Source organism: Heptranchias perlo, chromosome 27, assembly GCF_035084215.1.
Source record: "Heptranchias perlo isolate sHepPer1 chromosome 27, sHepPer1.hap1, whole genome shotgun sequence".
In the NCBI taxonomy this organism is placed as follows: Eukaryota; Metazoa; Chordata; class Chondrichthyes; order Hexanchiformes; family Hexanchidae; genus Heptranchias; species Heptranchias perlo.
Genome location: NC_090351.1, coordinates 17,542,863 through 17,664,758, shown reverse-complemented (window position 1 = coordinate 17,664,758; position 121,896 = coordinate 17,542,863). Strand labels below are relative to the sequence as shown.

The 121,896-nt window shown below is 41.2% G+C and overlaps 2 protein-coding genes and 1 long non-coding RNA gene across 4 annotated transcripts; 2 read left to right on the top strand and 1 right to left on the bottom strand.

Moving 5' to 3' along the window:
- Positions 1 to 315: 315 nt before the first annotated feature.
- On the bottom strand, positions 316 to 27,962 carry LOC137344441 (uncharacterized). Its single transcript, XR_010968357.1, has 3 exons — positions 27,832 to 27,962; positions 19,803 to 19,918; positions 316 to 688 (listed from the first exon to the last, which is right to left on the bottom strand). It is a non-coding gene; the product is annotated as an uncharacterized lncRNA (long non-coding RNA).
- An 8,515-nt stretch (positions 27,963 to 36,477) lies between these two features.
- igfn1.1 (immunoglobulin like and fibronectin type III domain containing 1, tandem duplicate 1) lies at positions 36,478 to 95,437 on the top strand. 2 transcript variants are annotated; one of them, XM_068007410.1, is made up of 24 exons: positions 36,478 to 36,568; positions 46,649 to 46,741; positions 46,863 to 46,985; positions 48,129 to 48,268; positions 50,911 to 51,010; positions 52,808 to 52,849; positions 55,029 to 55,074; positions 57,618 to 57,798; positions 62,281 to 62,394; positions 63,008 to 63,176; positions 63,281 to 63,550; positions 66,511 to 67,803; positions 68,553 to 68,677; positions 71,173 to 71,314; positions 78,947 to 79,243; positions 81,417 to 81,716; positions 81,849 to 82,022; positions 83,014 to 83,142; positions 84,212 to 84,514; positions 86,797 to 86,885; positions 86,976 to 87,168; positions 88,543 to 88,842; positions 90,568 to 90,894; positions 93,411 to 95,437. In XM_068007410.1, the coding sequence occupies exons 2-24, from the start codon at positions 46,675 to 46,677 to the stop codon at positions 93,413 to 93,415; spliced, it is 4,929 nt and encodes a 1,642-aa protein (XP_067863511.1). In that variant the 5' UTR covers positions 36,478 to 36,568; positions 46,649 to 46,674; the 3' UTR covers positions 93,416 to 95,437. The 2 variants fall into 2 exon arrangements, with proteins under 2 accessions (XP_067863511.1, XP_067863510.1); XM_068007409.1 differs by having other exon boundaries at positions 36,535 to 36,651.
- Positions 95,438 to 98,489: 3,052 nt separating this feature from the next.
- LOC137344439 (putative leucine-rich repeat-containing protein DDB_G0290503) lies at positions 98,490 to 117,033 on the top strand. The gene is made up of 5 exons (XM_068007408.1): positions 98,490 to 98,796; positions 102,030 to 102,655; positions 102,848 to 103,001; positions 109,740 to 109,860; positions 112,927 to 117,033. The coding sequence occupies exons 1-5, from the start codon at positions 98,530 to 98,532 to the stop codon at positions 113,184 to 113,186; spliced, it is 1,428 nt and encodes a 475-aa protein (XP_067863509.1). The 5' UTR covers positions 98,490 to 98,529; the 3' UTR covers positions 113,187 to 117,033.
- The last annotated feature ends 4,863 nt before the right edge of the window (positions 117,034 to 121,896 follow it).

The window sequence follows — 121,896 nt, the reverse complement described above, 5'->3', positions numbered from 1 at the left end:
AATACAAAGGGCCACATGAAAACAGATAATTGCTGGAGAAAAATGTTTTTTTTTTGCAAGCTTGTTTTAAAGGCAGCTTGGAGGGAATGGGGAAAATAACAGATATGGACGTAGAAGGGGGAGGGGAAAGTAGATACAAAATCAAAGGGAAAAAGGTATTTTATTATAGAGTGGTTGGCTGACCAAATGAAAGCCTTTGTTCACTTTATAACTCGTTTTCCTTGACTCTGTGAAGTAGGTCAAAACATACACCAAAGTACTATCATGCTTTGCAAAACAATTGAAAAGTCTATACATTTGTGTACAGTTGTCTGCTTTTATTGCAAAATATCCTTTCCATATCAGCTATATTGATCAGGCTAATGAACATGTTCTATGGATAGCTCTAGAAACAAAGATTACACTTTGTCACGTGGAAAAAAATAAATGACAGAGACTGGATACCTGATAAATGTCCTTGGAAAAGTTCAAATGTTGTCATCATCCAAAGCAGCATTGCTTGTGAAACTTTACTGTTCTTTATAGAGAGTCAAGTGATGACTACAGTGGGTAAGCAGTTGGCTGTTTGAAGGTCCAGTCTAAATTCTCCTGTCTTCAGACCTCACGTAGTAACATCATAATTAATATCTGATGATACTTGATAATCATTCTTCAGTTTCATTGGCTTCTTATAAGGTTTTTGACTTGGCTAAACAGCAAAGAAACAGAATGATTAATCACGCTGGAATATGGAAGCCTAATTTAGAAAATAGACTTCACAGAGAAGGAGATTTTACTGGCAGTCAGCCTCGGATTCGATACGGTAGTGGCTTCTATGAACTCTATGAGTCATTAAAAACAGTTTAGAAGAGATTGGACTTACCTTTTATCTTTAAGTGTCAGGCTCAGTCCCATGGTTCTCATCTCCAAGTCAGATGTGTGTGATTCCAAGCACCATTTCAGATCATGAACACATAATCTAAACTGAGACCTCAGTGCAATACTGAGGAAGTGCTGCATTGTTAGGGGTCCCATCTATCAGGTGAGGCGTTAAACTGAGACCCTGTCTGCCTACTAAGGTTGATGTAAAAGATACCACAGCACTATTTGAACAAGAACAAGAAGGTCTCCTGGTGTTCTGAAAAACATTTATCTCTTAACCAACACTACCAAAACAGGTGAACTGGTCACTTATTTCACTTTCCGCTTGTGAGATCTTGTTGTGCACAAATTGGCTACTGCATTTGCCCACATAACGACAGTGACCACACTTCAAAAGTATTTCATTGGCTGTGCAGAGCTTTGGAACATCCTGGGAACATGAAAGTCACGAGCTAAAATCTATTTTTTTCTTTCTTTACCATTCCTGGCTTAACTGACTGATTTGGCATAAGGGATAAAAAGAGAAACTGCAAATGCTGTAAATCTGAAATAAAAACAAAAGACAATGCACGGCAAGTCAGTCGGAACCTAGAAAAGAATAATAGGTTAATGTTTCAGGTGGGACCTTTCAGCAAAGGTCATTTGGCAGCATTTGGGCTTGCCATCTTTTGCCCAATCCGAAAACCAAACCTTGGCAGAGTGTCTAGCATTAGAGCCTCTGATCTGCAGCCTCTCTTTTATTGCCAGTGAGAATGATAATAAGATGTGACAGACCCCACAAATTATAAATCAACGACAGCCAACTGCAGGTTGTTCCACCACAAGATGTCCTATGTTCTGATATTAAGTATTTGCTGTTCCATCCAGAACTGGCAATGTTGAAAGACCCTTCCATAATCATAGCCCACAGGAGTGAAATGGAGTGCTCCACTGTAGGATAGGGCACTGATTCCCATCAACTACAATTCTCTAATGTCCAGAAAAATGGTGTTTATAGATTTTCAACCTCATTTTGTTTTTGAGAGAACAGCTGCAATTGCCCAGGGGAAGCGACACTTGTTCAACAAGATATGGAGCAAGTTTTGGAAATGTGGAGGCCTTCTAGGTTAATGGGGGCCAGTCCTCCCATTAAATAGGGTATTACTATCTCATGGATATATATATATTGGACAGGGTGGAAAGAGATGGTGAAAGATTAAAGGGTTACATTTACAGTTACAGTATAGCACTTATACTTTGTAAATATCTCTACAGTAAATTCTAGAATATCAGATGAAGTATTAAATTATATTGCAATTAAGAATATTTCTCGTATTCTGCATTTTGTTAATTGTATGTAAAGAGGATAGGGTGCTGTCAGTATTGTTTGTTTAGTGGAAATTCAATAATAAAATAGAATTCCTTTCTCACACACTGTTGTGCACATACATGAGGCAATTACACAGGACATGTGCCAGCACAGTAATACAATGCACTATGCACTACCCTATAACCTGATGTCATACATGCAACAAGCAGTGCATACAAGTACAGATCCAATAGCACAATTGACATTCTGTGTAATGCTCCATTTTACTTTGGTACTCTCTTTGGGACTTCCTAAAAATGTAATACACCAGGAAGAGTTAGTAGTGGAAGAGAGGATTAGTGTGTTTGAAGCAGAAGCAAGTGCGAGGTCCTAATTTTCATTTTTGTATAGTTTTGAAAAACAGCATTCACACTCTGTCACTTACACCTTCAGATAGATCTTTATGAACAGCAAAGCTGAGGATCTGACCTGAGGTTCTTATCAGCAGCCCAGGTGTACAAGTCACAGGTTTGATGTTTACACTGCTGTAACCAACACACCTGGATCTACAAGTAAAAGCAAAATTAAACACAATTCTAAAACATGTGAAATATATCACCTCAAGAAGAGTGCACTGGGGGATTTCACAGTACTGAAAGAGAGCATTTGTTCAAAGAGGTCTTATAATCATATGTCAATTTATATTGATTTAAAACATGCCATAAGATACTAGCTTTAAAAAAAATGTCTATTATTTATTCATTTTATCATATCCTACAGCATACTAAGAAAATATTTCTTGCACAAAAGTTCTTAAAATTGCTGCATATTCAGCAATGATTTAACTTAAAATCTGACACTTATTTCTAGGTTGGAATAAAAACAAACACAGATGTAAATCTTAGATATTTGTAATTCAGTTAGTTGATAAATGGGAACATGTTTGCTAGATTTTTGGATGATGTTTTAAAAATGCATAAATGCATAAAAGTTTTATTGGGTTCTATTATTTGCAAATGATGAATGCCAAATATTTTCCATTCTGGAAATAAAACTGTGGGGATCTTGGTGATTTCTGTTTTGATTAAATGCAGGATAACAGATGAGTGTGGAAGTGGGTAACAAGGCAGTAAATTAATGGAGCACTTCTGATGATGTCACAACTGCAAGGGCAAAGTTTATACATGAATCTCACCAAAACGGTAAGATTGAATTACTGCCTTAAATGAAGTGCCATATATCTGTGGTCTGTTCATATTACATCTCATTTCTTTTAAAATAACAAAGCTTCATTTTGCTTGCCGTGATTTGTATTCCGTGACTGACTTTTGGCTTGTCCTAATACTCTTTGTTCCTGGTTTGGATGACTCCAGTGTTTGGTTTGGAACCCAACAAACCTGACAGATTAACCAAGTGCCAAATCTACATTAAATATCCATGGTCTTTAAATTAATATTTCTATTTATAATAGTAACCAAAATCTGGTTAATTAAATAGATTGAATTATTGATCATATTGATACCAAAAATACTGGGAGACCACCAGAAATATGCAATGTACAGTATTTACTGTGTAATTCTGGTCATCGTTTAGCTGCAGTTGTATAAAACTACATTATCTATAATTCTGCTTTGGAAAATCAAAAGTGCCGTTGAGTGAAAGGAAAGAAAGAGGTTTCACTGACAATCCATTTTATTTAAATATCTTGGTCACCAACTTGAAGAAATTTGGAATCAGCAGTGGCATTGGCACAGTTGATAAGTTCATAGATTTGACCCACAATAATTAAAAAGAAATCAAACAAAAGAGAAAATTGTACCATTTTGCAGAAAGATCAAAGGAAATGTGTCACAAATTAACTATTAAATGCAGGGGTAGAATATTAGGGGTTGGGAACTAGAAGCCATTAATGAAGTGGGTTGATTTTGAAAAAGAGTATTCATCAACAGACCAAGAAACATTCCAATGGGGTGCAGGGGAAGAGATTCAAGTTACTTATTACTTTAAAGACTAGAATTTGCATGCATTTTACAAGACCGTGCTTATCAGAGGGGTGAAACTAAAGTGTACTCCTTTGTGCTGTTTAAAAAATAACGATTATGGATAACCCTTTAGTAAATATTTGTAGTTTACACAATTGGAAAGGAAGAAAGCAGTCATTTCTTTCTCCTTGAATGCAAAGCCTCCTTTTGAAGTTACATATTTCTACAGGAACCTATGTGATCGGGCCCTAAGTTGAATTGCACGTGACTCCAAGATGGAGAGTTCTACAGCTTAGTTTCTAATTGATTTAGAGGGTTGTTCAACAGTTCAGCTCATAACTGAAAGCCATATAGAGTGATGATGCATTGCTTTGTATTTAAAATCAATGGTTTACTTAACTCTATCTGTGCCTTTTCTAGTTTAAAGATTTAAAATATTTCACCTTAAAGATACATATATGATTCCAGAATAGCCTGCCACCACTAGATGTATCATACATGAGGCATTCACTAACTATATTGAAATATAAATTCTGTTTTGGCTGTTTCTGGGGAGATAACGGCCCAGAAATTGCTTTTAAAATAATGGTGAGCCCAACAGCACTCACTGTTATTAGCAACAAAATTGAAGAGTAAATTTTGGTGGCCGCACATTCGCAGTCAAACGTGGAAATCCAGAACTTGTTCATCCTGAGTGGCCGGTGATCTGATAGCTTCGCCTTAAAGGTATATCGCTGGCTGCAATCAACAGAATCAACAGACCAGCGCCAACTTGCTCTCCTGCCCAGCTGGAAACTAACTAATAAACTAAGTTTTAACAGCATCGTAAGTTATAATGACTGCCAAACAACCTCTCTGGCACTAAAAATTAACTTTTAACAATGTGGAGTCTCATTACTGCTGACTTTTAATAGTTTTTGGATATTTAAAAAATATTTTTTCCTTCTGTCTCTTTTATCTCATTCTTTTAATCTTATCCTTTCCCTTTATTTCGCTTTCTCTGTCATTTTATAATACCTTATCGGGCACATCCAGGTTTTTAGTCTGCGCTGTTTATCTATGAACTGCACTTCCTGGTTCTCACAGCGTCGCTTGCTTCAAGCTGATTGGTTGAGGGGACTTAGCGATCCTTTCCACCACTCACACAGCCCGGGAAAGAAAGCTGATGGTTTTTGAACTCGCAGTTCAAGGAAATTGCCGCCAAAAAGAATGCGGTAACTTAGTGGGTGAATTTAAATCTAATGAATGGCGATCACTGCTGGTTCGCCGCTCAGAGCAATTTCTGGCCCATTATCTTTCTTCCAATACTATCATCCTTAAATATAAAGATGAATAGGTTTAGTATCACCATAAGGAGATGATACTTTGCTAATCCATTAGTCTAATTCTGTTAGAAGTGGTCGAGATAGTGCTCCACCGATGTAGCAAGTACCAGTTCAGCTCGACAGTTCTAGATTTGTAGTGAGCCAGTTGGTCTTGGTGATGTTGACTTACAACATCGCCCGTCAGCTAGGGGTGGGGAGAAAATCAGCAAGAGTTTCCAGTATAGTTATAGAAAAGGACAAGGAGCAATCTAGAGTAAAAATACTTAATTGGAGGAGGGCCAATTTCAGTGGGTTGAGAATGGATCAGGCCCAGGTAAATTGGAATCAAATATTGGCAGGCAAAACTAATCAAACAATGGGCAGCCTTTAAAGAGGAGATGGTTCGGATACAGTTTAGGTACATTTCCACGAGGGGAAAAGGTAGGGCAACCAAAGCCAGAGCTCCCTGGATGATGAAAGAGATAGAGAGTAAGATGAAGCAGGAAAAGGGGACGTATGACAGATGTCAGGTTGAAAATACAAGTGCGAACCAGTCTGAATATAGAAAGAGGAGAAGTGAAAAAGGAAATGAGAAGGACAAAGAGAGAGTATGAGAATAGACTGGCAGCCAACATAAAAGGGAATCAAAAAGTCTACTATAGGCATATAAATAGTAAATGGGTAGTAAGAGGAGGGGTGGGGCCGATTAGGGACCAAAAAGGAGATCTACGCATGGAAGCAGAGGGCATGGCTGAGGTACTAAATGAATAATTTGTATCTGTCTTTACCAAGGAAGGAGATGCTGCCAAACACACATTAAAAGAGGAGGTAGTTGAGATATTGGATTGGCTAAAAATTGATAGAGGAGATACTAGAAAGGCTGGCTGTACTTAAAGTAGATAAGTCACCAGGTCCAGATGGGATGCATCTCAGGTTGCCGAGGGAAGTAAGGGTGGAAATTGCAGAGGTGCTGGCCATAATCTTCCAATCCTCCTTAGATATGGGGGTGTGCCAGAGGACTGGAGAATTGCTAATGTTACACCCTTGTTCAAAAAAGGGTGTAAGGATAAACCCAGCAACTATAAGCCAGTCAGTTTAACCTCGGTGGTAGGGAAAATTTTAGAAATGATAATCTAGGACAAAATTAATAGTCACTTGGACAAGTGTGGATTAATAAAGGAAAGCCAGCATGGATTTGTTAAAGGCAAATCATGTTTAACTAACTTGATTGAGTTTTTTGATGAGGTAACAGAGAGGCTTAATGAGGGCAATGCATTTGATGTTTTGTATATGGAATTTCAAAAGGCGTTTGATAAAGTGCCACATAATAACCTTGTCAGCAAAATTGAAGCCGCCCATGGAATAAAAGGGGCAGTGGCAGCATGAGTACGAAATTGGCTAAGTAACAGGAAACAGAGAGTAGCGGTGAACGGTTGTTTTTCGGACTGGAGGGTGGTGTACAAAGGTGTTAACCAGGGTTCAGTACTAGAACCACTGCTTTTCTTGATATATATTAATGACTTGGACTTGGGTGTACAGGCCACAATTTCAAAATTTGCGGATGACACAAAGCTTGGAAGTGTAGTAAACAGTGAGGAGGATAGTAATAAACTTCAAGAGGACATGAACAGGATGGTGGAATGGGCGGACAAAGGCAGGTGAAATTTAACGCAGAGAAGTGAGAAGTGATACATTTTAGCAGGAAGAATGAGGAGAGGCAATATAAACTAAATGGTACAATTCTAAAGGTGGTCCAGCAACAAAGAGACCCGGGGGTGTATGTGCACAAATCTTTAGAGGTGGTAGGACAGGATAGGACAGGTGAGAAAGCAGTTAAAAAAGCATACGGGATACTGGGCTTTATAAATAGTGGCATAGGGTACAAAAGCAAGGAAGTTATGTTGATCTTTTATAAAACACTGATTCGGCCGCAACTGGAGTATTGTGTCCAATTCTGGGTACCGCACATCAGAAAGGATGTAAAGGCCTTAGAGAGGGTGCAGAAAAGATTTACTAGAATGCTAGAGTCTATTATAAAAGATGTGATAACAGAACACTTGGAGGGCATTAACGGGATTGGACAAAGTCAGCATGGGTTTATGAAAGGGAAATCATGCTTAACAAAGCTACTGGAGTTTTTTGAGGATGAAACTAGTAGAATAGATAGGGGGGAACCAGTGGATGTGGTGTATTTGGATTTTCAGAAGGCTTTTGATCGGGTTCCATACAAGAGGTTAGTGTGCAAAATTAAAGCACATGGGATTGGGGGGAATATACTGGCATGGATTGAGAATTGGTTGACAGACAGGAAACAGAGAGTAGGAATAAACGGGTCTTTTTCCGGGTGGCAGGCAGTGACTAGTCGGGTACCGCAGGGATCAGTGCTTGGGCCCCAGCTATTCACAATATATATCAATGATTTGGATGAGGGAACTAAATGTAACATTTCCAAGTTTGCAGACGACACAAAGCTGGGGTGGAATGTGAGCTGTGAGGAGGATGCAAAGAGGCTCCAATGTGATTTAGACAAGTTGGGTGAGTGGGCAAGAACATGGCAAATGCAGTATAACGTGGATAAATGTGAGGTTATCCACTTTGGCTGTAAAAACAGAAAGGCAGATTATTATCTGAATGGTGATAGATTGGGAAAAGGGGAGGTGCAACGAGACCTGGGTGTCCTTGTACACCAGTCGCTGAAAGCGAGCATTCAGGTGCAGCAAGCAGTTAGGAAGGCGAATTGTATGTTGGCCTTCATTGCAAGAGGATTTGACTACGGGAGCAGGGATGTCTTACTGCAGTTATACAGGGCCTTGGTGAGACCACATCTGGAGTATTGTGTGCAGTTTTGGTCTCCTTATCTGAGGAAGGATGTCCTTGCCATGGAGGGAGTGCAACGAAGGTTTACCAGACTGATTCCTGGGATGGCAGGACTGACGTATGAGGAGAGATTGGGTCGACTAGGCCTATGTTCACTAGAGTTGAGAAGAATGAGAGGTGATCTCATCAAAACACATAAAATTCTAACAGGACTAGACAGACTAGATGCAGGGAGGATGTTCCCGATGGCTGGGGAGTTCAGAACCAGGGGTCACAGTCTCAGGATATGGGGTATGCCATTTAGAACCGAGATGAGGAGTAATTTCTTCACGCAGAGGGTGGTGAGCCTGTGGAATTCTCTACCACAGAAGGCAGTGGAGGCCAAGCCATTAGATGTATTCAAGAAGGAGATAGATATATTTCTTAATGCCAAAAGGATCAAGGGATATGGGGAAAAAGCGGGAACAGGGTATTGAGTTAGACGATCAGCCATGATCATTTTGAATGGCAGAGCGGGCCCAAAGGGCCGAATGGCCCACTCTTGCTCTTATTTTCTATGTTTCTATGTTTCTATGTTCCAGGGATGAGGGACTTCAATTATGTGGATAGACTGGAGAAGCTGGGGTCGTTCTCCCTAGAGCTGAAAGGTTGAGAGGAGATTTGATAGAACTGTTCAAAATCATGAAGGGTTTAGATAAAGTAAATAAAGAGAAGCTGTTTCCATTGGCAGAAGGGTCAAGAACCAGTGGAAACAGATTTAAGGTGATTGGCAAAAGAACCAAAGGCAACATGAGGAAAAACATTTTTACGCAGCAAGTAATTATGATCTGGAATGCGCTGCCTGAAAGGGTGATGGAAGCAGATTCAATCGTGGCTCTCAAAAAGGAATTGGATAAATACTTGAAGGAAAATAATTTGCAGGGCTACGGGAAAAGAGCTGGGGAATGGGACTAACTAGATGGCTGTTACAAAGAGCCAGCACGAGCTCGATGGGCCAAATGGCCTCCTTCTGTACTATGACCGTAATCCACTAACCCCAGCTGGAAGTGCACCTGCGCGGACGTTGAATGAGGACAGGTTCGAGCTCGGCTGTGACGCCTGCTCGCAATGAAACAGCCTGTTGACACTTAAATGCCAAAGCTCAAGCATGACTAATGGTCACTTGGGCAAGGTACCAGAGGGCAAACGTATCCAATACTTCTGGGTGAGGGAGGGGGAGTAAACTGGCAGAGAATAGAGGCAAGGAAAAATCTGTGGAGGATGCATTGCAATTTATGATAGGGTTCATATCCTTATTACAGATAGGATAGTATGCCCTCCTACATTCTTTCTGGCTGTACAAGTACGCTATTCCTGTGTAGCCTGAGAGACGATACAGCATGTAATGGTCACATGCTAGTTGTAAAAATTATTTGCAAGTTCATAAGAAAGGTCATTATGGAAAAGCATGTTTGTACTTTTCTGAGTAAAGCAGCAGAATATTTACAAGGAGCAGGTGGCCAGGTTATGTTGATGCTTAATTTGTCCCTCCGCTGTTTGCTGGCACCAACGTGCACAACATATTAACTTAAAACAGAGCGGTGCAACAAAGTTAAAATGTATGTTTAGAAGATTTTATCCAGCCCTGGTTAGATTTTGCAGAAGGGTGGGAATAAAAACTTATAACGAATGTTTCCAAATTGCACCCTGTGTGTGTTTGCAGATTCAAAATGAAAATGAGTTTAATAAGCAGAATGAAACGCCACGAATTGTTTCGCACAAGCGCCTGCCTTCTGCTATTCATCATATTAAGCTGAGGCAGCTGTGAACACAAGGTACTAATCCACATCATTTACAGAAATGAATTGGAACTGCTCTATACTCTATACCCTTACAATATACAGCAGAACCACAGAAACATTAATCCAAGTATTTTCTATTATGGGTGGTCTGATGGTTCAGGGTTGGTTTACCAGGTGTGCTGTGCCACAGGTTAACAACAAGGGTTTGGCTAGCACCTTTGAAATGTATTCGTTCATAAGCCAATTTGGCTTCGCTCTATTTGTTAGGCCTTGCCTCACCCTGACCTCACAGACATGATTTTAAATGGGAAAAACGGGTGGGTTGGGGGCGGGAGGGGCAGTAAGAATTAACAAAACGTAAAATCCGCCCCCAATCCGCCCACTTCCACTTTTAACAGAGGTGGGGCGAGGGGTGTGCGACCAACCCACTCTCAGGGGGCGGGTCAGTCATTAAAAGCTTTCAAGAGGGCTCCGGGTCTCCGTTTTGACAGTTTGTTTTACTTTTAACCCCTGGTGGGCCCGGATTCCTGGGCCTTCTCCTTCACGCCACATGAGAGGAGGCAAGAAGGCCCAAAACTGTAGGTAAGTAACTATGGCACTGCTTGTGGGCCCGTAGGGGCGGGAGTGCTTCCTCCAGGCCCAACAAGCCTACCTGCAGTGACCACCTCCATGATCTCCGACACCCCCACGATCTCCGACCCCCACGATGACCCCTGACCCTGACCCCCCGATGACTGACTGCCCCATGACTGAGCCCCCTCTCCGATGACTGACCCCCCTAATGACTGACCCCCCTGATGACTGAGCCCCCTGATGACTGAGCCCCCCAATGACTGACCCCCCGATGATGCCCCCGATGACTGAACCCCCGATGACCCCGATGATGGACCCCCAATGACCTCCGACTCCCGATGACCCCCAACACCCCATGATCCCCTCCCCCCACCATCTAAGACTTACCTGCTCGCATCCTCTTCTCCCATCTGACTGAGGCCAGCCTGTTAATCAGGCCCCACCTCTCTCTATTAGAAGCTTGCCATTGAGCATCTCCTGGCACCACTAGTCAAACTCAACCTTTGAGCTGTTATTTCTCCAGGGGGGGTCATGGGGTGTTGGGGGTCATCGGGAGTCGGAGGTCATTGGGGGGTCCATCATCGGGGTCATCGGGGGTTCAGTCATCGGGGGCATCATCGGGGGGTCAGCTCCCCAAAGCATTGATTTCAAAATCCTCCTCCTCATTTACAAATCCATCATATGGCCTCACCCCATCCTATACTCTGACCTCCTCCATCTTTATAACTCATTCAAGTCCTTTGCTCCATCACTGGCCACCTGTGCACCTCCCTCTCCTTTCAATTCACCATGTATCGCAATCATAAGAGCTGTTACGGCCATACTCTTTGGAACTCCCTCCCTAAATCCCTCCACCTGACTTCCTTTCTCCCCATCTTTAAAGGGCTTCTCCAAACCTACCTATTTGACCACAGCATTTGTCCCATCTCCTCTCCAAGGTCTTCGAACATGTTGCCACCTCCTAAATCCGTGCCCACCTTTCCCACAACTCCATGTTTGAACCTTTCCGTTCAGGTTTACGACCTGACGGCCCTAATTAAAGTCATAAATGATATCCTCTGTGACTGTGACCACTCTCCCTCCTCATCCTTTTTAACCTCTCTGCACCCTTTGACACAGTCGATCACTGCATCCTCCTCCAATGCTTCTCCTCCATTTTCCAGCTGTGCGAGACTGCCCTCGCCTGGTTCCACTCTTGGAAATAAAAATCGGAAGAAATGTAAAACAGGCTGCTGATTCGCTATCACCCATGTTACACTATCGCACAAAGTCAAAATCTGCCCCACTGTCTGTTTTCTGCGATTTAATTCTATCTGTCTTTCTTCGGTAACAGAGTCAATGGTCTGAAGCTGGGTTCATGTCTCCATTGCCTATCAACCTTCTCGAATTCTTTGAGGAAGTAGCATCTCAAGTGGACTGTGAAAAACCCTGGTGTACCTAGATTTCGAAAAGGCATTTGACAAAGTCCCACATGGAAGACTATTAATTAAACTCAAATCTATGGGGATTCACAGCAAACCCTGGGAATGGATAAAGAACTGTCTGAAAGGTAGAAAGCAATGAGCATTCGTTAGAGGAGTTATTTCAGGGTGGGCAAAAGTGCTGAGTGGGATGTCCTAGAAATCATGTTGGGAACATTGCTGTTTCTTATTTACACAAATGACCTGGACTTTTGGATTCAGAAACTCAAATGGTCAAATTTGCTAATGATAACAATGTGGGAGGGGCAATGGAATCAAAGATTGCAGCTCAGAAATTGCAGAGTGAGTTGACAAAATAAGTATGTGGGTAGAACAATTGCAGACAGAATTTAATACAGACCATTGCAAAGTACTGTAAAATGTACTTCATGAATGATGTTGAAATAGCTAAGAATGAAGTGGAAGAGTTTTAGTAGACTCAACATTCAACATGTTCAACCAATGCAGAGAACAGTTAACAAATCCAATAGGATGTTGAACTACAGCCAAAACAGTAGAATACAAGTTAGAGGAAGTCATGATCAAACTTCACAGTGCTCTGGTCAGACCAAACCTTGTGTTTGTGTCCAGTTCTGGCCACCGAGACACAGGGGAGACATTCAAGCACTGAAGGCAGTGCAAAGAAGAACCACAAGGCTGATCCATGATGTCAGGTGTTTAACTTATGAGGGAAGATTGGAGAGACTCTGGCAGGAAAGGAAGTATCAGAGAGATGATCTTATTGAGGTATTGGAAAAGATAAATCTGGAATATTGCTTTAAATTAAAATGTGAATGTAAGACAAGATGACACAGGTTTGAACTAGTAATAGGAATTCTTCACACAGAGAGTGACCAACACTTGGAATGGACTTCCTAGTAAAGTAGTGGAGACGAAAACCTTAATGCGTTTAAGAAACGATTGGATGCTCCAATGGGAGGACTCTTGGATGCCTCTGAATGAATGAATTAATATGGACTAAATGGTCTTCATCATCTGAAATTATCTTGTGATAAGAGAGGCATAAATGGGAAATCACATCCATTCAAATAGTTAATGAAGGCATGTTTGCCACTTTAAAATGAGGTTCAGATGCTTGGACCTACTGTGGTCAAAACACAATACAGTAAGATTAAAAATACTGTTTGCTTTTCTCCTGCATGTTTTATGGTGGAATAACCTAAGCATCTGGTCCCAGACAGTGCTGCTTGGTCTGGATGCTTTTAGCAATACTCCAATCAGAGAGAATAGATTTTTTTTCAGTTGAATCCTTCTTCCCGGAATACACAATACATCAGTGGGAACAGATAGTCCACTGCAGCTGATTACTGGTCATCTCCTGAGAAAAAAACTGTGAGGTAGAAGAAGCATCACTGGGACTCCGGGAAACTTTTGTATTATTCACAATTTAAGTTACAAGGTGATCAGTTGGATCCTTTCCCCCTCAATAAAGACTCACCACTCCACCCTCCTGTCAGTATAGGAGAGATTAATACTGATAAGAAAATAGGAAAGAGCAGGACTAGAAAAGACTGCAGTCCATCTGGCCAGTCACAAGCATTAACACCTCACGATATAGTACTGGAAATAAACTATAATCCAATAATCCCGTGAAGGCACTGACCGGGTCCTGTTTGTAGATTGTAAAATAAGATCCCCTGAGAAGTCGTCATAGATGAGCTGACAGTGAAACATATTGTACCCTTGGCTAAAACCTCAGACCACTAGCACCTATATCTGTGCCACAATTGGACCAACATCAGAACAGATAGGACTTTGGGTATTACATAGTAGACTTGAGTACAGAAAAAGTTGGGTAACTCATGTTCATTTATAACAATTTGATCTTTAGGATTTTCAAAGCTAAACAAATAAAAGCTGCGCCCCAAAAAGTAATTAATTCTGAAGAACAATTTGAGACATTTCAACAAAATGTAACAGGTGCTATTGAAATGCAAATATTTCTCTTTATCACTTTCTAATAGGTTTCAAGATTGAAAGTAAATTAAAAAAGAATGAAATTAGATATATAATTCAACAGGTGTTAACTTTTTATTGTTCCCCTCCCCGAACATTCTCTTCCCTTTTACTCCTTCCCTTTCTGTGTGTTTGCCTTTTGATTATTTCTCAATACTATTACCTCTCCTTTCATTCTTTCATTTTCTGTTTGCATTTTTGTACATAATTCGAAAAGGAAATTGTCTTTTTTTTATTTTAAGGAATCTCTTTCATCAATTGTATCCTTTTTTAAAACATCCATTTACTTTATTTCCTGTTTCTGTTGATCGTTTTGTTTAAATGGTGAGTACTGATTGGACATTGTCTAGGATTTCCCATTTCGTACCCCCAGCCCGAGATTTACTGACCATTAAAAGTAATAGTCAGTAAAATCACGGGAGTGGGGGGGAGGTGTACAATTTCCCAATGTATGCAGCCAATATGCACCAGCAGCACTGAAACAGAAAATTCCAGCTCCTGCATGTAATGGACTCTGGGCCTGATACTATGTGGCAGCTGAATTAACACATGTGGTTGAAATGGCATGTTAATTCAGATCCTTCACACAGTTGGATATAATAATTCATCCCAGAGACTGTTCCCCTGATGTAGGTCGTCAGCACTCGCAGAGAAAAAAGAGTTAACAGAAATGGGGGCAGAATTCAGCATTAATCAAATGTTTTGTAAATGCTAGAAGATCTCCCGTGGAATTGCGCACAGTTGGCCTCAGGTTTGGAGAATAGTTGTGATGCTGGGAACACTTGGTCTTTCATAATGCGCTACTAAGCATTTCCTCAAGTTCAGTAATCTGTTGCTGACAAGCTCATTCATACCTCTATCTTGAATTTAATCTTGTTTCTGCAGTTTAGATTTTAGATAATACACATACTTTCTAACTGGTAATGTCAACTGTCTATACTGATGATAGAGTAGTGTATTGATGGGATCTGTCCCTTAATGAATCTTATACTGCCAAAAGGTCAGCCATTCATTGCTATCAATTGGTCACCAAAAATATTTTCCATTGTGTAGTTTGAATTTCTTTCTTATTGTTTTCACTGAAGAGTACAATAAATTATTTCATGCTAGATACAATAATTATAAATACATTTTAACTTCCATTGATTTGTTGGTTAGCTTTATCGGATTTAGTAAGTATGTTTATGAGCTGGATATTAAAGCAGGGGCAGGTTACAAGCGGTGGGGGGTGGCAGGAATTGTGTGTTTGAAACCCAGAAGTAAATTTAGTGTGTCGGAATGTGCAACTTTGACATGGCTGCCTAATTAGAATTTTACTTCCAGATTTCGCCTCCAAGCTGCATCAGGGGATGCAATGCACTCCTGCAAGACACAATCTAAACTCCACTATTTAAAGAGCCAGTACAAAAATGGCATTTGTAAGAGGTAGGAGGTTTTGGAAGGAGACGGTGAGTTATTGAAGATGGATTCAGGATGAGCAAAGGAACCACTGAGATTAAACAACGCTTCCATTGAGCTACTGATGGGTGTAGCCAGGAGCAGGAGGGACATAATTTTCCCTAGCAACGGGAAGAAGAAACCTATTGCTCTCACCAAGAAGGCATGGTTGGAGGTAGCTGAGGAGGTGAGCAGCAGGAGCACTGTATCCCGATCTTGCACACAGAGCAGGAAACAGTTTAATGATCTAACCAAGTCAGGAAAAGTGAGTACATTTGCTGATTGACATACATCCTGTGGTGTACAACAACCCCCACCTCATGCTGTCTTGCCAAGCATTCTCCATCACATCATTCCTCTCATCCACTTAAGTTTCAAGAGCACCCATGGTTCACTTTCTATGCACTTCCTCACGTCCCCATGTATCCACGCACTGCTGCCACTCACCCCAATCCTCATGCAATGCGATGCATCTGTCTCATTAGTCGCCCTCACCAATACATTGTTTCCACCGGGTGAATATGTGACCTGCAGTCACTCATAGGTCTTTTCTTTCGCACCTTGTTGGAGAAGAGAGGCAAAACACAAGGAGAGGAAGGGAACTGGAGGTGGTCCTCCACAAATTGAGCAACTGACAGATGCAGAGGAGGAGGTCACGGAGATAAGTGGCACCTCTGCGTCCCTGTTAATCAGAGATGGAGAGACTGGAATTCGCAGATGCCTGGTGACAGAACTTAAAATATCTCTGAGACACATGTTGATTTTATTTTATAAATTACTAAACTATGAGAAGCCTGAGTATTCTGATTGGCAAGATTGTTACTTTTCCAGGGCTGGTTCGTATCTGTTTCTTTTGTCTTCTGGGGCCTTCATGCGTAGAGCAATAGTCTGTGGACACGCCTGATGATGAATCCCCAGAGGAGCTCATTCCTTCTGAGGGTGCATCATCACAGGAGGTACAGCCATGCACCAGTGCGAATACTCACACTTCAGTGGATCTAGTTACTTGGATTTTCACCTGGTGATTCACAATTTACAAGTGAGCATGAGCAGACACTGGTGGTAGGGGCAGCTGTGGAGAGTCCTCATTGGCGGGCACACTCCTCTCCAAGCTCTGCTCAGCTGGACACAGATGCTGAACCCCGGGGGCCAGAATTGAAAATGAGATTGATAGGGGAACTGCAGCAAATTAGCGAGGTACGGACAGTCATACCATGCAGGGAGGATGGAGGAGTCCATCTCCAAAGTTAGTGGATTGGTGATGCAGGTAATTGCGAGAATGTCTGCCACGGAGAGAGTGGCAGTTTCCATGGAGCTTCAAGCACGGTTCTCAAATGTAATGATTTTCACCACTTCCCCGTCTTGCCCATTATTGCGTCCCGAGTGCCAACTCACCCTTTCACTCATTTCATGATGAATGCCAATACATGATGGGACCCACTGGGGGATGTGCAATGGATGTATGTTTGGTTAAATGATTGTTTTGTGCCGGGGGGGGGGAGGGGGGGAGGGGGGGAGATGGGAGGAGGTTGGGAGAGGATTTCACTTCTTATTGTTTCCAGTCTGACAAACTAACTGAACCTTTGAGCTATTAGGGCATCCCTGGCATCACGAGCAGCAATGTTCGTGGCTGATCTGGCGATGGGTGCCCCATCTTCACATTGCTCCTCCTCCTCCTCTTCTTCAATGGTCTCGTCATCAGAAGATGATTGACAAGCACCTTGACCTCTAATACTCACAGCTGTGCAATGTTGTGCAGAACATAACACACCGCTATGATTCTGGAGCCCCTCTCTGGTGAGTACTGAAAGGCGCCTTCAGACTTATCTAGGCACCTGAAACGCATCTTCAACATGCCGATGGCTTGCTCAATGACACACCTGGTTGTCAGGTGGCTCTGGTTGTTGTGCTCTTGTGCATCGTTGGTGGGATTCCTCACAGATGTCATGAGTCAAGGTCTCCAATGAGCCACCCCTTAAGTCTGTCTCCTGGTTCAAAGACGTTGGGGATGTTGGACTGAAGCAGTGTAAAAGCATCATGGCAGCTCCCAGGGAATCTGGTGCACACTAGCATGAACCTTTTCTTGTGGATGCACACCAGCTGTGCATTGATGGAATGAAATCCCTTATGGTTGATAAATACTCCTGGTTGCTCTGGTGGACCTCAGATTGCCACGTGTGTGCAATCGATGGCACCCTGTACCTGTGAGAAGCCAGCCAGAGTCACGAATACAACTGCCCGTTCATTCTGACTATTGTCATCGCAGGGGAAGTTTACATAAGTCGACGCCTTGGAAAACAATCCACCCGTCACCTGCCTTATACATTTATGTGCAGATGACTGAGAAACCCTCGAGATGTCTCCGGTGGTGTCCTGATAGGGGCCAGAGGCAAAGTAATTGAGGGCGGTGGTGATGTTGACAGCGACTGGAAATGCAAGGCCACCAGGTCCAGCAGGGAGCAGCTCTTCTTCTAGGAGGCTGCAGATGTCTGCGACCACCTGACATGACAATCTGAGCCTGCGAAGACACTGCTCTTCAAATAAGTCAAGGGAGCTGGCCCTCTGTCTGTACATCCTATTATGTGGGTAGTGCCTCCTGCAACCTCGGCCCCTCTTTTGCTCTCCTCTCTGCTGTTCTCCACTCTGTTCTCCTCTCTGCTGTTCTCCACTGTCTTGTGCACCTCTCTCTCGTGGATGGCGATTGCCTTCCTCATCTGAATTCCAAACGAAAGCACCCATGGCGCGCCCCCATCCTGATTCTGTCCGTTTGAAAGCCTCCAAACCTCTGCAACACTTGTCTCAGCACAAGAACTCTCAGCAAAACGTTTGCCAGTGGGAACTGATAAAGCAGCTGTAAGCACTGAGTCTTTATTCATTTTAGGGAATGAGAAGTTTAAACATCCCCATGAAGTGCCGTTCAGTCTCACCTCTGTTTCACTGACGAGTTTCTCCGGGAAACCCCTTCTAGAGGCGTTAAGTTTAAATCCCTACTGAAATCTCTTCAAATGAGCTTTATTACCATATGATGATAAGCAACCTGTCTCCAGCGAGCAGGTTACTCGCACGCATCCAAACGTGCCTCCGATAAAACCGGAAATGACCGCATTGGAGGCGGGTTGAGGTCGGGTTTGAGAACTTTGAAATTTTTACCTTCCAACCCACCCCCAATCCACCTGTCCTTGGGGTTAAAATTCCCCCCTATATCTCTGACAAATATTCAGAGTGCAGCAGTTTACAGCAAGGTATGTCTTGCGTACTGAATATATTTTATTTAACACTAGTATTAGGTACATAGTTCCAACTTACAGTAATGCTGAGTACTTATATGCTGCAATTATGGTGCACTGCCAGTCTGAAATTGGTAACTACCCAGATTGAGAATCACACTTCAACAGCCAGGAATCTCCCTGCTGATAAACTTTGAATGTTTTCAGGATACACTGTCCTGGGAAATGTGTCACAGCAGTGCAAAAAGTGATGGCACAACACAACTAGACCCTTAATTAACAATCCTGGTAAACTTATAATTCTTCAGACCCATTGCTAGTGACACACTGTTGGAATAATAATTGCTTTTATAACACCTTTTTTGTAGCTAGTCTTATTTTTATTAGGAAATAAGTGAAATGTAACAACTCAGTGATTATTCAGACAAATCATTTTGCACACAGGTTGATAAACGTTTTAGTGTATGTAAAATATCCTGGAAGTCTCAATATAATTATTTGCTGTGTGCAATGGACTGGATAGTGTAGGAAAAGTTAAAGAGGGGTTTAAAGGGATGGTTGGGTATTTCCAAATGTGAGACTATTTGGAAAGCAGGACACTTATTGACCTTGTAATTGCTTTCCCTCAAATTCACCCTTCAGATTTTCTATCCATTCATTTAAACCCTCTTAAATGTTATTTACAATTGTGAGAAACTCCAGCATCACAAGTAGGTGTGAGTAAATTTTTGACATGCGGCGTCCCATGGCCTGGTAATTATACCAGAACTGGTGGATGAGTTCCTGCTCGTCTGTAGGGCTGGAGTGTTTCAGTGACAGGCTGCCAGAATCCTGAAATAGTAGTGCGGCACTGATGGAATGAATGTTCAGGAGGCCAGATTCGGTCATGGGGCCATTGTCCATGATGTCTCGTATGTGATTGAAATGGTTCTATAGGCATCTGGCACCTTTGGTATCTCACCCAAGTGACCATTATCATGGTTGCTGGTTTTTGGGTTTTCATCAGAAAACATATAGAATCTCAGAATATGATCATAAAAAACTCCAGAATTCCATGCAATAAAAACAAATTTAATCATTATAATTCAGTGGTACCTGTCCATTATTCATTAAAGTCTTGACATGAAGCTATCCAATCATGGAGGAGATCACAGCCAAGCCTGATACTGTCCTTCCCAACATGCACACATGTAAACTTCCAACTTGATAGCCTTAAGGAGAGGGAACTCGAGTCAATTTTGACCAAATATTGATAGTGTGAATTCCAGTGCTCACGTGGAGAAAGAACAACAACTTATAAGCTATCTGCTACTAAAGTAAGAAAAAAAAAGAGAAAAACGACCATTCATATGTCTCCTGCGAGAGTTAGTTAAAATGTACGTTCTGTTGCTAAATGCTTTCCAACTATGAATAGACACCAGTTAATAGTCTACCCAGATAAAAAAAAACTTCGTAGGCATTATAAAGTTCAGGCAATGAATTTAACTATACAAAATTTATAGCTTGATACTCTATTATCTGTCAAAACATTGCAATTTTGAAACACAGAAGAGTAAACAAACTATATCCAATAGACACATGAAAAGGAAAGCATGGAGGAATTTTTCTAAAAGATGATTCAGAGATTTCAAACAATGTATAACTTACAAGGATTTCATTTATTTTCCCTTTGCTTCTTCAATATAAAATTTAGATTTTTTTCCTCACTAAAGTACAAAAGTACGACTGGTCCAGAGTGAACCTGAAAATGCTCATTAATTATACATTTTAAATAGAAGCTACCCAACTTCATATGCTAAATACAAAAGCAAATTCATTAACTGTCTACAAAAGCTTTGAACTCCTCTCTATGAGTATATATATATCATCTTCAGTTCTTGGCATTTCCAGTTGCTGATGGTCTGAAAGTAAATTAAATTAAACTAATAAAAGGCAGGGGTGGGTAAATTTATCAGTCTAAAGAGAAAAGTCAAGGCTGTAGAGCAGAGTAGCAGTTTGGGTAAAAACAAGTTGAGTGCGTCAGGAAGGGACAGAGAGTTTACCAAAGGTAATAGGGCATTAATGACTAAGGTCACATCAGGGAGATATAATAAAAGTTAAAATTAAAGGCGCTACATCTGAATGCATGAAGCTATTCGTAACAAGATAGGTGAATTAATGGCACATATTGAGATAAATGGTTTTGATCTAGTAGCTATTACTGAGATGTGGCTACAGGATGAACAAAGTTGGAACATAGGAACATAGGAACAGGAGTAGGCCATTCAGCCCCTCGAGCCAGCTCCGCCATTTGATAAGATCATGGCTGATCTGTGATCTAACTCCATATACCTGCCTTTGGCCCATATCCCTTAATACCTTTGGTTGCCAAAAAGCCATCTATCTCAGATTTAAAATTAGCTAGCATCAATTGCCGTTTGCGGAAGAGTGTTCCAAACTTCTACCACCCTTTATGTGTAGATGTGTTTTCTAATCTCACTCCTGAAAGGTCTGGCTCTAATTTTTAGACTGTGCCCCCTAGTCCTAGAATCCTCAACCAGCGGAAATAGTTTCTCTCTATCCACCCTATCCGTTCCCCTTAATATCTTATAAACTTCGATCAGATCACCCCTTAACCTTCTAAACTCTAGAAAATACAACCCCAATTTGTGTAATCTCTCCTCGTGGCTTATCGCTTGAAGTCCGGGTATCATTCTAGTAAACCTACGCTGCACTCCCTCCAAAGCCAATATGTCCTTCCGAAGGTCCGGTGCCCAGAACTGCTCACAGTACTCCAAGTGCGGTATAACCAGGGTTTTGTATAGCTGCAGCATAACTTCTGCCCCATTGTACTCTAGTCCTCTAGATATAAAGGTGAGCATTCCATTAGCCTTATTAATTATTTTCTGCACCTGTTCATGACACTTCAATGATCTATGTACCTGAACCCCTAAGTCCCTTTGGACATCCACTGTTTTCAACTTTTTATCATTTAGAAAGAACCCTGTTCTATCCTTTTTTGATCCAAAGTGGATGACCTCACATTTGTCTACATTGAATTCCATTTGCCACAGTTTTGCCCATTCACCTAAACTATCAATATCCCTTAGTAATTTTATGTTTTCATCCACACTGCTTACAATGCCACCAATCTTTGTGTCATCGGCAAACTTAGATATGAGACTTTATATGCCTTCATCTAAGTCATTAATAAATATTGTGAATAATTGAGGCCCGAAGACAGATCCCTGCGGGACTCCACTAGTAACATCCTGCCGTTATCCCTACTCCCTGTCACCTTTCGCTCAGCCAACTTCCTAACCAAGTCCATACTTTTCCCTCGATTCCATGGGCTTCTATCTTAGCTAACAGTCTCTTATGTGGGACTTTATCAAATGCCTTCTGGAAGTCCATATAAATAGCATCCATTGACAGTCCCCTGTCCACTACATTAGTCACCTCTTCAAAAAATTCAATCAGGTTTGTCAGGCACAAATCCATGCTGGCTCTCTCTCATTAACTGAAAATTCTCAAGGTGTTCAGTCACCCTATCTTTAATTATAGACTCCAGCATTTTCCCCACAACAGATGTTAGGCTAACTGGTCTATAATTCCCTGGTTTCCCTCTCTCTCCTTTCTTAAAAAGCAGAGTGACATGTGCAATTTTCCAATCTAGAGAGATGGTTCCTGAATCTAGAGAACTTTGAAAGATTATAGTTAGGACATCTGCAATGTGCTCACCTACATCCTTTAAAACCCTGGGATGGAAACCATCTGGTCCCGGGGATTTGTCACTCTTTAGTGCTATTATTTTCTTCATTACTGTTGTTTTACTTATGTTAATTTTATTGAGTCCCTGTCCCCGATTCAATATTAGTTTTCTTGGGATTTCTGGCATACTATCCTCTTTTTCTACTATAAATACTGACGCAAAGTAATTATTCAACATGTCCACCATTTCCCCATTGTCATTGACAATATCCCCACTTTCAGTTTTTAAGTGGCCATAAGACCATAAGAGATAGGAGCAGGAGTAGGCCATTCAGCCCCTCAAGCCTGCTCCGCCATTCAATGAGATCATGGCTGATCTGGTTTTTACCTCAACTCCACTTTCCCGCCTTTTCCCCATATCCTTTGACTCCCTTGCTGATCAGAAGTTTGTCTAACTCAGCCTTGAATGTATTCAATGACTCAGCCTCCACAGCTTTTTGGGGTAAAGAATTCCAAAGATTCACCACCCTCTGGGAGAAGAAATTCCTCCTTATTTCCATCTTAAACAGGTGACCCCTTAATCTGAGGCTATGCCCCCTAGTTTTAGATTCCCCCACGAGGGGTAACATCCTCACAGCATCTACTCTATCGAGTCCCCTCAGAATCTTATATGTTTCAATAAGATCTCCTCTCATTCTTCTAAACTCCAATGAGTATAGACCCAACCTGTTCAATCTTTCCTCATAAGACAACCCTTCCATACCCGTGGCCAACACTGCTAAATATTCCAGGGTACTTGACTTTTAGAAAAGATAGCCAAAATGGAAAAGGAGGAAAGTGGGATATCCCTGATATTAAAGGACGAGATAAAGGCAGTAGTGAGAAAGGATCTTAGTTCAGAAAATCAGGATGTAGAATCCGTATGGGTGAAGCTAAGAAATAACAAGGGGCAGGAACCCTGGTGGGAGTAGTTTATAGGCCCCCTAACAGTAGTTATAGTGTTGGACAGAATATAAATCAGGAAATTAAAGGAGCATGTAACAAGGGCAATGCAATAATCATGGGGGCTTTAATCTTGATATAGATTGAACAAACCAAATTGGCAAAAATAGTTTGGAAGGTGAGTTCATTTGAGACAGTTTTCTAGAACAATATGTCAATGAACCAACTAGGGAACAGGCTATTTTAGATCCAGTATTGTGTAGTAGACTGGGTTAATTAGTAATCTGATAGTTAAGGATCCTCTGGGGCAGAGTGATCAAAATATAATAGAACTTTATATTGAGTTTGACAGTGATGTAGATAAGTCCAAAACTTAAATTAAAACAAAGCTAATTACATAGATATGAGGGGTGAGTTGGCCAAGGTAGATTGGGAAATTAGCTTAAAAGATATGACAGTAGATACGTAATGGCAAACATTTAAAGAAATAATTCATAATTCTCAACTAATATACATTTCCTTGAGGAATAAAAACTCTATGGGAAAAGTGATCCAACTGTGGCTAACTAGATAAGTTAAGGATAGTATTAGATTAAAAGAAAAGGCTTATAATGTTGCCAAAAAGTGTAGTAAACCTGAGGATTAGAAATCAGCAAGGATTACCAAGAAATTAATAAAGAGGAAGAAAATTGAATATTAGAGTAAACTAGCAAGAAATATAAAAACAGATTGTAAGAGCTTCTACAAGTATGTAAAAAGGAAGTGATTAGCAAAAGTAAACATGGGTCCCTTGGAGGCAGAGGCAGAAGAAATTATAATGGGGAATAAGGAAATGGCAGAGGCATTAAACAAATATTTTGTATCTGTCTTCACAGTAGAAGACACAAAAAACATACCAGAAATAATGGGGAACCAAGGGTCTATTGGGAGTGAGGAACTTAAAGTAATTAAGATTAGTAAAGAAAAAGTACTGGAGAAGTTAATGGGACTAAAAGCCGACAAATCCCCGGGACCTGATGGCCTACATCCTAGGGTTTTAAAAGAGGTGGCTGAAGAGATAGTGGATGCATTGGTTTTGACCTTTGAGAATTCCCTAGATTCTAGAATGATCCTCGTGGATTGGAAGGTAGCAAATGTAACATCGCTATTCAAGAAAGGAAGGAGAGAGAAAACAGGGAACTATAGGCCAATTAGCCTGACATCAGTAATAGGCAAATTGCTAGAATCCATTATTAAGGATGCAGTAACAGGACACTTAGAAAATCATAATTTGATTAGGCAGAGTCAACACAGTTTTATTAAAGGGAAATTGTATTTGACAAATCTATTAGAGTTTTTGAGGGTGAGACTCGACTATTCCAATGCTCTCCTGGCAGGCCTCCCATCTTTCACCATCCATAAACTTGAACTCTTCCAAAACCCTGCTGCCCGTATCCTAACTCGCACCAAGTCCCGTTCTCCCATCACCCCTATGCTCACTGACCTACATTAGCTCCCAGTTCAGGAATGCCTTGATTTTAAAATTCTCATCCTTGTTTTCAAATCCTTCCATGGCCTCACCCCTCCCAACCTCTATAACCTCCTCCAGCCCTACAGCCCTCCGAGATCTCTGCGTTCATCCAATTCTTGCCTTTTGTGCATTCCCGATTTTAATTGCTCCACCATTGGCAGCCGTGCCTTCAGCTGCCTAGTCCCTAAGCTCTGAAATTCCCTCCCTAAACCTCTTTGCCTCTCTACCTCTCTCTCCTCCTTTAAGACACTTCTAAAAACCTACCTCTTTGACCAAGCTTTTGGTCACCTGTTCTAATATCTCCTTATGTGGCTCGCTGTCAAACTTTGTTTGATATCACTCCTGTGAAGCGCCTTGGGACGTTTTACTACATCACAGGCACTATATAAATACAAGGCAGCATTTGACCGAGTGTGGCACCAAGGAGCCCTAGTAAAATTGAAGTCAATGGGAATCAGGGGGAAAACTCTCCAGTGGCTGGAGTCATACCTAGCACAAAGGAAGATGGTAGTGGTTGTTGGAGGCCAATCATCTCAGCCCCAGGGCATTGCTGCAGGAGTTCCTCAGGGCAGTGTCCTAGGCCCAACCATCTTCAGCTGCTTCATCAATGACCTTCCCTCCATCATAAGGTCAGAAATGGGGATGTTCGCTGATGACTGCACAGTGTTCAGTTCCATTCGCAACCCCTCAGATAATGAAGCAGTCCGAGCCTGCATGCAGCAAGACCTGGACAACATCCAGGCTTGGGCTCATAAGTGGCAAGTAACATTCGCGCCAGATAAGTGCCAGGCAATGACCATCTCCAACAAGAGCGAGTCTAACCACCTCCCCTTGACATTCAACGGCATTACCATCGCCGAATCCCCCACCATCAACATCCTTGGGGTCACCATTGACCAGAAACTTAACTGGACCAGCCATATAAATACTGTGGCTACGAGAGCAGGTCAGAGGCTGGGTATTCTGCGGCGAGTGACTCACCTCCTGACACCCCAAAGCCTTTCCATCATCTACAAGGCACAAGTCAGGAGTGTGATGGAATACTCTCCACTTGCCTGGATGAGTGCAGCTCCAACAACACTCAAGAAGCTCGACACCATCCAAGATAAAGCAGCCGGCTTGATTGGCACCCCATCCACCACCCTAAACATTCACTCCCTTCACCACCGGCGCACTGTGGCTGCAGTGTGCACCATCCACAGGATGCACTGCAGCAACTCGCCAAGGCTTCTTCGACAGCACCTCCCAAACCCGCGACCTCTACCACCCAGAAGGACAAGGGCAGCAGGCGCATGGGAACAACACCACCTGCACGTTCCCCTCCAAGTCACACACCATCCCGACTTGGAAATATATCGCCGTTCCTTCATTGTCGCTGGGTCAAAATCCTGGAACTCCCTTCCTAACAGCACTGTGGGAGAACCGTCACCACACGGACTGCAGCGGTTCAAGAAGGCGGCTCACCACCACCTTCTCGAGGGCAATTAGGGATGGGCAATAAATGCCGGCCTTGCCAGCGACGCCCACATCCCGTGAACGAATAATAAAAAAAAAGTTGTTGTTGTTAAGTTCTTGAAGTTTCTTTTGATAACTTTTTTAAAATGTTTGTAAGTAGTCAGCCATTTCTACTTAATTTAAGATACTGAGGCTCTTTAATTCCTCTCTCTCTGTGCATACACTTTTGCTTCCAATGTAAAATGCATTAAAAGTTGTAAACTAGCTAAAACAATAAGATAAAGCAGTTTTGCTAAACAATTTCACTAAGTAGTAGACAGTGAGGATACCAATATCAAGAGAAAGAGAAACAAGTGATTCAGCAGAGGTGATCCTACTTGAGCACTAAGGAGAGATCACATGGTTCCTGCATGAAGAATGACCAGGATAGATGCCTTCCTGATTTTCCCAGTATTATAAATGATTAATCTCAGGGTAGTTGCACCTTCTGTGTCTCACCTATTTCCAATGATGGCTACTGTTTTTGTTTGAAACAGTGTAACCTTGTTTAGTGTATGTCTCACTGTTCTCTTATTTTAATAAAACTCCATCCATTTAAATCATGTAAGGGACACACAGAACAAGATTACATTCATTTACTTCACCATTTTACTCAGCAAAAACAAAACTCACCATTTCCAGTGGTCATCACTGTTTATAGGTGGTAAATAACAAAAATAACAAAAAATTGCATTTATATAGTCGCTTCAACATAAAAATATGTTCCAAGGTGCTTCATAGAACGTAAAGTGAAAGAAATTGGTGTGGATGTCCTATAGAAACATTGGGAGCAATTTTAACATAACCCGTCCGTCAGGAAACTGAAGGGAAAGGACGGAACACCTTCAGTGGAGAGTGAAATCGGGCGAAGTGTAAAAGCAGCATTGCACCCGATCACGTCAGTTTCCCGACAGGCAGATTAGGTTAAAATTGCTCCCAATGTATTTCCTAACATTCAATTGCCATATCATATAATCATTCCACCATATTCACTACACCTTGCAGGGAAAACTTTAGTTAACTAATTGCATTTTTTGTATGACTACCTCGACAAGTGAAATGAATTACAGTTTGCTAAACTTAGTGGTCTAAGATTAATAGAAAAGGATCAAAGAGGATATCCTGATCCACAAGATTAACATATCAACAAGCTTGTCCCTATAGAACTGCAACATGTCATCACCTCACATGATATGCTCCACTTGATGCTTTCACCTAAAACAAGTCTCTAAAGAAACTGCAAGCCATAGGGGCTTGTGAAGAGAGCTCTGCTATAAGATGGAAAATAGCACTGTAATCACTAAATAAGTAGCAGTGTGTCATAGCCAGGGTCACATTACATGACTGGGTTCAATAAGATGTCCTGCTTATTCCCTGACTGCATATCATTTTACATCTCTTTAAAATGTCATCCAGCACGCTGTAAACAGCTGGAAAAGTGAGATAACTAAGTTAGACATCAGATACTCTTTGCAGTATGAGACTTACAGCAATGGCTGGGAAGTAGAAAACAAGTTTTGCAAACTCAAGGTAGAACCGAGGTCCTGCTCTCTGTAGAGTTAGCATTTTGTTTCAGCAGTTACTCCACCTCTTGTAAAACATAAGAAAAGATTATAAGAACAGACTTTGTGTGGCATCTGTTTCTAATAACTTCCTGGGCACGGTTTTAAAGGGTTGGGAGAAGGGAGGCATTCAAAATCGTAACCATTTCGGATCTGCCTCCAACCCGCCTCCAACCCGCCCCCAACCCACCCCCAACCCGCCTCCAACCCACCCATTTCCGGTTTTCACCGGGGCGGGACGAGGGGCAGGCGACCAACCTGCTCCCAGGAGGCGGGTCGGTCATTAAAACCTATCAAGGAGGCTGCGGGCCTCCATTTTTCCACAGTTTCTGACTTCAACCCCGGGGGGCCAGGATTCCCGAACCTTCTCTTTCACACCACATGAAAGGAGGTGAGAAGGCCCGAGACGAACAGGTAGATGCCTTTCTGGCACAACTTGTGGGCCTGGAGGAGCAGGAGTGCTTCCCCCAGGCCTAACAAGCCTACCTGCAGTGAACCCCCCAATGATCCCGGACACCCCCCCATTCTCCGACGCCCCCCTTAACAATCACGGACCCCTGCCCAACCACCGATCCCACCCCCAATGATCGCGGACACCCGCGATGATGCCCGACCCTCCCAACAATTGCAGACCCCTGCGATGACCCCCGATCCCGACACCCCATGACTGACGTCCCCCATGTCCCCTGTGCTGACCCATGCTAACCCATACCCTCATGCCAACCCATGTCTCATGCTCACCCATGCCCCCGAGCCCACCCATACCCCCCCCCCCCGCCCCCCTCCATCCATACAAGCAAAGACTTAACTGAAGGCGTCCTCTCCCTCTCTGGTCTCCCGCTCGACTGAGACCAGCCTGTCAATCAGGCCGGTCAGTCGGAGGGCAAACCAACAAAAAATAAATAAAAGACGTCCTTACGTCAAAATCGTACTTCTAGGTTTCCGTCCTCAATTTGAACCCCCGTCCCCTTCTCGGCTCAGAGTCAAAATCATGCCCCCTGTGTTTTTGAATTCTGGTTTTCAGCAGGACATGTTTTCTTATTTCTATTTGAGTCCAATTTGTCATGTTTTTAATTTGTGTATCACATATTATATATATCAGCCTTGGCTCAGTGGTCTTGCCTCAGTTAGCAGTTTGTGGGTTCATGTCCCACTCCAGAGACTTGAGCACAAAATCTAGGCTGGCAGTTCAGTGCAGTACTGAGGGAATGCTGCACTGTTGGAAGTGCTATCTTTCAGATGAGACATTAAACCAAGGCTCTGTCTTCCCTCTTAGGTGTATGTAAAAGATCCCAAGGCACTATTTGAAGATGAGCAGGGGAGTTTTCACAGTGTCCTCTCCAACACCTTAAGCAGATTATCTGATTATTTGTTGCTGTGCACAAATTGTCTGCTGCGTTTCCTACATTACAACAGTGACTACACTTCAAAAGTACTTCATTGGCTGTAAAGCACTTTGGGACATACTAAGGTTGTGAAAGGTACTATATAAATGCAAGCTATTTCTTTCTTATTATTTAATTTCTGTTTTCTTTATATCCTTCTGTTTTTTTATAGAGTCATAGAGTCATAGAGTCATAGAGTTATACAGCACGGATAGAGGCCCTTCGGCCCATCGTGTCCGCGCCGGCCATCAGCCCTGTCTACTCTAATCCCATATTCCAGCATTTGGTCCGTAGCCTTGTATGCTATGGCATTTCAAGTGCTCATCCAAATGCTTCTTGAATGTTGTGAGGGTTCCTGCCTCCACAACCCTTTCAGACAGTGAGTTCCAGACTCCAACCACCCTCTGGGTGAAAAAGTTCTTTCTCAAATCCCCTCTAAACCTCCCGCCTTTTACCTTGAATCTATGTCCCCTTGTTATAGAACCCTCAACGAAGGGAAAAAGCTCCTTAGTATCCATCCTATCTGTGCCCCTCATAAGCATGTTGAATTAAAGGGTAGACTTAATAGTAACAATTTGTATTAATATAGCATCTTTAAAATAGAAAAACTGCCCAAGCTTCACAAAGGGGTTATCAGATAAAAAAACAAACTAAATATTTGGACATCACTAACTCCATCATCTCCAACACAGGAAATTATTAAATATTTAAACTTTAATGTCCCGACCCTTCCACGACAGCTGTGTGCTGCAGAATATTTTATCTAATTAGATGTGTATTCAGCAAAGGGGGCCTAGTCCCGGAGATAATGTCATTCATTTGGTGCCTCTTAGCTAAGAGGTAGAAGATTAAGGGAGAATATGACTGCTGAATAAAGACAGATTGTGAGCTTGTAAAACATTGAAGAGATTCCATTCAATTTACACTTGTATTACTGCCTTAATTTTTACTAAACAAAGTCAATCACTGGAAAGTCGATGACAAATTCCTTACAGGCATGTAAACGGAGAGATCTGGGGGTATATGTGCACAAATAGTTCAAGGTGGCAGGGCAGGTTGAGAAAGCAGTTAAAAAAGCACATAGGATCGTGGGCTTTATAAATAGAGGCATAGAGTACAAAAGCAAGGAAGTCATGATGAACTTTTATAAAACACTGATTCGGCCACGACTGGAGTATTGTGTCCAGTTCTGGGCACTGCACTTCAGGAAAGATGTGAAGGGCTTAGAGAGGGTGCAAAAGAGATTTACTAGAATGATTCCAGGGATGAGGGACTTTAGTTACATGGATGGACTAGAGAAGCTGGGGTTGTTCTCCTTGGAACAGAGATGGATGCAAGGAGATTTGATAGAAGTATTCGAAAACATGAAGGGTCAGAGTAGATAGTGAGAAACTGTTCCCATTGGCGGAAGGGTCAAGGACCAGACGACATAGATTAAAGGTGATTGGCAAAAGAACCGAAGGTAACATGAGGAAAAACTTTTTTACACAGCGAGTGGTTAGGATCTGGAATGCACCGTCAGAGGGGGTGGTGGAGGCAGATTCAATCATGGTCTTCAAAAGAGAACTGGATAAGTACTTGAAAGGAAAAAATTTGCAGGGTTACGGGGAAAGGGCGGAGGAGTGGGACTAGCTGGACTGCTCTTGCATAAAGCTGCATATAGAATGGCCTCCTATAACCTTTCTATGATTCTATGATTCTATGGTTGCCTTTTAAACTTGCTGGACTCTGTTGGCTGGGGTTACTTGGTTTTCCCCTAGATTATAAAATAAAACATGATTTTTAATTATTTATTGAATTTTTAGTGCTAGCACCAACAGCATCGGTACGCAAACCTGAAATTATGAGTTCAAAACATTGCATCTGATTCCTAATATCACATAGAGCAAACAAAAATGGGAAAGGAGCTAAGAAGTACAGTGAGTGGGTCCAAACGCATTTCATTTACCTCTGTCAGAGAAATGAAATGTTCCTCCCATCAGTTTGACTTTTCATTAGATCAACAGAGGAGGCTGAGAGGCAGAGCTGGGTGTTTGCATTATATATGTGGAAGCTGGCATAATTCTTCCAGATGATATTGTCAAAATGTAATAAAGAATATAAATAAAGTAGAGGGATCTAAGGATGGAGCCTTATCATAAACTGGAGCTAACCATATGCTCATAGAAAGAGAAGCTATTGAAGATGATGTAATGCTTGCATTGCAAAAGGTATGAGCAGAAGGGACAGAGTGATCCATGATGTTGAAGATAGTTAGAAATTAAATATTTATATCTTATTAAAACTTTCACTTCTGCACGAACTTCCTGTCTACAAAATCTTACTTTCTGGTGTCAAAGTTTTGTGTCAACGTTTTCAATGATAAATTGCAAGATCCATATTTAAAATGGAAAAAAAACCTTTGTGCCTGTTGCTATGTAATTATAGGTTTTGACCACCAGATAGTGCTGTATTCTCTTTTCTCCATAAATCACTCAAAGGGCTCGATATTAGCAAGGTGGCGGATTCTCAGCGGGGGGTCGACTGGGCGAGTGGGTAACGCGCCCGGTGAAATCAGTGTGCTCCGCACGGAATCGCAGGCTAATTGGATCCACTTACCTGTGCTTCCGGGTTTCCCGCTGGTAAGCTGCGTGGCGGGCGGACTGCGCTTGCGCAGTAAGGTCTGTCAGCTGGAGGAGCTCTATTTAAAGGGGCAGTCCTCCACTGACTGATGCTGCAGAAAATAGGAAAAATTACAGCATGGAGCAGCCCAGGAGGAAGGCTGCTCCCAGGTTTAATGATGCATCACTCCAGGTATCATTGGATGGGGTGAGGAGAAGGGGGAGGACAGAGATCTTCCCCACGGCGGGCGGGAGGAAGTGGCCAGCCTCTGCCAACAAGAAGGCCTGGCTTGAGGTGGCAGAGGAGGTCCCCAGCACCACCAACATATCGCGCACCTGCATACATAGATCAGCCGAAGTGAGTACACTTACTCATTTCCTTCCCCTCCGTCTGCCACATCACTGCCCCACCCCACATCTCCTTCTGCACTGCCAACACTACTCTGTCACATCACTCCTCACACCCACTCAAAGCTCATCCTCATCTTACCTGCACTTACTCACCTCGCCAGTACTCATCCCACTACTACCACTCAACCCAATCCTCATACAATCTCATGGCTCTATCTCATACTCACCCTCTCATGCATTTCTTTCACGGTCAGCCTCACTCAACCTGCCACTACCTGTGCTGCAGCCACAGGGCATGCATCACATATGTGCAGTAGGAAGCGTAAGGCAAACGTGTCGTGAGCATGAAGGGGGATGCACAAGGGTGTTTGAGGGTTTGTCATGGTGTTTACCTATAATTAATTTCTGATCAACTCACATAACGTATTATATTGTCACCACTACTGCCACATCTTTGCGAATCTTGTCTGGTTTGTGCAATAATGCCTTTTCCTGAGGATCACTATGAAGACCCACAACTGATGCCACCCATTGTGTCACTGAAGAGTGGGTGTAGGTGTATTTGCACGGCTCTTTTGTGCAGACGACTGAGAGACGTCGGCGATGTCCCCGGTGGCACCCTGGAAGGATGCAGAGGAGAAGTTGTTGAGGGCAGTGGTGACTTTGACAGCGACAGGTAAGAAGATGGTGCTCGGGCCAGCCGGGAGCAGCTTGGCATGAAGGAAACTGCAGATGTCCACGACTACATGTCGATTGTCTCTGAGCCTCCGTGTGCACTGCTGCTCAGAGAGGTCCAGGAAGCTGAGCCTGTAGACCCTGTGCTGAGGGTAGTGCCCTCTGCGACGCATCTCTCTCTGTGGTTGCCCTCCCTCCTGCTGTTCAGGTGGATATGTCACAGCACTCTGTTGTGGAGCTCCACGTGTCAGGGGTGGACAGCGTGGCCGGCAAGGCTGGTGATGCTGTTCGCCCTCCGAGGAGGTCATGACTGCAGCTACGGCGGCCCCCATCTGGAAAATGTACATCTGAGGAGGTCCGCAAGGTAGGTAAATGTGTCTGGACACTGGGGTAAGTGTGCAAGTTTATGAATTTTATTGTTAGGAGGAGGGTGATGGAGGCCAAACTTTGTCCAAAGTGACAGAGTGGCCTCCTGCAATGAGTGAGGGTCTTCCCCCACCACCTGTCAAATGGACCTTTGCAGCTGCCACAGGCTGATGGCTGCAACACGTCCATTTGAACTGGGAGTGTTTACCTCAGTCCGGGAAACAGTCTCAGTTTATTTCAAAATCCCACCCCTCCTAAAATATCAGGTCAATCAGGTCTGTAAATGACCTGAAGTACCTGTTTAAGTACTTTAAGTGGCACCCCACCGGCTTTAATTGCCGGTGGGAGTCCCACATGCGGGGGCTGCGTGTGCATGTCAGCGCGTCACTGGGGAACCCGGAAGTGGGCAGGTTGGAGCCGGGCTCCAGACCCGCCCCGGGAATCCCCGATTTTCACAACCCACCCGCCACGAACGCACCCGATCGCGGGTGCAAAAATCGAGCCCAAAGTGTTTTCTGAAAAATGTCCCTCTATCATTTTGTTCTTAGTAACTAAAAATTCTATAGCCTGGAAATTTGATTGGGTGGGACGCACAATGTATGCGCCTGTTCACCCGGGCGCAAGGACAATGTGAAATTCGTGCAGGCAATTCATTATAATGAGTCAGGTCTGCAACCAGCGCTACTTATTGGCTGCGTGCCTGCTTAGGGAATTGGGAAGTCAGGGTGCACCGGCCCACTTAAAGGCAGCCGGCTCCTCTTCTTTGAAAAAATGCCTGGGGACAGTTTACATCTAACTGCACAGACAGAATGGGCCTTGGGTTAACGTCTCATTTGAAAGAGAGCGTCTTCAGCGCACATTGCAGCACTCCCTCGGCACCGCACTGTGTTGTCAGCCTAGAGTGTGTACTCAAGTCCTGAAGTGGGGCTTGAATCTACAGCCTTCTGATTCGGACTTGAGAGAGCTACCACTGAGCTGTGTGTACACCATGATAAGTATTCCTTCAGACTAATTAAGAGATTTCTTATTAAATAAAGATTTTATTGACTTTGCACAAAAGCTCCGTTAAGCAGCAAAAGGGCTTTGAAAGGATGATGGCAATAATAAATATTCCAATGTGTTTAACAGGAAGCATAGACCCATTTAATGCCTTTGCAGTGTTAGGAGTTTTGTATTTATTTTATGTTTGCAGTGCTGTAAATGTGTCAAATCTACAATACAGCTTTTAAAAAATTAATTCATGGGATGTGGGCGTCGCTGGCAACGCCAGCATTTATTGCCTGTTTTATGCCTGAGGTCCACTTTCTACCCCATCTAGTGTAAAAAACATCCAAACAGGCAGAAAATGACTGGTTTTCTTTTCCTTGTTTTAAATATCCTTGACACTTTCATGTGTGATATCTGAAGTGTGATGCAATGCACATTAGACACAAGACTTATTTATAGATCCACATACACAGGTTTATTGTATTTTCACTTGATTCAATAAATAATGAGAAGTGGGAAAAAAATTAGTTTAGCTTTTGAATGGGAAAATAAAGACTTTTATTATATGATAGTAAAGCATGTCTTACTATTTCTCCATCAATAGCTCCTAATTGTTTTACAGTTTTGACAATTATGTGGAAGGTATTTTTGTGAGATTTCTGACAATAGGTAACTTTGTTAATCTAGAAGAATTGAATAGGAACAAATATCAAACTGCTTAAAATCACCCATGCTTCGTCCAAAAATGTAATTTTACATGAAACAATCCTTCTGATAACTTTATATTAATTAAAAAGTTCTGTTTTTAAGTAGAGTTCACAGAGAGTTAAAGCATTCTTTTACTTCAAATCCAGCTCAAAACAATGCAAAGATTTTCTTTCCATCTCACTCAATCTGTGTCAATCTACAACCCATCATAATTCAACATCGGTTGCCACTGACTTGGCAATCCCCAGCACATTGGCCTAAAGAGTAGTTGGTGAGGGAATTGGAAATGTTATACTGATGCAGAGGTGCTGCTCTTCTGAGCATGTAGTTACGGCACACTGTCAGGGCAGTGGTAAGGAGCTTTACTGTATATCTGACCTGACCTGTGTATTCTAATCCTCAGTACTGACACCCCATTGTTCATGAGTTCAAGAAAAAAAAGTCAACCATTGATATACCTGAAGCAAAATGTGTGCACATATATTTCCTTTTCAGGCTTATTTATGTACATTCTACTGCATCATAAAGCACCGATTGCTTTTGGTGTGATAATTCTTGAATTTTATGATCTGTGTATGTGATCTTATAGAAATTCTTCATGTAAATAAAAAATATATTTTTCACTGTGCTTTTGGCTGTATTCGTTGATCCCACTGTTCACATTTAGAGCTTGGTCCCTCCTGTCCCATATCTATTAGCCAAAGATTTAGGGTTTGTACAGCCACGTTTGTATTAATGTAAAGTGGTTTTGGAGTATGCATTGACACATAGGGGATGATTTTAAACCCCAAGAGCGGGTGGGTTGGGGGCGGGTGGGAGTTGAAAACAGTTTTTTTTGGGTCACAACCGCAACCCGGCTTTATTTCCAGATTTAACGTCGGCATGGGAAAGTACAGGCTTCCCACTGGGAATGCCAAACCCAAAAATTTTGCAGTCGCGACCCAAAAAAACGACTGTATTCGACTCCCACCTGCCCCCAACCCACCTGTTCTTGGGGTTCAAAATCACCCTCATAAAGTGGAGTTACAATTCAGGTGTCAGTGCCCAATCTAACACCCAAACGCTCTAAAGCCCAGTGAGATCCCTTCTAGGAGACCTCTCACAAACCTACTTTAAGTTTTCTCCAGTCGCTTTATAACTCCAGTACGGTCCAAAGCCACATTTCAAAAGTTTCCAGATGATCCTCTGAACTGTCTGGGAACCTCTAAAACTTTAAATAGAATATTTTTAAGGAGATTGTGCACAGATGCATCCAAAACATTAAAAATTAGTTGGTGAGGGATTGGAACTCTGTGTACATATCGAAACATAGGTGCTGCAGCCCCTTGGAGCCAGTCATACTGAGCTCGCTGTCAGATCAGCAGCTGCAGTATAACTGCAGCCTGAGAGTGTCGAGGGTGTGACAAACAGAAAATAATCACTATCCACCAATAGCTGGAGGTAATTTAATAACCCTTGCTTCATATCTCTGACAGATTTGTTGGCAAGGTCCATGAAACACTGGTATTTACTGAGGACTGAAGTACGAAACCCTCAGGGATAAAGCACATTCATCCATTAAAGACCGAGCTGGGCACTTCAAGTGGGAAAAGTATGTACAAGAGTATTAATGTGTAACAAAAGCATCTGTTTCTTTCAAACGTTATCTGTGACAGAGTGAAGTAAAATAACATTGTAAGTTTACGAAGTAGTTTGATATTTTGTAATAATTTCATGTGGTATTTGTTTTTCAGTTCCAATGTAGATCATGGAAGGTTCCTTTAAGTGGCATCCTTTAACAAATGATAGTTTTGGATGATGAGTAAAATATTCTTTTCCCAGAACTGCATTTATAGCCGAACTCAGTATTTATTATAATGTTAATTCTGGGCCCCGAGTTCAAATCCAGCCCAAAGCAGTTGCTGCTGCAACTTGATGATGGTCAGACTGAGGCCAGTCTGCAGTACAAGTCCAGTGTGCTGACTGCGCATTGCAGCTGGTTAATATCGATCTTAGATCAGTACCTGCACTATAACTATGGCCATAAAGTCTCAGAAATAATTGTTTTATATTATGCTTCTATTAAGTGATTTACCACAATCATTAATTATTAAGAACAGATAAAGTGTGCTATTATACAAAAAAATTATCTCAGGAAAAACATTATAATTATATATTTACAATAAGAGGACAGTTATGGGCTGAGAGCATCATTCTTATACAGGGTAGACTCTAGTTGGGAAATAAATAATTAACCGATTAACATTTGGAGCGTTAAGGATTGAGATATGGATAGCTACAGTTTCAAAACAGTTAAAAGCAGGAGTTTGTAGAAATTTCATGGATGGAATTTAGGTTTCAAAGAAATATACCAGTGTGTACATGTCAGTGGGCTAGGCTCTGTTACCATTACCTCTTTAAGTAATCCACTTACAAAAGTGAAGTAAAACATAAAAGTAAATTATATAAGTAATAATAAAACTGGACCGTGATTGAAAGATGAAGATGTGCTCGGGAGTTTAGTGTCTGTTTGGTGCCACCTAGTGAATAAAAATTGATTTACGTTTGACCCTTTATTCTATTGTACAAACTGTAATTGAGCCTCTATAATTGAGATACATTTGACAGATTTATGTAAATCAGTAAGTATCTGAACATCGTGTGGGTTCTGGTACCAGGGTACTGTTTTACTTTATACTAAAATGTATAGAAATACACACAGTATTAGCCACAGATTCCAATATAAGAGCATATCTTAATCTTCATATATCAGTAACAGGGGCACTGACCTTAACCAAAGAAGTTTCAGAAGGTGAATGTAAGCAACCGTTGTCTGTGTATGCCACTGAATTTACACCTCTGTGTGACTGCCTGGACTGTGGGTCTCCACTAATGTCATATTGACATAGAGCTCCAGAATGACTGGCTGGGTTAAAGAGCATCTGTTGTATAAATAGCTCAATGTAGTATGCTGCTGCAGCATTTTAACAGTGATATATGGATAGATAGATAGACATGATCCAGCTTGTCTGCAATTTTATTACTTGCATTAATTACAAGATTCCTACCCCGTCCAGCAAAGCTGAGTGAAAAGTAATGAAATCTATCAATTTCCTACAAGATTCACAGCCTAAAATATTTAGCAGCTCTTTGCTGGTGAATATTTTTGGAATGCAAAAATTATTCTAGTCATATAAATAAGAGTTGAAGCACAGCTCAAAATCATGCAAGTATTTTAGCCACAGACATGAATAGAATCAACAGATTCTTAAATGGTGTGGTAATGAGTTCCATTAGTTTACAAGACTTCAAAATTGTTAATTATTAAATATGCTAATTCAATCCTTGAATATTTAAGTTATATTCTTATTGAAGACTGTTTTTAATTTGGCATGCCTGTATTCAGCACAGGCATAATAGGCCAAATGGTCTCCTTCTATGCTGTAAGATTGTATTCAGTTTGGCCAACTCTAATCATTTTTATTGAAAACAACTACAGCATATGCATGAGAATTATTTACTAATCGGGGAGTACCACAATTTACCAATAGCTTTGTTTCTCAGAGATGCTTTATGAGTGTACTGAATTTTCAATAACTTACAATAAGCTACATACCAATTAGATTTAAATTAATTGTCGTCATCCCCTAGAACTCAAATATCATAATAAAAAATCTTTAACTGATTCATATTTTCTTGGAACATACAGGCTCATTTCAATACCTGTCAGTTCCTTTCCTGCAAATCAAAATAACTAAATTAAATCAATTATTTGGCACAGTTTTAAAAAAGTAATGGGGAAATATATCCAGCTCCAATGAAAGTTTTGGAGAAAGATATTTGTGTTACTGTCCTGTTGTTTGAACAGAGATGTTTGAAAGCTCTTTAACCTGATGGGAAAATTAAAGTTAATGAAGTACATGTCCATGTCTGACATTTTTATCAATACTGTTTTTCTAATTTAAGTCCTTTTTCCAATGTTTTAATTTTGTCATAGCATTTAAGAGGCAATTAGATTAGCACTTAAAGAAGAAAATGGTACGAGGAAAGAGCAGGTAAATAGGATTTGATTGGATTAGATAGGTCTGACATGGAGCTGGAAAGTGAGCTGATTGATCTCCCTCTATGCTGAAATTTCAATCTTCTAATCTGTGATTTTACATGCATTAACTAGAAGAACACCTTTTCTGTTTAAATTAGGGATGTGGAGGATATATAGTAAGATGGCATTAAACACCATAAAATATTCAATGAGTGACCTTGACTACATAACCTGAGTGACAGTCATGAATGAGTTATGTCAGAAGGCAGTAAGTTGAATATTTTGTAATATTCAAGACATACAACATTTTTAAAAATTCATTCTCGGGATGTGGGTGTCGCTGGTAAGACCAGAATTTATTGCTCTTCCCGAGTTGCCCGTCAGAAGGTGGTGGTGAGCCTTCTTCTTGAACCGCTGCAGTCCATGTGGTAAAGGTACTCCCACAGTACTAAACATGTTTACATCACAAATGTACTAATAAATATCATAACATCAGCACTTTCAGTATTAGTTAAATAAAATGTAAAAATGCCACTCCCTTTTAAAGAGCCAGATAGTTAACCAGAGCTTCTGAGTTCCTTGCTCAGACATGCTCAGTTGTCATGGTGCATTGCTGAGTTCCAGGTAACTTTGAGATTATGGTAATCAATGGACAGAATTCCACTGACCTCTTTTGTGGTATAAATAGAAAATATTTAATTAGTGAGCAAGGTCCCGGATGTCTGGAGGTGTGGGTGAGTTATTACCCTTCACGCGAGGAAAGAAATGCTTGGAATCTCGCTGTCACTTGAAAAATATTCTGTTTAGTCTATGGGCACATGGCTCCTAACACAAGTTAAAGGAATGTTTAAATAATTCCAGGGCACCACACATTGCTGTTTACATTTCAATGTAATTGTGTGTATATGTGTATGTGTGTATAATGAGTTTGAATTTTCATATGTTTGAAATATCAGTCCTCTGGGTGGTGATCTTAATGATCTTACTCATAGAGTATTGGGTGTTAATGTTAAGATCCCCACGCTTATATTTATTGCTAAACATTAAACATTAATGTCACTGAGACCATCTGTTGAGTCTGGTATGGGAAAAGACCATACTGGGAAAAGAACACCTGACTCCAGTACATGGCCTGGGATAACTAGGAAATGGGGAGAATTAAAAAAAGAACATCTTACCCTCAAACTAAATTTTATAAAATGATTAAATCACTGAATCAGTGGTTTTGACTGTACAGCAGTGATCGGCATAGAAGTGCAATAAGAACATAAGAACACAAGAAATAGGAGCGGGAATCAGTCATACGGCCCCTCGAGCCTGATCTGCCATTCAATAAGATCATGGCTGATCGTCTACCTCAACTCTGCTTTCCTGCCCGATCCCCATATCTCTTGATTCCCTTAGAGTCCAAAAATTTATTGATCTCAGTCTTGAATATACTCAACGACTCAGCAGCCACAGCCCTTTGGGATAGAGAATTCCAAAGATTCACAACCCACTGAGTGAAAAAATTCCTCCTCATCTCAGTCCTAAATGACTGACCCCTTATCCTGAGATTATGCCCCCTAGTTCTAGACTCTCCAGTCAGAGGAAACAGCCTCTCAGCATTTACCCCTGTCAAGCCCCCTCAGAACCTTATATGTTTCAATGAGATCACCTCTCATTCCTCTAAACTCCTGACAGAATAGGACAATTCGACTCAATCTCTCCTCATAGGTCAACCCTCTTATCCCAGGAATCAATCCAGTGAACTTTAGTTGCATCGCCTCTAAGGCAAGTATATCCTTCCTTAGGCAAGGAGACCAAAACTGTACACAGTACTCCACGTGTGGTCTCTCCAAAGCCCTGTACTATTGCAGCAAGACTTTCTTACTCTTGTACTCCAACCCCCTTGCAATAAAGGCCAACATACCATTTGCCTTCCCAATTGCTTGATGTGCCTGCATGCTAACTTCCTGTGCTTCGTGTACAAAGACACCCAAATCCCTCTGAACACCAACATTTAATAGTTTCTCACCATTTAAAAAAAATCCATTTTTCTATTCTTCCTACCAAAGTGAATAACCTCACATTTCCCCACATTGTACACCATCTGCCACCTTCTTGCCCACCCAGTTAACTTGTGTATATCCCTTTGTAGATTTTTTGGGCACGATTTTAATAAGGCGGCGGGATGGCAGTTTGAGGGGGGGAGGTCAATGAGCGCGCAGCAAACCCAATTAATAAAATCTTACCGTTCCGCACATGATTGAGACTTAATTGGTGCCCCTTAACGTTGTTTCCGGGTTTGCTATCCAAAAGCTGCGCAGCGGGCGGACTGCGCACCGGCATGACAGGCTGTCAGCTGGAGTGTCTGGATTTAAAGGGCCATTGCACTGATGGCTTTTGCTGCAGCAAGGAGCAAGCACACAGAATGGAGCAGCAGAGGGGCAAGCCAGCTCCAAGATTCAGTTACGCCTCACTTGAGGTGCTGCTGGCCGGGGTGAGGAGGAGGAGGGAGCTATTTTACCCGGCCAACAGGAGGAAGGACCAAGAAGGCCTGGCTCATGGTGGCAGAGGAGGTCACCAGCAGGAGCAATATTTGCCACACTTGGGTCCAGTGCAGGAAGCGTTTCAATAACCTAACTAGGTCAACAAAAGCGAGTACACTTACTGATTCCCCTGCATTCTGTGTTGCACATCACCACCCCCCACATCATTTTGCACTGCCAAGACAACTCCATCACATCACTCCTCCACACCCACTTAAGGCTCATCCTCAACTTACTTCACTTCCTGAGCATTGCCTCACCTCCCCATTCGTGACCCCACCACTACCACTCACCCCAATCCTGATCCAATGTGATGAATCTTTCTGATACTCACCCTCTGATGCATCTCTTTCACGGTCAGCCTCACTCAAAGCAATGCATTCATTGGATGACCACTTCACCCTCACTCACACGTCTGTACTTTCTTCCCATGTAGGAGAAGAGAGCGCAAAATGCACACAAGAGGGCAAGGATTAGAGGGGGGCCACAACAAATAGTGGTCCTCACAGAGGCAGAGGAGGAGGTGGCCCTGGAGATCAGCTGCACCCTCGATCGCCTGTCCGGCGGGGACGCCAAAACTGCCACCCCACAAATGTCTGGTGGCACAACTTTAATATTCATCACACACGACATGAATTGATGGTAACGATGATTAGCATGTTGAACACCTCAGTATGCTCATCGTAACATGACACATCTGTGATGATGCTTAATATTACCTTCTGTTCTCTTCCAGGCCCTTCAACAACCGAAGTGATGGGAGAGGGAGATTCCTCAGAGGAGTGCCCGGCCTCTGAGGGTGCACCGTCATATCTTAGCGAGCCATCCACCAGTGCAGATACTCACACCTCGGTGGGTCCTAGTAGTCAGTTAGTTAGGTTGGCACCTGGTGAGTCACCGCACACAAGTGAACATGAGCAGACAATGGTGGAAGGGGCAGCTGTGGAGAGTCTGCATCAGTGGGCGCACTCCTCTCCAGGCTTTGCTCAGCTGGATGCAGATGCTGAACTCTGTAGGCCATCCTTTGAAAGGAGAATGATCGAGGGACAGCAGCACATTTGCGAGGTATTGGAACAGGTGCCACACAGAGTCTCCACAATAGCGGAGAGGAGGGAGTAGTCCAACTCCTCCCATTAGTGGACTGGTGTCGCAGGTAAGTGCGGAAATGTCTGCGATTGAGATAATGGCAGCCTCCATTGAGCTTCAAGCATGGCTCACAAACGAGTCCATTTAGGCCCTAACAACGGCGTTTGGACTCAGGGTGAACAACATTCTGCCGCCGTAAACAGGCAAGCAGATACATTAGAAGTGGCCTTACAAGGCATCACATATGTCCTCCAAACTCTCGTCCAGCAGGGTGGTAGGAGTGATGTGGGCCTGGCCCAGGAGAGGGATGATGGCGAAAGGGGACATGGAAGTGGGGACGCCACTCAAAGCATTCCCACGTCTCACCCATTTCCCCCCTCTCAACCAGTACCCGCAATGCTGCCTCCTCTCCAGGTGGCCGAATCTGCCCCTGCACAGGTGCAGGTGGAGCTGTCCTTGGTGGGGGCCTCACGGGCTCCAAAACCCAGAGGGCGTAGGCCGAAAACAGTCCGGGCATGAACATGAGCAACCTGCCACTACCTCTGCTGCAGCCACAGGGGATGCACCACATAGAAGTAGTCGGAAAATAAAGGCTAAAGTTTAGTGATCACGAAGGCTGTTTGACAGACTGTCATGTTTTTCATTTATGTTTGGTTTTTATTAAATTCACATTAAATGTTATACTTTCCACCACTACTGCCACGTCATGTCCATTCTTGATTGCCTTTTGTGATAGCGCCTTTTCGTGTGCTTCACCATGAAAGGTGACACTTGATGCCACCCAGTGGGTGAGTTTACAGTGGGTGTGTGTATAGTTGTAGGATTGTTTTGTGAAGGGAGAGTGGGGGGATGGTGTTGGCCCTGCTCTTTCCAGGTGGTCTGAGGACTGGACTATTCCCACTTTGTGATCTCCTTATGAGAATCGTTCAAATATTAGTGACTCCCTGACCTCACGAGCAGCCAGGTGAGCCATTGCTCTACTGATGGGTTCCTCCTCCTCCTCCTTGTCCTCCTCTCGTCCTTCTCCTGCTCCTCCTCCTGCTCCTCAATGTGGATGGCAGATGTAGATGCTGGATGAGGGCATGGGGCCTCGTGTAATCTCTCCAAGGAGCCAGCCCTTAAGGCTGTTCGGTGTGTGGAAGAGGGTCGGAATGTAGGATTCCCTCAGAATTAATGAATCGTGGCAGCTGCCAGGGAATCTGGTGCAAACGTGAAGAAATCTTTTCCATTGGTCACAAACAAGCTGAGCGTTGATGGAGTGATAACCCTTTCTGTTGATGAACAGTGCTGGCTTGTGTGGAGGTGCTCAGATTGCTATATGCGTGCAATCGATTGCACCCTGTACCCGTGGGAAGCCAGCCACGGAGTGGAAACCCACTGCCCCCTCCGTCTGGCTGAGATCGTCCTTGGGGAAGTTTACGTAGTGGGACGCCCTGCAAAACAAACTATAGGTCTTATGCACTTGTGGGTAGACGACTGAGAGACCCCAGCGATGTCACCAGTGGAGACATCTGGAGTGATCCAGAGGCGAAGAGGTTGAGGCAGTGGTCACTTTAACTGCGACGGCCAATGCGATGACACCAGGCCCAGCCAGGAGCAGCTCGGCACGAAGGAGGCTACAGATGTCTGCGACCACCTGGCGACTCACTCTCAGCCTCCACAGGCAATGGTCCTCAGAGAGGCCCAGGAAGCTCAGCCTCGCTCTGTAGACCCTTACATGAGGGTGGTGCCTCCTGCGATGTCGGTCCCTCTGTTGTTCCCCTCTGTGCTCTTGTGTAGGTGCCTGAGGTGCAGCACTTTTTGTAGAGCTGCAAGTGGCGGAAGTGCACGCTGTGATCTCAGCCAGACGGAGGGGGCAGTGGGTTTCCACTCTGTGGCTGGCTTCCCACGGGTACAGGGTGCTGTTCCTTGTCCTCGGATGTACTGGTGAATGCAGCCATTGCGCACCCCCATCCTGATGGTGCCAGTTTGAGGGGGTCGAAAAAGTAGGTAAATATGTGTAAACAGAACAATTCTGAGTGTGAACCAAGAATTTTCAGTCTAAACACAAAGATCTCCCAGCCAAAAGTTTGGTCTGAGAGAACTGAGTGCCCTGCTGCAATAACTCACCTTTTATCCCCATCTGTCAAACAGGGATTTTAATGTCCAAATGGCTGGCAGCTGAAACCCGACTACTTTCCCATGCCGTATTTCACACAGCACGGGAAACACATTGGGGACGATTTTAAAATAGAGCTGGGAAGGGTCAAATTGAGGTCGGGAAACCCATTAGTATGGGTTTCCCGGACGTTCTTATGATTTTGACATCAGGACGTCTTTTACTTTTTCCTGTCGGTTTTCCGTCCGACTGACCGGCTGATTGACAGGCTGGTCTCAGTCGGATGGGAGACCAGCCAGAGAGAGGACACCTGCAGGTAAGTCTGCAGGTAAGTCTTTGTTTGCATGGATGGGGAGGGGGGAAGGGGGGCATGGGTGGGCACGGGGTGCAGGAGGGCACTGGGGGCATGGGTGGGCAAGTGGCATGGGTGGGTGAGGGGCACAGGCAGGCAAGGTGGGCATAGGTAGGCATGGGGGTCACGAGTCCTGGGGGATGTGATCGGGGTCAGTAACGGGGGGTGTCGGGATCAGGGGTCATCGCAGGGGTCCGCGATCGTTGAAGGGGAGGGTCGGGGGTCGGAGGATCGGAGTGGGGGGAAGGATCGGAGTCGGTGATGTGAGGATCAGTGTGGGCGGGAGGATCAGGGTCAGGGGATCGGGGTTGGGGGTCGGTGGGGCAGAATCGGGGTTGGGTGTTGGGGTGATTGGGGGATGGGGAGAGGGAGGGAGTCGGGGTCAGGGTCAGCATCGGGGGGTCCGTGATTGAGGTCGGGGGTCCGTGATCGGGGGTGGGTGGGAGGTCCACGATTGGGCGTTAGGGGTCTGTGATCATGGTGGGGGGAGGGGGTTGATGCAGGTAGGCTTGTTGGGCCTGGGGGAAGCATTCCTGCTCCTCCGAGCCCATAAGCAGTGCCTTTCTAGGCACCGACCTGTTTATCTTGGACCTTCTCACCTCCTTTCACAAGGCATAAAACAGAAGGCCTGGGAATCCCAGCCCCCTGGGGTTGAGATCGGGAATTGGTGAAAAATGGAGGCCTGAAGCCTCCTGGAAAGGTTTTAAGGCCGGCCCGCCTCCTGAGAGTGGGTTGGTCGCCCACCCCTCGTAAAAACTGGAAATGGGCGGGTTGGAGGCATGTTGGAGGCGGGTCTGAAATGCTGGCAATTTTCAATGCCCCCCTGCCCCCAACCCACCGTTTTTTTAATTTGAAAATTGAGCCCATTGAGGCAGCGTTGAAATCACTTGCCAGCATAATCAATTACAGGTTCAAATACTTTAAGTACTTCAATTGTTGGTTTAAATATTGTCCCGCCAGCTTTAATTGCAGGCGGGACTTCCGGGTTCAGGATGCGCGTGCACCCAGGTTGGAGCCGGGATTCCTTCCCACTCCAGAATGCACAATATTGTTTGCGCCCCCCCCACCTCCAAACCACCCAGACTTCAAAGTTAAAATCGTGCCCTTTTTCTCCTCCTCACATTTCACTTTCCCACCTAGTTTTGTGTCGTCAGCAAGCTTGGATACATTGCACTCGGTCCCTTCATCTAAGTCATGCTCTCAGACACCGAGTGGTGATAGTGGATGCACTGAATTTATGATGGACATTAGTTATATAAGATGATGTGCATTTCCACCTTGTAATTAGAAAAACTGGTCTCACTTACTCCCCATTAATGTTAAGTGTATTACTGAGGAATCCACTACATATGTTTCACATGTCTGAGATTACAAATTTTAGATCTCTATACATTCGGAATTTCAGTGAGAAATTAATTATATAATAAATGTGTGTGCAATTATAAAAACAATTATCTTCAATACAAACACAGTGACTCATTTTAAATTAATCTCAATGAATGACACTTCAAGGTTAGATCAGAAACAGGTTCATAAAATGTAAAGTACAATATTAATCTGTATCATGTTCTTACAATTAACAGCTATGACTTTGTAATCTTTTGAACAAATGGAGAGTAAGAAGCAAAACATGGACAAGAAAATGATCAATCAGCCAGGAAAGGGGTCTACCTCAGGTAAGTCCATTTAACAGGAATATCTGTTTCCTCTTAATGTTAAAAAGATTGCAGAATAAGTTTATAAAGTTCCCAGGAAAACTTCAGCAATTTTTTTTTTGCTTTTATTAAAACACTCTAGGTGGCAAGAAAAAGAAATCATCAACTCCAGGAGTCAAAATAATAGAGTTCACAGAAAATATCCCACGAGGATGTAGCGCACCTGATATTGTACGCAGACCAATCCCACAGACCATGCAGGAGGGTAAGGAAATAAAAAGATATCTTCTATCTCAGCTGTAAAAGTAAAAGTAACCATCAGAAAATCCTGCCCAAAATTTCTACTTATCTTAGGGTACATTCACCTTCCCAGTTTAGCAGTGGTGCAATGTAATTTGGGGGTCATGATGATGTTAAACTGGGAGTGTAAATCTGAATTTTTGGGCACTACCTGACTCCAGAGAGAAGTTCAGTGAGACTTCTCTGAGGAGGTAATCTCACACCACCTTCATTTGACGTTGCATGGAGTATGGAGAGACTCGAGAAGCTGGGATTGTTCTCCTTAGGGCAGAGAAGGTTACGGGGAGATGTAACAGAGGTGTTTAAAATTATGAGGGGTTTTGATAGAGAAAATAAAGACAAACTGTTTACACTGGCAGGAGGATTGGTAACCTGAGGACACAGATTTAAGATAATTGGCAAAAGAACCAGAAGGGAGATGAGGTGACATTTTCTTACGCAGCAAATTATTATGATTTGGAATGCACTGCCTGAAAGGGTGGTGGAAGCAGATTCAATAGAAACTTTCAAAAGGGAATTGGATATTTACATGAAAAAGAAAAAATTTGCAGAGCTATGGGGAAAGAGGGGAGTAGTGGCACTATTTGTATAGCTCTTTCAAAGAGCCGGCACAGGCACGATGGGCCGAATGGCCTCCTTCTGTGCTGTAAGATTCTATGATTCTATAATGCCAGTGCAATGTCAAACCTGGATTGCAAAGTGATCAGGAGGTCTGTCACCAGTCACTCCCATAAGCTGACCTCATGTCTCCTACAAACTAGAGAGTCCCTTTACTGTTCGATGTCCAGCTAAACAATAGTGTGACCGGGCACCATAACAATGAGACCTCTTGTTGCATGTACTGGATACTGTGATCTCGCATGCACTGCCACATTAGTCCCACTTTCTCTCAGAAGGCAGAATGAAAAGCTGACAAAGCCAATTGTAAACCAACAAGCCTGCTTATTTTTACATGTATTATATAAATGCTTTCCACTGAATCCAGCCTGGCATTGAAGGGGCTAATGAATTTATTATTTACACACTGTGTAATGAAACTTTAATAATCACCATTTTTGTGTTCTGGAAATGGTTTCATTAACATTTGTATGTTAATCCTTCTTTAAAGATAAAAATGCTAATTTTAAAGCCACTGTACAAGGAAATCCAGAGCCTACTGTGGTTTGGAGCTTTAAAGAGGAAAATCTCAGCAATGATGACAAATACAGGATCTACCATGACACGGTTATGAATGAATATATTTTGCAGGTATGAACAGTGCTTCCTGTTTGGCATGTTCAACATCATGATTTATTATCAGCTTCTATTTTCCCAGTGTGACTTTCCTGAAGAGTACTTCAGTAGAAACCAAAGAGTAAATATTTCAGTCAGCCTGGAATGCAGATGTCCAACAGTGAAGCCTGGTATAGGGCATCCAGCATTGATTTCCATTATAGTTGGTCTTTTAACAGCTTGCGTATGCCCTTGCTGTGAGTCCCAATCAATCAATAAAATAATCAACTATGAAAATTAATGTTGGCTTACAAGCACATCTCTTTGTTCAATGAAATTCATTCAGTCTCAAACAGGGTCCAAACAAGGCAACCGTCAACCAAGGAACAATATGAAAAAAGAAGTTGTCAGAAACAAAGGACAGGAAACACATATGGTTGCAAGTACTTTTGATTAAAAGTAGTTCATCCGATGGTTACCTTCTCTTTTGGTTCTGATTGACAGTATTGTTTTAAGGTGTTTGTTTTGCTGCTTTCAATGTCAGTTTATACTATATGTAGAAACCCGGGCACTAATCTCCCCGTTTTTTTTTTATTTTAATGGCAACATGTAGAAATGTTAATTACTTCAGTTTTCTACTGGCTGAATTTGTTCTTTATAATTCATTGATTCTACTAACAGAAACTTGGCTAATTAGGACTTACTTGAGCAGCCATTGCCTGACTGGTCAGTTAACAGTCCCTGATGTTAACCTAGTTGCAGAGAGCAGGAAACAGTAAGAAATTAAGTGGAGCAGCAAATTTATATAGTCCACTATATTAATATAACCATTTCTGGATTCTGAAAGACTAATTTATAAATCCAGAGTGTTGGAACCAAAGTATTTACTTTTGTGTGTGTAACCAACCTGAAATTTGAAATCAAAGACCAAACGACAATTCAAGTTTTTAAAATTGGCTGCTTGTGTAATTTGTATCGAAAATTATATATAAATTATTTTTTTAGTTAATTATAGTCTCCTTTGTATTCGTAATGATTTATTTCAAAATCCAAACCTCGAGATTTTTGATTTCCCATGAGGGAGAATAAAATGCACAGCTGATCTGAGCATTGGAGCTTTTCAAACATTTACTGTTCGTCCATTTAAAGTGCCCCTAGGGCTGAGTGTTGCGCAGCTGATTAAAGTGTCAGTTCGCCTATTGCAGTAGGCTGTTTAAAAACTCGATGGTAGTTTGTGGGATGGGTGCTGTCTCTCTGCCGAAGCCTGTATTCTCTGCAACCTTCTCCCAACAATAACAGCACAGAACAGTTAATGCACCAATTGCAGAAAAATCCATGTTGAACAGATATCTGCCAGAGTATAACTACGTTGAATTAACTGCAACTCAGGAGGTGAACGAGTTCCTACCTGCTTGTTTGAAACTTCTCTATCAGAAAAATAAAGCTCATTAACAGGTTGTAACAAGAAACAGCAGATTTTTCAATTTTGTTAAACAATTTCACTTCCCTATTTTGGGCGAGAACAGAAGACACAGAAAAGGAACAAAATGGTGATTTCAGCTAATCTCCTGGTTTTCTGCCACTTTTAATCTACCTTTGCTACTGTCATTGTTAATCGACAGCAGAAAATATTCCCCACAACAGCTACAAAATTATTTTGTTTAAATTCATTATACTGAATAAAATAGGATTATAAAGACGTATTGAAAATTTCTTAACCAAAATTGAATTGTCAAACAAAAATCATGGGCTAGATTTTGCTGGAGCAGAGCATCTCACTGCATGCCCCATTAATTAGACTTGTTCGTGAACATTTAGGTTTTAATAATTTTGCCCACAAAGTTGCTGGAAGTGCAAACTGATAACGACACAGCGAGGATAACTGGGCATCTGGAACCTTGGTGAACGATGGGATAAAAAGTGTATCTCTTTAACCAATGAGATTTAAAGTTTGGGAAATAAACAGAGGAAGGACTGAGAAGGAGGATGCATTAGAGTGGGTGAATTCAATGTCAAATCAGTTATAGAAAGAGAAATAAAGAAAGGGAAAGAAAGATTGGATTAAAAGAGAGAAAAAAAGAGACAGAAAGGAAAAGTAAGAAAAAAGATTAAATAACAAATTTTGACATTTTAAAAATCTCCTAAAACAATTCACAACCTGATGAAATGAAGTTCCGCACTTAAAACTGTTTACTTTCTGGGCAAGAGAAGTTGATTGGCAGTCATTAACAATTATCACATCGTTAAAGGGTACCTATGCTTCGAACTCTGGGTTGAATTTAATTTGTATAACAATAGTGTTAAGTAATGTTTGTGTCATGAAATGCCCAAACACAATCTTAAATTTTCTTTTTCCTCATTTTGTGGTCATGCATGTAAATTGCCAATAATGCAGTACATCCAACAATTAAAATAATGTTGAATTTTCGCACAGAAGTACATGGCACTTACTAACAGGTGACAACAACTATCTATTTAAATGAAGTATAATATGCAATTTACAAAGGTGATTTTACCATCAGCACCATCCTCCCTACCACCCTTTATGGGTTACAACCTATGGGTTGAGAACCACTGTTCTAGTTTATACTGAGAACATTTGAATAGGGAATATGGTGTATGTTAAATGTTTCAGTTTTTGAGACGGAAAATATATTAATTTATTATTATTATTTAAGGTAAAACAACTGACTACAGATGATGCTGGTTCCTATAAGTGCACTGTTTCTAATGAATATGGACAGGCCATATGTATAACAAATCTTAACATTATAGAAGGTAAGAATCTATCACCATGCCTCTAATGTTTAAAAGTTATCACCTCAAGAATTCCTAAAATACACATCAATAATCTTTAATACTTTAAGCATTGTTCTGTTCAATACACTCAGCACTTTCACTGCCTGGAAATTTCTGTGGCAACCAATCGAAATAACATAGCACAAGAAATGATTGTATGAGGAAATGGTAGTACACAACAGGAAATATTACCCAACTGGTTCACTAATGTCCTTTAGGGAAGGAAACATGCTATGCTTACCTGGTCTGGCCTATATGTGATTCCAGTCCCACAACAATTTGGTTGACTCTTAACTACCTTCTTAACTAGCCTAGCAAGTCACACAGTTGTAACTAAGGATGGGCAATAATTGCCGGCCTTGCCAGTGACACCCGCATTCCAAGAATGAATGTTAAAAAAAATTAAGGAAACTGTTCGTGAAAAATATGGGTGTATCAGGGCCAGCATTCAGATATGATAAATATCTCCAATTGTGGAGCTAATTCAGTAACTCATGAATGACAAAATTGGAAGTGATTCATGGTCAGCATCATCATACCCCTCGCCTATGATCTGTTTTGCAAGTCTATTTCAATCCAGCAACCCTGTTCCAACTTCACAGATGCATTCCTGTAATTTAAAATATTCCAGGAACTGCTGGAATCTTGAAGCTGTATTTTTTGGAATTACAACAGCTGGGGGATAAAACCTGGTGTATGATTATTATTATTATTTGTTACATTCACTAGCAATGAGCTTCAGCCCATCTTATATTTTGATAGTACATAATTAAGGTTTAATTTAAATACTATTAATATACAATATGGTTTCAATACATTTGATTGATAAGTATCAAAAAAGCACATCCCAGACCAAAACTCTTAATTTGTATTTGAAATTGTAGAAACCACAGCACTGCACTTAACTTATTAGAAGTAAAAAAAACATTAAGATAAAGAAAATATTAGGCAATGTAATTATTTGTGGCACTACAGATCGTTAACTACAGATAGTTAAAAAAGTGCCCTGGTTTTGTCCACCTGAGCCCGATTTTTAGACCCTAGATTCGTGATGTTTTTGCATGTTGAGATGTATGAGTCTCACAAGTGAAGTTATTTTGTACTGTTGGCCATGGCATATCCTGTATTTGGGGATGAAATCCCTGTCTTCAACAAGTGAACAAGTCAAAATGAGTATAAGACTAGATTACTGCTTTGTGCCCAGACCAGCATTTTCTCTAAAGCAAATTTCACTCTCTTTATCAAGTGCAAAATACTGCAGATGCTGGAAATCTAAAACAAAAACAGAAAATGCTGGCGAAGCTCAGCAAGTGTGGCAGCATCTGTAGAGAAAGAAACAGAGTTAACGTTTCAGGTCGAAGACGTGACGAAGTTCTGACGAAAGGTCTTCAATCTGAAACGTTAACTCTGTTTCTTTCTCCACAGATGCTGCCTCGAATGCTGAACTTCTCCAGCATTTTCTGTTTCACTCTCTTTATCTCTGATAACCTATTGTCCATTTCCAGAGGCTATTATTTCAACTGAATAATATTTCAATAAATGTTATCAATTTAGCCCAACAAAATCAGAGAAACCTCCCGTTGATATATCTTTGAAATTGTCTATATTTAGACCTCCCACAGATTCTGTAGACCACGATAATTTTATATTGTTCATTTATTTATTGAATATCTGATTTCAGGATGCAAAACTGTTTTTGTTTCCTTTAACTCATCATTTTTGTATTTTTTTTATGCATTTCTCTTCTATCTGGCACGAATATATTTTCTCAATTAGTTGGCTTCAAGAAGAAACTTAAAAAGCCTGAAGAAATGCAAGGTGAGCATACATAACAACAACAACTTGGTATTTATATCATGCCTTTAACTTAGTAAAATATCCCAAGTGGCTTCACAGGACCGTTACCAAACAAAATTTGACACCGAGCCACATAAGGAGATATTAAGACAGGTGACCAAAAGCTTGGTCAAATAGGTAGATTTTAAGGAGCGTCTTAAAGGAGGAGATAGAGATACAGAGGTGGAGACGTTTAGGGAGAGAATTCCAGAGCTTAGGGTCCAGGCAGCTGAAGGCATGGCTGCCAATGGTGGAGCGATTAAAATCGGAGATATGGAAGAGGCACGAATTGGAAGAGCGCAGAGATCTTGGAGCGTTGTAGGGCTGGAGAAGGTTGCAGAGATAGGGAGGGGCGAGGCCATGGAGGGAATTGAAAACAAGGATGAGAATTTTAAAATCAAGGCGTTCCCGGACCAGGAGCCAATGTAGGTCAGCGAGCACAGGGGTGGTAACTTGGTGCAAGTTAGGATATGGGAAGCAGAGTTTTGGATGAGCTCATTTTATAAAAGGTGGAAGATGGGAGGCCTGCCAGGAGAGCATTGGAATAGTCAAGTCTATAGGTAACAAAAGCATTGATGAGGTTTTCAGTAGCAGATGAGCTGAGGCAGGGGCAGAGATGGACCCTTTTATTAAGTATGTTATTTCTACTTAATAAAATGGGAGAAAATCTCTATCTCTTGCAAACTACTGTTCTTTATTGTGCAGAATAGAAACTATAGGTGGCCCAGACCGCTAACAGAACATATGTAGTTCTCCACAAAAAAAGGTTAGCCAATAAAACAAATAACAAAGAAGGAACTTGTATTTATATAACACTTTATCAAATCTCTCAGAAACATCCCAAAGCTCTTCACTTATAAATGAAACACAGTTACTGTTGTTATGTAAACAAACACAGCAGCCAATTTGCAAATACTAAGGTCCCACAAATAGCAGTTAGATAACATGACCAGTTAATCTGTTTTTGATGGTGTTCGTTGGCACTGAGAGAACTCCCTCCTCCTCTTCAATTAGTTCTTTAACATCCAACTAAATAGGTAGACTGGACTTTGGTTTAATGTCTCATCTGAATGACAGTGCCTTTGCAATGCAGCATTCCCTGGGTATTGTACCAAAGTATCAGCCTAGATTCTATGTTCAAATCCTGGAGTAAGACTTGAACCAGTGGCCTTCTGAGGCAAGAGTGCTATCAACTGATCCAGACTGACACATCAAATCACATGGTGATTGTAAATCTTTCAAATGGAAAGTAATAGTGCCAAACTGCTCATATGAACAACTATGTATTGAGAACTCACATGCCTACCTCCCTGGCTGCAATGCCTAGTGAATTGTTGATGGCTGCAGCATACCATATTCCTAATAGTCTTCCATACCTTATAGCTGCTCCTCACCCAAGTCCATGGTGAGGCTTCTGCCCATGACAATGATGTACCACATACGCACATGTAATTTACCAATGTTGTACTGTCCTTTCCTTGACCAGCCAAGTATTACTTTAACATTGCAAATGTCAGCTCAATGAGAACCTTGGTTTGTCTGTGTGCATCATTGTGGCTGTTGTGTGCTGGGGTAAAAGTGTTGTGCAGAGATCTGATCAATCACAGTTGCGCTGCATAACTATTTCTCTGAGGAGCCAGCCATCCATCCTATCTTCCCTTTCAAAGAGCTGCATCACATTTGATTTACACAGAGTGAAAGCATCATGCAAGCCCCCAGGAAATGGGCATCAATGTGAATTATTTTCTGACTGCAAATCATTTATATGTTGATGCAGTAATAGCAAAGTCTAGAAGCTAAATGCTTGTTTTTAAAAGAATCTCCAAGGTGCATGCACTTATGTCCTTTATAACACCCTTACCAAGCAATAGTCATTTGAGAGGGGGGGGGGGGGCGCAAATGACTATTTATATATTTCACTTCCTGTAAACTGGCTGATTCTGGAATAGCACTGTTTATGGTGATAGAGTAATGTGGGAGCAGAATTATACTTTCTTACTAGGTGAAGAAAGTTATGCTGAGGTGAAAAGTTTTGTTAGGGGCAAGTTAGCAATATTAGACATGTGTATATGAACATATAAATATATAACACCCAATAATTTAAAGCCTCACAGAAATTACTATTAAATACATTACGTCCTTCCTGTTCTACTCTCTGTAGATCAAAATACAGACCCTGTGGATTTTCGGAAGATGTTGAAAAAATGGTAAGCATTTGAAGAATATACAGTTTAAAGTTTAATTTTATAGTCAATGAAAATAATATTAGATTCTGAAACATATGTGGTCATACTTATTGCATGACTGAAGTGTGCCAGCAATTGGAATTTGCACTGAGAGCAACTGAGAGAAAAAAAGACCCAAAATTGAATGAAGTTCACAGTATGTACTGGAAAAAACAATAGATGCTGAGAAGTGAATCCAAGATTGTAACGTACCCTTGCAGTTAACACAAAAATTATAAACTATTTTGGTTTTACTGTGACGGGCAGAAGAAAGACTTGCATTTATATAGCGCCTTTCACAACCTCGGGACGTCCCAAAGTGCTTTACAGCCAATGAAGTACTTTTTTTTTAAGTGTAGTTACAGTTGTAATGTAGGAAGTAAGTAGAGTGCCCTCTGTGCTAGTCCGTGGCATAATCCTTATAGGTCAGTATTGCAGCATGGCTGGAAGGAGGTATGGCAGCTTTGAGGGTTCAGCTGACTGCTACTATCACTGGCTGTGCCAGCCCTAAGCTGTAGGGGGTCCTAGCAACAGATGGCACAACTCTGTACCTGGCTCTCTGTTGACCCAGATGCTGAGCCAGGCAAACGTGGTAATGCCTATGGATGTAGTTGGTAACATCTTGGTGGGTATGGCTATTCGGGCTATGCTGGCATGACTTATTGTGTGCACAGCCACAGAAAGCATGACATACTGTAATTGGCTGTTTCCAAGGAAGAATTCAGCATAACAGTTAATCAGGCATTTGCATATTTTATTTGTGTCATTGGGTCTGCTGTCCCAGCTTCCTATGGGTATAGGAGCACTGATTCTATACAAAAATGAAGTTTGTGTACCTCTGTGTGCAGCTGCAGATATGCAAGTATCAATGGATGGGCACAGAGCACCTCTGGTGCAGTCTGGCCTCTCTGCCTTCCTCTGTTGCTCCTCCTCTTCTTCCTCCAAAGGGCATTGCTGGCAGTTATGGTACTGATGGCAGAATAAAAAGATGCCGAACAATTGTCACAAAGGCTTCTGAAAACCAAAAATGAAGCAAAACACTCAATCACTGCCTAGTAGCCCAGAGAACCCATTTCACAGGTATTATTATGAATGGGCATTCTATAAACACAAACAAACATCGAGAAACGGTCAGGACAGCCCAGTCTACATTCTAATATTTAAATAAAGCTGCCAGCTGTTATAGGAAGCTGCTTGTGTTGATTTTTTTTAGCAACAAAAAACAATTGTGCATGTTGTAAAGATGAGCGGCACACACACTAAGTGGACATTAATACAATGAAACTGTTTTCTATTAATGAAATGAAGGGATTGTCATATGGGGTTTTCCTCTGGGAATCGTGCCAGTCTAGAGAATTGGATTGTTCATTCTCTGTGTGTTTCAGGTGCCACTGTGAAGGTAATAATCTGCGAGGCCATCTGAATAGATCACCTGTGAGCTTCTTTATACAATGGTCAGCTGCTGCCCGGTTAATGTGACAAAAGTCACTCAAGGCTGCCTGGGAAATGCCAGTGGCAAAAAAATTTCAAGGCGGTGGTCACTTTCACTGCTACAAATAATGCTCCTCATTGAAGTGGGCTGGAGGTCTTCAGCTGCACCCGACAGAGCTCCTCAATAGTACAGCCTCCCGAGGCAGAGAAATCTAGGTCAACAAAACCCTGTGGAATGGCTACCAGTGTTGGAAATAAATGTATTCTATGATGCCTCACTCTACATCCCTCCAATCTAGCCTCTTCCGTTTTCTCACCCTCTTCCTCTTCACAATATGGGAAGAGAGGGATTCCCATTGAGAAATACATTTCCCCAGTTCAAAATTTAAATTTATCTAGTACTCACTTTAAATGGCAGGAGAACTCTTCAGTGATGCTTCAGACCACAAAGCAACAAAAATTGCTGTCTGGGAAAGTTATAGAAAGCTGCAGCATTTTCAGCAAAGATGGATTCAGGGATAACGCTGTTCTGCTCATACCGCCACTTCTAGAATGCTGGTGTTTCCCATAATTGGGTTCGAGGTGCTAATTGGGGGAAATTGCAGACACAGCTTGGCTACACCCACCTGCAACATTTACATGAGGCAGGCTGGCCTCAGGGCAGATGGTTATCAGGAATGGCAGCTTTTTATTGAGGATCATTGTTTGGGATGAGATTTTGGTGGTAAACCACACCGCCCCTTTTTACTCTTTTTTTGCACCTCAAAATCGCCCAAATTTTTCCAAGGTAAATCAAAGTCCACATCTTTATGCAAGATATGCTTGACTATAAGTAAGGAACTAAATGAAATCATATTATCTGTCATATCTTATTAATCATCAAATATGTATTTTTTTGCTGTCAATGAATTGTTATTATCAAAGATTCACTTTTAGTGGATATTTTTGAACTAAAAGGCATTGGCAGGGGACTCAAATAGTTGTTGTTTGCTGACTTGTTCAATACATTAAATCTTATTTGCCTTTTGGTTCTGCATATATAATTTAAATGAATATCATTAAATCATTCCATCTTACATTGACATATCCTGCAGTGCTCCACCACCTGAAAAGAAAGACGGAAAAATTCCAGATGAAAAGATCTGGGAAATTCTAATGCATGCTGACAAGAAAGACTACGAAAAGATTTGCATAGACCATGGTTTCACTGATTTTCGAGGCATGCTGAAAAAGCTGAATCAGATGAAAAAGGAAAGAAAGGAAAAGCAAGCAGTGGTAATGTACCTTTATCACAATTGGTGGCCAAAGCTTCATATTGGTTTGGTTTAGATCTTTCCCCAATATTAACTTGTATTTGGGGTTAAACAAAATATGTCGCAACAGCTTAAACCATATTTTAGATTCATGTCGTCCCATAACTACGGTTACAGAAATCATAATTCCACATTAGTGGTGCCACAATGAACACTTATTGCCAGACAATTTTCACAGCTTTTTCAGTCATAAAGAAACAATTGACTTGTACCCACTGATCTGCACCCATAATCAGTGATTAGTTTAGTACTGAGCCGCCAGGAAACTTCTGGCTGTATTATTACATGATCTGTGGGTTATCTATATACACATACAGATGTGGGTATTCAGCCTCAAATGTGGAACTCGCTACCACAAGGAGTAATTGAGGCAAATAGCATAGATGTATTTAAGGGGAAGCTAGGTAAGCACATGAGGGAGAAAGAAATAGAAGGTTATGCTGATAGGGTTAGATGAAGTAGGGTGGGAGGAGGTTCAAGTGGAGCATAAACATCAGCATGGACCAATTGGGCCGAATGGCCTGTTTCTGTGCAGTACATTCTATGTAATGTTTCCACACTTTTCTCTCTTGCGCCCACCTCTGCACTAAATAGGGTAGATTTTTCACTTGCACACTCCTGCGATGGAGTCTCACCCACCTGGTACGCATACTGTGAAATTGTGTTTGCACAGCCCATAATTTTCCACCCATTAAAATTAATGGATGGATAATTGTGTGCTGAATATGTGTGATTTGCTGTTACGAATTCCTGCTAAGCAAGGGCCTGAGCCGGGAGAGTGCAAGTGGGAAATTTAACTGTTCTGCCTCCTGCAGCTAAGAAAGGGCAGTTGGACAACTTGTTTCTCAGGACACTGGATTGCCACTGTGAACTAGAGCACAAAATGAAAATAGCTGTTGAAGCATATTTGCATCTATTTTATTCTGGCACCACCAGTGATGGCGACCGGAAAATGTACACTAAATTTCCTTGTCCTGGTGTCTTGTGATTGTTAAAGCATATTTTAATGGCCTCTATTTGCTCCATGAACTGAGATATATTTACCACTGATTATTGGAAAGTCCTCCCTTTGCTATTTTCTTTACCTTACCCTCAAACTATTTTGATTCTTAAATTGTAGAGTGAGAGAGCTAGCATCCAAACTCATAATATCATCAGAGCACTGCCACAAGAGAATTGTGGATGAGGAAGGCCATTGGGCTCATCTTAGCTCATTCATCCAGAATAACCCTTCATCACCCCATTGCAGCATCCATTTGGTTCTTAAATGATGCCAGGGTTTGTCCTTCCACTGAGGGGCACAGAGGGTGCAAAATTCTTGATCGGTGTCCAGGAGAACTTTTTTAGACAGTACGTGACAAGCCCAACAAGAGAGGATGCAATTCTAGATTCAGTCCTGGGAAATGAAGATGGGCAAGTGGGTGAAGTGACAGTGGGTGACCATATTGGGGATAGTGACCACAATTCAGTTAGTTTTAGCATTATTATGGAAAAAGACAGAGTTAAACCAGGAGTAAATGTTTTAAATTGGGGGAAGGCAAATTTTACAGAACTAAGAGGTGATTTGGCAGAAATGGACTGGAAACAACTACTTGAGGAGAAATCAGTGGCAAGCCAGTGGGAGGCACTAAAAAGTGAAATTCTACGGGTACAATGCAGACACATCCCCTCAAAGAAAAAGGGTGGCACTGCCAAATTTAGAGCCCCCTAGTTGTCTAGAAGTATACGAGGCAAGATAAAGCAGAAAAAGAAAGCTTATGACTGTCACAGAAAACTAAATACTGCAGAACGCCTAGAGGGGTATAGAAAATACAGGGATGCCGTAAAAAAGGAAATAAGGAAAGCAAAGAGAGGGCATGAAAAAATATTAGCTGGTAAGATTAAAGAAAACCCAAAGATGTTTTATCAGTACATTAAGAACAAGAGGATAACTAAGGAAAAGGTGGGACTTATCAGGGATGACAAAGGTAACTTGTGCAGAGGATGTGGGTAGGGTTTTAAATGAATATTTTGTCTCCGTATTCACAAAGGAAAGGGATGATCCGGACGTAGTAGTTAAAGAGGAGAGGTGTGGAATATTGGATAAGGTAAACATAACGAGAGAGGAAGTACTAGAGGGACTGGAATCCTTGGAACTTGACAAGTCACCAGGGCCGGATGGATTGTTTCCTAAGCTATTGAAGGAAGCCAGGGAGGAAATAACGGATGCTCTGAGGATCATTTTCCAATCCTCACTAGATACAGGGGAGGTACCGGAGGACTGGAAGACTGCAAATGTAGTACCATTGTTTAAAAAGGGTACAAGGGAAAGGCCGAACAATTATAGGCCGGTCAGTCTTACCTCGGTCGAAGGCAAACTATTAGAATCAATACTCAGAGATAGGATAAACTGTCACTTGAAAAGGCATGGTTTAATCAGGGATAGTCAGCATGGATTTGTTCAGGGAAGGTCATGCCTTACAAATCTGATTGAATTCTTTGAGGAAGTGACAAGGAGGATTGATGAGGGTAGTGCAGTGGATGTTGTCTACATGGATTTTAGTAAGGCATTTGACAAGATCCCACATGGCAGACTGATCAGAAAGGTAAAAGCCCATAGAATACAAGGAAATAGGCAAATTGGATCCAAAATTGGCTCAGTAACAGGAAACAAAGGGTAAAAGTCGATGGATGTCTTTGCGAATGGAAATCCATTTCCAGTGGTATGCCACAGGGCTCAGTGTTGGGTCCCTTGCTGTTTGTGGTATATATTAATGATTTGGACTTGAATGTAGGGGGCATGATTGGCAACTTTGCAGACGACACAAAAATTGGCCGTGTAGTTGATAGTGAAGAGGATAGCTGTAGACTCCAAGAAGATATCAATGGGTTGGTGGAGTGGGCGGAAAAGTGGCAAATGGAATTCAACCCAGAGAAGTGTGAGGTAATGCACTTAGGGAGAGTAAACAATAAAAGGGAATATGCAGTAAACAGTAATATATTGAGAGGGATAGAGGAAGTGAGAGACTTCGGAGTGCATGTGCGCAGGTCTCTGAAGGTGGCAGTACAGGTAGATAAGGTTGCGAAAAAGGCATACGGAATGCTCTCTGTTATTAGCCGAGGTATAGAATACAAAAGCAGGGATGTAATGATGGAACTGTATAAAACGCTGGTAAGGCCACAGCTGGAGTATTGTGCGCAGTTCTGGTCAGCACATTACAGGAAGGACGTAATTGCTCTGGAGAGAGTGCAGAGAAGATTTACAAGAATGTTGCCAGGGCTTGAAAATTGCAGCTACAAGGAGAGAATGGATAAGCTGGGGTTGTTTTCCTTGGAGCAGAAGAAGCTGAGGGGAGACTTGATTGAGGTGTACAAAATTATGAGGGGCCCAGATAGAGTAGACAGGAAGTATCTGTTTCTCCTAGCAGAGAGTTCAAGAACTAGAGGACATAGATTTAAGCTGATTGGTGGAAGCATTAGAGGGGACATGAGGAAAAACTTTTTTACCCAGAGGGTGATGGGTGTATGGAATTTGTTGCCCGAATTGGTGGTAGAGGGAGGGACCCTCAACTCTTTTTAAAGTACCTGGATCTGCACTTAAAGTGCTGTAAGCTGCAGGGCTATGGACCGGATGCTGGAACGTGGGACCTGGGTGCCTAGAATGGGCACCAGGTTGTTCTTTGAGCTAGCATGGACACGATGGGCTGAATGGCCCCCTTCTGTGCTGTATCTTTTCTTTGGTTCTATGGTTCTACTGTACATTGGAGTCCATTTTGTGCATTGATGATCCTTTTTGTGAAAAAATACTTCCTAATATCAATGCTAAATGTTGCCTTTTACTAGTTTAAACATCTAACCAAGGTCTCATTCTCACAATTTAATTTAAAGTAATTTTCTGGATTTACCTTTTCCACACCATTTACAATTTTGTGTACCCCTATAAGATTGCCCCTCAGATATCTCCTTTCATGGCTGAAGAGTTCAAGTTTCTCCAGACTTTGCTCATCACTCAGATCTCTAAGACCAGGGATCAGTCTTATGGCTTTTCCCTGCACCACCACCAGGGCTTATACCTCTCCCTTGATTCTTGACAATCAGAACTGGACACAGTATTCAAGGCGTGTTCTGACCACAGCACTGTACAATTTGATCATGACTTCCTCTGACTTGTATTCACAATATTGTTCTGTACTGGGACTTCCCAATTTGAGTTTAATTTTTGCTTTACTCTGAAATGGTTCATATCATTAGATTAAACAGAGGGTGTGTATTATTCAATTGCCTATAATAACAGGGCAATTCAGAAGAATATGTCCTCCTTCACAGATTCAATTATTCAAAATAAAGGGATTTTCTAGTATGTTGAATCAGATGCTGAGACTTTAATTTAACAGCTTTGGTTGTTGGATATATTATTGATCAGTGTACCGTCTGATTTTTCTTATCTCTTATATCCTACTTTTAGTATGTGAAATCACTTAGTAATCTAAAACAGGCTGCAACAAAGTCAGATGGATCAGCTAGCTTTGGATTTGATATGGAACTCAAAAATCCAGCTCTACGTATTTATCTATACAAGGTGATTATTAGTTTTGCCTTAATGAAGTTGCAATTGTAATGTACTATGCATCAGAGATAGACAAGAAAGTTCAAACTGAGCTTACCAATGGCACCAAACTCATTATTTTGCATCTAGAAATCAATTAATAAGGTATTACCTTGTCATGTAATACAGTTGCTTCAGTTATTTGGTTACAACATTACTGTATGTTTTCCCATTGCGACAATAGTGATGCATCTGCTACCTTCATTACAGGTTAACTTCCTTACCTTCAATCCTTCTGCCACCTTCCAATTACCAAGGGTAGTTAAAAATGTTGTCTGCTCACACATTTTAGAGTGTAATAGGTGGGGTTATAATTGTTCAGTTATCCTATATCAGGTGCCTGTCACTTTCAATTTTTTTTAATGCTCTTTTCTGACTCCTACAAAATTATAGAATTTGATGGGTTGGATAATGCCAAAATTGGACAGTGGTTTCTCTTTTGTAAGAATAGAATACACAGCACATTTAGTTTGTGGTCAAAGTAGTTAAAGCGAATTTACAAAGTGATTGATCTTGCTATCTATAAATATATATATATATATAATATATTAATTCAGCAATATGTTGTTTGTGATATTCATCAAAGGATGGAAAACTAATCCAGCATTCCCTGGACGAGGACAGAAAGCATTATCTTAAAAAGCTAGGCAAAAGATATACCTTCTGCATCAAAGATCTCCAGCTTGATGATGTTGGATTCTACAAGGTAAATGTTGAAGATACAGCTGTTTTTGCAACAAACATAGACATCACTCGTAAGTGTCATTATTTTCTATTACACAACCACTTCCCATTTATTCTGATAAAACTTTGTCATTATGATTGTTAATTACACTGCATGTTTCTTTTTTTATTGCAGTTATCCCTGTTGATTTTAAACGTCAATTACAAGAAGTCAAATGCAAGGAGACAGAAGATGGTTGCTTTGAGTGCACCATTTCGTTACCCCTCCCAGTAGAGTGGTCATACAAAAAGATACCACTGGAAAACAGCGACAAATATCAAATTAAGGTCTCACCAGATGGTTTGACACATCAGCTGATTGTAAAGGATGTCCGTCTTGTGGACAAAGGAGTGTATACTGTTTCAGCAGGACTTCGATCCTCTAGTGCATGCCTTACAGTGGAAAGTGAGTCTCATGTTTTATAAGATCATATATATGCATATAAAAATCTGACTTCTTTAAATCTTTGCTAAAAAGTACCATGCGTACACATTTATCTTCAGAAACAAAGCGCCATTTAAAAGTATGGACAGTGTGAGATTTTGGAGAGTTAAAAAAGCAAAAGATGAATATTACAATTCTACCAGCTAAAATTTAGAAAAAATTCTGAAAAGGAGCAACATTATCTGACCAGGGCTCACATTTAAGATAGACTGTGGTTGATTTTAACTCCCTCCCACCTGGTGGAAACCAAGCGGGGTGGGTGGGGGGGAGGTGTTGGGCACAGTTAAAATGGAGTAGGGACCTAACTATTCCTTTCCTGTCCTGATCTGGATAACTCCAATTTTAAATTGCAGGTGGCAAGGGCACCTGCCCCAAGTCGGTGGGGTCCTCTTTAAACATGCAAATCAGGCTCCGATGACATCATCGGGGCCATATCTGGCATGTTAACCCAAGGCCTGGGCAGAGAGCAGTGGTGGTTTCCCCGCCAGAATAAACCTTCTGGGAACAGCAGCTAGCAGGAAAAGATGCCCAGCATGGTAAATTTTGTAAAACATTTTTTAGTTTCCTTGTGAGCCAGAGGAATCATTGAGCTTCCCCTGTCCCAGGCTCCACCCCCCCACCCCCCACCCCCTCCTTCGTGTCCTTCCCATACCACCTGCTTCATTGCTACTCCTGCATTTCACTCCATGACCTGTATTGCAAATCATAGAATCATAGAATTATAGAAAGGTTACAGCACGGAAGGAGGCCATTCACCCCATCGAGTCCGCGCCAGCTCTATGCAAGAGCAATCCAGCTAGTCCCACTCCCCTGCCCTTTCCCCATAGCCCTGCAATTTTTTTCCTTTCAAGTACTTATTCAGTTCCCTTTTGAAGGCCATGATTGAATCTGCCTCCAGCACCCCCTCGGGCAGTGCATTCCAGATCCTAACCACTCGCTGTGTAAAAAACTTTTTCCTCATGTGACCTTTGCTTCTTTTGCCAATCACATTACATCTATGTCCTGTGGTTCTTGAACCTTCCGCCAATGGGAACAGTTTCTCTCCATCTACTCTCTCTAGACCCTTCATGAATTTGAATACCTCTATCAAATCTCATCGCAACCGTCTCTGGTCCAAGGAGAACAACCCCAGCTTCTCCAGTCTATCCACGTAACTAAAGTCCCTCATCCCTGGAATCATTCTAATAAATCTCTTCTGCACCTTCTCTAAGGCCTTCACATCTTTCCTAAAGTGCGGTGACCAGAACTGGACTCCATTTGTGGCCGAACCAGTGTTTTATAAAGGTTCATCATGACTTCCATACTTTTGTACTCTATGCCTCTATTTATAAAGCCCAGGATCCCGAATGCTTTTTTAACTGCTTTCTCAACCTTCCCTGCCACTTTCAACAATTTGTGCACATATACTCCCAGATCTCTCTGTTCCTGTACACCTTTTAGAGCTATACCCTCTAGTTTATATTGCCTCGCCTTGTTCTTCCTACCGAAATGTATCACTTCACATTTTTCTGCATTAAATTAATCTGCCACATGTGTGCCCATATCACCTGTCTATATCCTCTTGTAATCTATCACTATCTTCCTCACTGCTTACTACTCTTCCAAGTTTTGTGTCATCTGCAAATTTTGAAATTGTGCCCTGTACTCCCAAGTCCAAGTCATTAATATATATCAAGAAAAGCAGTTGTCCCAGCACTGACCACTGTACACTACCCTCCAGTCCGAAAAACAACCTTTCACCACTACTCTCTGTTTCCTGTCCATTAGCTAATTCTGTATCTATGTTGCTACTGCCCCCTTTATTCCATGGGCCGCAATTTTGATGATAAGCCTACCATGTAGCACTTTATCAAACGCCTTTTGTTAATCCATATACACCACATCAACTGCATTGCCCTCATCTACCCTCTCTGTTACCTCATCAAAAAACTCTATCAGGTTTGCCTTTATCAAATCTGTGCTGGCTTTCCCTAATCGATCCACCCTCATCCAAGTGACTGTTAATTCTGTCCCAGATTATCATTTCTAAATATTTCCCCACCCCTAAGGTTAAACTGACTGGCCTATAGTTGCTGGGTTTATCCTTACACCCTTTTTTGAACAAGGGTGTAACATTTGCAATTCTCCATTCCTCTGGCACCACCCCCGTATTTACGGATGCTTGGAAGTAGATACGGATGTTTGGAAGTATCCCTTAATCTCATTGTCACAGAAGCAGGTGATGTCAGGAGGAAATAAATCACTATCACTGACATTAAAAATAGGGTAGCTAGCCCACCATTGCAATCTGTGTCTTATTACATGAGTTCTGGAACTTGTGAGTATGGCCTCAGATTGCTAGGGAATGGGCAGGAAACGGGTTATAAGCTACTGACATCAAGGGTAAGAGGCTGAAAAATGCTAACAAAGGAGTATGGGAGAATTTGGAGGTATGAATGTGTAGGAGACTCTTTACAGGGATATTTGGAGACATAAAGAGATAACACTGATGATGTTAGAAACACAGGAGAGTGTCAAAAGACAAATCTGGAAAAGTTGAAACAGGGATTTGGAAATTTTGGAGGCACAGAGTGCAAGGTAACAACTCACATCAATTTTAATATTGTGAAAATCATCAACACTGAATTGAGTATATGTATGTGTGTGAGAGAGACAGAGAGGTCTGGTAAAACAGTCCGAAATCTGAACCAATTAGTCAGCTTTCTTTGTTATTTATAGTGTAAAACTTTCAAAATGTTCATTTATTAAGCCTACGCAATGTTTAAATTTCATTTTTTACATTTTTACCCTCTAATTTAAAGAAAAGTTACTGCTGATAGTCAAATAATGTCTATTTTCTTCTGATCCTAATAGTTCTCTTTTTCTTTTATGTTCTTTAACAATGATGTCCAAATGATTACATTAACAAAAATGTAAACTAGAATGTTTAGAACAACCAGACACCAGGTCACCACTTTCAAGAAGTAAAAAATCTGCCAAAGATTCTGAACACAGTCAAGATGACTCTTTAGACATTAATTTGAAACAAGGATTGGATGACACCAAGAAAGATGGCTTAAAAGGCACCACAAGCAGCTCACTACATGATAAAGATTTAATGACTAAAGATGGTCTGAAGGGAAAAAATGACTTCTCATCAGACGATGACAGCGCTAAGTTGGGTAGAGGAGGCTTGTCGACTTCAACAGATGGATTGGATAACGCTGCCAAAAGTGGCCATGGTGGATATGACAGAATGGGAAAAGATGGCAGTGGTGGCTTAAATGAAGTTGGAAAAGATGGTTTTGCTGGATTGGATGGAATGGGAAAAGATGGCAAGGGCAGATTAGATGGAATGGGAAAAGATGGCAAGGGCGGATTAGATGGAATGGGAAAAGATGGCAAGGGCGGATTAGATGGAACGGGAAAAGATGGCAAGGGCAGATTAGATGGAATGGGAAAAGATGGCAAGGGCAGATTAGATGGAATGGGAAAAGATGGCAAGGGCGGATTAGATGGAATGGGAAAAGATGGCAAGGGCAGATTAGATGGAATGGGAAAAGATGGCAAGGGTGGATTAGATGGAACGGGAAAAGATGGCAAGGGCAGATTAGATGGAATGGGAAAAGATGGCGAGGGCAGATTGGATGGAATGGGAAAAGATGGCAAGGGCAGATTGGATGGAATGGGAAAAGATGGCAAGGGCGGATTGGATGGAATGGGAAAAGATGGTAGTAACAGAATGGATGGCAGTGGAATAAATAACCTTGCAGGTTTGGATGGCAGTGGAAAAGGTGGCCGAAACGGATTGGACACATCAGGATGGGGAGAAATGCAAAACAACTTAGCAGTTGGTTCCAATCAAGACAAAGATGGTTTGAAAGGGTATGGGGACTCCACCAGTGCTGGAACAGGTGATAAAGGTCAACTTGGTCTGAATGACACTGATGCCTTAAAAATGGCTGGTGATCTGTCGAACATGAGTGGAAGTGATGGATCTGCAAAAGGTGAATGTGCATTATCATTGGGCAACCAGAAAAGTTTACTGGGGGAAGATCAAATGTCAAGCCAAAATGAATCCATGGTGGGTTCTTCTCAGCGACCGCAGAGTGGTAGTGCTCGAAGAAAAAAAGAAAAACTTTCTGAAAGTGACATCAGTGAACTTACAGCAGACCAGAACCTCAAGAACAAAGGCAAGAGAGCTGGAACAAACCTTTCTAGGAATTTGTCAAATGGTACGTTCCTGTAATTATAAAGCATGATGAAAAGGATGTATCCAGTAGCTGATATTGTAGTTTTAGAAGAGTGTTGTGAAATTAAGTCTCTATCCCCTTTTACCTTTGGTTAATGTGTGGCTCTTAACAAATTAGCTTTTAGAACGCTTATCCTACTAAATGGATAATTTCTGCAAATTAGAAATATAATACTTTCCAAATGCTCTTGACGTTAACAATTTGACACAGGGTTTGAGATGAAACCTTTATAGTTGCATGTATTGTGTGGCGGCCAGCTATATTATTGTGTTAGGTATAGGGAAAAAAAAATCAAAATATCTGGGCACATTTAAAATAATCTGCCTATGTCATTAGTATGTATGGTTAAAGAAATCTGTGAGCATAGGACAAAAGCATGATCCAGCATCTTATAATGGAAGATATTTGACATTTCATTGAGATCCAACAGAAACTTTGGAGTTTAAATATTTGTTTCATCTGTACATCTGTCATACAGTTTTGACCTGAACTAGAACGTCTTTAAAACCCTGATATTGCCAAAAGACATGCTTACATTGCCAAAAGACATGTTTTCAACTTGTACAGGGAATGTGACTGAAACTCAGACATGATTTATATAATGAGTTAACGTACTGCAATGCAAATATATGCTTTCACATTCAACATATGAACTATTCAAGTATAGATTAATTTCTAAATTACACCAAGCATTTCACTTTTACATCACATTTTCTTGTGCATTATCGCAGAGCCTGTTCGACGTTTCAAAAGTGGTCTTTCAGATGTGAGTGCTCGAAAAGGAGAGGCAGCAGAACTTTACTGCATGATGGAGAATGAAAAGGCAGAAGGCTCCTGGTTTAAGAATGGTACAAAGGTAGCTCAATTATTTCTACTGAAATGTTTTAAAACTGAGTAAGTAAATTAAAAGCTATCGTTTACAATAGAAATAAACAGCGCCTGACTTTGGACTCTTCAGTGCCCGATATGCATGGATTAACGGGATGATAGCAGTCAGGAAATAGAGTGGGATTTGGTTCCTGTCACTCACACCAGTTTTTAGGGCCACCCGGTTTTCCAGGGAGGGGAATTTCACATCCAAAACAGGCAGGAGCTCATTTGTTCATATAAATGGGGTTTCAGTTGTTATTTTTGCCAGTTGTCATTTTTATTGTCCTGATTCCCTTTATTAGCACTAGAAGATTGGCCAATAGGCATCCTCCAAACTTACATGTTCAGAGGAAGAGCAGGAATTGTTGAGGAATGCCAGGCAGGTCAGGCCTGAGGTGCTCCATGCCCTCCCATAGGCACCCTCACCCCCACATCTGCAGAAAGAAATAACATACCTCACTTCAGCAGATTGGTGAAGATACTCAAAAGAGACTGTACCAGCAGAATCCTGGGAGCATAACTATGAGTTGTGAATGACTGCCTAATTACTCTGCTGGAAGGCACTTCAGAATGCACTTCAATCATGCTTTACATGATACCGCATGAAAGAAATCATGCCAGGGTGATCAGGAGCCAGCATTGCCTGTTCAGCCACACCTGCCAAGATGCCACCAACAATTTCTGCAGGCCGTGACAAACCTGACAATGACTGTGGGAATCTGCTTTCTCAGGGTCTGTGTCACCAGAGGGGCAGATGCCGAACTTCACCATCTACTATAAGGACAACTGTGGCTGCTATGCAGCATAGAGCTGGCACCTGTGATGGGGCAGTAATGGTCATCTGTGGCCTTAAACTTGGCTGCACCTTCTTACAGGCATGCTGCAGTGCTAACCTATGGAATGGCGCCATAGAGTGACACAAAGGACAATCTTCTTCGCGAGTATCTCACGCAGCGTCAGCTGGACTTCAGTAGCCATAAAAGAGGGGACTGGGTGCTGAGCTATGTTATCACTTGTCTGCAGACTCATGCCTGCACATAAGGCTCAGTTTCCCTTCAACTTGGTCTGCGACTTCTTAATTCAGCCTTGGCAAAAAGCTGATGATGGGTTTAGATGACTTTTAAGCCTCTCCAAAAGCTTTTGAACTTTTGCCTCCCCCCATATTATGTGTGAGTTTCAGTTGTGGCAAATAAAGCCAGTGTACATTTCTGATTCAGCAACAACAGGGCATTGTCCATAGAGTTTGGCCAGGATCTTCTCCAATATCAGAGGAATATCCATGCAGGCCAGCAATGCCAAAAGTGCATTCTGGACTCCACAGGCAAACCAAGAGGTCATATTGCCCTTGTTGAGATCTCAAAAATAGCAAACCTGACTTTAGTATTGCCTCAAGCAACTGTTCATATTTGCTGCCACCTGCAGTTTGATTCAGAAGCATTGGGATGGCTTTGTTGCCTCTGGCAGCAAGAATGTGGGTCATTTATACCATAGATCTCTTTCTACTTAAGGAACCAAAACCCAGCTCAATGCTGCATGTATCAATGCCTTGAAGCTCTTCCTGGAGTATGTTGTTGTGTATAAAGGGTAGAAGTGTAAGCCCTGAAATTATACTGTAGGATACTAGTGTAAATTTGGCCATTGCAGCTCACTGTGCCCCCCGAACTTCTAGGCTAATGTGTTTGTCTGGAATTCCTCTTCTACTGTTTAACAGAAGTGTTAATCTATTTAAAGCAAATAGGTTAATGCCTCCACTAAAATAATTGTAAACAATTTTACAACACCAAGTTATAGTCCAACGATTTTATTTTTAATCCCACAAGCTTTCGGGGGCTTTCCCCTTCCTCAGGCTTTCCACACCGCCTGAGGAAGGGGAAAGCCCCCGAAAGCTTGTGGGATTAAAAATAAAATCGTTGGACTATAACTTGGTGTTGTAAAATTGTTTACAATTGTTAACCCCAGTCCATCACCGGCATCTCCACATCCACTAAAATAGTGAAGGAAGAAATTTCAGATGGATTTTTAAAATCGTTCTTTGGGATGTGGGCATCGCTGGCAAGGCCAGCATTTATTGCTCATCCCTAGTTGCCCTTGAGAAGGTGGTGATGGGCCTTCTTCTTGAACTGTTTCAGTCCATGTGGTGAAGGTACTCCCACAATGATCTTAGGGAGGGAGTTCCAGGATTTTGACACAGCACTAATGAATGCATTAAGAATTATTAAGCTCATGCCCAATGGTGCAATTTGAGCGCCGTAGTGATAGCTTACAATTTTTATTTCTTTTCTGGTGGGAGTGTCATGATTGATAGCTAAGAGAGAGGTTTGTATGTAAAAATGGGACTTGGTAAGCAGTTATAATGGGATGTACATCAGGAGAATTTTATGCATTACACGATAGCAAGACATAATGAAGGGTTGTAGGCACAAAAAATTTCCTTTGTTCTTGTTTTTGGAAGTAAACTTGTCTATATTTGTGTGGTTATAGATTACTTCAGGAGATGGAAAAATAATTACTAAGGATGGAGCAACACATAAATTGACTATACCCTGTGTCCGGGTGGAGGATTCAGGGATGTATACATTTGAAGCTGATGGAGGGAAAACTGAAGCCTCTCTGTTTGTTGATGGTAAATCGCAATGTTTATGAAATTAACATTGGCCCGAAAATTGCTAATGAAATAACGGTGAGGTTAACAGGGCTCGCTGTTATTTCAAGGTAAATGGAAGAGCAAGTTCCAGAGAGCACACATGCGTAGTCAAATGTGGAAATCCAGAAATTGCTCTACCATTTGCCCTGCTTGTTTCAAAGCTTCGCATTAAATAGATCTAGCCGACTGAATGAATGGACCAGCGCGAACTTGCTGCATTGCCCAGCTAGAAAAAACTAATAGTTTCATTAAAAAGGTGCGCTTTTTTTTAGGTCTAAACTAACTTTTAATGGCGTGGTAAATATTAATGACTGCCAAACAAACTCTCTGGAATTGAAACTTGATTTTAAAAAATGTGGAGTCTCATTCCTCCCAATATTAATTGTTGTTGGGGACATTTTAAAAAAATTAAATTTAAAATTGCTATTTTTTTACTTATTCTTTCTGTCTCTTTTACTTCTATCTTTTAATCTTACCCTCTCTTTATTTCACTTTCTCTAACTAATTTTATAGTGAATTTACTAATCTATCCTGACACTTCCTGGTTCTTAGTCTGCGTGGCTTGTGAAGGAGGCTTTCACTTCCTGGTTCTGACTGCGCAGCTTGTCAATGCTGCTTCCAGCTGATTGGTTGAGGGGAGAGAGAGATCTTTTCCTTGCTCTCACAGTTCGGAGAAGCCTGGGAAAGAGTGCTACATGTCTTGCAAGTCTCCATTAAAGCAAGTTGGCGCTCAGAAGCCCGAGAAAAGTTTGTGGGTGAGTTAATTACGAGACGACGTCCATTTGCCGCTCGGTGCAGTTTCTGGGCCATTAGCTTTTGTGGCACCCGAATTCAATTCAAATCCACGGTAAACCAACAGGTATGCATAACAGTAGGAGAAAAGAGAATTTAATGTAATCTTTTCTTTTAACAGAAATCCTTCCTTTCAATATGTTTAATTTCCATCCATATGAAATAATCAACACCACCAGAAGTGCAGAATATTAAATTTGCAGGCTGTACAAATCTTAGCATGTCATCAATTGCTTTACAGTGCGACTCATGGGTCACCAACGGCATTCCTAATACCTGATGGATGCAGATTTCACGCTCCAGATTTTCCTTTCCTTCCTAAAATCTTAGCATTCGGTAAAGAAAACAGAATTGCCTTTATGTTTCCACCAAGCTTTCAATCAGACATTTAAAACTGGTGTGTATTCATGTAAATAGATTGCCTGGAGACCAGCCAGCACTCTAGATATTAACCTGGTCTTGCAAAGTGGCTAAGAACAAACTGGCAGTTTTTTGTCTTTGATCACTTCAGTGCAGCGCTCTTTAATTTTTAATTGAAGTTTGAAACAAGTGATTTCTTGTGTGTTGACATCTTCAAACTTTTGAACCTCGTGCTTTAGTATTGTCTGATTGACAGATGCAGTATGCTAAACAATTCAGTTTGCTCAGGTATAGGAACATTATTATTTCACAGTTTAGTAGAATATAATTTGCAGATACCCCATCAGTATGCTCCACATGGGTTTATATTTTGGAGGTAGACTATTCCATTTTGTATTGCCTTTCTATTATCTCTGTTTGATCATGGGGACAGTGTGGGAAGAGATAATTAGAATGAGAGGAGGCTCATGTGTATAAATACCAGCATAGACTAGTTGGGCCAAATGCTGATTCTGTGCAGTAAATTCTATAAACTGATAGCTGTCAAATTTAAACATAACAACTTTTAAACACAATGGGCCAGAGTTTGCTGTCAAAATAACGGTGAGGCTAATGGCGCTCGCCGTTATTTATGCGTAAATGCTACAGCAACTTTAGGCGAGGGGCAGATGCGTGGTTAAATGCGGAAATCCAAAAGTCGCTGAGCGAGATGTGCCACCCAGCCGCTAGTTTCGCAAAAATGGCATCTCGCTGTCTGCCTCGCCATTGAAATGCATTGAACAGCATGAAGTTGCTGTATAAGAACATAAGAACATAAGAACATAAGAAATTGGAGCAGGAGTAGGCCAATCGGCCCCTCGAGCCTGCTCCGCCATTCAATAAGATCATGGCTGATCTGATCCCAACCACAAATCTAAAGAACACAAGAAGTCGGAGCAGGACCCGGCCACATAGCCCCTGGGCCCTCTCCGCCACCCACAGGGCATTGACCGATCCGAACTCAGCTTCATGTCCAATTTCCTGCCCGCTCCCCATAACCCCTAATTCCCTTTACTTCTAGGAAACTGTCTATTTCTGTTTTAAATTTATCTAATGATGTAGCTTCCACAGCTTCCTGGGGCAGCAAATTCCACAGACCTACCACCCTCTGAGTGAAGAAGTTTCTCCTCATCTCAGTTTTGAAAGAGCAGCCCCTTATTCTAAGATTATGCCCCCTAGTTCTAGTTTCACCCATCTTTGGGAACATCCTTACTGCATCCACCCGATCAAGACCCTTCACAATCTTATATGTTTCAATAAGATCGCCTCTCATTCTTCTGAACTCCAATGAGTAGAGTCCCAATCTACTCAACCTCTCCTCATATGTCCGCCCCCTCATCCCCGGGATTAACCGAGTGAACCTTCTTTGTACTGCCTCGAGAGCAAGTATGTCTTTTCTTAAGTATGGAGACCAAAACTGTATGCAGTATTCCAGGTGCGGTCTCACCAATACCTTATATAACTGCAGCAATACCTCCTTGTTTTTATATTCTATCCCCCTAGCAATAAAAGCCAACATTCCGTTGGCTTTCTTGATCACCTGCTGCACCTGCATACCAACTTTTTGATTTTCTTGCACTAGGACCCCCAGATCCCTTTGTACTGCAGTACTTTCCAGTCTCTCGCCATTAAGAAAATAACTTGCTCTCTGATTTTTCCTGCCAAAGTGCATAACCTCACATTTTCCAATATTATATTGCATCTGCCAAATCTCCGCCCACTCACCCAGCCTGTCTATATCCCCTTGCAGGTTTTTTATGTCCTCCTCACTCTCTACTTTCCCTCCCATCTTTGTATCATCTGCAAATTTTGATATGTTGCACTCGGTCCCCTCCTCCAAATCGTTAATATAGATTGTAAAGAGTTGGGGACCCAGCACCGACCCCTGTGGAACACCACTCGTTACTGGTTGCCAGTCCGAAAATGAACCATTTATCCCAACTCTCTGCTTCCTGTTCGATAACCAATCCTCCACCCATGCCAGAATATTACCCCCAATCCCGTGATTTTTTATCTTAAGTAATAATCTTTTATGTGGCACCTTGTCGAATGCCTTCTGGAAGTCTAAATACACTATGTCCACTGGTTCCCCTTTATCCACCCTATACGTTATATCCTCGAAGAACTCAAGCAAATTTGTCAGACATGACTTCCCCTTCATAAAGCCATGCTGACTTTGTCCTATTAAATTATGCTTATCTAAATGTTCCGTTACTGTCTCCTTAATAATAGACTCCAAAATTTTACCCACCACAGATGTTAAGCTAACTGGCCTATAATTTCCAGCCTTCTGCCTACTACCCTTTTTAAATAACGGTGTTACATTAGCAGTTTTCCAATCTGCCGGGACCTCTCCTGAGTCCAGGGAATTTTGGAAAACTATCACCAAAGCATCCACAATCCCTACTGCCACTTCCCTCAAGACCCTAGGATGGAAGCCATCAGGTCCAGGGGATTTATCCGCCTTGAGTCCCATTATTTTACTGAGTACCATCTCCTGAGTGATTTTAATCGTATTTAGCTCCTCCCCCCCGAGAGTCCCCTGTTTGTCCAGTGTTGGGATATTCTTAGTGTCCTCTACTGTAAAGACTGAAACAAAATATTTGTTCAGCATTTTTGCCATCTCCATGTTTCCCACCATTAATTTCCCGGTCTCATCCTCTAAGGGACCTATGTTTGCCTTAGCCACCCTTTTTCTTTTTATATAACTATAGAAACTCTTGCTATCTGTTTTTATATTTTTTGCTAATTTCTTTTCATAATCTAACTTCCCTTTCTTAATCAATCCTTTAGTTACTTTTTGCTGTCTTTTGAAGAATTCCCAATCTTCTATCCTCCCACTAAGTTTGGCTACCTTATATGTCCTTGTTTTTAGTCGGATACTATCCTTGATTTCTTTACTTAGCCACGGATGGCTGTCATTTCTTTTACACCCTTTTTTCCTCAGTGGAATATATTTATTTTGAAAGTTGTAAAATAACTCCCTAAATGAACACCACTGCTCATGTACCGTCTTACCCTTTAATCTATTTTCCCAGTCCACTTTAATCAATTCCGCTCTCATACCATCATAGTCTCCTTTATTCAAGCTCAGTACGCTTGTTTGAGAATCAACCTTCTCACCCTCTAATTGGATATGGAATTCAACCATGTTGTGGTCGCTCGTTCCAAGGGGATCCTTAACTAGGACATTATTAATTAATCCTGACTCATTACACAGGACCAGGTCCAAGGTTGCCTGCCCCCTTGTAGGATCAGTTACATACTGCTCAAGAAATCCATCCCTGATGCACTCAATGAACTCGTCCTCAAGGCTGCTCTGCCCAATTTGATTTGTCCAGTTAATATGATAATTAAAATCCCCCATAATTATGGCTGTTCCCTTATTACATGCCCCGACTATCTCCTGATTAATACTTCTTCCAGCAGAGTTGCAACTATTAGGAGGCCTATATACTACGCCCACTAATGTTTTTTTTCCCTTATTATTCCTTATCTCCACCCAAACTGTTTCATTATCTTGATGCTTTGTCCCAATATCATTTCTCTGTATTACAGTGATTCCTTCCTTTATTAACATAGCCACCCCACCTCCCCTTCCTTCCTGCCTGTCCTTCCTGATTGTTAAATACCCTGGCATATTTAATTCCCAGTCGTTGTCACCCTGCAGCCATGTTTCTGTAATGGCCACAAGATCATACCCATACGTAGTTATTTGTGCCGTTAACTCGTCCATTTTATTACGAATGCTACGTGCATTCAGATAAAGAACTTTCAAATCTGTTTTGTGACGCTTAGTTCCTGCTTTTTCCTTTTTTAACACTTTACCTATTACTCCATACCTTCTGTCCCTTCCTGTTACGCTTTCCTCTCTCTCCCTGCTCAGGTTCCCAACCCCCTGCCACTTTAGTTTAAACCCTCCCCAACAGCACTAGCAAACACTCCTCCTAGGACAGCGGTCCCGGCCCTGCCCAGGTGCAGACCATCCGGTTTGTACTGGTCCCACCTCCCCCAGAACCGTTTCCAGTGTCCCAGGAATTTGAATCCCTCCCCCTTGCACCATTCCTCTAGCCACGTATTCATTTGAAATATCCTCCTATTTCTACTCTGACTAGCACGTGGCACTGGCAGCAATCCTGAGATTACTACCTTTGAGGTCCTATTTTTTAATTTACCTCCTAACTCCCTATATTCTGCTTTTAGGACCTCATCCCCTTTTTTACCTATATCGTTGGTGCCTATGTGCACCACGACAGCTGGCTGTTCGCCCTCCCCCTCCAAAATGTTCTGTAGCCGCTCAGAGACATCCTTGATCCTTGCACCAGGGAGGCAACACACCATCCTGGAGTCTCGGTTGCGGCCGCAGAAACGCCTGTCTATTCCCCTTACAATTGAGTCCCCTATCACTATAGCTCTGCCACTCTTTTTCCTCCCAGCCTGTGCAGCAGAGCTACCCGTGGTGCCAGGAAGTTGGCTGCTGCTGCCTTCCCCTGATAAGTCATCCCCCCCAACAGCATCCAAAGTGGCATATCTGTTTGAGAGGGGGATGGCCACAGGGGACCCCTGCACTACCTGCCTGCATCTCTTACTCTTCCTGGTGGTCACCCATTCACTTCCTGCCTGTATACCCTTTACCTGCGGTGTGACCAACTCGCTAAACGTGCTATCCACGAGTTTCTCTGCATCGCGGATGCTCCACAGTGAGTCCACCCGCAGCTCCAGCTCCGAGATACGATCGGTCAGTAGCTGCAGGTGGACACACTTCCCGCACACATGGTCGGCAGGGACACTGGTAGTGTCCATGACTTCCCACATCTTGCAGGAGGAGCATATCACGGGTGCGAGGTCTGCTGCCATGACTTGCCTTAGCTTAGTTACCCCTTTTATTTGTATAGTAGATACGAACTAAACTCGCCACAGAAAGTTAAGTCTCATCCATTTCAGTCTAAGTATCCTTTTAACGATGTTATAAGTATTAATTACTGCCAGTCAACCTATCTTGCACTGAAAATTAACTATTACAAGTGTGGAGTCTCATTCCTTCAGGTTTTATTTGTTGTGGAAAATTTTAAAAATGTAAAATTTACATTTTTAGCATTTTTTTTCCTTTTCCTTTATGTCTTTTTTCTTTCTCTTTTAATCCAATCTTTCTTTCCCTCTCTTTATTTCTCTTTCTATATCTGATCTGACATTGAATTCACCCACTCCAATTTATACTTCCTTCTCAGTCCTTGTGCTGTTTATTTCTCAATCCTTCAATCTGATTGGTTAAGGAGATAAATGTAAGGAATCTTACAACACCAGGTTATAGTTCAACAGTTTTATTTGAAAATCACAAGCTTTCGGAGGCTTTCTCCTTCGTCAGGTGAAGTGTGGGATTCCTTGAACGTTACCGCATTTATAGTTAGAGAACAATACCTGGTGATTACAGATAATCTTTCGAACTGCCCGTTGTCAAGGCAATCAAAGTGTTCAGATAGAGAGATGTTACCTACAGGACCACCGAATATACAAATGGCCAGAACAAAAGACAGAGAGAGAGAGAGAGAAATATCCGAAAGGAAGAGAAAGACATAGAATGACCCGTTGTATTAAAAACAGATAACTTTTTTTCGCTGGTGGGGTTACGTGTAGCGTGACATGAACCCAAGATCCCGGTTGAGGCCGTCCTCATGGGTGCGGAACTTGGCTATCAATTTCTGCTCGACGATTTTGCGTTGTCGTGTGTCTCGAAGGCCGCCTTGGAGAACGCTTACCTTGGAGATACACAGCTGCTTGCCCTGTTCACTCAGGTCCCAGGTCCCTGTTTCTCTCGCTGTGACATTATCAGCTCGCACTCTCAACAACTTGCCAGGCAAAAGATTTAAAAGCCTAAACGTCCAAGGACAAATCTAACTAACAGCAGGTGCCGTTAGATGCCCTGCTACAGCAAATTATGGGCCGATATTTGCTGCTAATCCTGGTCACTTCTCATATTGGAGGACCATTATTGATTAGTGAAGGTTTGCCATTTTTTGCTAATCAGACTCAGTCCATGTGTATATTCCAGAAGGAAAGAAGCAATTTGCATTTATATGGCACATTAATATATCTCTTAGGAAACTCTAAAGTGCTCCACATCAAATAAATTATGAAATAACCAAAATAAATAAACTGTGTTTTGGTCTTATAGAGTGCCAAGACAAGTTCTAATGAACCAACGCAATGCAATCTCCTCCAGACAGCATCATTAACTTCATTCATCTAGCAGTTAATTAGTGCATGTGCCCTTACTTTTACCATATAAGTGCACATAGTAAGTGGGAGCAATAGGAACTGATCAGTGGAACAGGTAGAATGTGCATAAGCTGCAAAATTTTGGTGCAATTGAATTTGCATTTATTGTCTTTAGTGCTCATTGGTGCTACTGTTTAACATTAGATCCTCCAGAGTTTGATCAGGATGTGCTTGACCAACTGGGAAAGAAAGTTCTATGTGTTAAGGCCGGTCATACTGCAACAGTGAAAGTGCCATTCTCAGGAAAGCCACCAATAAAGATATCTTGGTACAAGGATGGGGACGAACTATTTGAAGACAACAGAATCAGCATTGATAACGGTGAAAATTTTACACGATTATCAATCTCCAAGTGTAATAGAAAGGACAGTGGAAAGTTGACAGTTAAACTGAAGAATGAAAGTGGAACAGCAAATGCAAACTTTAGCCTGGCTGTCACTGGTAATGTATCCATTTCTTTCTGTTTTCTTTGACATATTATCGTTGCATTTTTATACACTAGTTAGATTTATATTGGGGGAGAAATTACTCACTTGTGAACGTCGTTCCTCAATTGTGTCCTCTGTCTCCACCGACGAATCGATTGAGCAAGTTCACGCATTTGCACATGGGCACTAAAATTTGGAAATCGTGAACTTGCTCCTATTGGTTCACCAGCGATTTGAAAGCTGCAAATTAAAGGTGAATCGCAAGCTGCAATTATTCAAATCACTGAAAAATCGTAAACTTGCCCATCTACCCAGCTGGAACATAATTACTTACACCACCAAAAGTTACGACGAAAAATATCAGGTCGACACTATTTTTTAAAAGTGCAATGACTCTTAATGACTGCCAAACAACTAAAAATTAAATTTAAGAATGTGGAGTCTCATATTACTTCTTATTGTAATATTTTTTGGTCATTAAATTTTTTTTTTAAATTTTTTTAAAAAGTTAATTTTTGTTTTACTTTTCACTTCTGTCTCTTTAATTTAATTAAATTACTTCTTTGGCTATTTATTTTTTAAAAATAACATTTTTATTTACAATGACTTGCAGAATATTACTTTAAATGAATGAAATTTGCTTGTCTGCTTGTGGGCGTGACTTCTCACCATGACAGATTTTGTTGGCATGTCTTCCATTCTCACGAATATTTCCCACGCGAATCAACCCCTGCTTTTAAGAGGCCGGGGTTGATGTTGCGCATTTTTTGAAAACTTCCAAATCATGCAAGTCTATGCCACGGAGCCCGCTGTGAGTAAATTTGTACATTTAATTCACAGGAGCTGCTGCGAACTTTGCCACGCTGCTCTGAGCAAGTTCCGACTCATCATATTCAAGATCATGTTCGGCTGATTAACACCTCTGTTTCATACAATCACTTTGTTTAGGTTATATGCAGCATCTTATGACGATGGTATAATGACGATGATGTGTTACCCTCTCTTCCCACAAGTTTTCTGTTACTGGTGCCCTCCAGGCTCCTCTGTATTGGCTGGCATTCTGGCTGTTAGGAGGCAAACAACAATGGGTCAGTGGAGACTTCCCATCCAATGGTCCCTTCACCTATGGGGGAAAAATCAAGTCTTCATTCAGCATGGTTGAGGTTGGAAACTGTATGTAATGGTGGGTCAAACCTGTGCCTATGGTTTCATGGATTGGTGCCTCAATCTGTTCTGTTGCTATGTTTCCATACCTCCTGACTAGAGCAACAATGCATCTTTTTGTTCTGTAGACGTTTGTGGTGTGTTGAACAAACCACTTGAAATGAAAAGGCCACATTTTTATGAATGAACTACTGAGGCCAAAATTCTACAGCCCTACTGGAACTTCCAGCCACCCCTTCCAAGGGCACCCATCTCTGAGGGGATGAAGGGACTCCCTCTGCTGGGAGTCCCCATGTCCCTGCTCTTACAAGGACCCAGTGAACGCTGGTACATTAGGTGATAAGGGGCATACAGACCCCTTCAAGGACTCAAGTAGTAACCTCCATGGGGCTACAAGCTAGGGAAGTGACCTGGACCCCAAAGACTTCATAGTGGGTACATTTCTTTTAAAGTTAATATAGCCTACTCACAAATGGGACCTCTTGAGGCCAATCTTTATGCTTCTTGGTGGGGGGAGGGACCCCTGACATCTTCCCTGGACCTGGCAACAGAGGCCAGCTTTCCCAGTAGCTTGGGGCACATTGGCACTCAAGATGCACCCATAGTGGTGCAGGTGCCCACCAACCCATACTAACGAGGTGCCGTCCCCTGACCCTGAATATTCCAACAGGGTTAGCGCTGGAAAGCATCAGTTGCCGTGACCCTAGTGCAAATGCCAGGATTGGGGCCCGTGGAATTTCGGGGCCATTATGTGTAATTTTTTTTTATCCTTGGTGTGTTGAATCAACTAGAATTCCAGATAAGTATTATTAAAATGTTGAGAATAGTATCATATAATTCAGCATTGCAAAGTTCTATAAAGTCTTTGGATTTTGGATTTTGAAACATTCACAAACTACTGAACCTTTGTTGACATTACCTGAAGCCTTTAACTACACGGTGTTAATTGTAATGCCAGAAATATTAGTTTTCAGTTTGATTTGAAGTAAGTCATTGAAGGGTTTATTCATGGCCTGTTTCAGATAAACCACAGGCACCTCAGGGGCCTGTAGAAGTTCTAGACAGTTCAGAAAGTTGTATTTCCTTTAAATGGAAACCACCCAAAGACGATGGTGGAAAACCTCTAGAACACTACATAGTTGAAAGACAACAAGTTGGAAGAAATACGTGGTTTAAAGTTGGTGAAGTGGACAAGTCAACAACAACATTCACTTTTGACAAAGTGGAGCATGGAAAGAATTACAAATTCAAAGTTAAGGCAGTGAATTCAGAAGGCATAAGTGAGGCATTGGTTTCGGATACAGTCGCAGCCGGTAGAAAAGGTAGGTTCTTGTATTGTTGAAGTCCCAGCTATTGTATGGTTGCTTTGAAAAATACAGCAGTAGAACAATTCAAATAGTGTTCATGCGTAATAGCTACCAAATATAATGTTTAGTTCAAATAAATTTTTCCAGCTATTCCTGGACCGCCAGCAAAACCAAAAATCCTGAACGCAAGCAGCAAATCCATTTCATTGTCATGGACTCCACCACATAACACTGGCAGCTCCAGAATAATTGGATATGTCTTAGAAAAGCGCAAGAAAGGTAGCAACACCTGGAGTGTTATCACCGAGACTCCAATCACAGGTAATAACAAAGACACAGTCTTAAACTGTTTGCAGATTTTACCATAATATTATTAATATCTTAAATGCATGGTACATAATTAATATTTAAAATCTAATTTCACATAGCATGTCATCATTTTATGTTGAAAAAATGGCATTAATACCCCAAAAAAGCCTAAATCAAAAAGTTTAATTGGGCATAATCTTGCATGTAATATAGCTGTTCCAATTAGATTACTGCAGTTAATCCCAATACTCCAAACTCATCAGTAGGAATGATGGTGTCTCCAGCTAATCTGTTAAAGGGTTATTATAAATTACTTATATTTAAAGTCCCTTCCTCTAAAAATCACATTTGAAGAGTAAAATGTGCACATAAAGATGTTATTTTGCTAGAACGAAATGAGTGTCTCAGGCTAAGTCTGAACGCAGTTATCATCCTACTTTTGATTTGTAGCACGTTTTAAATAAAAAATGATTGTCAATGTATTATGATTTTACATCCATATACAAAAATAAAGAGTTCAGTTGTATGGTTCAGTTTGATGTGCATGATGTGTATAACCATGCCTGTGTTTAGAAATTCCATTTCTTATGATTGCTGCAATGGTAGAACCTAATAAAGATTGGTTCATTTAAATACACAATGTTCACAGAGTTCCATTCATGCTGTAGATGCTGGCATACAGACAAATACAGCACTGTCAGCATTGTGGAAGAACCTTCACCACACGGACTGCAGCGGTTCAAGAAGGCTGCTCACCACCACCTTCTCAAGGGCAATTAGAGATGGGCAACGAATGCTGGCGCCCACATCCCATGAACGAATAAAAAAAAACGAACACTTATCTGAATGTTTAGAGTCTGAGACGTTACAAATTAAGAATCAACATCCGTTTTAATAGTACATCCAGTTTATTTGTTGAGCTAAACGTTAACTGAAAGTAGGGAAAGAAGGTGTCTTAAGAAGTTGCTGTGATTTCTAAAATGATTGAACCCATTTTACTTAGATAAGAAGTGGACGGTCACTGATGTTATCGAAGGGCTGGAGTATGAGTTCCGAGTGATTGCAGTGAACTCCTCTGGTCTAGGAGAGCCCAGCTGTGAAACAGAAGCAGTGTTTGCTCGGGAGCCCATAAGTATGTACTCTCAGTGTACATTACAGATAAGGATAATAACTCATAACAATAGTTTGCAACAATGAAAGAAGTAAAGGAAAATTATATTGAACAATAATGAAAAAATAATAAAGACTATAACTTACCAAGAAGTGAAATTTGTAATCATCCCTACGAGTGAAGCTAATCAGATATTAGTGACAAAACATGTAAATGTTGGTAGTTTTATGAGGGAAGCCATTTTTCATTCCTCGCTGATGGAGAGGCCCAAGGCTTAGTATATTCTTATAAAAATTGCACCTGTTCTCTACTGATCAAATTAATTTTATTCAAAATGTTTATAGTTTCTTTTAAGCTCAAAAAGATTGGAGAAAATTTTGTGGTGATGCCACCTTGTCATTATTATAACCTACCAGAGATGAGGGGTGTTTGTTGGATGTAGTGAAATCTTAAACAGCTTTATAAAAATGTTGTTACACATAGCAGACAGATGGATGATTATTTAAAGTTTTTTGTAAGATAGTTATTAACCTCTCCCCTTCCACGTCTGTGCGTTGCACCATTCAAGTTCAAGAGTGTGGTCAGTGAGATGCCCTACTCTCAGCTTTCTGGCAGAATCACACTCTCAGCAGCCAATAGGTGTATAAAAACTGCATTGTATTACTCTCCTTCCTATTGATCCCTTCGTTCTTGAGGGAAAATTCTGCGCCTCCATGCAGTACCTCCTCATGATAGCATAACTGAGGGCAGAGACTCAATGCTTTGAGAATCCAACCTCTAATAGTGCTTCCAGGGCTTGGATTGTTCAAGCCACATTTTTATAAATATATCTCTTGCCAAAAAAGACACAAGCACCTTGTGGCTTTGCAGTTCCAATGACTAAAAATTACTCAACATTTAAAAGTAAAGCAATTAACCTTGTACATTAGCAACCATTTTGAGAATCATTGTATAATTTTCAGAAATGTAACGTGACAAAGGAAGCATATTGTATTTGAAAAGAATTTTGACTTCAGAAATTATTTTTAAGTCATCCTCAAACTGTGGTAGAGATGTGTCTTGGTAATTCTACGCTACCTTCTGCTTGCAGAGCCACCTGGAACTATCAAAGATCTCAGAGTAACAAATTCCACCTACTCAACGATAACTCTAGCATGGACTCCACCAACATCCCAGGGCAACGATGTTGCTAAAGGGTACATAGTTGAAATGAAATCTTCTGAAAGTACATCTTGGACTAGATGCAATACTGCTGCTGTGGGATTGACTTCATATACTGTGAAAGGCTTAAAAAAAATGGAAATGCATTTTCTACGTGTGAGAGCTGTCAATGATGGTGGAATGGGGGAGCCCATAGAATTAGACAATTATGTCCTTGCCATGCCACCACCTGGTAATTATATTTATGGTTTAACCTTATTGTTTTATCTGTAGACTCAGGAAAGGTGAATCAGACACTGTAATGGTTCATTGGCCCTGAATATAAAGGAAGGATTAATAGAATCATTCTTCAGATGAATATGTTCTGTATGCTAAGGTAAGACAGGAAAATGCAGATTAGAATGTTTCTCGTCTATATGTACGGTGACAATATCATGTATAATCAGATCATATAGGACACAAGTCAAATGCAATTTTAACAAGCCATTACCGTGGCCAATTAGGACTAAACTGTGGTCAAGTTAGTGCTGTGGACCTATGGACACCTGGAAGCAGACCGATACTGGTCAAATTCATCAGACAGAGACTTTTTTCTTATCTGAGTTACATTAAAACACAGATCCTGGAGAAAAAGTAACTCACTCTGCCAGTTAACCTCCCAAATTATTATTTTTTTGTTTATATAAATGGTTTAGTGACCCAGGCTTTCCAGTCCCATTCCATTGGTTTTCCGGTTGAGCTGGGGCAGATGGGGATGGAAATGTGCTCTCCCATATGTGGCTGGGTCACATGCAAATTCATTTAAATTGAGTGTGTTCTTATTGAAGGTTGGATGCAGGGGCTGTGGCATCTAACATTTAACTGTCAGTGGAGGAAGACTTAGTCTTTTCTTTGGACTGGGCCCTGTGCAGCCGCTCTCCGAGCATTGCCCTGCACAGCCCCCAGGAGCAGCAATCAAAGTTTTCTCCAAATAAACACTCAGCATCTTAGGCAGCTTGGAGACAGCCTATTCCTCTCCTTGTGGCAAGCCCCAGAGGCCGTCCGCTGTAACTTTCTGGTTCCAGTTCGGCATGACTCCTCGGCAGAACCTGCCTCACCTATGCAAAAGACCTAAGGATCAGAAGAGCGGCCTAGGTCAGCAGGTCATCTCAGGGTGAACAGAAGTACCTGGCCACAGAACTATAGAAGTTTATAGCACAGAAGGGAGTTATTCGGCCCATCATATCTCTGCTGGTTCTTTTACTAGGCTAATCCAAAATTAATCCCATTGCCCAGCTCTCTTCCCATAGCTGTATATCTATGTGCAGCCAAAGCTTCTGCTATTCCCAATCTGATTTCTTTCAGAAGTCTAGGGTGTATGCCATCAGAGCCTGGTGAATTATCTTCCCTGAGTTCTGCTAATTTTTTTCAGAACCAAATAATTTATCTCTAACAATTGTTCAATATCCTCGTCTACATTTTCACTTCCACCATCATTAGTAAATAACAAATGCAAAATATTTATTTAATATCTCCATAATTAGACTCCCTCCTTCATCCCTAAGTTGTTCTACCTCCACTTTAACTAATAATAAGCTTATAAAAGCACTTATTATTTCCTTTAGTATTTATCTGTAAGAATTGTTGCATATTCCCTTTTAGCCCTTCTAATCTTCCTTTTTACCACCCTATTACTCTTTCTATATTTCTCCTGATTATCTAAACTATTGTTAGCCTTGATTTTATCATATGCCTCCCATTTAAGGTTGCTTACTTTTAATTTCTCAACTTATCCATGGAATGTTATTCTTTGATGCGCCCCCTTTCTGCCTGTTGGAATATATTTATTTTGTACTCTATCCATTTTATTTTTGAAGATTTCCAACTGCAGATCCATTGATCCTTTTGCTAACTTTTCTGGCCTATTAATTTGCACCAGATCCCTTCTTATCTTGCTGAAACTTTTCCTTTTTTCAGTCCAGCATCTTAATTGTTGACTCTTAATTATCCTTTTCAATTTTTACATTGAACCTAATTATGTTGGAGTCACTGTTTCCCAATTGTTCTCCTACTCTCACTTTAGTTATTTGCCCCATTTCATTTCCTATAACTAAATCAAACAGTGTTTCTTTCCCAGCACCTTGCATATCCTCAGACATACCAGCCAATTAAGTACTTTTTAAGTGTAGTCACTGTTGTTATGTAGACAAATGTGGCAGTGCAATTCATGCACAGTAATGTCCCACAAACAGCAATGTGATAAATGATCAGATAATCTGTTTTATCTGGTTTGGCTGAGGGATGAATGTTGGCCAGGAAAATAGATGTGTATAGGATTCTATTTTGGTCTTACTCTTAACTAATCCAGTCATGTACAAAAAGAATCAAAGCCAACAAAGGCCACCGACATATTTGTAATTCATCCCTGGCTGCCTATTGTTGTAGAGTTACACCAATGATGTCTTTCAAATTCTACAGTTTTATACCTACCTCTGTTGTCTAGGAAGTTATGCTTTTATTTTTCTTACATTTCAGTGTCCCCCAAGTTTATATTGGATGGATCTGTAAAAAGTTTTATGATCGTCGAAGAAGGAAATTCAATTCGTGTACGAATGCCATTTGAAGTGAGGAACTCATAATTGCTTTATCTGTTTTTGTATTTGTAATATAACTTACAAGTTTAAAGCTTGGGCTTTTTCTGTGTACATTTCTAGGCATCACCTCCTCCTGAAGTGATTTGGCTAAAAGATGGATTACCTCTGTCAAAGCAAGCTACAGTAACCAGCACTAATGATGGCACTCAGCTTTTTATTCCAATTTCCCAGAGATCTGACTCTGGAATTTATACTGTAACACTGAAAAATCATTTTGGACAAGAATCATCTAGCTTTGAGATAAGAGCTACAGGTAATTAAGTGCACTTTGAATCTTAAATTTACATATGAAAATGAAATAACTTGTAATTATATCAAGAAAAGAAATAACTTGCAATTCTAGAGCGCCTTTTACAATCTCAGGATGTTACAAAGTGCTTCACAGCAACGAGTACTTTTAAAGTGTATTCACTGTTGTAAAGTAGGGAAATGTGGCAGCCAATTTACACTCAGCAAGGTCTCAAAAACAGCAATGGGATAATGTTTTTTTTAGTGATTTTGCTTGAAGGATAAATGTCAGCCAGAAGAACACCCTCTACTCTTCTTCGAATGGTGCTCTGAGATCTATTACATCCATCCTTTAACATCTCATCTGAAAGATGTCACTCTAACAGTACAGCACTCCTTCAGAACTGCACTGAAGTATTGGCCTAAGTTATGCGCTCAAGTCTCTGGAGTGAGGCTTGAACCCACAACCTCTGACTCAGTGGTGAGATGCTATCATTAAGCCAAGGCTAACAATGTCTTATCCCATTCTCAAGAAATCTCAAAGCACTTCACAGTTTTGTAGGCAAACTTGACAGCTAATTTGCACACAGCAAGGTTTCAAAAATAAACAATTGAACAAATGACCAGATAATCTGTTTTTGGTAATGATGGCAGTTAAATTTATGTATAGTTGATTATTTACATTATATTGTGATGATCGAATACTTGCTGTTCTGATTCATAATGATGGAATATGCTGTGAATGTAGAAGTTGTGGAAATTTTCAAGAAGAAAATAGCCAGCTTCCTGATTAGGGAGACATTGTAATGGTATAGGTTTGCTGTAAGGCTGGAAGAAGATCTGCAATGCTATCTTAAGCTATTTTCAAAGTACGCTGTCAACATATATTGACAGAAAATTATTCCTACACTTTCTTTTTTGATGGTATTTTTTGTCAGATTTCTTAAGATCATCTTATATCAAATTAGAATTAATCTTAAGGAGGCTAATTATGAAAATGAATGGAAAGGGATGATATTGATTATTAGAAAATGAAGTTTATTGTATTAAACTGCTAATTAAGTTGCAGGTATGTGCTGAAGCTATAGTGAGGAATGATATGTAGTCCTAATTTGAAACAACATTGCACAATATCATCTGAATTAAAAAATACATTGAGGCATAACACATAATTAAATTATAACACTGGGGAAGCAGCTTTGCTTGGCTGTCCCTTCTTGTGCTAGTGAACTGTGAGGCCTAGAGTTACAAGTGAGCCTGAATGATTTGTAATTTGTGTTGCAGAATGTCATTGGATAGTAATTTTCTTGAACCTTCTAATTTTTATTGTAAAATTGATTAAAAGTCTCAAATATTTTTTACGCTTTCTGTAACACTCTTGGCATCCATTATTTTGCAGCCATTCCTAAACCTCCAGGTCCAGTAACTCTGAATGAAAATGTCCCTAACACAGTGACAGTCTATTGGGAACCCTCCAGAGATGAACCTCTAGATGATCATTTGCATTATGTTGTCATGAAAAGAGATTCGAGCAGACGGACGTGGTATACAGTGGGAGATAACATCGTTAACAACAAATTCACAGTCATAAATATTGTTCCAGGATGTAAATACTACTTCAGGGTTCTGGCAAAAAATGATATGGGGTATAGTGAACCTTCTGATACACTAGAGCCATGGTGCATTTCAAAGCAAAGAGGTAAGCAATTTTTGTGGCCATTTTAAATTATTGCTAACTAAGAACACTTAAAATAAAAAATCCACCTTTAAATTTCAGGTCCTCAAAATTTCATGCACTTTTTTTAACCAAATTGTTGTGCACTTGATAAAGCGCTTAAAAACCTATTTCCATACTTTATTCAAAAATAAAATTAAATAGATCTCATATGGAAGAGGTGAAGAGCAGTATCAAATTACTCGGTGTATTTAATTAACAATGTATCTAAAGCCCAACCTCTGAACTGCATCTATCCCTCTCCAAAGCTCTGTTGTGACTTTTCTATTTCCCACAGTTTGGTCCCAGTGGACTCGAAGTCAGGCTGCTTAATTAACAACAGGTCTGACAGGAGTTTTGTGCTTTGTGATCATCTCCACTAAGAATGAATCTAGTTCCTAGTTCCTGATGCTAAACCCTAGTGGGTTAGTTCAGTTTTAATATTAAAGTGAATACCTTCCATTCTTGGGTATGAATCTAAACTTTGCTGTAAACATTAAAACTCTCCTTTCTGTCCAACATAGCTTAACTTAAATCTGCTGTTACTTGCTTGGTCCTGCTAAAACTTTGTGTCAAATTTCAGAAATTCTGATTATTTAGTGTTCATTCACATTCATTGCTGTTGTGACAATTCTATTCATTTGAACTCAGCAGGGGTTATCGCCAAGTTGGGCTGTGCTCACCGGCACCTAATCAGGTGAGGGGCACTCGGCTCAGGGGCACTACAGCCGACTGTTAAAACACCCTGGTGCCTGCTCAACTGCATATTTCATTCTCCCTCATTGGAAATGTAAAAATCTCATGGTTTGAATGTTTAAATAAATCATTACAAGTAGGCCCGGACTAATCAATGCAAAATAGACAAGAAAACGATGCACAAAATTTTTTAAACTTGCATTCAGGTTTACTTTTTATTTCTGATTTTAAAACTCAAGAGTTAGCTTTACAAAACAAAGCAATTTTTTTTGGTTCTAACAAATAAATCAATAGATCAATAAATAAGTCCTTCAAAATGCTGTGTCAGCTGTCTGTAACTGGGTCAACATCCTTTGCCTTTACTTGGCTAAATAGTGGCACAAAATAAGCATTATTGCAGGCAAGTCCTCGTTGGCCAGATTTCTACTAGTAAGGCTAACAAAATCCTTTTGAAGAAACTTACCAACTGGAAGACTAAATCAATTAGTACCTCATCAGTTACTGCTAAAATGGGTAAACCATGGCAAGGCTCACAGCCAGGCTTCTAAAACCAGAACACATCTTGTTTTCATCCCACTAACCTTCGCAGATGTGCAGCAAGTGTATTATACTGTGCAAAAGCATTACAATTTGGCAATAGTATTCACATATTCCATTAAAATGTTCAGATATTTGGTTCCCAATAATGGCCTCCAGCCACTATGCTTTGCCCTGCAGGATAGAGGCCTCCAGCCTTTGCATTATCTAGGCACATTGTCGATGTTATGCTACGACTGACGGACACAAGATGTCCTTTGAATTACAGCAGATTGGTTCTAACACTTTTCCAGCTGTGAGTTGCGGCTTTGTGCTGTTCCATGAGAACTAGCAACACTTACCCTGTAGAAATAGCTAAACTTGAAAGAAACGGGTTCTATTTTGATATGGTTCAAACATTGTGACGTCACAGGTCTGAAAAAGTGCAAGGAATTGCTTTTGATAGTAATTAATTTATTATCCTGTTTCTTTTTACAGATCCATTTACTTTAAAATTGCCAAACTACAAGGCTCTGGACAATATGAGAGCCCCTGAATTCACTGTGAAGTTAAAGACTCACATTGCACCCACTGGATCTGACATTACCATGAGCTGTGCTGTTAGAGGATTCCCTCCACCTAAAGTGTCCTGGTTCAAAAATAATGTAGATATCATGGACGATGCAAACTTCTGGTCAACAAATGTCTGTGGGGTTTGCTCCCTTTGCATTTTTTGCGCAGGCCCAAAGGACACTGGAGAATACATGGCCATCGCAGAGAATTTAGTTGGAAGAGCTGTCTGCTCAACCAATTTGATAGTTAGAGGTAATTTCAGGCATTTCAAAATCTTTATTCTTTTTTATAAGAGCAGCTTGGGAGTGTATAAGAGTGCCTGTCTATGTATGAGGTAAAAGGTTCAAATGTTAATGTTGGCTAATGATTGAATTCTGAGACTATGGAGTCGATTTTAGGATGGCCGAGCGGGTGCGTTGGAGGCGGGGGGGGGGGCTCATAAAATCGGGGCAACCCGGAGCGGGTCCGGAGCCCAGCTCCAACCCGCCCACTTCCCGAATGCGGGACTCCCACCGGCAATTAAAGCCGGTGGGATGACAATTTAAATACTTACTTACCTAGTTGAGGTCCTTGACAGACCTCATTGACAGGAGATTTTGGCAGGGGTGCACTTTTCATGGATCCTCAGCGTGTTTCCCCTGCTGTGGGAAACACTCCCTGTTGGTCAGCAGCCAATGGGAGATGCAAAGGATTTATTGACAGGTGGGGGGAGAACCTCATTTATTGCAGCAGGGCACTCCGTCACTTCAGACAAAGTTTTGGCTGCAACACCTTTGTCTTTCCACTCAAAATTATTAATTTATACCCTAAACTCTGCTATGCAAACACATTTACCTACTTTGCTGATCCCCTCAAGCTCACACCATCAGGATGGGGGGGGCGCCATTGCTGCATTCATCACTTCATCTGAGGACAAGCAACATCACCAGCCTCGCCAGTGCAGAAGGAGTTGTGGGGTGGGGGCGGTGATGTGGAAGACGGAGTGTAGGAGAATAAGTAAGTGTGCTCACTTTGGCCGACCTAGTTACGTCATTGAAGCACTTCCTGCACTGTATCCAGGTGCGGGTTATGTTGCTGGTGCTGCTGACCTCCTCTGCCACCTCAAGCCAGGCCTTCTTGGTGGCAGAGGCAGGCCACTTCCTCCATCCGCCAGGTAGAAGATCTCCCTCCTCCTCCTCACCCCATCCAATAAGACCTGGAGTGAGGCATCATTAAACCTGGGAGCGGTCTTTCCCCTGGGCTGCTCCATGCTGTAATTTTGGCTGTTTGCTGCAGGAGCAGCATTGGAGAATAGCCCCTTTAAATAGGGTTCCTCCAGCTGACAGCCTGTGATGCGGGTGCGCAATCCGCCCGCTGCGCAGGTTTCCAACGGGAGACCTGGAAGCCAAGGTAAGTGGCTTCAATTTACTCGCGATCACGTGGGGAACCCACTGATTTTACTGGGCGGGTTACCCATGCGCCCAGTCGACCCTCCGCTGCCAACCCATCTCCCTGGTAATATCAGGGCCTATAATTAAATTCAGGAAATCCATGGCTGGGGCAGGGGGAGGGGACTTGCTTCATTAAGAGAAATCTAATAGTCCAGCTCATTCAATGTTAAGCACGGCAAAGAGGCCTACAATTTATTTGCATCTTCATTCCAGTTGGCAGAAGGATTTTTGAAAATATTTTGAAGATAACAGGAAACTGTAAAACTTTAATTATATAAGATCTCCCGTGGTGTTGCTCACGAGTACTCTGACAACTGGAGTGTGGTTTTCGATGGTTACCGAGGTGCCATTGCTTCCTATGCACAACAGCAGTTTGCTCATCACTGTGATAAAACAATATATCCCATGATTGATTTGACATAATAATATTGTACCCTGATGCTGAAAGATATTGGCCTCAGATATATTATTTGTAATACCTACCACTCTGCTTAAAGATACAAGTAACTTTGCTCAGTCTTCCCTCCCCAAAACCTCTTATTTCCAGTTTTTTATGTTATATAAATCCTTCATTCTTTGTCTCAGATATGATTATAAGAGATATATTTTTCTCCCTCTTACTTTCAATGGTAAATTTGTAGGTCTTACTGAAGACATTATTGATGTCACATTGCCCAGTTTTTCCCATTGTCAACTCCTCATTGACCAGCACCTTAACAGTCATTCATCATGGTTCAGGTCTGACTGACTGGGATAAATCTTGACTTTGTGTGATAGTGTAAAACGGGTGATAGCGAGTCAGCAGCCTGTTTTACATCTCTCCTGATTTTTATTTCCATTGACTTCAATCAAATTAAAAATCAGGAGAGTTGTAAAATGGGCTGCCAAGTCGCTATCACCCATTTTACACTATTGTACCAAGTCAAGATCTACCCCACTGAATCCAGCCACAATGTCCGAAGAAAGCATCAAATATCCTGCTGTGGACCCAGTGCAATGCAATAAACCTCATATCAAACACCACCATTGGCTCAAAATTTTATTCAATAGCTTAAACTGTATAAAATGCTAACCAGCTAGTACCGCAAAATTGTATGATTGAACTTTGTTTCAGTATGGCTTTAAAAAAAACTGCTGAAATAATTTCTTCCTGCTGTTTTGGCTACCATTTTGCTTTCACACTAAGGTACGTACACACCTTTGTGTGAATTAAGCAAGTAAAGAAAAAATGCTTTTGATTAAAATTCTCATACAATAACATTTTAATATACTGATGCATGTAATATAATGGATAAAGTGGCATTTAAAGTGATTGTCTTACTTTTCTTTGTTTCACAGAATGAAGCAGCATTACAAAGAACTTTGGCGTTGTTTTCAGATAAGCAGACCGGGTGGAAGAAACAAATTAGATTAAATCATTACCACATGTCAAAGTAAACTTCCATTTCTGACTGGCATTACAGTTTGATATATAGTGAGCTGTCCATGAAATAAATGGATACATCTGCAGAAATTATAATGAAACATGCAGAAATAAAAATATACTACACTGGGAGGATGGAAAATGTGGATTTAAGTCTAACTATAAAACTTTGTTTTTCACTTTGTTGTGGCATTTGTATTTATCAATGATCAGAAACTGGTTGTTTTATCATAGATGTTCAGTATTCCTAATAAACCAAATTTTATTTTCAGTTGAGTTAAGTTGGCATACCAAATTCTTCTGCCGGTCATTAGTGTTTCCTTGAAGCTTTGCATTGCTGTTTCCATGGTATATGTGTTTCTTCAAACTAGAAATATATGCAGGGCTACACTGGATAGTACTTTTTGATATTTTACTATGTTGAATGATTTAGTCCACTCTATTTAATAAACAGTTATAAAGCCAGTAATTTGTTAACTTTTGGTCACAAACTAGCCATAAATGATGTCACCTTGTCATTATATTATACTATTGCACAACAATCAGAGCAAGTAACCTAAATGCATTGTCCAGAACTCTGTTTCTCTTGAATGTAGAATAATAGAAATTGTAAAACAATATTTTTTTAAAGGATTTTGAGTTTAATATGTAATTAATCAAGTACATTTTATAATGACATAAACATGAATATCGTACATGAAGTAAAACGCCATAAGAAATGTATGGAGAGGAATGTTCTCGAGCAATGATTTTCAAACTTCTCTGTGTGGGAGAGCTCCTGTGAATATTGACACATTCCCAGGGACCTCTAACATCCAAAATAGATTGCCAACTACCCAAAGAAAAACAACAAAATGAATGGGGAAGTTAACAAACACAGAAAAATGCCATAAAAATAAAGAACGCTCCAGAAACTGCTCGCTGCATATGAAATGCCCGCCCCAATCAGAAATCTGATGGTCTCACAGACTCCTTGGGATCCCCTCACTGACCTATGGTCAATGGACCCCAGTTTAAAAACATAGGTTCTAGAGTTTTGTCTGTTAAAATTGAATCTCAGTGGGTAACCGTGGGATACATGAAAATTACCTTCCAAAGTCATTTTTTAGGATAAAAATAATATTTTACAGTTACCTATTAATTAGACTACCTTCTCCGCTCTATATGTATGTCCACCAAGCGTTTATAGATCTAAGGAATAACTGGCTTTCAGTGTCGCAGTCACCTACTACACATTTAATGGATAAATAATAAAATACTTGGAGGCACAATAACCAAAAGGATAATGTTCAAAGACTGTAGGATTTGAGGATGGGAAGGCAACAATAAAGTTTAGGTTTCAGCTTTAAAACTCTATTTTTTAATGCTACTTTAATCTCAATGTAGTGACTATAAGGATGACAGTGCAGTATAACACTGTGACTTAAATAGAAACAGCCAAAATATCAGCATACTTTTGAGATGAAAATATATTGAGGTTGAAATTACTCTCTATATTTAGCTAACTGGTTAACATGTTTGCTTTAAATTCTTGTGTATGGTATTTTAATGAAGTTCTTTAAAATACTTAAAACTCACAAGCCCTAGAAGATAATAATTCCTTTTTTGGTCTGTAGCACGCTTTTTAAAACATTCATAATGTCCTCATGTATGAAAAAAGAATGAAAGTGCAAATAAAATATATTAAAATTTATTCAGATTAAAGAGAAATGTTTTAAATTGTTATCAGCTAGCTTATGATGTGCAAACTGCGCTTATATAGGTCTTCCAGAACAGATCAAGTTTGCTGGAAAACCAACTACTCTCCAAAAATTACTGAAGCATTATGTTCACAAAAATACATTGTATTTAAATATTGCCGCTGCAATACAAACATGAAAGTTCTGTTAAGATTCTTAATTTGACTTTGCTGAACTGAATAAATAAAACATTAAAGATGCAATGTTGATGTCTGTGACTGATGACCGCCTACTTCCACCTCTGTAACATCACCCGTCTCCACCCCTGCCTCAGCTCATCTACTACTGAAACCATCATCCGTGCCTTTGTTACCTCTAGACTCGATTATTCCAATGCTCTCCTGGCTGGCCTCCCACCTTCCACCCTCCGTAAACTTAAGCTCATCTAAAACTCTGCTGCCCATATCCTAACTCAGACCAAGTCCCGTTCTCCCATCACCCCTACATTGGCTCTCGGTCTGGCAATGCCGCGATTTAAAAATTTTCATCCTTGTTTTCAGATCTCTCCATGGCCTCTTCCTCCCTAGCTCTGTGACCTCCTCCAGCCCTACAACGCTCCGAGATCTCTGCGCTCCTCCAATTCTGGCCTCTTGTGCATCCCCGATTTTCATCACTCCACCATTGGTGGTTATGCCTTCAGCAGCCTAGGCCCGGAGCTCTGGAATTCCCTTCCTAAATCAGTCCGCCTCTCCACCTCCTTTAAGATGCTCTTTGAAACCTACCTCTTCTTTGGCCAAGCTTTTGGGCATCTGTCCAAATATCTCCTTATGTGGTTCGGTGTCAAATTTTGTTTGATAATGTTCCTGTGAAATGCCTTGGCATATTTTACTACGTTAAAGGCGCTATATAAATGCAAGTTGTTGATGCAGTGTTTTCATTGTGGTAAAAGCTTTTCCAGATCCTGAACTAGATAGAGTTGCATTAAGATGATAGATAACTTGTTTATTTTCTAATTAGATTTTATTACCTCAATATTTTGCTACAAATACTGTAATAATGGAATGTTTTATACATAGGGTAACATGTACCTAGAGTGTGTTAGAGGCAGTGGCACACCTAGAGTTTCATAGGGCCTTATAAACAGAAGACAAAACTGGAACTGTCTCTTTGAAGTGGAATATCTGTTGTTATGTAGGCAAGAGAGCAAATTGACCATGGGGTGGAGGGGTTAGGGCAAAATTATTATTTTATAATAATAGATCTCCCGTGACTTAGTTCACAGTGATCCAAAAGAAACATTAAATTATGACATCTGAAGTGCGATGTCTAAAATGTGACAGAAAGCAAGTGTGATCCTTGCAGAAAGTCCATACTGCATGAAAGACTTTTAAAATATTAATCAGCACCAACTCACATTTATGTTTGTAAACAATTTTACAACACCAAGTTATAGTCCAGCAATTTTATTTTAAATTCACAAGCTTTCGGAGACTTCCTCCTTCCTCAGGTAAATGTTCAGGATCTCCTTGAAGCCTACGCATTTATACATATAGAACAATACATGGTGTTTACAGACTGCCCCTGCAACTGCCCGTTGCCAAGGCAATCACCGTGTTCAGACAGAGAGGTGTCACCTGCAGAACCCCCGAATACACATTCAACAAAAAAACAAACAGGGAAAAAAAACAGAGAAGAAAAACAGAGAGAGGCAGAAACATCCGGAAGGCAGAGAGAGCCAGCAAATGACCCATTATATTAAAAACAGATAACATTTGTTCGCTGGTGGGGTAACGTGTAGCGTGACATGAACCCAAGATCCCGGTTGAGGCCGTCCTCATGGGTGCGGAACTTGGCTATCAATTTCTGCTCGACGATTTTGCGTTGTCGTGTGTCTCGAAGGCCGCCTTGGAGTACGCTTACCCGAAGGTCGGTGGATGAATGTCCATGACTGCTGAAGTGTTCCCCGACTGGGAGGGAACCCTCCTGTTTGGCGATTGTTGCGCGGTGTCCGTTCATCCGTTGTCGCAGCGTCTGCATGGTCTCGCCAATGTACCATGCTCTGGGGCATCCTTTCCTGCAACGTATGAGGTAGACAACGTTGGCCGAGTCACAGGAGTATGAACCATGCACCTGGTGGGTGGTGTCCTCTCGTGTGATGGTGGTATCTGTGTCGATGATCTGGCATGTCTTGCAGAGGTTACCGTGGCAGGGTTGTGTGGCGTCGTGGACGCTGTTCTCTTGAAAGCTAGGTAATTTGCTGCGAACGATGGTCTGTTTGAGGTTGGGTGGCTGTTTAAAGGCGAGTAGTGGAGGTGTGGGGATGGCCATAGCGAGGTGTTTGTCCTCATTGATGACATGTTGAAGGCTGCGGAGAACATGGCGTAGTTTCTCCGCTCCGGGGAAGTACTGGACGACAAAGGGTACTGTTGGTTGCGTCCCGTGTTAGTCTCCTGAGGAGGTCTATGCGATTTTTTGCTGTGGCCCGTCGGAACTGTCGATCGATGAGTCGAGCGTCATATCCCGTTCTTACTAGGGCGTCTTTCAGCGTCTGTAGGTGTCCATCGCGTTCCTCCTCGTCTGAGCAGACCCTGTGTATTCGCAGGGCCTGTCCATAGGGGATGGCCTCTTTGACGTGGTTAGGGTGGAAGCTGGAAAAGTGGAGCATCGTGAGGTTGTCCGTGGGCTTGCGGTAGAGTGAGGTGCTGAGGTGCCCGTCATTTATGTAGCACCTTTAACACAGAAAAACATCCCAAAGCACTTCACAGAGGCATGGTGGGGGGGGGGGGGGGGAAATACTGACTTATACTAGTAACGCCATGGGAGTACCACTAATAAATTTGTATAAATTAATGGTCGAACAAGCACATCAAATTACAACAAAGAAGAAATGCATTCATATAGTGCCTTTCACGTCCTCAGAACATCCCAACGTACCTTACAGGCATTGAATTACTTTTGAAGTGTAGTAATTTGTTTTGTAGACAAACGTAGCAGCCAACTTTTGCACAATTACTTCTAAACCTCAGCAATATTTTTATACCTATAGCCTGTTACACGTTGCGTTTTCAAATAGATTTCAGCAGGGCTCAGACTAGTTAAAATACATGTGGAGAACATCCTGATTTTTATTATAAGAAGAATCGCATTCCAGGCTTGTGGTTGGTGTAATGATGTCGTTCCAAAGCCGGGTGTCCTCATGTCATTGGCTCCGGCAACTATCAAACGGTGTCTTTGCCTCTAATTGGGCGATCCGAGTTTGGGCAGCCTATCACTGACTTAGACCCATCTGTCAATCATGTCAGTTTCAGGTCCACGGCGGAAGTTGGAAGGAAAGTTTTGGTAGAAGTTTGTAACTATGAGAAATCGGAAAGGAAAAGGTGGCCAGCGGGGCGAGGATAACTCCACCCGACCTGACAGTAAGGATGCGTCCGAAGCTCCAACTGGTCTGTCCTTGCTGTGGACTTTGCTCCTGCTGGTTGTCGCCGGTTGCGGGGTTGGCGGCTGGTATGTTCAGCAGCAGCTCCAAACCATCGGCAGCCTGGATAAAACCATCCAAATCCTACAAAAGAAATTGTCTCAGTTCGAAACGATCCAGGCTCAACTGAATGAGCTGGACCAGAAGGTAAGTACCTAACTCGGGCGACAACCCCCTCCCTCCTTATTTCATTCAGTTAATTGACAATTTTGGGCTGGTTGGGAGTTTAACACCTTGCAATCCGCTGCAATATTAAACGTAATCCGAATACTCCCGGGGGAAGGGAGAGAGGAGTGGGGTACAAGATTTTTATGAACTGGAAAATGTTCATAACTTATAATATACATAGAAATGTCATTTTCAGGACGCTGTATGATGGAAAAGTGTCCAGATTTTGAAACTTTTGAATATTTCAAGTCTACATATGGAATAGTATCATAGAGCCTGCAGCACATGGCATTCAGCCCAACTGGTCTGTGTCGGCATTTATGCTCCACAGGAGCCTCCTCCCACCTCTTCATTAAAGGCTATCAGCATATTTTTTTTCCTTTCTCCCTCATGTGCTTATTAAGCTTCCCCTTAAATGCATCTCTAACTATTTGCCTCAACTACTACTTGTGGTAGCACATTCTTACCATTCTTTGGAACATAGGAACAGGTGTAGGCCATTCGGTCCCTCAATTCTGTTTCGCCATTCAATGAGATCATGGCTGATCTGTATCCTAACTCCATCCACCCGTCTTTGCTCCATATCCCTTTAATACCCTTGGCTAGCAAAAATCTATCGATCTCAGATTTAAAATTATTAATTGAGCTAGCATCCGCTGCTTTTTGTGAGAGTTCCACACTTCTCCCAACCTTTGCATGAAGAAGTGTTTCCTAACGTCTCTCCAGAATGACCTGGCTCTAATTTTAAGGTTATGTCCCCTTGTCCTAGACTTCCCCAGCAGCAGAAAAAAAATCTCTCTACCCCATCAATTCCATTCAAAATAATAAAAACCCCTTAATCGAATTACCCCTTAACTTTCTATATTCCAGGGAATACAAACCTAGTTTATGTAATCTCTGCTCATAATGTAACCCTGGGAGCCCTGGTAACCTTCTGGAGCATTGCACTCCTTCCAAGGGCAGTATATCCTTTCTAAGGTACGGTGCCCAGAACTGTACACAGTGTTCCAGATGTGGTCTAACCAGGGCTTTGTATAGCTGTAGCAAAACTTCCCTTTATATTCTAGCCCTTTAGTTATAAAGGTTAACATTCCATTAGACTTTTTGATTATTTGTTGTACTGCACTATTACATTTTAGTGATCTGTGCACATAGAGCCCTAAATCTCTTTGGACCTCCACTGGTCCTAATTTTTCACTATTTAAAAATACTTGGATCTATCTTTTCTAGGTCCAAAATGGATGATCCTTTGGGTAAAGAAGTTTCTCCTGAATTCCCTATTAGATTTATTAGTGGCTATCTTCTATTTATGATCTCTAATTTTGGACTACCCACAAGTGAAAATATTTTCTCTGTCTATCCTATTGAACCTGTTTCATTATCTTAAAGACCTCTATCTGGTCACCCCTCAGCCTTTTCTAGAGAAAAGAGGCCCAGCCTAATCAGCCTTTCCTGATAAGTATATCCTCTCAGTTCTGGTATCATCCTTGTGAATCTTTTTTGCACCTTCTCCAGTGCTTCTACCTCCTTTTTATAATATGGCGACCAGAACTGTCCAAATGTGGTCTAACCAAGGTTCTATACAAGTTTAACATAACTTCTCCGTTTTTCAATTCTATCCCTCTAGAAATGAACCCCATTGCTTGGTTTTGCTTTTTTTTAATGGTCTTATTAACCTGCATCGATACATTTAGTGATTTGTGTATCTGTACCCCAAGATCCCTTTGCTCTTCTACCCCATTTAGACTTTATTATCTAAGCAGTATGTGGTCTTATTCTTCCGACTAAGATGCACCACCTCACACTAACCTATATTGAAATTAATTTGCCAATTACATGCCCATTCTGCAAGTTTATTAATGTTTGCTTGTATTTTGTCGCATTCTTCCTTTGTATTAACTATACCCCACCCCCCAAATTTGGTGTCATCCGCAAATTTTGAATTGTACCTCCGAGTGAGGGAAATTCACACCTGTGCCAGCCTGTGTCATGTTTATATAAAGTGATATCAATTCACATCAGTGTTAGTACTGTAACCTACCAGTACTGAACTAATGGCTAATAGCCAAACTCCCAAGAAAATATTAGTTTCTCCCCCACTCCTCCCATAAAGATTTATTAAAATCTTTATCTGGTCAAGGTTTGAGTTAAACACAAATTTAAAGCTAATTTAAATTTGGGCAGCTTGCTGAAGATAAGTTAAAGCTTTTCTATTTGAGTATCAATTTTAATTTTTGATCTAACCTGGAGACTATCACTGAGCTCTTTTCACTTTGCAAATTTGTTGCATAAACTTGGCTCCAAGTTTGATTTGCTTTGTCCATTTGTATCAAATCATGCACTGCTGTGGTTTGATGTAACCATTCTATAGGGATGCTGCCCATCAATAATCACTCAAGAGTGCCTGAACCACCCTACTGATAACAATGGGGGGGGGGGGTATCTCGACCCTTGCCCAAAAATGTAACTCCTATCTTTTCATCTTAGAAATAATTTTAATAAACAATGCATGCTGTTAAAATATTCTTGTTTTTTTTTTCTTTTTCCTCATATTGTGCATCCTATAATAGTGCTGATCACTACCCCATCTTGAAGCCACCAGTGCAGTCAACACACATGCTCACAGTATTAACAGGTAGTGAATAAAGAAAGAAAAAAATAGCTTGCATTTATATAGCAATACATGAGTGTATTTCTGTTGTTTTGAGACAAGATTTTAAATCTATTCCAGAAAGAGGAGATGGAGGCCTGCTTTTACCTCAGAGTCTCCATTGATTCCATCACCCCCACATCTATAGGCAAATTGGGTCCATTACAATCGTAGGAAAATAGCAAACCTGTTAGTCAGCTACAAATTTTTATGCTGTTTTCTTTTCCCCTCTATTTCTCAGCAGCTTCCTTGGAAGTGGGTCTGAATTTTAAAGTAATTCTCTGGGGAGAAATATAAGAGACTAAGGCAAAGAAAAAGAGAAGGGGAAAGTATTAGTTGAAAATGTTTAGCTGATCTATTGTGTTTTGAGAAAAATGCACAGTACATCATTGAGCAAACAATCAGTATATAGTTGGTCTGAAGTGGAAATGTGGGTGCAAAGTAGGAAAAAAATCCACTCTTCAGCACTGCTTGTGCCTCATTCATAGAGAACAAATACACACAAAAAGCAAGCATGTAATATTTATCTCCTCTGAAAAAAATATTTTTGCTTTTATTTCAGGTGTTGATCACAGAAGAATATGAACAAAAGTTGCTGAATCTCGAAGTTGCTCAGTCTGATTCTGAACATAAAATAGATAAAGCAACAGCAGCTGTGGCACAAATTCAGTCCTCTGACCTGGATAATAAGTTGACTGCACTTCAGTCAGAGATGAGTAAAAGCCTGAGTGAGCTCAGGAAGGACTTACTCACAAAGAATGACTTGCAGTACGTGGAGGATTCCATTGAGGTTCTTAGAGAAATTGAATTTGCAAGGACTGAACAGCAAGTTGCAAGTATGAGGTCTGCAGGTTCAAAACTGGAAGACAGTGTAAATTCACTCTCTGCTTATTTGTCAAGTTTAACCAGTCGAGTTACAAGCCTAGAAGCAGAGAGACAGGACCTTCAAGCTCTACAGCAAAGTGCTGAGGACATGAACACGGTCAAAGAGTTAATGGACCATAGTCTTCCCTCCCTCTCCAACGGCGTGATTACATTAACAAAACAATTAAATCAGACAACTCTGATGACTGATGCTATACAGTCACAGGTAGCGCAGCATGGCAAAGAACTACTGGGACTTAAAGAGACTGCATCAGCCCAACAAGCAGAGCAACTCTCCAGTAAAGAAGAGCTGGAAAATATCAGGTTAAACCATGTTTTTGTCAGGGGGGTGGGGAATTGTGATTGAAAAGTAAAATAAAATGTTAAGAATGAATAAAGCACCCATTAAATTCTTATTGATTCATCCCAGTTCTGATGTGTTTGAGATTTTCTGTGTTCTGCATAAAATGAATACTACTTGGATAATACCATATTCCCTGTTATATCTATTTTCAGGGAACTGGCCTATCGGTTACAAACAGAGAAGGCCTCTGTGGAAGAACTGGAGAATGCTGTTAGAAACACTGTTGCTGGTGATGTCAGCAAGTTGCAGGACAGAAGTAATAAAATGGATGAAGTGGTAGCCAATCTGCAGAATCACATCACAAAGGTAAAACACCAAAAAGTCCAGATTGTTCACCTTCAATAAATCCAAAAATGGATCTGATTATATTGTTTTACTTTGAAATCCCTTACTTCGGAGTCTACCGTATGAAACTGGAAATTTAGTTTCTATGTCATTTTTGGATATCATGCACATTGATCTCAAAAAGGGTTAGCTCTGAGAAATTCCTGGTTTGGTTAATCAACATGATTAAAGAAATCATTACCTTCTGTTTTGAAACTCATTGGAATGGAAATTCACTGCCTGAGTTCTTCACAAGTCAATGGCTAATGTGCCTAAAGGGCAGTCAGCACTATACAGTTGTTGATAGTAGAGGTCATTATATTGCATTCTGCATGACGGAACTCTTCACCATTCTGGCTTATTGCGCTTTTTGGTTTTTTTTAAATAGCTTGTCAGGTTTGCAGACTTCTGTTGGGTTGTGTTGCCTTGTAATAAAGCTTTGAATAGATTACAGAAAAATGGCTTCTGGATTTAGGTTTATGATTGAAGTTGTGAGTTTGGTATTTCATCTGCGTAGAGTTCTGTAAATGAACACATGACAGAGGGCGCTCCAAAAAAACTGAATAAAATTAAATAATTTTGGCCCTATACACACCGCCAAAACTTTGTGCTCTACTGACAGCTTTTCCATCGTTTAAAAGAGCAAATAGGAGGAACCAAATCTTTTTTGAAGTAATTTTTTGAAGTCTCCTTTGGCACAATGTAGTAGCAGTGATTAACCCACAAAAACAGTTCTGTGGGTATGCCTGAAGCTGTGATGAATTGAGTCTTACAATTCTTCTTTAAGTAAAATAAATTGATCAATAGGAAATGCTTAACCCATGGTACATCTTCCTCAGCTTTTAAAGTTTATGTTTTTTAAAAAAGAAAATACCTTTTATCTGCATTTCACATAACTTTTCTGCTGAAACCTGTATTTGGCTGTTTTTAGTATTGTTGAGACTGCAGTGAAAAATTCAGGCTCACAAAGGGAAAAGCGATTTGCCATGCTACATGTTAGTGGCATTGATATTTTTAGTCTCTTTGGAAGTCACCCACTTTCCTAAATATAACTGCCTTTTAAGAACTGCAGTTTTTATGTTCAAAAATTTGTATTCATGTGCCGCATGTTTTCTGAAGAGTTGTAACCAGCTCAAGGTAACAAATGTTGAAATAAAGACATTTGAACATTTCAGAATTTCACTAATGGAGCAACTAGTGTATAAATTGCTTCACCCAAGAGACTATTTGAGGTATTTTTTGTGTGAATGTGCAGAATATTTTCCATCAAGGTTGAAGTGCATCTATGCCCAAACTGAAAGCTACCAGGCAGTAGAAAAATATGGAAAAGTACAGCGCACCTGCATATTGAGGAGGGGGATGAAATATGCTAGTGGGGGGGATTCCTTTTTGCTATGTTGCTGCACCAAATGGTTAGCGAGCAGGGTCCACAGAAAATCCCTGTAACTACAGATATTTTAGAAGGAAAACTTATTTACTACTTTAAACACAGGCAATAAACTGGTAGGAATGGACAATTGCAAGCATAGCTTTAAGTATGATGTCCTTGATCTAAGGAATCGAATTGTGTGTTTGTATTTTAAAAGTGCACTGTAAATGTTCTTGATGTTGTAATTGAATTCTGTGAATATTAAAATGAGACCAGGAACTTTGAACAAGTTCCTCTTCATTCACTCTAATATCTGCTCTTCGGTAAAACCTGGCTCTCCGCAGTGTGCTTGGAATGAAATCAGTTGATTAATGTAATGTGGCATTGTCTGGGTTCAGTAGATATTGGGATAATTTGATTGACTTCGGTGCACATTGGTAAACAATGGGCAATGTAAGAGCATAACTTCAAAGCAAAGCTAAAACTTTTGTTCTCCCAATAATAAAGTAATATAAACATTACAGTAAACTATTTTGTTTTCAAACTGCCCATTTACATTTCACTGAAAATCTTCTTTTGAGGATTTTTGCTGTCTTGTACAAACCATTAAAGTCATGCTACAGACATCTCAGCTTTTGCATGCGCATTTCAGTGATTCCCTGCCAGGATTGATGCGCCTTCCACTGTGACTGTACAAATGGCTCCATCCAACTATAGCCAAATATGTTCGTACGGGCATGTGGAACATTTTCCAACCAGGCCAACCGTAATCTGAGCTGTAATTTTTCTTTAGCTTTCACAAGAATAGTGCAAGTTACACCATGGTTGGCTTCATTTGACATCAAAACTAGATGAGTCAAGGGTACAAGATCACTAATGATGTGATCACTAGGGATGCTCTTGAACAGTTGAGATCTTTGCTGACTGTACATGGGATTTAAATCCTTCTAGGTGACATTCTCATAAGTAAAAGTTTGAAATAATTTTGCTTAAACAATTTTCCTTACTTAAGAAAGGATATACTTGCCATAGAGGGAGTGCCGCGAAGGTTCACCAGACTGATTCCTGGGATGGTAGGACTGTCGTATGAGGAGAGATTGGGTCGATGAGGCCTGTATTCACTAGAGTTTAGAAGAATGAGAGGGGATCTCATTGAAATGTACAAAATTCTGACAGGGCTAGACAGACTGGATGCAGGAAGGATGTTTCCCCTGGCTGAGGGGGTTTGAGAATGAGGGGGTCACAGTCTCAGGATACAGGGTAGGACATTTAGGACTGAGATGAGGTGAAATGCCCTCACCCAGAAGTGGTGAATCTGTGGAATTCTCTACCACAGAAGGCTGTGGAGGCCAAGTCACTGAATATATTTAAGAAGGAACTAGATAGATTTCTAGACACAAAAGGCATCAAGGGGTATGGGGAGAGAGCGGGAATATGATATTGAGATAGAGGATCAGCCATGATCATAATGAATGGTGGAGTAGGCTCGAAGGACCAAATGACCTACTCCTGCTCCTATTTTCTATGTTTCTTTATTTCTAACATTTGTACCTCTTTTCTGCACTGCGATTTACAATCTATTAATGACTCAGATGAAGGGACTGAGTGTAATGTATCCAAGTTTGCTGACAATACAAAGCTAGGATGGCACGTAAGCTGTGAGGAGGACAAGAAGGTGGCAGATGGAGTATAATATGGGGAAATGTGAGGTTATTCACTTTTTGGTAGAAAGAATGGAAAAACAGAATATTTTTTAAATGGTGAAAACTATTAAATGTTGGTGTTCAGAGAGATCTGGGTGTCCTCGTACAAGAAACACAGAAAGTTAACATGCAAGCAATTAAGAAGGCAAATGGTATGTTGGCCTTTATTGCAAGGGGGTTGGAGTACAAGAGTAAGGCAGTTTTGCTGCAATTGTACAGGGCTTTGGTGAGACCATACCTGGAGTGCTGTGTACAGTATTGGTCTCCTTACCTAAGGAAGGATATACTTGCCATAGAGGCGGTGGAACGAAGGTTCACTAGATTGATTCCTGGGATAAGAGGGTTGTCCTATGAGGAGAGATTGAGTAGAATGGGCCTGTACTCTCTCTGGAGTTTAGAAGAATGAGAGGTGATCTCATTGAAACATATTAGATTCTGAGAGGGCTTGACAGGGGTCGGAAATTTAGGACTGAGATGAGGAGGAATTTCTCCACTCAGAGGGTTGTGAATCTTTGGAATTCTCTACCCAGGAGGGCTGTGGATGCTGAGTCGTTGAGTATATTCAAGACTGAGATCGATAGATTTTTGGACTCTAAGGGAATCAAGGGATATGGGGATTGGGTGGGAAAGTGGAGTTGAGGTCGAAGATCAGCCATTATCTTAATGAATGGAGGAGCAAGCTCGAGGGGCTGCAAGGCCAACTCCTGCTCCTATTTCTTATGTATTATGTTAACCACAATGGGGATAATGGGAAGACTTAGAAGTGGAAGGAGCAATGGAAGATAACACCAAAATGGAAATATTTCGGCGGTGACATTGGAATATTAAAATCCTGTCCTCCAAAACTCAATAGCGAGAGCAGAATGTAAGTTCAAACATTAAATCCTGAATGGCAAAACTTAAAGGACAAAATGAGAATAGTCTGGAATTTTGTACATGTTCCATAATGTAACTGAATGTTGTACAAGTTTAACACACACAGATGTTACTGATGATGATCAAGTCAGAACCCTTTGATTGTGTCACAATCTGGTAACACAGCCTTCATCAGCTCATGCTCTATACCTAGTTGACTCTTTTATTAAAAGTAAAATACTGCGGATGCTGGAAAACTGAAATAAAAACAGAAAATGCTGGAAAAGTTCAGCAAGTGAGGCAGCATCTTTGGAGATCGAAACAGAGTTAACGTTTCATTGTTTAATTCACTGCTACTTCTTTTCCAGGAATGTCCACCTTGAAGAATGTTGGCAGGTAAAATCAAGAAAAATCCAAAGAAGTTTTATAAATACTTATAACTAAAGAAAGAGTAGGGCCTATTAGAAACCAAAAAGGTAACCTATGTGTGGAGGCAGAAGATGTGGGTATGGTTTTCACAAAAGAGGAGGACGATGCAGACATTGTAGTTAAGGAGGAGGAGTGTGAAATGGTGGATGGGATAAACATCGTGAAAGAGGAAGTATTAAGGGGATTAGCACCTTTTTGATAGTAAATGAATCACCAGGCCCAAATGAAATGTATTCCAGGCTGTTAAAAGAAGCAAGGGAGGAAATAGCGGAGGCTCTAACCATCATTTTCCAATCCTCCCTGGCTGCAGGCATGTGCCAGAGGATTGGAGGTCTGCTAACATTGTACCATTGTTTAAAAAGGGAGAAAGGGATAGACCGAGTAATTACAAGCCAATCAGTCTAACCTCTGTGGTGGGCAAATTATTGGAATCAATTCTGAGGGACAGGATAAACCAGCACGTAGAAAGGCACGGATTAATCAAGGGCAGTCAGCGTGGATTTATTAAGGGAAGGTTGTGTCTGACTTGCTCAATTGAATTTTTTGAGGAGGTAACCAGGAGGGTCGATGAGGGTAGTGCATTTGATGTAGTCTACGTGGAATTTAACAAGGCTTTTGACAAGGTCCCACATGGCAGACTGGTCAAAAAAGTAAAGCCCATGAGATCCAAGGGAAAGAGGCAAATTGGATCCAAAATTGGCTCAGTAGTAGGAAGCAAAGGGTAATGGTCAATGGGTGTTTTTGTGACTGGAAGGCTGCTTCCAGTGGGGTTCCGCAGGGCTCAATACTAGGTCCCTTGCTTTTTGTGATATATATTAATGATTTGGACTTAAATGTAGGGGGCATGATTAAGAAGTTTGCAGATGTTACAAAAATTGGCCATGTGGTTGATAGTGAGGAGGAAAGCTATAGACTGCAGGAAGATATCAATGGACTGGTCAGGTGGGCAGAAAAGTGGCAAATGGAATTCAGTCCGGTGGTAATGCATTTGGGGAGGGCAAACAAGGCAAGGGAGTACACAATAAATGGGAAGATACCAAGAGATGTAGAGAAGTGAGGGGCCTTGGAGCGCAAGTCCGCAAGGTAGCAGGACAGGTAGATAAGGTTGTTAAGAAGGCATACGGGATATTTTCCTTTATTAGCCAAGGCATAGAATATAAGAGCGGGGAGGTTATGTTAGAACTGTATAAAACAGTAGTTAGGCCACAGCTTGAATACTGTGTACAGTTCTGGTGACCACATTACAGGATGAATGTAATTGTACTAGAGAAGGTGCAGAGGAGATTTACGAGGATGTTGGCAAGACTGGAGAATTTTAGCTATGAGAAAAGATTGGATAGGCTACGGTTGTTTTCTTTGGAATTGAGGAGGCTGAGGGGTGATTTAATTGAGGTGTACAAAATTATAAAGGGCCTGGATAGAGTGGCTAGGAAGGACCTATTTCCCTTAGCAGAGAGGTCATTAACCAGGGGGCATAGATTTAAATGGTAGAAGGATTGGAGGGGAGCTGAGGAAAAATGTTTTGGGGATCTGGAATGCACTGCCTGAAAGGGTGGTAGAGGCAGAAACCTTCATCACATTTAAAAGGTACTTGGATATGCACTTGAAGTGCCATAATCTACAAGGCTATGGACCAAGTGCTGGAAAGTGGGATTAGGCTGGGTGGCTCTTTTTTGGCCGGCGCGGACATGATGGGCTCAATGACCTCCTTCTGTGCTGTAAATATTCTACGATTCTAAGAAGTTCTACTCTTCTCTCCAGTATTTCCTTTTTGTCTCTAGACAAAAGGTCTTCGACCTGAAATGTTAACTCTGTTTCTTTCTCCACAGATGCTGCCTCACTTGCTGAGCTTTTCCAGCATTTTCTGACTCTTATATGGTTGTAGGCAACTGATACATCTCTCAATTTTGATCATGTACACTATTGCGGGCACAAAACTGTTCTACCAATGGGCTAGTAACAAAGTGGGTGGTTCATTGGGTTAGACACTGGCCTTTCACCTCTGGGATCTGTTGCCCAAGCTTTCTTTAGGATTTCCATTCTTCATCCAGGTTTTCCAGCTGTCTTTACACTCGTCCAAGTGCGGATAAGATGTGATTATCAAGTCAAAGAGCTGAATATTTGTAACCGTAGAGAGATTGTAATCTTAATTAATTTTCCTCCTATATTACCCTTTACACCCTGTTAAATTGTGCAGGTCCACACATGTAATATAGCCTATGTAAATATGTAGTAGGACATCCACTCAAAATGAATGTGGAACTGAGAGTCAGCTGAACAAACTGGCACAGGATGCATATACTGATCCTAACATGAGTTCCATATAAATAAGCATTGACATTGTGATTTTTTTTTAAAATTCAGGTTGAAAGTAATGGGATCAATCAAAGTAAACAGCTAGCAGATGCTTTGGATCAAGCAATTCATACTCTGCAAAAAAGCTTGGTAAAAATTGAAACAAATCTCAAGAACACCGTAGAGCAATGTAAGTATTGTCACATCAGAGCGTGTTACTGATCACAAATAATCCAATGACACTTGTCTCAAGATGCCTTGCTGGTTTTAAAAAAAAATCCTTTTTGTTAATTTTCTCCTCTTCTGAAGGTACTTTCATGGGTGGTTCTGTGGGCTCATTCTCCCTCTAGTACCATACCCAGATGCCCATTGTTCATGTGTGGGCCTTGACTCTGACTATTGACCAGCTATTCATCATCATGGGCTTGGCAGTCAAGACCAATCCTTTCTTGAGCCAAACATCTATGCACATAAGCATCCATTGGGGTTGCTGGATAGTGATCCGGAGTGGAAATCCTTTTTTTTCCCCCTTTCTTTCTTTCCCCCCAACCAACTCCGAGATGCTGAAGCTAATTGTAGCAACCCAACCACTGCAGTGCTTGAGATCAGCTAACAGATCTAGGACCACCTTGGTATATATGGCTTAGCTACTCACTGGATATACCCCCTCAGTCATTAGTGGAGCTTATTTTAATTGTAATGAAAATTAGTTGAAAAAAGTTACACTCAGAGAAATATTTTGCATAACATGAAGTAGATTTAATTTTAGAAGCTTTAGTAGCTAATCTTTATGATAGGTTAAAAAGATAGCTTTATTGTTTAAGTGCACAATCCAATTTTCATCGTCGCTGGGTCAAAATCCTGGAACTCCCTACCTAACAGCACTGTCGGAGAACCTTCACCACACGGACTGCAGCAGTTCAAGAAGGCGGCTCACCACCACCTTCTCAAGGGCAATTAGGGATGGGCAATAAATGCTGGCCTCGCCAGTGACGCCCACATCCCATGAATGAATAATAAAAAAAAAATTGCATGCTATAAATGGATATAATAGTTACCTTTTTGACAACATAATAGATTATTCACTTGTAGATATTGCAGGTTAATTTTCCATAACCATCTTATTTCCTAAAGGTAACCCACTGTTTCTCATCAGATTTCAGGTTTGGTGTGTTCTATAAACTCCTGAAAAGTTGTTTTTTGTAATTTTGAAAACATCTAAAAATGTGTTTTTTTTTATCACAAAATATTGTACATGCTTAACCAGGCTCTTTTCTAGTTATATAAAGTATAGTAGTGTCAGCCTTAGCTCAATGGTAGAAATTTCATCTGAGTCCGAAAGTCATTGGTTCAAGACCCGTTTCAGGACTTGACCGTATAACCTAACCTGACATTTCATTGTGGTACTGAGGGAGTGCTACACTGTTGGAGTTGCTGACTTTTGGATGAGATTGTAAACCGAGGTTATGTTTGCCTGCTAAGTTGGATCTAAAAGATACCGCGGTACTATTCGAAGAAGAGCAGGCGAGTTCTCCCGGCATCGTGGATAACATTTATCCTTCAACTAACACCACTGAAACAGATTGAATGGTGTTTGTGAGACCTTGCTGTGTGCAAATTGGCTATCACATTTGCCTATAAAACAAGTGACTACACTTAAATAGTAACTTCTTGACTATAAAGTACTTTCGGACATCCTGAGGACGTAAGAAATAGGAACAGGAGTAGGTCATACAGCCCCTCGAGCCTGCTCCACCATTCAATAAGACCATGGCTGATCTTCGATCTCAACTCCACTTTCCTGCCCAATCCCCATATCCCTTGATTCCCCTAGAGTCCAAAAATCTATCTATTTCAACCTTGAATATACTCAATGACTCAGCATCCACAGTCCTCTGGAGTAGAGAATTCCAAAGATTCACAACCCTCTGAAATTCCTCCTCCTCTCAGTCTTAAATGACCGACCCCTTATCCTGAGGCTATGTCCTCTAGTTCTCTCCAGCCAGGGGAAACAACCTCTCAGCATCTTCTCTGTCAAGCCCCCTCAGAATCTTATATGTTTCAATGAGATCACCTCTCATTCTTCTCAGTTAGATAGAGTATAGGCCCATTCTACTTAATCTCTCCTCATTGAACAACCCTCTCAACATGAAAGGTATTATATAAATATAAGTGTTTTCTTTTCTGTTAACACTCAATTTTTCAAAAGATTTTGTTGGTGAGTAGAGCTGAGCTTATCATATCTTTTGATCTTTAAATTTTGTAAATTATATTTTTTGGTCCAGTTATATGTTCCTTATCTTTTATACAAGAACAAATAATTTCTTCAGTGTAAGATGCTATTGCATGGTGCCCTTTGTGCATTTGATGCTTATATTGAAGTACAATCAGAAACAAAGATCCTGGAATGATTTCAAAGTAAAAATTCTGCATCTCAAACTAGTTTGACTCTGGAGGAACATTGGTATGTTGAGGGGCATCACTGTTATCTTGTCTTTGCTGTACACCAGTACTTCAGAGTCAGTGCACTGCTGCAGTATAAACGGGAAATACTGAGACCATAAGTGAAGTTGATCCACATCACTTATGCTGAGAAACAGTGGCCGTACCTGTGTTGCTTAAAAAAGAAAGTGAGCCTAAATCTGTAAAAGGATGCCCTGCCTAAGGCATTAATTCTCAAAGTTGATATTGTGAAGTACAGTAACTGTAAGCTAAATCATTTAAGAGTTCACGATGATTGGGAGGCCTTCACTGGTTTCCATACTGTTTAAACAAAACCTCTTAATTAGAAACCATTTTGCTATCTAACTCTCCCCATGGTTTGGTGAATAAACAAACAGCCAGGTGTGGTACAAAACTGTACATACCAAGAAGGTCCCAGCTTTAATTCCCGATTTGTGAGCTGTTTTCAACTGAGACACCAGTTGGATACAATAATTGTTCCCAGTAACCTTGGGCTACACTTGGAAAAGTTAACCAAGGTTCCCTCTTCTGTTCACTGTCCAATGCCTTGTGCTGAAAGTGTATGGATGCCAGGTGATGACAGCATCAGGCTCTGCTGCAACGTCATTCATGGTAAAATAGCCATCATTGTCAAGGCTCACATGTGAAGAATAGCCACTTAATTGAAGTAACAGATGGCTGTAGGCATCTGTGGAATTGTACTACATCATTAGTCCGCACTTTCAGGAGAGGAGGGGAGGATACTTGTGTGGCTGAAAATAATTCTTAGCAATGTTGCTCATCTTTTAAACAGGTCTTTCAGGAGAAGTAAGGTCTTTCTGTGAAACTTCAGAGAACTGTGCTTGGCCACACATTCGGGAAGTTAACTTTCCTCATCGCATATTGAAGGATCCAGTGATTATGCTGAGTTTGGCTGAAATCGGCTCAGTTGATTCAGTTGGAGTAACAGTAAAAACTATTGATGTTACGGACTCTGGTTTTAAGATCCAAATTAATAACATTGGAAATTATAATCTGTCATCTGTGAGAGTAAACTGGATGGTATGTGCATAATTTAAGTTGCTTTGGAAAATCTTTAAATTCCTTCAAGAATAGAACCCATTTAACTCACCAACTCTACAAGGAAAAAGTTGAAGAAAAAACCTTGGAACAACAACCACTGCTTTCAGAGATTAATATTCAATGTAAGATAGTAAGGCTCTGCTTTTTAAAGCTTACTGAGCTAAGTCAACACTAAAACAATTAACTTGTTTAGAATGAATTATTGTCATAACTGTTATGGCTATACATGCAAATGGACCAAATGTTAATATATTTTCCATCAGAATATTAGATACGTGTCAAATTTGAGAGGAACACATTCACACTTTACAAAATGGCAATTTTAAAACCAGTACACACGACGAGATAGCATAGGTATAGTAAAATAACTACACCATGCTATGGATTACTTAAGGGATTCATATCTGAGTTTACCAGCTAATTATTCCATAGATCAGAGGCCACAGGATGAGGCCCCTATTCATAAAGGAACTGTTTGGGCTGAGTGCTCTCTAATGTATATTGTTCTACTCATTTCTTTGGGAGCTGAAGTAAATTGAAATTGCAACACAAAGTAAGGAAGTCTTATCCAAATTTCTTCAGTGTTAATACTGGAATTCCTGGTTATGGTGTGGTGGCTCATAAATGAGCAAAACCGTAATTAACACATTTTCATAATGGACACAGTAGGAATATAGGAATATTAAGAACAGGAGTAAGCCATTTAGCCCTTTGAGCCTACTCCCCACGCCATTAGATCATGGTTAATCTGTACCTCAACTCCATTTACTCGTCTTTGTTCCATATCCCATGATATCCTTACCTAACAAAAATCTACCTATCTTAGTCTTGAATGCTTTAATTGTCCCAGATTTCTACTACCCTTTGTGTGAAAAAGTGCTTCCTAATTTTGCTCCTGAGTGGCCGCCATAATTTTAAGATTATGTACCCTTGTTCTTGATTTGCCCCACCAGAGGAAATAGTTTCTCCGAATCCATCCTATCAAATCCTTTTGACGTTTTAAACAGCTTGATCAGATCACCCCTCAATATTCTATACTCAAGAGAACACAAGCCAAGTTTATGCAACCTGTCCTCATAATTTAACACTCTTAAGCCCTGGTATCATTCTGGTGAATCTGCAAAGCACCCCCTCCAAGGCCAATATATCCTTCCTGAGGTGCAGTGCACAAAACTGAACATTGCACTCCAGATGGGGTCTGACCAAGGCTCTCTACAACTAAAGCATAACTTCCCTTTGTATTCCAACCCCCTTGAAATACAGGCCAATGCTCCATTAGCCTTTTTCATTGCTTTTTGTACCTGCCTACTAGCTTTTAATGATTTGTGAACTTGAACTCCAAAATCTCTTTGCTCACCTAAAGTTCTTAGTTTCTTGCTACTTAGAAAATATTGCAATTTTTCATTCTTGCATCCAACTTGGATGATCTTACACTTGGCCACATTGTACTCAGTTTGCCATAGTTTTGCCCACTCACTTAATCTGTCCAAGTGCCTTTGCAAGTTCCTGCTGCCAACTGGACTGCTTACTATCCCTTCTAACTTAGCGTTATCTGCAAACTTGGATATACATCCAAGTCGATAATAAATATGGTTTTAAAAAGTTGAGGCCTGGGAACACCACTTGTCACATCCTGCCAATCAGAGTACATACCCTTTATGCCCACTCTCTGTCTCCTACCTCCCAACCAATTTCCAACCCAAGTCAAAGCTTACCTCCATTTCCATGCGCTCTCATTTTTGCTAATGTAGACAGTTTCTTTTATAAACTCTGAACTATTATTTATGCCCTTTTTAAATTAAATTATGAGCAATATTTGTTTTGGCAATTTCAGTTATTCATCCAAGTGGTCAATCCTTCTAGATGATTTACTATTTTGATTGGTCAGTGTAATACTATGATAATCATGTGCCTGTGATTCTGTCCATCAGCTGCCCATTGACCAGCTCTGATTGGCCATGACACACCTTGTGTAGTAAGTAAAAACATTATAATAACCCACAACATTGTCTATTCACTTGATCCTCTTCAGGATAATGCACATAAAACCAAAAGATGGATAAAAAGGTGTGACTATACTTTATTAGTTTCTGCATATATCAAGAATATGTCTCTAATAATAATTCTTTATGGTTCTGTACACATACAATAGGTAGGAAAATTATTTGTATCACCCAAATCAGTCTCTGACTTTAACAGTGTTTAAAATTCAAAATGAGTTTAAAATAGCTCAGGCCAGTAGATAAGGTATATTTACATGTAACATGGAAATACTTTCACAGTGTTCCATGATATTGTGATCTAGCTTTTCCTCCTGTATTTTCTGGATGTTACTTTTAATAGAAAGTGTGCAAATAGGCATCATCCAAGATTACAAAGTTGTATTTTTCTGTGTGAGGTTAAACACAGTGCTAAAAGGAAAGATACAGGAACAAAAGAGTCAGAAAGAGCAATTCTTCATCACAGAGTTCGACTGTGCCCGAAAAAAAACTATATAAGATCCATTGTTTAGAAGAGAAGTCTAATCTACCCCAGTCCATCACCGGCATCTCCACATCATAATCTATCCTATGCAAGGGTACTTTCAGCCTTTCATGTTTAGTGACCAAACTATTCAGTTCTAAACCTTTATACTCTATATAAAGTTGGTTTACTCCCCCAAGCTGTATCCTTTAGATTGGAGAATACTGCTCACTGAAGTATATGTTCAATGTTTAATAATACAAAGCAAAACTTTAGAGGTACCAGTATCTTAAAAGTTGTATGATAGCTTTCCAATCACCCACCTAATACATCAAGGTTGAGACAAACAATTGAGCAACAGGTAAGTAGCATAGAATTACATAGAAAATGGGTATATCAGTTAATTATGATATAGTTTACATTCTTAAATAAAATGGAGATGAAAGAATTACAGAATTTCAAATGTATAGTTCTACTATACGCAACTTGTGTAGAATATTTAAAATTATCTTCTTCTCCTCCATGCCTAACAGTACATGAGGCAGCCTATTTCTTCCACTGCTTTCATATCCAACACATCATGCTCTGGATTGTTTCCATAACAAACACCGCTTTTTATGTGGACAGGTCATTAACCGGGGGGCACTGGCTAAATACAATGAGGAGTCATCAATCAGATGCAAGCACCCCCTGGATGTCATTCCAGTATTCAGAGAATGAAACTCTTGTCTCCGCTTGCCAGAGCTAAGATTATCTTCCAACCTTGAAATATCTAGGGAAAACTTTTTTTTAGTTTACTTAACAGTTCTTCCAATACTAATGAGTTGCCTTCACTTGCCTACTTTTAATTTTAAGCGGAAGGAGCATATCATTTTCCATAATTGAAGGTCAATTTGAAGGTGCATGTGCTGTCCTCCTTGGAAAGATTATAGCACTCTTGTGTTTTAAGATGTCTGTGAGAGAGGGAGGCAACAGAGAAAAATAAAACTACCAAATAGCCTGGTACTACAAGAGTTCTAAAAGTGAGTGCTTCAGGGTTTATTAAGAATGCTGCAATGTCCTATCCAAAGATAAGTTTGCTATAATGCAGAGTTGTATTGAGTAGATGGTTTTTATGTATTATAATTTTGCTCTTGAGTGTAACAGTATTGGGTGGCAAGCCTGGGTATTACATCTTGTTAATTTGTATAACTATAATGTATATCTTGGATTCAGTTTATAAAGGATCTTTTGTTTACAGCTTTTCTTTTCTGTATGTGTTAAAATTGGTGGTAATTATTTCAAGGTGGGGGCCGATTTGAACTGGATTGTGAAATAAAGTCTTTAGTTCCATTTTTTAAAATACAATTTCAATAAAACCAAACTGCCAATTTCATGAATATATCTACCCATTATATATTAAATTCAGTATGTGGGGCATGTGTTTCATTGACAATTCATTCCTGCTGTACCTGTTACTTCTATCGGTGGCAGATGGATATTTTCAGTGTTAAAGGTGTCACTGGTAGAAGCTATTTTATAGTGAGAATATATTATCTAGTGATTCTGCAATCTAGCCACTGGTGTCCTGCAAATTACTCTGTTTTCTGAATTTTTTTTACTCCCATTTTATCTTCCTTAGTAACAGACAAGGAGGACCATGCAGGTAGCGCAGGAGTCGCCTTAGTGCATCTCACTAACCGGTAATACCGCTGAGGGCGATGGTTCCTCTGAGGAGTACAGCCAGAGCCAAGTCCACGGCATCACGGGTGGCTCAGCTGTACGGGGGGAGGGGGGTGGGTGAGGAGGAAGGTCAGGAAAGCAATGGTGATGGGGGATTCAATAGTTAGGGGAACAGACAGGCATTTCTGTGGCGGCAGACGTGAGTCCAGGATGGTACATTGCCTCCCTGGTGCCGGAGTCGAGGATGTAACTGAGCGGCTGCAGAACATTCTGAAGAGTGAAGAGTGAACAGCCAGAGATTATGGTCCATATCGGTACCAATGACAGATAGAAAGAGGGATGAGGTCCTGCTGGTAGATTTTAGGGAGCTAGGAAAGAGACTTAATAAGCAAGACCTCAAAGGTAGTAATCTCTGGATTATTGTTTAAGAAGGGCGGCAGGGAAAAGCCTGGATTATTGTTTAAGAAGGGCGGCAGGGAAAAGCCTGGGAACTACAGACGGGTGAGCCTGACATCTGTAGTGGGTAAGTTGTTAGAGGGTATTCTGAGGGACAGGATCTACAGGCATTTGGAGAGGCAGGGACTGATCAGGAACAGTCAGCATGGTTTTGTGAGAGGAAAATCATGTCTCACGAATTTGAGTTTTTTGAAGGGGTAACCAAGAAGATAGATGAGGGCTGTGCAGTAGACGTGGTCTACATGGACTTCAGCAAAGCCTTTGACAAGGTACCGCATGGTAGGTTGTTACATAAGGTTAAATCTCACGGGATCCAAAGTGAGGTAGCCAATTGGATACAAAATTGGCTTGACGACAGAAGACAGAGGGTGGTTGTAGAGGGTTGTTTTTCAGACTGGAGGCCTGTGTCCAGCAGTGTGCCTCAGGGATCGGTGCTGGGTCCGCTGTTATTTGTTATTTATATTAATGATTTGGATGAGAATTTAGGAGGCATGGTTAGTAAGTTTGCAGATGACACCAAGATTGGTGGCATTGTGGACAGTGAAGAAGGTTATCTAGGATTGCAACGGGATCTTGATAAATTGGGCCAGTGGGCCGATGAATGGCAGATGGAGTTTAATTTAGATAAATGTGAGGTGATGCATTTTGGTAGATCGAATCGGGCCAGGACCTACTCCGTTAATGGTAGGGCGTTGGGGAGAGTTATAGAACAAAGAGATCTAGGAGTACAGGTTCATAGCTCCTTGAAAGTGGAGTCACAGGTGGATAGGGTGGTGAAGAAGGCATTCGGCATGCTTGGTTTCATTGGTCAGAACATTGAATACAGGAGTTGGGATGTCTTGTTGAAGTTGTACAAGACATTAGTAAGGCCACACTTGGAATACTGTGTACAGTTCTGGTCACCCTATTATAGAAAGGATATTATTAAACTAGAAAGAGTGCAGAAAAGATTTACTTGGATGCTATCGGGACTTGATGGTTTGACTTATAGGGAGAGGTTAGATAGACTGGGACTTTTTTCCCTGGAGAGTAGGAGGTTAAGGGGTGATCTTATAGAAGTCTATAAAATAATGAGGGGCATAGATAAGGTAGATAGTCAAAATCTTTTCCCAAAGGTAGTGGAGTCTATAACGAGGGGACATAGATTTAAGGTGAGAGGGGAGAGATACAAAAGGGTCCAGAGGGGCAATTTTTTCACTCAAAGGGTGGTGAGTGTCTGGAACGAGCTGCCAGAGGCAGTAGTAGAGGCGGGTACAATTTTGTCTTTTAAAAAGCATTTGGACAGTTACATGGGTTAGATGGGTATAGAGGGATATGTGCCAAGTGCAGGCAATTGGGACTAGCTTAGTGGTATAAACTGGGCGACAAGGACATGTTGGGCCGAAGGGCCTGTTTCCACGTTGTAACTTCTATGATTCTATGATTACTAGTGCGTGGCATCGGGGAGTATAGAAATAGGAGGATAGAGCAGATGAATGCGTGGCTGGAGAGATGTTGCAGGGGGGAGAGCTTTAGATTCCTGGGGCATTGGGACCAGCTCTGGGGGAAGTGGAACCTGTACAGACTGGACAGGTTGCACTTCAACAGAGCTGGGACCAATATCCTCGTGGGGAGGTTCATTAATGCTGTGGGGGAGGGTTTAAACTAATTTGGCAGGGGGATGGGGCACCAGGATTTCGCATTGGAAAGGAGAAACAAGGTGCACTAAAGATTGTGAGAGACAGATAGCAATGGAGTAATAAATTGTATGGTATTAGGTGGGATCAGACTAAAAGAGAATACAGGAAGGTCTAAGATAGGTTTACAGTGCAGAAGTGCACAAAGCATGGTAAATAAGGTTGGTGAGCTACAGGTGCAAATAGCCACATGGGAATATGATGTTGTGCTGATGTTGTGGAGACCTGGCTCAAAAAAGGGCAGGATTGGATACTAAATATTCCTGGATACATGGTGTTCAGGAAAGATAGGAAAGAAAGGAGGTTTGGGGGGGTGGGGGTGGTGGTTGTTGGCAATTTTGATAAAGGAGAATATTGTAGTGCTGGAGAGAGGGGATGTCCTGGAAGGTCTAGGACAGAATCTATTTGGTTAGATAGATTCTGTCCCAGAGGTGCCATTACACGACTGGGTGTATTCTATAGGCCACCAACTAGTAGGAAGGATATAGAAGAGCAATATAGAGGGAAATTACAGAAAGGTGCAAGAGCCATAAAGTAGTAATAAAGGGGAACTTAAATTATCCAAATATAGACTGGGATAGTATTAGTGTAAAGGGCAGAGAGGGGGAAGAATTTCTGAAGTGTGTTTGGGAGAACTTTCTTGATCATTACGTTTCCGACCCAACGAGGAAGGAGGCATTTCTGGATCTGTTTCTGGGGAATGTGGTGGGTCAAGTGGAGCAAGTATCAGTGGGGGAACATTTAGGGAACAGTGATCATAGTATCATAAGATTTAGATTAGATATGGAAAAGGACAAGGAGCACTCTAGATTTTAAAAATACTTAATTGGAGGAGGGCTAATTTCAGTGGGTAGAGAATGGACCTGGCCTGGGTAAATTGGAATCATAGATTACAGCAAAACTGTAATTGAACAATGGGTGGCCTTTAAAGAGGAGATGGGTCAGGTACAGTCTAGGCACATTCCCACGAGGGGGGAAAGGAAGGGCAACCAAAGCCAGAGTTCCCTGGATGACAAAAGAGATAGAGTAAGATGAAGTAGAGAAAGGGGGCTTATGACAGATGTCAGGTTGACAATGCAAGTGAGAACCAGACTGAATATAGAAAGTTCAGAGGGGAAGTGAAAAAGGAAATAAGAGGGGCAAAGAGAGAGAATGAGAATAGACAGGCAACTAACATAAAAGGAAATCCAAAAGATTTCTATAGGCATATAAATAGTAAACGGGGGTAGTAAGATGAGGGGTGGGGTTGATTAGGGACCAAAATAGGGACCTTCGCATTGAGGCAGAGGGCATAGCTGAGGTACTAAATGAGTACTTTGCATCTGTCTTTACCAAGGAAGAAGATGCTGCCCAAGTCACAGTAAAAGAGGAGTTAATTGAGATACTAGATGGGCTAAAAATTAAAACTAGAAAGGCTGGCTGTACTTAAAGTAGATAAGTCACAAAGTCCGGAAGGGATGCATCCTAGACTACTGAGGGTATTAAGGGTGGAAATTGCAGAGGTACTGGCCATAATCTTCCAATCGTGCTTAGATATGGGGTTGGTGCTAGAGGACTGGAGAATTGCAAATGTTACACTCTTGTTCAAAAAAGGGTGTAAAGATAAATGCAGCAACTACAGGCCAGTCAATAACTTCAGTGGTGGGGAAACTTTTAGAAACGATAATCCGGGACAAAATAACAGTCACTTGGACAAATGTGGATTGATTAGGGAAAGCCAGCATGGATTTGTTAAAGGCAAATCGTTCTTAACGAACACCACCTGCACATTCTCCTCCAAGTCACACACCATCCCGACTTGGAAATATATCGGCGTTCCTTCATTGTCGCTGGGTCAAAATCCTGGAATTGGCTACCTAACAACACTGTGGGAGAACCTTCACCACACGGACTGCAATGGTTCAAGAAGGTGGCTCACCATCATCTTCTCAAGGGCAATTAGGGATGGGCAATAAATGCTGGCCTTGCCAGTGACACCCACATCCCATGAACGAATTTTAAAAAAACTTGAATTGAGTTTTTTAAAAGAGGCAACAGAGAGGGTTGATGAGGGCAATGTGGTTGATGCGGTGTATATGGACTTCCAAAAGGCATTTGATAAAGTGCCACATAATAGGCTTGTCAGCAAAGTTGAAGCCCATGGAATAAAAGGGGCAGTGGCAGCATGGATAAGAAATTGGCTAAGTGACAGGAAACAGAGTGTAGTGATGAACGGTTGTTTTTGGACTGGAGGAAGGTCCCCAGGGGTCGGTACTAGGACCACTGCTTTTCTTGATATACATTTATAACTTGCTCTTGGGTGTACAGGGCACAATTTCAAAATTTGCAGATGACACAAAACTTGGAAGTGTAGTAAACAGTAAGGAGGATAGTTTTTGACTTCAAGAGGACATAGACAGGCTGGTGGAATAGGCAGACAAGTGGCAGATGAAATTTAACGCAGA

Excerpts from the sequence above, each read along its gene's own strand:
- igfn1.1 (XM_068007410.1), top strand. The coding sequence starts at position 46,675 with ATGGAGAGTAAGAAGCAAAACATGGACAAGAAAATGATCAATCAGCCA. Across the intron at positions 46,986-48,128 it reads CCCACAGACCATGCAGGAGG|ATAAAAATGCTAATTTTAAA; the intron begins GTAAGGAAATAA and ends CCTTCTTTAAAG. Across the intron at positions 63,551-66,510 it reads TGCATGCCTTACAGTGGAAA|AATGTTTAGAACAACCAGAC; the intron begins GTGAGTCTCATG and ends AATGTAAACTAG.
- LOC137344439 (XM_068007408.1), top strand. The coding sequence starts at position 98,530 with ATGAGAAATCGGAAAGGAAAAGGTGGCCAGCGGGGCGAGGATAACTCC. Across the intron at positions 98,797-102,029 it reads TGAATGAGCTGGACCAGAAG|GTGTTGATCACAGAAGAATA; the intron begins GTAAGTACCTAA and ends CTTTTATTTCAG. Across the intron at positions 102,656-102,847 it reads GAAGAGCTGGAAAATATCAG|GGAACTGGCCTATCGGTTAC; the intron begins GTTAAACCATGT and ends ATCTATTTTCAG.